This window comes from Nymphaea colorata, chromosome 13 (genome assembly GCF_008831285.2).
Source record: "Nymphaea colorata isolate Beijing-Zhang1983 chromosome 13, ASM883128v2, whole genome shotgun sequence".
NCBI lineage: Eukaryota > Viridiplantae > Streptophyta > Magnoliopsida > Nymphaeales > Nymphaeaceae > Nymphaea > Nymphaea colorata.
The window spans coordinates 9,194,680-9,310,538 of record NC_045150.1 but is presented as its reverse complement, the minus strand read 5'-3'; the positions used below and the strand labels follow the sequence as shown (position 1 = coordinate 9,310,538).

General features: G+C 39.3%; 11 protein-coding genes and 1 non-coding gene across 17 annotated transcripts in view; 8 read left to right on the top strand and 4 right to left on the bottom strand.

The window, feature by feature from the left end:
• The window catches only part of LOC116267190 (putative glucose-6-phosphate 1-epimerase), a 7,691-nt gene extending 5,624 nt beyond the window's left edge, over positions 1–2,067 (top strand). Inside the window, exons 7-8 of one of the 2 annotated variants that reach the window (XM_031648794.2) lie at positions 917–1,016; positions 1,683–2,067. In XM_031648794.2, the coding sequence (XP_031504654.1) occupies positions 917–1,016; positions 1,683–1,861 (279 nt within the window). In that variant the 3' untranslated portion in view covers positions 1,862–2,067. The remainder of the gene's footprint in view (positions 1–916; positions 1,017–1,682) is intronic. The other variant, XM_031648796.2, reaches the window with a different exon arrangement.
• Positions 2,068–2,278: 211 nt separating this feature from the next.
• On the bottom strand, positions 2,279–2,350 carry TRNAM-CAU (transfer RNA methionine (anticodon CAU)). Its single transcript has one exon. It is a non-coding gene; the product is annotated as a tRNA-Met (tRNA).
• A 7,863-nt stretch (positions 2,351–10,213) lies between these two features.
• LOC116267272 (probable inactive receptor kinase At4g23740) lies at positions 10,214–15,268 on the top strand. 3 transcript variants are annotated; one of them, XM_031648902.2, is made up of 4 exons: positions 10,214–10,375; positions 10,927–11,160; positions 11,565–13,193; positions 14,224–15,268. In XM_031648902.2, the coding sequence occupies exons 3-4, from the start codon at positions 11,954–11,956 to the stop codon at positions 14,844–14,846; spliced, it is 1,863 nt and encodes a 620-aa protein (XP_031504762.1). In that variant the 5' UTR covers positions 10,214–10,375; positions 10,927–11,160; positions 11,565–11,953; the 3' UTR covers positions 14,847–15,268. The 3 variants fall into 3 exon arrangements, with proteins under 3 accessions (XP_031504762.1, XP_031504765.1, XP_031504763.1); XM_031648905.2 differs by lacking the exon at positions 10,214–10,375 and adding an exon at positions 10,443–10,626; XM_031648903.2 differs by lacking the exon at positions 10,214–10,375 and adding an exon at positions 10,699–10,804.
• Positions 15,269–17,194: 1,926 nt separating this feature from the next.
• LOC116267194 (NDR1/HIN1-like protein 6) lies at positions 17,195–20,003 on the top strand. Its single transcript, XM_031648800.1, has 2 exons — positions 17,195–17,350; positions 19,134–20,003. The coding sequence occupies exon 2, from the start codon at positions 19,193–19,195 to the stop codon at positions 19,862–19,864; it is 672 nt and encodes a 223-aa protein (XP_031504660.1). The 5' UTR covers positions 17,195–17,350; positions 19,134–19,192; the 3' UTR covers positions 19,865–20,003.
• Positions 20,004–25,903: 5,900 nt separating this feature from the next.
• LOC116266865 (ubiquitin-conjugating enzyme E2 10) lies at positions 25,904–31,143 on the top strand. The gene is made up of 4 exons (XM_031648306.2): positions 25,904–26,126; positions 29,457–29,584; positions 29,724–29,828; positions 30,827–31,143. Exons 1-4 carry the CDS (start codon positions 26,057–26,059, stop codon positions 30,968–30,970), a joined length of 447 nt encoding a protein of 148 aa, XP_031504166.1. The 5' UTR covers positions 25,904–26,056; the 3' UTR covers positions 30,971–31,143.
• A 20,430-nt stretch (positions 31,144–51,573) lies between these two features.
• Positions 51,574–54,142, top strand: LOC116266738 (pathogenesis-related genes transcriptional activator PTI6-like). Its single transcript, XM_031648051.2, has 2 exons — positions 51,574–51,772; positions 52,689–54,142. Exon 2 carries the CDS (start codon positions 52,761–52,763, stop codon positions 53,859–53,861), a length of 1,101 nt encoding a protein of 366 aa, XP_031503911.1. The 5' UTR covers positions 51,574–51,772; positions 52,689–52,760; the 3' UTR covers positions 53,862–54,142.
• An 8,218-nt stretch (positions 54,143–62,360) lies between these two features.
• Positions 62,361–65,785, bottom strand: LOC116266562 (receptor-like protein kinase FERONIA). Its single transcript, XM_031647812.1, has 2 exons — positions 64,763–65,785; positions 62,361–64,504 (listed from the first exon to the last, which is right to left on the bottom strand). Exons 1-2 carry the CDS (start codon positions 65,491–65,493, stop codon positions 62,623–62,625), a joined length of 2,613 nt encoding a protein of 870 aa, XP_031503672.1. The 5' UTR covers positions 65,494–65,785; the 3' UTR covers positions 62,361–62,622.
• A 4,227-nt stretch (positions 65,786–70,012) lies between these two features.
• On the top strand, positions 70,013–72,385 carry LOC116267152 (plastid division protein PDV1-like). Its single transcript, XM_031648738.2, has 2 exons — positions 70,013–70,456; positions 71,438–72,385. The coding sequence occupies exons 1-2, from the start codon at positions 70,172–70,174 to the stop codon at positions 71,960–71,962; spliced, it is 810 nt and encodes a 269-aa protein (XP_031504598.1). The 5' UTR covers positions 70,013–70,171; the 3' UTR covers positions 71,963–72,385.
• Positions 72,386–73,259: 874 nt separating this feature from the next.
• LOC116266657 (plastid division protein PDV1-like) lies at positions 73,260–75,598 on the bottom strand. Its single transcript, XM_031647965.2, has 2 exons — positions 75,140–75,598; positions 73,260–73,789 (listed from the first exon to the last, which is right to left on the bottom strand). The coding sequence occupies exons 1-2, from the start codon at positions 75,443–75,445 to the stop codon at positions 73,286–73,288; spliced, it is 810 nt and encodes a 269-aa protein (XP_031503825.1). The 5' UTR covers positions 75,446–75,598; the 3' UTR covers positions 73,260–73,285.
• A 2,011-nt stretch (positions 75,599–77,609) lies between these two features.
• Positions 77,610–98,329, top strand: LOC116267185 (clathrin heavy chain 2-like). Of its 3 annotated transcripts, XM_031648788.1 has the most exons (30): positions 77,610–77,986; positions 78,708–78,912; positions 82,530–82,618; positions 82,881–82,959; positions 84,970–85,097; positions 86,879–86,977; positions 87,075–87,183; positions 87,361–87,440; positions 87,517–87,744; positions 87,817–87,882; positions 88,586–88,702; positions 89,007–89,204; positions 89,629–89,745; positions 89,912–89,971; positions 90,168–90,254; positions 90,653–90,736; positions 90,811–90,945; positions 91,224–91,286; positions 91,365–91,469; positions 91,542–91,654; positions 91,784–92,036; positions 93,321–93,457; positions 93,615–93,893; positions 94,000–95,002; positions 95,180–95,665; positions 96,350–96,520; positions 96,601–96,786; positions 97,128–97,250; positions 97,332–97,442; positions 97,750–98,329. In XM_031648788.1, the coding sequence occupies exons 1-30, from the start codon at positions 77,942–77,944 to the stop codon at positions 97,918–97,920; spliced, it is 5,127 nt and encodes a 1,708-aa protein (XP_031504648.1). In that variant the 5' UTR covers positions 77,610–77,941; the 3' UTR covers positions 97,921–98,329. The 3 variants fall into 3 exon arrangements, with proteins under 3 accessions (XP_031504648.1, XP_031504646.1, XP_031504649.1); XM_031648786.1 differs by having other exon boundaries at positions 91,224–91,469; XM_031648789.2 differs by lacking the exons at positions 77,610–77,986; positions 78,708–78,912 and adding an exon at positions 81,710–82,342 and having other exon boundaries at positions 91,224–91,469.
• A 1,294-nt stretch (positions 98,330–99,623) lies between these two features.
• Positions 99,624–106,837, top strand: LOC116266783 (ketol-acid reductoisomerase, chloroplastic). The gene is made up of 11 exons (XM_031648137.2): positions 99,624–99,995; positions 100,506–100,598; positions 102,099–102,164; positions 103,069–103,209; positions 103,712–103,939; positions 104,034–104,151; positions 104,225–104,364; positions 104,536–104,703; positions 105,230–105,385; positions 105,922–106,113; positions 106,485–106,837. The coding sequence occupies exons 1-11, from the start codon at positions 99,696–99,698 to the stop codon at positions 106,656–106,658; spliced, it is 1,776 nt and encodes a 591-aa protein (XP_031503997.1). The 5' UTR covers positions 99,624–99,695; the 3' UTR covers positions 106,659–106,837.
• A 368-nt stretch (positions 106,838–107,205) lies between these two features.
• LOC116266784 (probable beta-1,3-galactosyltransferase 14) lies at positions 107,206–111,290 on the bottom strand. Its single transcript, XM_031648138.2, has 7 exons — positions 110,241–111,290; positions 109,739–109,891; positions 109,572–109,654; positions 109,239–109,338; positions 108,950–109,063; positions 108,264–108,406; positions 107,206–107,695 (listed from the first exon to the last, which is right to left on the bottom strand). Exons 1-7 carry the CDS (start codon positions 110,594–110,596, stop codon positions 107,619–107,621), a joined length of 1,026 nt encoding a protein of 341 aa, XP_031503998.1. The 5' UTR covers positions 110,597–111,290; the 3' UTR covers positions 107,206–107,618.
• Positions 111,291–115,859: the final 4,569 nt, after the last annotated feature.

Below are 115,859 nucleotides of genomic sequence, written 5' to 3'. Positions count from 1 at the left end.
GTATGCCTAACCTTATGTGGCATAAACGTGAATTTGACCCATGATACTAAATGATAAAACGCACCTTATGTAGCATTTGACTTTCCATACATGTAACTTTTTTAAGCACAAGGTGTTTTTTAGTCGCATCAACTTTGTAGACAAGTGTTTGTCTACTTAATCATGTTGTGTTACCAAAGCTTCTAAAAAATTTGAAACTTAGATAGTTCTGTGATGTTCCATGGATTGTCAATTGCAAAATTATCAAGGAATTCATGTTGTTAGTTCCCAGTTCTAACCCAACATCTTATTTACCTTTTTTAATGCTTCCCATAATTGATAATCCTGACATTGGCTCCTACTTAATTCCTGTACTATTTGCTTTCATATAAATTTTTTATTTCTACCTTCCTGCTCTGTGACTGCTGTACTTGTAATCTCTACATAAAAACAAGATTCATCAGAGGCCATAGATCAGGTTCTCAGGATTGTCCTCATGCATATATATTGTCTATAACATTCTAATGGGGGACCTAGCATAACATCTTAAGATAAAACCACTTCTCCAAGTAGGAAATAAGAATGCTCTGGGTTTTATCTGGAGTTGAGGGTGACTGCATTACTTAATTGAAGTGCAAGTACTGTCATTCTTTTTAAGTACTTTTGGTTGTTAGACACTTATACTTCCTATGCCTTTCTTCCTCAGGAAGCTAAAACAGATCAAATCATGTGTTTCTTATCTGATGAATGATCATCTACCATAAGATATTCTTGTGTGGGTAAAGCCATATATTTGGGGCCCAAGTATCCTGGAGGGGAAGCTTATATTGCTTGTAGCTCAGATAAATCATGCATCATCGAATTTCACTATAAAAAATTCATATTATAACGTGTTGCCCAAAGCACCTTCATGATAAATGCTATTTGTTGCATTTAGATGGACAGGATTTACCTCAGCACTCCAAATGTGATTGCTGTTCTCGACCACGAGAAGAAGAGAACATTTGTTATAAGAAAGGAAGGACTGCCAGATGCAGGTAAACCTTCCTTAATAATGCATGTTCAATTGTTCATATTCTACTGTAACAAGAACCAGATGCTATTCCCAGAAGAAGAAATGGCTGAAATAAATATTGTTGCTTAGTGTGGCTCCTCTGTCGATTATGATTGGAAACCCCTTTGATTGTTATTTTTGTTGTGTTTGCTGGATCTTGGCGACTGCACTGTATTTGTTTGCCATGCCACCTCCAGTGGTTACGCAGAATCGAGCATATTCTTTTGAACGGTAAATGCTTCCTTTCTTTGTGTGAAATAAATCTCTGGGGCGAAAAATGTGCATAACCAACATCAAGATTTTGTAAAACAGTAAAAGCAATGCTGGATGTCTGATTTCAAGCATGCTAGCAACTTCTGACCAACGAGAGGCCTGAAGAATTACTGTTTCTATGTTGGAGCTGAGGCTTGATTGTTTGTACTTGGGATTTATCCAACACCTTTTAACAATTCATCATTGTCTGCAGAGCATTGAATACAGAAAAGTTGCTCCAAATGTCTTTTGGCATTAGTTCATCGATTCTCTGTTCTTTTGATGATTCTGCCGATTCACTCATTGACTCAGTCCAACTGCTCAATCTTCTCACTTTCACCAACTCTGTTACACCACTGCACACTGATATTTTTCTGTCTCTTTTCTCCCCTTACAGTTGTCTGGAATCCTTGGGAGAAGAAGTCGAAGTCTATGGTGGATTTTGGTGATAATGAGTACAAGCAAATGCTTTGCGTGGATGGTGCTGCCATCGAGAAGCCGATAACGCTCAAGCCCGGGGAAGAGTGGACAGGCAGATTGGAGTTGTCAGTTGCTCCCTTAAGCTACTGTTTTTGAAATAGCTTCGTTCTCCGAATGCACTGAAATTTTTAGTTTGCAGCAATTTCACAAGAACACGATCATATCACGTGTTCATGCTTTAGGAAGGCAGAAGGTCATTGGCTTAAAATTCTGGCCTTGAGCTGACCAAGTTATTGTACACAGACGCAAACACGATTAGCTAGATAAATTCTTGGTGAAGAGAAGCAAATATTTACTTTTTCTTTTGTGGTTAATAAGGAGGATATATTTCATGAGGACTGCCGAAATCGAACCAACTCACATAACTCTGACATTGCAACTAGTGGTGGCCGATCAGATATTTGTCCCAAAGCGCTGGGTCCGTTTGTCATTTGTGAGATGATATTAGCAAAAAAAAGGAGGAACGCGAAAAGTAACGTGTCCGCATAAGCCTTTCTCTCAGTGAGAATACACTATCAGAGCCAGGTTTCGATCCTGGGACCTGTGGGTTATGGGCCCACCACGCTTCCGCTGCGCCACTCTGATGGGTTGTGACATGTACCCAACCATACCGAAATAATAAAAATTTGTCTATGGTAAGAAATAATTTTCCCTTCTGCTGCATGTTGAGTCTACTTAAATATTTATGTTGGATCCGTGAGGTTCGAAAAAAATGAAGAGCCATGGTTTATAGAACTTCCTATCTCATCAAGTTCTTCCCTCCGAATGAATATAACATATTTCATTTTACTAGGTGTGAAATGTGGTGTGGTTTAATTTTTCTAATAGATCTGGAATGTGATTTCTTTTTTACAAAATATGGAGGTGGAATAATGAAAGGTCCAAGGTTCGAAACCTGTCCGAGCCAAAGAAGAAAAAACAAAAAATGGCAGATGCCCCGGATCGCGCTGCGTAACTAGACCATGCGATGTGTGAGCTCTTTCTAGTCTTTTGTGTATGGTTGGACCATCTTTCATCTAAAAGGCAGGGAGAAAGCATATGGAAGCAGACTTGATATTCCACGCCCCTACAAAAGGCTACTAAAAATAATATAAAATTTATTAATTAATAAATTAGAATTATTAGCTTTCTTCGTGCTTGAAAAAAAAAATCACCAAAAAACCTATAATTGCCACACCTAATGTTTTATCATTTCTATAACATTTAATGCAGATTTTTCGTTAAATGATGGAATGCCATACATTAGACATATTCTTTGTAATTTATGAGGCTGTGTAAAAGTGAAAAGGTTCAAGTTTCCAAATATTTAAAGGTATGGAACATTTGATGATGTAGAAAATTGGTATGACATTGTGTACCAAAAACAAGAAGGAAAACTTACCGACCTTGGTCAGTAGCTATTTATTGAACACAGCTGGTCCAACTCTGCTTCACAAGTTCTGGGCCCAACTGGGCTTGGTCAAGCTGGGCCAAGCCTTTATAATTACCGGTTGGGTTCCTGCAACCCTGACTGGGCTCGCAAACCAGATCTGTCTGCAGCTTTACCTACCAAATTAAGATTTACACCTAGCAGTCTATTAATGACAGGTTGTAATATATATATATATATATATATATATATATATATATATATATATATATATATATATATATATATATATATATATTAGCTTTAGTGGTAGTTAGTAAATGAAACATTGCAATAGTGTTTGATAAATTTGTTCCAAACATTAGGACATATTCATGAAATAATGTGTTCTCGTGTTTGCGACAGATTTGCCGAACACTAATGGGTAGTGTTCTGGTGTTTACTTAAACTATTACTGCTTCTTAACCAGAAATTTCTAGCGGGGCCACCAGATCTATCCAATGGAAGAGCTAGTGAACCCGTGGTCCTACAACCACCATGAAATTGGAAGTATGGTGTCCTTGTGGTATCATGTGAAGGTGCTATAATGAAAGGTACAAGGTTAGAGAACTGGTAGAACCAAGCAGAGGCGGAGGCAGGGGGCTGGCAGCAATTCCTCATACTTTTAAAAATTTAAAATTTTACATGTAAAATTTATTTTTTTTTATTTTAGTTTAACTTGTATAAAAAATTTTAAAAATTATATTTCGGCCAATGTTAAAATTTCTGGCTCGACCCCTGAAGACAAAGAAGAAAAAACAAAAGTGGGGGATGCCCCTGGTTGCTTAACCACAAGGGACATGGGAAACCATACACAAGCTTGTCTGTCTATATATGTGGATCTATTTTTCTCTCTCTAAAAGGTATTTTGTGTTTGGATGAACCTAAAAGGTAGGGAGAAAGCGACGAGGCTATACAGCTTTGATATTCCGGCGCCATACCTGAAGATGCCAAAACACCCTTACAAAAGGTAATGACAAAGTTAACCAACAAAAAATCTTAATTAATAGTTTAGTTAAAAATTATTAAGTGACAAATATTCAATCCATAACTTCATGTGGTTCTGCGTGTTTGAAAAGACGATTATCTAAAACCTATAATTGCCACACGTAATTTTCTACAACATTTAATGCAAATCTTTCGTTTAATTAAAGAAATACCATGCATTAGACATATTCTTTTTCATTTATGAAGCCATGTGAAAGTGAAAAGAGTCGGGTTTCTAATCTTTAATGGTACCATGTTGTAGAAAATTGGTATGACATTATGTACCAAAAATAAGAAGGAAAAATTTGCCAGCTCCTTTGCAACTCACGGAGTCGAGCTATTTATTGAAGACAGCTGGTCCAAGTCTTTCACAAGTTATGGGTCCAACCGGGCTTAGTCAACTGGGCCACACCTTTATAATTATCGGTCGGCTTCTGACCAGGCTCAAACCAGATCTGTGTGCAGCCTTACCGACCCGACCTATTGAGATTTACACCTAGCAATCTACTAGTGACAGGTTGTATATATACACACACATCCATACATATATATATATATATATTACATGGGTGGTTGAGAAGAAACAAGAGTAGAAATGTATGAACTATTATTAGACCAAAAAAAAAAGATATGAACTAACAATTCAATGTAAATATTGATGGAAAAAGGTGTGAATTAACCAACCAATGCATGTGTATGTGTTTGTATATATGTGTGTGGGTGTTTGAAATCAAAAATTTAGGAATTGGTTTTGAGCAACTATATTGTAACCGGAGACAAGATTCCTTAAAGCATAAAACCGTGGAATGTTCTTATTGAGAGTCTCATGGATTTCATGAATAATAAAGTTATTCTGGAACAAATTTTCCAATATTTTCTATCACAATGATGAATCGGAATTGCTCTATAAAGATATGAAAATCATTCTCAAACCGGCGGCACACAAGCTCTAGTCCTGGAGATGGTAGCCGGCAAATTAATTTTGGAACCTAAGCATGGCCCTTCACTTATCCAAATCTAAACACGAAACAGTTCAAATACGGATAACATATAGCTGGTGGGGCTGGTGGATGAAACTCTTGTTATCAATTCAATTAAAGCAGGTGCTATACCTATGTGATGAGTTTTAAACCTATGTTGAAGCAGCCCTGGACATGAAGAAAATGGAAAAAAGGGGTAGAGATCTCAACATGTCTTGGTGATTTAAATTTAAATTTGTTCGTTAGAGCAAACTACATAGTATAATTTGCTCGTCCATAAAGGGTCATGTTTGCCCATAAAAAGTCACTAACATAAAAGTTGAAGCATGATGCAGACAGCATCTCAAGACACCGTGATTCTTTTCTAATGCGCATTAAGATGGTGTACTCCGCCTGCTCACCTACAATTAATCAATACAAATATAAGTTACAATGACATGTGTCTCTTACCAATCCACACACACCAACTAAAACTCTTAAAGAAAAAATACATTAATGCATGAAACCCTTCAACTTACTCCTATCGATCAACTTGAGCATTAAATTGCTGGCACCAATTGCCTTCTCAGTCTATACTTGTTCAACAAGCGCAGTTTGCTTCTTATATTATTTAATAATATATGATATGGTGGTGGTGAGAATGTGGTCATAATATAATCTCCGATCCGTCCCGTCTTTGAGAAGCGCAATGATTAACAACAGGTGAGAGTTGCAGAGTTGAACGCCAAGGGAAGGGAAACATGCCTTCTGCTCGCTGACAGGTCACGTTAGGACAGGGGCGGTGTGGGGGCCTGGACGAAGGCGCGGGACCCACCTCTGCACGCCCCACAAGGCGACAACTGCAGAGACTCTTCCCGCGAATGCCCTCCAACAATTTCTAGAATGACGGGAACGGAGGAAGCCCATGTGCCTGGTTGTTGGTCACATTGAATTGCCCATGTGCTTCCCGATATGACGTCCTGTCATTTCTTTCTTTCTTTCGTGATTCCCCTCGCTTTCCTTCGTTTCGTCGTTTGTCGGGGGAAACAGAAATGACGACCGCTTTATCGAAATAGATGAAAATTATGGGATTTTGAATGAAAAATGTTTCCCCTCGAACAAGCTTGTTGCTACCACGTCCTTTTTTTTTTCTTTTTTTTTTTTTAAAATCGAAGCCAATTCGGGTTCTATTCGAATTACATAAATCTAACGATTAAATCTGAGTAAATGAGTCAAGTTAAACTCTATATAATTGGGTCACATTGTAACAACTCGACTCACTTCATACCGGGCTTAGGTTTTGAGTTTGGTCGATTCCAATATGCTTCACAGTAGTTTTTGTTTAAGTCCTAAAAATGATCACAACTAAAACAACCAATTACTTAACAACTCATTTTATAAGTTCTTTAAGATCCTCGTTAATTTTATACACTAGATTAAACTCTTAAAATGTTACAATCCACCCCCTCCATGTACAAGCACCCACACATGTGAGATCTGAGTTCTCGTATTGACCCATTTTCTTATCAAACTCGGGTCCTAATATGCTTTCTAATAATTTTTATATAAAAAGGGATTACAAACCAAGACAACTAACTATTTAACAACTTCTCTCACAAGAACTTAAAGTTATTTACAATCTTAAATACAAGATTAGACTTTTAAAGTGTTACATAAATATCTCCAGCTAAATTCTCAGTTGGGACCGACTTGTTGCCATGCATCCTAGCATTCTTTCTGTCCATAACAATGTTCTTAATTTTGTTGCTTAATTATCAAATTGAAGTTAAACTAAAGCATTATCAAGCTTGAGCTAAATTAGCTTTTGATTCATAAAACTTAAAAAAGTTGATCTCAAATTCCAACGCAGTCTTTATCCAATAGGGCTCGAGCTAACCTTATAAAACTTTAGGTGGAGCCAAAGCTCGACTCACTCACGTGCATGTGATCTGATTGCGGGGGTTGGAAGCCCCGCAATAATGCAACTAAATTTGGGTGTTTTGGTTAGCGTACAAGGCAATGGTGGTTTAAAAAAACATGATGCTGTTTTGGATTGATTGTGGAGTTCCATTTGTTGGTTAGCGGTGGAGTCGAGAGGCCCCAACTCCCTTTTCCGTCTCCCATGTCTTTCTCCCCATCTTCTGTTTGTTGCTTTACGTTCACCCATTCATAAAAGATTTGGCCAAACCCATGCATAAATTTCAAATTATTATTGGATGAGTCATTTGCTTTAATGAGTCGAGCTCGAGTTCATCAGTCAACTCGTTCAAATAATCGAATTGAGTTCAAATTCAACAGGTAATTGTCGAGGCGAGCTCCAACTTAGCACATAACAATGAATATTAATTCTATTCAAACGAGTTTATCGAGGAATCGTGCTCGAACTTAACATGTAACGATGAATATCAATTTTATTCAAACAAACAAGTTTGTTGAGCCTGAATGGAGTCATGCTAGAGCTCGAACTCAACACATAACGAATGAGTTGAGCTTGAGCCGCTTCGATCGAGCCATTCTCGAGCTTGAGCCGAGTCGAGCTGAAGGTTTTATTAGTCGATTCTAACTCGAGCTGACTGAACTCGGGCTGACTCAACTCAACTTGTGTTCGCGCTACTCATCGTAGTTGATAGTTCTATAAGGCCTATATAAATATATCGTTGTTTGAGAAGGCTTCTCTTAAATTAAATTACTAGCTCCTCACAGGTGAATCACAGAAGATCTTTCTCGTGGCTTGTTTGGGGACGCGACTTGCATGGTCCTGCGTCCCAAAAGCGTACGGGTTGAGATTTTAGAATCTGGAGATTGTTGTACCCACCATGGAAAATATATCCCTCTTCAGTATCAAGTCATTCTCTCCGCGTAGGATCGATGTATCGCCAAACAGTTTATTGCCCGTGACTTCTTTTTCATCCTCACCCGCAGTAACAAACATCGGGTTGCGCAAGAACAACATGATTTCTAGTTTTTGAGAAATTTTCAGAAACGCACTTAAAAATCGAGGATTTCAGGCAAGCTCGTTTTATGTTTTTATATTGTTAAAACGACACTTATGTTTTGCACTATTATTTTGAACAGCTGTTTGTTGATTATGTCTATGTTAGTACCGAGTTCAACTTCAGTTAATACGATTAAAAAAAACTAAGATATTCTTAATATTATGTGCAAATAGCTTTTTTCCCTTTATATTTATGATAATCATGCGATATGTCTTTTTTATACTGTCACCAACTTTTTATCCCGGAAAAATGTAATTCTACAAGTCAGGTCGGGTGTATTTTCCTTCTTTTTTAGGTGGCAAAATGATAGACTTACTGTTTAACAATTAAATTTTTTAGTCTTACCAATCTTTGTTTCATCAGCCACTAAGAGACATAGGCGTGTTTTTTTCATTATCGTTAGTTCTTTAAGCTTGTTTTTTATTACTTTCACGAAAAATATTTAATTGTATGTTGGTTTTTACTAAAATTACTCAAAGAGCAACCCATTAGAACAATGGCAGTAATATTGTAAACACATAAATTTTTTATGCTTGCAATTCAGAACCAGGTGCTTAATATACCTTTTCGTTCGAAAATATTCCTTTTTCGATTTAAATTTTAATTTTTTAATTCGATTATAATTTGATTTTATCTTTTAACTCGTATCCAAAAAATGGACAAAAATAATTTCTGGTGTTTAATTGCAAGCAGCAGGCGGTGGGACCCACGGATCAACCATCCAGAACAGCGGCGGGTCCCCTACCTGGAGTGGACCGCGACGTCCTTGTCAAGCCATTTCACGCTTCATGGAGATCGCCGGGGACCCGCTTTGACTCCGTCCGTCGGCCCCACGGATCGGCGGTGGGGTTCGGCCGGCGTGCCCGAGGGCATTATCGTCAACCCCCTTATTTTTCTCCGCCGGAGAGTGGAGAAGCCTTCCGTTCCCCTTCGCTTTCACTTTATGTGGTCAAAGGCCGAGACGATCAGACGACCGGGAAAAAAAAAAAAAACAGCCTTTGCATTTCCCTTCAAAACTGGCAAAAGTTCCAACTTTAACAAAGACAATGGGACATCATCATTGCCACAATTTGAATTTCAAAATTTTTAAGCACTTTATAAAAAAAATAGTCTTCATATAGATATAGATAAACAGAGATATAAATATTGATAATAATCCTCAAACTCAAGTTTTATTTTATTTTTTATAAAAATAATATTTACTTACTTTTTTGTTCAATCATGTTCATTAGTTGATGACCACAACTTCCAAACCTGAAGGTCTTGGGGTGGCTTGAATCCATTAAGGGCAGATCGGACACTTTGGTTCCGGTCCCAGCGAACTCGCGGCTCGTGGTTCCTTAACCCATTGGTGCAATTACGAAAATGGCCTCGAAGGACGCTACGACAGCGCCCAAACAAATATTTAAGCCTTGGGGAGCACGTGAAAGCGCCACCTCATGGGTCATCACCATACCCCATCGTCGGCGAGGAGTTCCGTCATTCGTGTACCTTTTCGGAATTTAATATTAATTAAGCGCATCTGCCGGTGGCGTCCCCGATGAATTATAAAAATTCCGTTCTTTGTCCTATACGCGATCGGACCAACACAGCCGCACCTTGGTTCGTGTATAGCCTTAAAAAGACGAGACTTAGTCCCCGGAGAGACCCGTACTAGCCATTAAAAAAAAAATAAATGAAGAAATAAATCAAAATTTTAAAATGTTAGTTTATTGATATAAAATCATATCGGAGCGAATGCAGGCCGGTATCGGATCGGAGGATATTAGAAACGATCCGTTCCAGTTCTACAAATACATTCCTAGCCACATAGTGGCCGCATTAGCCAACGCAGGTCGAAACCGCGACCTCCATCAACGTCAAGCTTTAAGTTTTAAAGACGACAGCTTCCAAACAGGGCAGCTCGTTTATTCTCAACATTTAATTTAATAGCTTAAAAATAAATGGGTTAAGGCAGTCATCCAATCTCCATGATGCGAGGGCGAGGTAGGACAAAATGGTCATTTCAGTAGAAAAGAAACCGGCGGGGCAATAGCGTCAATATGCTGAAGGATAAATAGTTGTTGGGGGAAGGGGGGAACTTTTGTATGATGCGGGAGAAGGAATCCGGGGAAGTTGAGATTTCCCGCCCTCGTTCAGTCGCTCTCCCGAGAAGAGGAAACCAGAGCTCTCTCTCTCTCTCTCTTTGTGCTTTAATGGCGGCCTCCCTGGCTAGGCGCGGCCGATCTGGATCGTCCAACGGAAGGAACGCTCGTTAACGGTAACATTTAGCGGCGAAAGCGCTCCCTCTCCCTCTCCCTCTCTCTGCTTTAATGGCGGCTTTCCTGGTTTTGAGCTGCCGATACGGCAGAAGAACCGGGTGGCGTCTCTGTAACGGTTACGGTGTCTGTGTGTGTGTGTCAGTATGTGTGAGTGTTTTGTGTGTCTGTGTGGCGTGGGCGTGTTGTTAGTCACGCCATTCGCTAGTTTTACGCCGCCGATACGATGCGAACCGGGCGGCGGATCTTAACGGTAAATTTCCAGAGCAGTAACTCCCTCACTCGCTCTCAAATAAGGCGGAGCGTCAAGAAGAGGCTGTGTTTCTCTTGTTTTGCGCTTCACTTCTTCCTTCGCCGCTTGAGGCCGGAATTCGGGTGCGGCCTTTTCTTTGATCTACGTTAGAGCCGTCGAGTCAGAAAAGAAAGGACCAGTCTGGAATCTTGCTTCTTCTCTTCCTCCTCCTCCCTTTTCCTGTTCTGCAATTTTCAGTGCTTTAGTTTTTTTTTCTTTTTTCGCTTTTGCTGCAACTTTGTCCGTATCTGTTGTTTGCAGATTCTGGCGTCGGCGTTGCGAAGTTTGCGCTTCGAAAGAGAACCAAGTTCCGTTAATCGTTGACTTTAGCTTCAGTAAACCATTTGAAGAAGTGACTAGGAGGGTGATAGGCGGAACGTCTTCTGATTGAGTTAGAATTTCCCCATTGCTGGTGTAGCCATTGGATCGGCGAGTTTATGCTCTGATCTTACGGAAGTCCGAAGCGAGTGGATTCTCAGTGTCCAGACCTCATAGGTGAGCATAGACGCATGAATTTCGCGTTTCCTTGATTGTAAAGGAAAACCACCGTTTAATACATCTTTTTCTAAAAAGAGATAAGGTGAATTTCTTGTTTTCTTGACCTTTTATAACTTCTGAGCATATGAAGTATGAGTTTGGATGGAGTGCTTTTCTTTGTGCGCGATTGATCAGAAAAGGTTGCCGGAGAAATGACTGAATTTCCTTAGACTGATTTTGCTTGTTTGCTGTCCAGAAATCTGGGTTTGGTTAGTGGAGTCAGAATCTTCATTGTATGAGCAAATTTTGCTTCATATGAGGAAACGCCGCTTTCCTCAAGTACACGAATTCCGTGTCTTGATTATTTTTGTTTCTGCATTCCCTTTGGGATCTTGAAAATTTTCAGATATTTACATTTGCAGGTGTGAGCCCATCGGCGTCGAGACTCAAACGTCATACCTCACGCAGATCTCCCGTGGTCATGCTTCTGTTAGTTGAACGAAGGTAGCTGTTAAAGTTAGAAGTGGTTTGGTGGAAGTATTGGTTGCTGTCTGACTATTTCGAGCCTGAAGAAGGCCGTACGTCGTCTCGTCGGTCTAAATATTGCTGTTTTTTCGGATTCCTGATTCAATTGCAAAAAACTCATCTGTCGCCAGTAATCTTGATAAGGAAGGACTCGTTCTACACTATTGACGTGTGGGCTATGATAACAAGTGAAAATCAGCAATAGGCATACGCAGTAGATATGCTTGTTCTGAATCCTGTATATTGAGGAAAAGAGGCCGTAATTTTACTCGGTGAATTGATTGCTATGGGCTGTTCAACATCCTTCTTATTTGTAGCTCTGTCGCTCGGATTTCTTATAGGCCAGGCAAGTTGTGATCCTATTGAAGACAAGAATGCATTGCTTAACTTCATCAGTAACATGCCTCATGTCAGAAATCTTAATTGGTCCCCAACCACCCAAGTATGCAACAACTGGGTTGGAGTAATTTGTACTGCAGATGAGAGCAACGTGATGGCGCTTCGGCTGCCAGGCATAGGATTGACTGGTCCGATCCCACCAAACACTCTCAGTCGCCTGTCCAAACTGCAGATCCTAAGTCTCAGGTCCAACAGCATAACTGGCCCCTTTCCTAGTGATTTTGTAAACCTGACGTCTCTGGTTTCTCTCTACCTTCAAGGTAACAATTTATATGGACCCCTGCCTTCTGATTTCTCACCATGGAAGAAACTTGTTCTTTTGAATCTCGCTGAGAACAACTTGAACGGTACAATACCTTCTTCTCTCTCAAATCTCACGGAACTTGCAGGTTTAAGCCTACAGAACAATTCACTTTCTGGAAACATTCCAGATCTTAACCTGCCTAATTTGCGACACTTGAATTTGGCCAACAACCGTCTAAATGGAACTATACCAAAATCTCTTCAAGGGTTCCCAAATTCATCGTTTGCAGGAAATGATCTTGTTTTCAACAGTACCCCTCTCAGCCCAGTTTCTCCCCCTAATTCCTCACCAGTTCTTCCCCCTTCCCAGAAGTCAAAAAAATTCGGGAATTCTGCTATCTTGGCTGTTGCCGTTGCTGCTTGTGCGTTGGTATTTGTCACATTTGCTACCCTTATGGTTGTTTGCTTAAGGAAAAGGAATGGAGATGTTCCTACAGAGAAAAATCCAAAGGGCGGGAAGAAGGTAGAGAAAGAGGGGAAAAAGGAAGAGGATTATCATGGAGAAAAAAGTAAGCTGGTTTTCTTTGAGGGCTCTTCCATGGAATTTGATTTGGAGGACCTATTAAGGGCTTCTGCTGAAGTTTTAGGTAAAGGTACCTTTGGTACGGCATACAAAGCTGTCCTAGAGGATTCAACTGCAGTGGTTGTGAAGAGGTTGAAAGAGGTGGTGGTAGGAAAGAGAGACTTCGAACAGCTGATGGAAGCAGTAGGAAGCATAAGGCATGAGAACGTGGTTCCTCTAAGGGCCTACTATTACTCTAAAGATGAGAAGCTGTTGGTTTATGATTATTTCAGCGAGGGAAGCTTGGCGGCACGGTTACATGGTATGCTTTATCCACACTCCTTACTCCTACCATTTTCAACCGCATCTGTTTGCAACAGCATTTTAGTTTTATTTTGTGTTTCACGTATGCATGCTAAATTTGTTTTTTTTTTTTTTTTTTCTCTCAATTCTAGTAAAACATGAAAGAAAGGAACGAGGAAATGGTCATCTTTGAAAATTCTTCATAAATATTTCTTGACATTGTATGCATATAAGAAATACTGGATACCTATTTTTTAACCTTAAGATATATGCTGTTTTCTCAGTTCATCTATTTTACGAAACTTTTGCAAATGAAACCACTTAAGGATTACCTTTTTGGGACGGTTGATCCATGTCAAACAGTGGACATGATTTTCTTTTAGAGCACAACGCTTACAGCTTCATTTGGAGATCTTTAACTTCCTAATGAAGAAATGGCTCGTTGGTGAGGTTGTTGCATCTGCATAAATAAATGCTGTTGTAGTATCAAAGTTAAATAAATTCTACAGCCACATGATATCTCACGTTACATTAATAAAAATCTCAACATGGCCAAATGTCTTCATTTGTCTAGTAGCCGCAGTGAAGTGGGCCTACTTCTATTTGGGTTATTGGATTCTTGCTAAGAAACCTGCGTCTTCCACTGGCATGCGGTCTTGTGGATGGTCTGGACCACATTTTTAGGTGCTGACTTCGCATTATTCTTCAAATGTCAGACTGCTATGGGAAATTTGGTAATGTAAGAATCATAGTAGAAGATTCAGAAATATGAGGCTTGTTCTTGGGCTTTCGTTAATAAGTTTGGATCTACATGACTTAATAATTCCTTACTCAGGAGCCGGGCACTACCCAAAGTTATCTGAGACTTTGGTTTGAGCCTAGTTTGTGTGCGTAGGAATGAAATTTATTGAGCATAGTGCATCTTTCTGCAGCAAATTAAGATAAGCTCCTTCTTGGCAATAACTAAACTCCATGCAGTATTGTTTGTTCATAACGTATTTAATGATTTGACTCCTTAATTTCCTTTTTATTTATACGAATGGATTCAGGGAAAAAAGATGGTGAGAAATCTCCATTTCAGTGGGATTTGCGTGTCCGAATTGCTCTGGGAGTGGCGAGGGGCATAGCTCACATCCATGCAGAGAGTGGTGGACGGTTTGTCCATGCCAACATAAAGTCGTCCAATATCTTAATCCATCCAAGATACTATGGATGCATATCAGATTTTGGCCTATCATCGCCTGTCATCCCAGTATCCCCTGTGCACACACGATCAGTTGGATATCGAGCTCCAGAGGTGATGGAGATGCGCAAGCCAACGCAAAAATCAGATGTCTACAGTTTTGGCGTTCTGCTTCTTGAGCTTCTCACTGGAAAATCTCCCATTCATATTCCAGGTTCGAGTAATGCTGGGGGATGTGAGATAATTGATTTGGCTAGATGGGCACAATCTGTTGTACGGGAAGAATGGACAGCTGAGGTTTTTGATATTGAGTTGATGAAATGCCCTGGGATTGAAGAAGAGCTAGTGCAGATGCTGCAGATAGCGATGGCCTGTGTTGCAAGAGTGCCAGACCAGAGACCCAAGATGGCAGATGTAGTGAAGATGATCGAGGATGTTCGGCAATTTGACTCTGAGAACCCACCATCTTCGGATTCCCGGACGCCATGAAGGCATCAGCCTCATTTTAATTGATGTTTACTTGAGTTCATTCTCCTGCCTTGGCTAAAACAAGTGCAGATCATGTTTTCCTAGGGATACTACTGATCTGAGAAAAGAGCTAGTGGGCTTTTCTAGTGGTTTGTGCGGCTGCTGTTTGTAGAGTGTCTAGAATGCCATTTGGCCTTCGTAGGTCTGAGGCCACTTGATTCTGATCTATTTGTTCTTCTGGAGATTTGGGGGGCTCAGATCTCTTTCGTGTTGCCAAGGGACAACGAAGCTACCCCTCGCTGCCTCTTCTCATTCTTCGTCCTATTTTATTTTCTCTCGTTGTAATTTAGTCCTTCCTGCAATTGTTTGTTGATCGTCTCCTGAGGATAAATTTCTGAAATAAACCGAAATGGGATCGTAAAATTTGTCTTCGAAGTTGAACATATGGCTGATTAGTTACTTACGATGCCTGCCTCTAGATGGATCTGTTTGCCTGACAAAGTACTGGATTATGAGATGGTCATCTTGCAGAAAAGCTCTACAAGCCTGTCCATTTGGAGTCGGATACCTCCACTGCAATTTGATCCCAAATCAAGGACCCATGATCTGTCTCCATGATTCGTCAGAGATGATGATTCTTGAAATTTGCACAGTAAGGACAATACTTATTTGGAACGATGCGTCGTTCAAATGCGAGAGACTGACAATGAAAGGGTCCCAAATTAGAACAAATTGGTAACCATTGCAGGGGATGGTTGATGCAGTTATATGTATTTTTTAATCCTTTTTGCCTTTTTTTCCTATGCAGCAAGGGTCATGTGCAGGTGTGCTACTTGATGATTTTCTGTATTCATATCCTGTCTGTCCTCTGTGGTCAGAAAAGGCAGGGGCATCATTGGGCCCTGTTTTGGCTGGAGTATCTGACCCGGTTATCCAATGAGAGCCTGAGATTGAACTGCATCTGACAGCCTGAGATTCGGATCGCATTTTCCGATGTTTGGTTGCAAACCGTGTTCACGACACTTGAAGACGTTTGATCATGATTTCAGATTCACGATTTGAGATATTTGGATTTGAGATAATCTGGCTATGGTGAATGAGTAAAGTGGGAATCTTAAACTTGGATTAAGATTTGTTTGATGAACTTTTGGACAGCAGCGATGGCAAGTCATATATGTCCATGAACTTAATATAATAAGGTAATGCTTGCAACACTCCTTATGTCCCCATTTCATGACTGCATCTCTATTTATTCATCAACAAAACAGAAACCTAGAACACCATAGGAAACTGTATTACAGATCCACACACCATGGTATAAGGAATATTTGGTTGCGTTAGATCCAAATTTAGTATTTAAGATCCACATAAAGTTCAAATATTATGGATCCTATTCGGACCCATTTCTTTCAACACTCGTTCTCTTTCAACCTGTCCTTTGATCCTGCTATGCTTCATTATCCTAGATTTCATGTGATCAGTAGAATCTGAGTCCCTCTTGTTGGATCAGTATAAGGTTCGGTCTTAAGATTCAGATTACAATTTAAATCAACCATTTCCAACCCCATATCTTATCTCTTTCCAGCACACCGGTTTCTATGTACTTAATACATTCTGGACTCTAACATACAAGACACAATCCAATCAGCAGCTTATTCAAGAATTTGGTTTCCCATTATGTTTTTCTTAAATTTCTTTACTTTTCAAAAGGAAAAATTAAACAGAAGATGAACCACGGATATTGCTCTGATATTTCTGATACCTAGTTATTACTGCATAAGTTTTACATTGTTTCTCCAACCAACCTTGCAGTCCTTTCCCAAAATCCTAACCAAAGAAATTACATGGTCTAAACCTAAAATTGAGATTTTTTTTGAGGAGTTTTTGATATATCTAGGAATATATCATAAACCATTAAAAATTTTCATTTACCCATCCAAGAAAAATGATCCAAACGTAAGCAGGATTTTAAATTACATGGTCTAAACCTAAAATTGAGATTTTTTAAAGATTTTTTGATATGTCTAGGAATATATAGTTTATGGATCACAAGCCATTAAAAATTTTCGTTTACCCATCTAAGAAAAATGATCCACACGTGAGCAGGCTTTTATCGTGCAAATCATAAATTTACATTGAGTTGTTAACAACATAACAAATTATGTTGCATCTGAACACGAAAATTTAATTTCTGAAATGTGGCTACTGTGAAGGCAGCATTAGATCACGCCCATTCATTCACAGAATCCAACCTGCTCTCCCAGATGTGGCCAATAAAGAGAGAGAGAAAGAGGGGAAGCTAACGTTCTCAAAGGCGGACCTCATATAAAGAACATTTGACGTAACGAACCTGTAGAAACTCTCTCTCTCCCTCCCTCTCTCTCTCTCTCTCTACTGTTCATCTATCACCATTCACCGGATACCTGGTTTTCACAACTCCAAAAGAAGCCAAGTATTCTCTCGCTCTCTCTCGTGCCATAAGGAACGACGCAGGACTGAATTTCTACACTGATCCACCTCCCAAGGTAGGGTTCTCTCTTGCACTCCTCTCCAAACCCCGCCCACACCCACCTGAAAGAACAAGAATTCTCACAAACACCAAATCTTAACATCAAATTTTCTGCCTCTCATTGAAGCTATAAGCTAATCATCTGCTTTCATTTTCAAAGTTAGCCAGAAAGACTGATTATTGTAATTTTTTATTGGTGCATGACATTCCTTTGGGCCTTATGTCATTGTTTTTTGCTTCTTTTTTGGTGTGAATCATAAGATGTTCATATTTATCTCGAATTTGCTATCTCACTGCTACCAAACGACAAGGTGGTGGTGTTTATAATTTACGTTCGTCCAGTGGAGTGCAAATCTTCCTGTTTGATTGCCAAGAATGAAAAGAATCAATCACGGAGTTTTCCATTTTCTTTTTAACATTATCAACCAACAAAACAGAGTACGTATTTCAGATAATTATCCTCCAAATCATGCAGGTGAATTCATGCTCCGTAAATTTCTGCTGTTCATTCATTCATATCATCTCACACCACTCCCCTTGCACAAAAATATCTGTAATTCTGCTGCACCAAATTGTTGCTCTCGCAAAAGCACTAATGCCATCTCATTGAGGAGAAATTATTCGACACATCTGCATGATTTCTGTGCAGGTCACATTCTAGACATTGAATTAAGTCTTTTATCGAAGTTTTAACTAGATGCACCTTTGAAACCAAAAAATGAGTGGTTAAATCGGTTCATTTTGATGTCTGGATTGGTTTAAAAGAAAATCATCATAAAAGACTTCCAGAATTTACAAAGCTATGAAATCTCACGAAGATGTATGTGAAAGTCCTGATGATCCAAGCAATGTTTTAGCTTCTTAATGGTAACTAACCTCCACCGTTAAGATTATGGAAAACAACCTACAAGAATTATTTCTGGAATGTAATTCTAGCTGAAATTAGTCTCCGCAACCAAATTTCCTTCTCTCGCAGGCTAGGATGCCAGATTATCTTCTCACCGCCATTTGACAAACATAGCAATGTGGGCAACTTCTGTAAATGCCCCTCCTAAGGCATCTTGTAATTTCCGGGAATACTTAGCGGACGTTATCGGAAATTAGAAATCAAGTTTCATAAGACATTTACTTGGAAACTTCATTACTTTATCATCACCATATTGATATCGTAGTAAATACGGTTTTTCTTGTCTCGAATGATATTCATACTCGGTAATCAAGTGGTAAGAGAGGGGAAATTAAAAGAGGTTGTGAAGTCGGGATCTAGGATCGAGTATCAATTCTGTCATTCATACTTTTGATGACATAGAAGTCACTTAAATACACTTTAAATACCATTTTGGAAGTGAAATGTAGTTTAAGATTGTCACACAAACGCACCCCCAAGTTTCAACTTCAAGGTAATCTACGCAAATAGAGAAGAGAAAACGATGTAATTTTTTAACTGATTCTAGAAATTGTTGGATTATCAAATTGTAGCTTAAAGAATGACTTAAAAGTAGTTGATTATTATTATTTTTTTTAACTGATTCTAGAAATTAAAATACTCAACAGATCGAGGTAATATAACATACATATATAATCTTGCACATATATCCGAGCATTACAGGCTTTCATTTTGGTATATTGTTCTGAATATTTTTCACTCAAAAGCGAAGAATAAAATCACCCGAATAGAAGATGAAGAAACACATAAAACACGCGCCTTAACAAGCACAGCGGTGATTTCCGATTATATGATCGTCGTCTCTATGTTATTCTTTGATATTCACCTTCACTCATCCTGTCCAACTGACCAGCATTGGTGGGAGTCCCCCATGCTCCTAGACAACAGCATCAACCACCACCGCCGCCACCAATGTCACGGAATCTACCAGAAGAAGACCCCGCCCTGAGCGCAGCGCCGCAGCTTCGCAATCACAGCAGCAGCTGCTGTTGCCGCTGCTGTTGTTGCTGCTGCTACTGCCTCTTCTTCATCCTCTTCGTCATCCTCGTCCTCGTTGTCTTGCTCGCTGCCGTGTTCGGCCTCTTCTACCTGTGGTACAGGCCAGTCCTCCCGGCCTTCCACCTCCAAGAACTCACCGTCAAGGACCTCGCCATCGACCCCAAGCCGGACAAGTCCTCACTGTCCGCGAACGTGACCGTCCGAGTGCAGGCTACCAACAGGAACAAGAAGTTGCATCTCTGCTACAGGGACTTCCGGTGCTGGGTCACGGCAGCCGGAGGGGTCAGGTTCGGGGAAGGGTCGGCGCCGGGTTTAACGCAGCAGGACGGCAACGTCACCGTTATAGACCTCCAGGCGGCCGTGCAGGCGACTACTGTTGACAGAAACGTCGGAGAGAGCATTGAGAAGGGGGTGGCCGCCAAGACATTGGCCGTGGCGGTGGAGCTCCGGACGGCCGTGGGGACGAGGGTCGGGGACGTGAACACCAAGCAGCTGCCCATCAGGTTGATATGCGGCCCGGCCACGATCAAGCAATTGGACGGTGGCGATGCACCCAAGTGCAAGATCCGGTTGTTCGGTTGGTGATTCGGGTCGACACTACATCTCATGGACCCGGATCCAGAACCTAACAATATCTCGCAGGTTAATATTGAGTTAGTTCACGAAGAAGCTACGCATATTTAGAATTTATAAAAGATTTTCATAAATGTAAAGAAATAGATTGCAGGACTGCCTTATCTATATCTATGCATATTAAATGTAGGCAGAAATTATGAATTAGTTCCCTTTATAATGGAAGTATTTAATACTGCATGTAGAGCTTGCTTACGTTCCATAGCAGCGTGGATCGTGTGATTCGTAGAACATGCTTTTAACTGTTTGAAAGCCTTTAATTTAACGTCGATGGCATTTTGTCTTGGAAATAATATGATGCTGTTGGTGATCACGACGATGAACGACTAAGATGCCGAATCGCATAACAATGTATTTGGAATATCACTGTTCTCTTCCCAAACTAGATGCCAATGAATATTAGAATTTAATACACATGGACAGCCTGCATGGAAATGCAGAAAACTTCCTATCATATCCGGATGCATAAAGTTGAATGTTTTCCGTGATAGCTATATATATATATATATATATTGATAATAGCTATTCAAGGAAACTCATCTGTTTTGATCTTTCTCTTTTACTTGAAAGGTATTTCAGACTCCTAAGAAAACAACTTGTCTCTTATATATTTGTAATTTAATCTTCGACCTCTTCTTAATTGATAGCACAAACAATTTTCATAAAGTTTAATGTATAAGGATCTAGTTGCTACCTTCTATATTTAGCTCCTAAGGCACTTAGAAAGACACAAATGTGTCTCTCTCAACTCAAGTTAATGTTTCAAAAAAAACAAAATATCTCCTTCTGTTTGTTAGGTATGAATACTAATAGCCATTCTCTTTCTTGAACAACACGATTAAAATAAAAATTACAATATAATGTGTGTGTGTATATATATATATATATATCCAAATCTATTGGGTGTCGGATATTGCTGAATACTTGAAAATAAATGTTCGTTATTAAAAGCACTATAAATAGTTGTTAACAGCTTCACGATACGATTGGGCACCATGAACCAGTCGATAATACTCTTTAAAGTTTCGTGGAGCTCATATTTATTTAGAAGCATACAAATTTATATGATTGCATAGATGTCTTTATTAATTCAGGGAGCAATAGGAATTTATAGACAAAAGAAAAGCAAAGCATCGTTAAGGCTAAATGGATCCCAGATTCAACACCGTATCCGGGCCAATAGCCCTGCGAGAAGGGTCACATCATCTGTTTGACCTCAACTTTATTGGAGGAAAGCTTGTCTGATCTGGACTTCCTCCCATCAGACTTTCAATCTGTGGTTTTAAAATTCATGCAAATGAGATCCTAATTTGTTTAAACTGAGAATCTCTCAAAACAATTAATGAAATTTGGGATCTAAGATGAGTGACTATCAAATGCAGGCTTAGCCTAACAATAGACACTTTATAAAAGGATGAGCCAAACACAAGCACGAATAAGTAGTGGTTGGGTTAGTGTTGGCAGTTGTCGCATTGACCATAAATTAAATTTATTTTCATAATCATGGTTTCAAATATTTGGTCATTTAATACATATTTAAGGTGTTTGGTAACATAATGTTCTTGTTGTCAAACACCCCTTTAATAAGTTGTTTAACTTGTTTCACAAATCTATCTTAAAAATTATGGTAGATTCATGCAACAATAGACTTATTGTTACATGAATTTACCTCAATCAATTTTTGGGTCAAATTCATGAAACACTCACGAAAGTTAAAATGCTGGTGATAAGAGGTCATTTGGGCAGTAGAGAGCCTCATGAATTTGTTTCGAAAATGGGATTAAATTCACGAGACATTAGTTCTAGTGTTTCGTAAATCTATTCTAATTTTTTACTAGACTTATTAAACACTACAAAATGTCGGTACTGCCAAACATGACATTTTTCCAATGGATAAACTCAACCCAAAATTTTAGCGGATCGGTTAGAATTTTGATCGAATGCAAAAGTTGATCTCCCATCCAAATGAGATGCTGCTAACCGATCCAACTTTCAAAGCTGGAGTAGAATCGTTCACCTGCCTTCCATCTTTCCACCTAACGTATAAAAATGATTGGGATTGAGAGGAACATGATACTTAGTCGTTGACAAGTTGGATACAAATTGTCACGTAATATCACGTGATCTTTAAGGGGCGGCCGTTTGATGGTCAGAAAAAAGTTTTTGGAAAAAAATTTTTAGAAAAAAATTTCTGAAATTGAAGAAACGGAAAAATTTTTCCGTTTTTTCAAAACCATTTTGTGTTTGTTATGGAGGAATTATTTTTCTAGAAATTTTTTTTTTTGTTTGATGGGAATGGTGAGGAAGAAGGAGGAAGAAGAGAAGGAGGGAGGAGGGAGAAAAAATTTCCTCCTCCAACGGTCACAAAAAAATTTCTGGAAAAATTTTTTCACTCCTCTGGCTGGAGAAATTTTTCCGAAAATATTTTTCCAGAATCATCTCCAATGGTCCAAATTTTTTTTCCATGTTTGATGAAATGGAAAAGTTTTAAAAATTTGAATTTTTTTTCCTGTTGAACAGTGCTTTTCCTGCCAACCAAACGCCCCCTAAGGGTGGGCGTCGGGATTTGGGGCCCCAAGCCTTGAGTCGGGTTGAGTCTGAGTCAAAGTTCAATCCGGTTTGATAAATTTTTTAATATATATATATATATATTAAAAAAAATATTAAAAATAATATGAGTTCTAATGGAGCAAAAGAGCGGAACCAGCCCTACCAGATGCCCACCCATAATGATAATAAAGTTGAATTCAGTAGAACAAAACATGTCTCTTCAGGATTTTACACATGTCCAAACTCCAATGGTCCCCTTCGGTCAAGGTGCAACTCAAACCGATTTAGACGTATGGATCAGGGGCGGAGGGAGGGGAGACTAAGCCATGGCACGTGTCATGTATTGTTTGGATTCGAGTTCAATTTGACTTTACTCAGATTTAAAAATAGGATTATTGGCTTGCCCCTCCTGGCTCCACCACTGGTTTGGATTCCTTTTTTTTATCGATCCGTTTGTTAAATGTTTAACGTAGAGAAAGACGACGTTAAATTCGCGAGTCCGAATGATGTCGCTTTAGATTTATGATTTGAGCAAATTAAAAGTTTAACAACTGTGGCCTTAAACGTTAAATGATCTTTGGATTCAATATCACAGAAGCTTCTCGAAATTGAGAACTCGGAAATAATCGAGTCCGCCTACGCCTTATCCGGATAAGGACCTTTTTCGGGTCCACGAGGTTCGGTCCCGATTCCCACAGGCATCGTGGGCCGTCGGAGATCATTATCGTCTAGGTTTGTTGGTCAATATAGGCAGGTTGACCAAAATGAAAAAGAGACGACGCGTAAGAGATACGCGGGTATCCAGAAAGACGAAAAAACCCTCACCTTTAGCTCAAAATAGCGTCCTGGTCAAAATATTGATCCCGAAAGCGTCCGTGATCATCGAGTTCAATAACGAAACTACCCTCATGTCTGACCGTGTACCGGATTGGGCGGACCCTCCCCTCCGACATTGCCTTTACCTACCCTAAGCTTAGTGGACCAAGATTAGGTTCTTTTATTAACAAAATTACCCTTCCTTCATTCGATTCACTCAATAATGGGATGGCCGAATTTATTGTGACTTGTTTTGACATGCATACATTAAAAATTTAAATTTAAAATCACCTCAAATTTAGAAACACTTGTTGATGTATTATTTATAAGCAACACACTAAGAATTTTTAAGGCAGTCATTTGTGATGCACTAAAAGTTTTAAATACATTTATCAAGTTAGGTCGAGTCGAGTCAAGTGGAGTCTTCAATACTTAACTCAAATCAGCTCACTGAGCTCAGCGCAGCAAATTTTTTTTATAAGGTCAATTCAAACGCCAAATATGAGTCCAAGGCCAAACCGTAATGAGCCATTTGTTTATAAAAAAAAAAGCGAACAATGTTCGCAGGGGCATTTTCGGGAGAAGCGTGAGGATGTGGGAGAAGATGAAGATTGTCTTGGACCATGAACTGGAGCCCGTTTTAGTCATTTTGGCACAAAAGAACGAAATCATGCCCCCAGATAGGCATCTTTCAATCAGATAATGACCAAAGGCATGGCATCTCGCGTCCCCGTGGCACTCTCCCAAATGACGTAACTGCCCTGAATTGAGACGAGTTCGCAACTCCTGACCCGGAAAAAAATACAGAAGAGCGACCGGAACCCCAACCCGACTTCCGGACTCGTTCGTATCGGACCAGGATTCAGGACTGGGCATCAGGTATTTGATCGCCTTGGATTTGAGAATTATTGTAGCATTAAGATCTGACTGCCTCCTCCGATCTTAAATCCGAAACTTTCCCAATGCAAGTAAGTAAAAATAAGAAAATCTTATGTGGGACTTAAGATCCTTAGTTAGATGAATTGTAGATTTTATTATATATTTTTACTTATGTTCACATATATATGTGTTTAAAGGGGTGAATTGCAACACCACGAACTTGTCAACAGTCGTAAATAAAAAAAAATTCAGGATACATGTGTCGTATTACTAATTGTATTAGTAAAATTAAATCTTCATGTTATTTGTGGAGGGCAAGATGTTTAAATTTTATTGATTGAACAATTAAATTTTTTACAAGTAATCCTATTAACCTTCTTGAGTAATCGTATGGAAGCTCAGTTGAGCTTTTAACACTATGAAAACGTCACGTATTTTTCAATAAAAAAAGGTAATTAAACATTTGCGCCAATAAAAAAAATTAAGAAAATGAAAAAGGTGATACTCTTTGTCGCATATGTTTTGTCAGGTGGAACTTACTTTCAGATAAAACAAAAAATCGTCACATAATACAAAACGACGATGCATGTTTTGTATTAAATGCGGAAAATAACAGTAGGTCTTTATGTTTGTGTACGCTTGTGAATGAGCTCCGCTTCCTTCATTGGGATGTTGTATCCTCCGACGAGTTCAAAGACAAAAGAAAATCAACTGATTAGATTCTTATCACATATACTATTAATTGTATCCGGACATACAAATATTGAATTCGAATATGAATAAAAAAAGTCATATCTGAATCTGAATTCAAATCCAAAATCTAATTTCACAATCCAAATCATATCTGAATTCGATTTTTATATTCATATATAAATCCTAGGCCCAATTTTGAAACCAATCTTGTGGGATATTTGTGTACAACCAAATCCAAATTCGAATCTGATCGACTGTCATTCCTTAGATCTGAACCCGATCCAATGTCTTATTCGGATATTATTTCAAAACGAATTAGTTGGATATCTTATTCGAATCAAATATATTAACATCCTTAAAAAAAAAAAAAAACCAAAAAGAGGTAGGTGAGGCGCCGATGGGTCAGCCCGTTGCGTTCAAAATCCTAGTGAAATAACCGGTGCTCGTTCCCGTGAATACAAAAATATAAAGACATACTCTCATTTTACACATTTAATATAAAGCATGCGTTGTTGTTCTGTATTATAAGAACACTATGCAGTCTAGGGTTGCAACCAAATGGAATCGGAGATAACAACATAAACTAAATGTAAGATCAGAATCTGATTCGGGTCCATTAAATAAACAAATCCCTCCAACGAAATCCAGACCAATTTAAACCCGAGCCAAACGTGTTTTTGTGATTCCTTTGAAAAACTTAAGCTTGTTTTTGGAAAAATTTTAAATTAAAATAATATTCTTTGCAATAAATGCTAATCTCAAAGCCAGAGCATGTTCGACGTGAAAGTGGAGCTCGGATCCATTTACTTCTTCGAATACAGGGTCCAGACCCGAAAGCTCACATTCCTCTTCCGGTTATTAACCGAGTCAGAAGAGTGAGACGATGGATTTCCGCTACACGAGAAACTGTTACGAAGACGATCCAGAGCAACAGCAGGGGTGTTCTGGTCATTTCTTACACAAGGGCGGGCGGCCCTCCGTTCACCGTTGCCCCCTCTCTCTTTCTCTAACCAATGAGGAGAGAGAAACACGGTTTCCTCATCAATAAATAAATACGGACGCCCTTTTTTCCGGTCAGATTTTAGCGTTATTTCATTTTCTCCGTCTCTCTCTCTCCCATTCTGTGTCTCCGATCTTCCTCTCCTCGCTTCTTCTGTTCCTCCTCCTTTTGCGAGATCTAGGGTTTGGTCTGGGGGCGGTTCCGTCATGGCGTCGAAGCGGATCCTGAAGGAGCTCAAGGATCTGCAGAAGGATCCTCCGACGTCCTGCAGCGCAGGTAACTCTTTCGCTGCATGATCTGTAGATCCCTCTTGGTATGTCGCTGAAGCGATGGCTCGGATCGTAATCTGGGGCTGATCTGTCTGTCTCCGCTGATTATGTACCCGATCTGTGATTTTCCGGGAAATCAGACTCGTTTTTTTAGTTCTTCGTTGATTAGGGTTCTGAACGCGTTATTTTCGTCCGTCTGTGGTTTTTTCTTGCATGGATCGTGTTTTTCGTTTGATTTGACTGGCCAATCGTTTGATAGCCCGATGCTTACCTTTTGTTTAATCATCTGTTGGTGTCTTTGTCATATTCCGGTGGTAAGAGCGTTTTATGTGTAAGAAGTTATGTCCATACATTGATTATGTGTAAGATTTGATGGATTCGAGGGCATTGTTCGGAAACGATATCCGTAGAATCGGCCTAGAAGGCGTAAATCGAATAAAAGCATGTGAACTTTAGGCTTTTGATGTGACTCAGTAATCTTGGAAAGAACATGCATTGAAGAAGCTCTCTGTGTTTGTCCACGATTCGGTTTGTTATTGTATTAGCGACAAGGAGAACTATAAGATGGATGCTGGCTCTTCTGCCGGTTTTCCCGATTCTTTCTTCTTACGTTATTCTTTTAGGTTTGGGAAACATTGACTTTAATATCTATTTGGTTTCTTATACGTTTGGCCTTGTCGACAATTTTTTAGGTTTTTATGATGATATATTGTTTTTAGCGCATCAATTTACTTGATGTTTTGGGAATCAGATTAAGTTTCCTCTGACAAAAGAGATGTCAAGCTTGCAGAAATTCAGACCTCTTGGTTGGACGTTTTTTGGGCGGTCTTGGATAAACCTCTTGGTCTTTGAGAATAAACTGCTTCGAACTAATTGCAGTTATTTCTTCAGGAACATTGTGTGTGTAGCCTCAGAAGTATCTATCATTTGACTTAATGGAATATAAGTGAAAGTGTTTTCTGTTCACTGCAGCATTATTGCTGAGGGAAGAATTGCCATTTGGTTGAAGCATTTTGTTCTCAAAGACCAAGAGGCTTATCAACAAGCCAGAGCATGTCCATCCGAGTAGCTGGAAGAAACGAGTTGGAAGAAGTGGTTGTAAATAAGTAGTTGGCTAGAATATCCTGATAGTTGTATGTGCGTTATCCTATCTTTCTCTTGTCATGCAGATAAGCGGTTGAAGTAAAAACGTTTTGTTAGGTTCCGTGTGGACTGTAGCGATTTTCTTCTAATTATGTCAGGGCTAAGGAAGGGTGGTGTCTGGTAGGTAGTGGTCAGCTGCGTTCTATGTCACATAGGTGCAGGGTGCAGGTATCAGAGTGGCACATTCCTCCAAAATTTAGGTGCAGCGATGTGGTGAGAATATTTATTATTATTATTAATTTATGATTATGATATATATATATATATATGTGTGTGTATATAATTAAGAAATTAAGAGTATACACTATAGTCTATACACTCTACACTGCACACTTTATGGGTAAATTATATATGAATATTATATATTACATACAAGTTATAACTTATAACTTATAATATATTGTGTATATGAATGTAAGATATTAAGCATTAATGCTTACAAAGTACAAACATTAAACAAGTAAACAATAATCAACAAAAACATGAAAAATGCTAAACAAGAAATAGAGTCGGTGCAACATAACACAAAACTGAGAAAGTGAAAAAACTAATAGTCAAATATGAACATTTACTGATTTAAGCATAAAACAAAAAAATAAAAGCACTTGGGTTGTGAGTCGTTAGTTGAATCGGTCACACAACAAAATGAGATACAAACTCAAGAGTGCAATGAAGAAGTGCAGATGGCAGAATCAAGCCAGAGACAAATACTATTGAAATAGGGCAGAGAAGTCTTCTGTTCCACTAGAAGGCCCAGCGCGTGTCGCCGCCGTCTGTCGTTTGACAGCCTCAGCTTCTGGAAATGACCTTCTATTCTGCTGGATGCTTCAATGAAACCAGTAAAACCCACGCAAGGGTGGAGCGCACGGCAGGAGATGAAGAGGGTGTACAATCGTGTCGGAAACCCACTTTTTAATGTTAACAATTTTTAAAATAAAAAATATTGAAAAAGGATGACAATAGGCTTGATGCTGTTTGACCGCACCGGACTCGAGCCAAACGCAAGTCAAGTGTGTGTCCAAAATAGACGAAATGATTGAGTGCGGTCAGTCGCACCCGACTCTTGTTCACGTGAATCCGGGCCGAACTTGTGTCCAACACCTGAGTCGTGTCGACACGGGTGCGGCCATCATTGTGCAGCGTCCATGTGACTTTGGCTGCGTTCCTCCTTTCATCTCTTTACTTTATGACTACCAGTTTTTGAACTACGAACCCCAATGTTATACTATCATGTGGTCCCACCACAAGGCCAGGGGACTATGGCACAAAAAAAAAATCCCTTCATCTCTCCCTCCAAAAGGTTAATGAGTTCACACCACTGTTTTAGGCCATCTGATGAAAACAGTGGGGCGATTTCCACTGGTTCAGTTGGGGAGGATTTAGGTACTCTTTTTATGTGTGACTCCATATATCCACAAGTTCCTCGGGTTGGAAGAATCATGCCTCGAATTTGTTATGCCTTGATAAAATGTGTATTTCGAGAAGTCCTTGTTTTAGTGAGGGAGGCAGCTGACATTGATTAGGATGAAGTATCATTACGAAACTGAATCCCTATGCTTCTATATAACTATATGTTAAGTAACTTTTGGCTGTTTGAGCTACTATTTTAGTGCATTGATCTGGGTGCCTCTTTCACAACCTTTGTGAAGAAGTATTTTCAAATGGATGGGAAAAATGGCGTGCAAGTTTCTATTCCTGTTTACCTTTTTGTTAAACAACGAAAGAAGATGGATTTTACCAGTGCTAGCCCTGGGAAATTGGGAATATCTAGTAGTGGTCTTTAAGCTCTAGGTGTACTTAGCCTGTTTCAACTTTCCCGTTTATTTATGGTGTGTTACTTCTGTTTCACATTTGCTATCACTTCAAGGATTAATATCAGTTGTATGTTGATGATTGTCTTGCTACTAATCTGGTTTACTCTCACTAGTCAGAATTTTCTGCATGTAATTTCATTATCTATGAACCTGTGTCTAAGCTTAATAACTTTTACTTATGTGTTGCCCCTTTCTACAAGAACCTTGTTGCTTTGACTGAAGTACTTGCAAGGTTGCATATTTTGTTTTGACAGAATAACTTTCGATTTATGTATTTCCCTTTTCTACACGAACTTTGTTGGCTTGACTGAATTATTTGGAAGGTTGCATCTTTGAGATCTCATATTTGATGTTTCCTTTTCCGTATTAACTATTTCTAGGTCCAGTAGCGGAGGACATGTTTCACTGGCAAGCAACAATAATGGGTCCTCCTGACAGTCCTTATGCAGGGGGTGTCTTTCTAGTAACGATTCATTTCCCTCCAGACTATCCCTTTAAGCCACCGAAGGTACATAAGATCAAAGTTTATTTTCCTTGATTAAGGAATGGGATTTTTTTGGACATTTTTTCCCCTGTACTTGCTTCACACACTCTTTGATAATGCTTTGCAAAATTTTGCTTAATAACTTTTTGTTGTTTTGCTTTAGGTTGCCTTCAGGACGAAGGTTTTCCATCCAAATATTAACAGTAACGGCAGCATTTGTCTTGACATTTTGAAGGAGCAATGGAGCCCTGCACTAACAATTTCAAAGGTTGGTCATGTTTGCAGCATCAGTTACCTGCCTCATATTAATGATGATTGTGTTATTTGTTTTTCCCCTGTTGTTTTGCGTCACAAGAATTGCATGGATGTGATTTCTGTGTAGGACGGGTATCTGCATTCTATTTTCCAAATCCTGCATATATTTTTTCAATAATTGTGTTCTTTATGTTCTTTCATGAAGCATTTGGCTGATTTCAAAAGTTATTTATCTGATTTATAAACTAAACATCTAGGCCCATCAGATATTTCAAGACTCTGAAATATTTGAGAAACAAGAAGGCAGGATCCTGTTAAAAGGTTGTTTTGTTTTTTATTCTTGAAGCATTATGGTCCTGTGCATGAAGATGCGTAGGAAATTTCTTACGGTTCCTTACTGTTTATTAAAACTTCAATTAGGATCGAATCAGACAGGCTACCGATTCACTGAGCGGATTCAGCTGTCAAGGGTGGACAAAGGCTGTTATCGTGTACATTTAAAAAACTTAAAGGAGAAAAACGAAACAACCTGAAAAGTATTAAAAAATAACATAAATGAGTGGCGTATGAAACGTGGTTGGATTTGTGACTGACTCGACCTTAAGGGGCTGTTTGGCTTTAGGAACACTTTGTGGAGTGTCCCTTTGATCTCCCCAAATTTGAAATAGATCTGTGAAGCAGTTGAACAAATGTTTTATGGATCTACCTCAAACTTGAGACAAATGCACGAAACACCTACAGATTGTTCTTGATGCCAAACGGCCCATAGGCGGCAGATAAAATTGGTTCCTTAGGTAAATGATTCAAGAAGGTTTAGTTGTCTCTTCTTCTTTGCGAGAGCCTAGGAATTTTTTAAAGTATATTAATTTTTCTGCAAATTAAGATTCTCAGCAAACCGTTTCATGTGAGAAAAAGTTTTAAAGATCGTAATTTTCTTATTCTTTTGTTGAGGCAACCTCTAGGATGGTAGGGTCCAATTTTTAATGATGGTTCCACTTTTCCTCTTTTCAGGTGTTGCTGTCAATTTGCTCATTGCTGACGGATCCAAATCCCGACGACCCTTTGGTGCCAGAGATCGCACACATGTACAAAACAGACCGAAACAAGTATGAAACGACTGCAAGGAGCTGGACCCAGAAATACGCAATGGGTTAGTTGGAAAATTTCTTCCTACGTGGTGAAACTATATATAATAGATATATGTATTTAAAGGATCACGTTTCCTTTCAAAGACTCATTGGATGATTTTCATTCTCCGGAAGAAAACAGATTGCTTTTGTTTGTATGAATCTCTGATAAAAAATCTTAGCTTTTGAGGCTTTCCTTCTCTTTTGTTTGGGTGTGGTGAGATTTTGCGGTTGGATATGATCGGTTTACAGGAGCAATTGTAATTGAGGGACTAACCTCAACCTCGACACCAGAGGTTTGCCGTCGTCCCTTGGTCAAACTTATTGTCCTGTATGTGTTCTCATACTTTTTATGTCGGGAAGTTCTAACTTTACGCACGACAAAATACCGTGGACAAGGTCTGGGGATTTTGCCATTTTAACTGTGATATGTTTATTTTAGTTTGTGTTCTAGTTGTTCAGTCCTACACCGAAAAGATGTATAAGGAATGTGAGGCTGGGAAGAGATTTGTATTTTAGTTTTCTAATTTTTATATTTAGTTCGCTAGTTTTTGTTTCTTAAATTTATATTATTTTCATGAGTCCACATCTTTTCATAATTAATCTAATCTTTACGTCAATGGTCTGATTTTATTGGAAACAGCTATATTGTACGCGGAAAATCGGTAGTTCTCCACGATCTATTCTGTTAACCCCATCAACCTATGGTTTTCTTTTCGCGAGAAAACTTGGTGACGCCTTGAACTCGCATCATAGGGGCCATTGATTTTCGTTTTTCCCGAGCAAGTGAATAAGTGGTGAAGTTGATTATTATCATCAATAACGCCGCGGCGCATCGGAGCACGTATCGCCTCTTCCGACTTGTCTTACAAGGCTGAATACATGTTTTATTTTTCATTTTTTAACTAATTTTAATATACTTTAAATTTATATATGCATTCACGAATATTGGTTGAAGCATTATATTTACCTGAAGATTCTAACATGATACACTAGAATGGTCAATTGTCAATATCGAAGATAGTTGGAAATCGGACATTGTGTAATCATGAGGAGTTGTCTACTGCGGGAAACTTAATTTGTTGCGTGTCAAGCACAAAAGAAAAAATATAAAGAAAGCTGCCGTCGTCTGTGCATTCAAGCTCAGAGCTGCCTTCTAAAGTCGGGATTAACAGGTATTTTGCGATGGCTCTGCACACATTAGCGTCAGCGAAACCGTTATCTGAACCATACTCGTCATACGTTACCTTGGTAGGCATTGCCGTTGAGGTTGGTGGTGTTTAATACGCGGCGTTCCTTTGCACAAACACTTGAGAAAGAAAGTTTGCATTTTGATTTAAATATGTAGGTGTTGATTATTTCAGATATAAAATATACGGACCTTTTGGGTATGCTTTGGCTGATATGGCAAAAGACATACGGTCAAATGCATGGTCTATCAAACTGAGTGGTCTATTAAACTAAGGATGTTAGGTCAGACTTAAGGTCTATATTTAAAATCCTTGTTTTCTCTTTTTGCATTGAGAAAAAGTTCGATCTGAGAAGGGGTATGGGTCCGATTTTAAATTTATGGTCCTCAAATCTTCAGAATTTTGGTTCGGGGACAATGAATTGCCCCGTAACTGGCCAAATCTGGGAGAACGGAACAAAGTAGATGTAATATCCTCAGTCACATTTCTTATTACCATTTCATTAGTGGTACAGGGGCGGTACTGGTCATAAGAATTTCTATTCCTTATTTCCTTTTAAGAGGTACGCCTCTCTTGTATCTATTGCATGGTCAATGCAATATCTCGACGAGTTCCTATCGTCTTCGCTTATACCGCATTCATCCTTTCTTTTTTACGAAATAGCGATGTTTGGGCGTCCCTTTTCTGGGGTTTTTTTGAGATTATAATTTCAAAGAGATGACGATGCATTGTGATCTTTCTACTCAGTGGTTTCATAAAAATTGTGGAACAATGATCTGAACAGATCTCCCGTCAACGTGGGGGACGTAAAATGTTGACTCCAATTTCTTTCTTATGAGGATCGACTGGGAGGTAGGCCTCGAACCATTTATTTGCAAAAAAATGAATATGTACATGTCCAAAGAACAGGATGCAATGCATTAGCACAGTAACTTCCATCCAGTATAACCCTACTGCCCCAAAATAATTACCTTTATAACAAAACAGTAGACACAAACAGCCCCAATAACCTGCCCACAAATCTTCCCAACATTCAGGTTGCCGTGCATCTGATCTCCCATCTGATATTGCAGATTAGAGAATACAAGAAACGACGGATGCAATGCATTTAGGAGCAGAATGAATCTATGAGGAAATTGGAAAACAGAAGCAGGTTTCTGATAGCAATGGACCAAAACCAAGTAACAATGTTTTCAAGAACCCAAGTGCGAAGATAAACGTGGAGACGCTCGACTGTTCAATTTTCTGCCAATTTGTAGGCGGTTGGACTTCCACAACCTTCGAGCTGAAGGAGGCAATGATAGCCAGATTTCAGATGCTGATTGCTGTCATAATGTAGAAGATAGTCTGCGTTGGTTTAATCAACTGACACGAGAACATACACCCTAAAACCTTTCATGGTATGCAATTTATGGCCTAAGTGTCCACATAACATCACTCACAGTATCTTTATCTTGTGCAGAGCTAAAATGTTGGTATATGGTTTTTGGTACTCTTTGCCATATAAAATTTTCTACAAGATCCAAACCTCTGAGCGAGCCAGAGGTATTAATCCCACCGCCCGAAAAAGGCCCAAAGGCCCCCCATTTCCCCTGTCTCCGGGGTCCTGAGCTGCGTCGGTGTACAAGATCCAAACCTCACTAAACTGTGGCGACTACTGATATTTTAGCCAATGAGAGCCACATTATCTTTTAAAGAATGCATAGTTTGGACCGATACGGGCCGATGCAATTTCGGCCTACATACGGGACGATTTGGCCGACACAGGCTCCATAAACGGATGCTGGAATGGGCCGTTTTGGGTCTCTCTTCTCTTCCCTTTTGTTGCACTCACGATGTGTGTGTTGGCAGTCTGTATGGCCATAGCTAATCTCATATTTTGCGTGGGAATTTCAGGCATTATTTTTAATGAAAAATAGGTTACAGTCGGGTTCTAGTTCAGCACTGCTGACAATACAAAGTGGTTCGATTTTGAGCCTGATTCGGTGCAGCCAGAAAATTATAAAGCCCATAAAATCCGATCCATTGGTACCCTTGTCAGGACCCATTTCATCATTCTCATTTGGTTCTGCTGACAGGTAGAGACCCATTATCTGGTAGAAAGTAGAAGTTTTCACTAAACACCAAATACTTTGTTCTTTAGGGGTTGTTTGGCGTTAGGAACAGTATGTGTTTCATAAAACTACCTCAATTTGTTGGCAGATTAATGGAACACTTGTTCAAGTATTTTAAGAATCTACTTCCATTTTGTAGCCAACTCATAAAACACTCAGCACTTTGTTCCTAATCCTAAACAGTCCCCAGGATATAGGGATTGTTTTGGTGTCTAGGGGTAGCACTTTTGTTGCTTTTTAACTTATGCATTTGTGACTCCTCTCTCTTTAGCAAAATAAGAGGTTGATGTTCCTGGTCTGCAAATGGGCACTGGCCATCTACCCACCCAATTTCAAGTTGCTGTTCCAACCTCTTTAGGGATTATTATTATTATATATATAGGAAGAGAGAGAGAGAGAGAGAGATTTCATTTGATGCTATTTGAGCTATGAAGTACTGAAAATTCGCAAGTTCGTACCGATCGATCAATGTGCTTGGAAACTCGTCTGCTTTCAATGTTCATAAGAGAGAGAGAGTCTCCTGCATCAAGACCAAGAACGTCTCTCTTGCGCAATCTGGTTCTGTTATCGAACAAACTTTTTATGACACGGTATCAGACTTGGGTCGTGTGTCGAAAAGAAAATGAAGATTTTTTTAAATCACTTCCCTTTCTCAACACCCGCTGAAGAATCAAATCCCAATTTCTGCATATCCTCTTTTAGCTCACAGCCATCTGGTCATCTAGTTGCTGCATCTAAAGAGGTCCACATATCATCTCATGATTAAACCTCTCTCTCTCTCTCTCTCTCTCTCTCTATCTCTGCGTGGAAAGGTCTGATAGATTTGGCCAGCAGATGGTGCTTACAAGCAAGACAAAGGGTGATCACGTGAGAGACGACGGGGTAATAAATGAAGCTGGAGATATGGACTACTCATTATTGTTTAATAAATGCCCTTTTGTAATGTTCCTGTGTGCTTCTGCAATTTGGTTCCTGTGCCTTTTCCCTTCCTCCCCTCTGTAAAACTTAAATGAACCTGTCCAGATGATGCACTGAGACAATCAATAGCATCAGTGTGCCCCTTGCAATTACTCCCCTTAATTTGTTCCCTGCCCTTCAACTCCCCAACTCACCATGGCAGTTCCTATTTGCCATGAGAAGCCACTGCAGAAGAGTAAAGCAGTGGGGAGATGTTTAGATCTCCTGATCTTAATGATTGGGTGGTCCTAATCCTGAGGCAGCGGCAACCACTCTTGATATACAAGAAGCAATGAGTGGCATTAATGGAGGTCATAATAGCTACGTGCATATGCAAGTAACAGGGTCTTATGATTGCAAATCACACACATATAAGCGTGCACAGGCACACAGTGGAACTGTTGAGGCATTTACACCTTAATCAACTTGGTCCACAACCGGCAGCAGTAAAACCAATTAATCTCGATTGAATTTTTACTGCACTGAATGTAATGAATCGATCCCCACATGCGGAGGAATTCATTAGCAAGGGCCTGGCAGTAGATTCATCTCTCTGATTTAGCACAGAAGAAAATCAATGGGGCCAAAGGGTTACATGACTGACTTCTGCAGAAGCCTAAAACTTAGAAGCCGGATCAGCCAAGCTATATACAATGAATGATTATAGACCTTTTGTGTTTCTCACAACGAGGCATTGTTGAACGTGACAGGTGCAGGCCTGTAAGTCCTGAAGCCTGAAAGGTTTTTGGAGAGGTTCAACTTTTTTCCTTTTTAAAATTTGTACGCCTTGGTAAAACTACAGCCTAAAGATCTATGTTTAAACCCCGTTCTTAATTGTATCCAATCTGAAAAATTAACTACCTTAGCTGTCTAAGTCTGAATTGCCACTCTTCTTAGGAAGAGATTATTTTCCTCAAATTTACGTCCATGGATCTGATTTGTCATACGTTTTCTAGAGATCCATGATAAAAATCTATAGTTGAGCAAATGAACGATCTTAAGAGATTCTCATTTTGATTTTTACATCAACAGGAAGTCTGATTTAAGAACTAGAAGGGAGAGGGTCCAATCTTAAATCCTTGGTTCTTAAATCTTGAAAACCTTAAGCAAAAGTAGATCAAAAGTAACCAAACATTCCCTCAGTGGATGGTGGAGTCGCGTTAGACATTGACCGTTGCCATTGGGTAAGGGTCAATCTTTTGTTCCATTTAAAAAGAGAGGAGAAAATGCCAGCAGTTTGCTTCTCATATCTCAGAACAAAACCACCCTATAAAGCATGCAGTACCAAGATTTCTGTTACCCACAAATCATGCAGCACTCAGTTTTCCTCTTCCTAATTGAGTCGCAATAATATTCATATGTATTCCAAGAGGTCGATCAACCAAGTAAATGTGTCTGCGCATCTGATCAAAACATAATTAAGAACATAAAAAATAAGATTTAAAGCTCAACTTGCTTTGGAAAATGAAAAGAAAGCCAAGGAAGTCAGCAGCACAAAATGGTGTTGGGAGGTCGCCATATCCTACTAATTTTCTGCTGACAATAAAGTGATTCCAACAAGCCACAATCTCCCACGTACCAATCCAATTTCACAAGCTTATTAAAATTACACTGGCACATATAATACAAATTTCTCACTCTAAAGACAGAATCCTAACACACCCCTGTAGCAGAAGCCACTCTCTCCACACATTGCCCTCACAATAAAGAAGCTGCCAATCATCAACTACTTCATTAAAGCCGTTGCAGTTGGCCTTGTTGACAATGCTGCCGTTTTCAGAGTTATTACAGGCAAGGGGTACAGAGACATACTAGGGGGAGAGGATGCTTTCTCTTCTCCTTGAAGACTCTTTAATAAATGGCCAAAACTTATGTCTGAAAACAGTATCATTATATATACGCATATATATATATATATATATATATATATAAGTGTAGAAAGGTGGGTTGACCAGTTTCTGCTCTCATTACATCAGAGTATATAATATAAATAAAAAGAAACAAGCGTGCATTCGAGTGGGCCTATTTGTCAATATGAAGATATTCCCTTCGATTTCCTTCTCCAGTATGCATTAAAGTCTTCTCTTTCTTTCTCTCTTTCTCTCTCCCCCACATGGCTTGCATATTTCTTAACTTAGATAGAAGACATTGGCAACTGTTTGGAAAAGACAAGAACTTTATCAGGAGATTCTCAAATGCCATGATACTGCGGAGGAAATACAGTATTTGGAAAAAGGGAAAACTAGTCTGAAACATGACCACAACCCACTGTTATATATATATATATATATATAGAAATATGTGTACCAACATCTATTTCAGAATATTTACAAAAAAAATCTCAGAAAAAAAATCCATAGATTTCCCTTGGTCTGCAACTCTCGTATGAACCTGAATTATCTAATGAAGTTGAAATCTGCATTAATTTTTTGCTCTTTTCTTTTCCTTTGTTGGACCTCTTACTTACTTCACCATGTAACATAAGACAAGAGGAAAATCTAGCCGCCTTCTTCATCGAAGGAGAATCAAGTCAATGCTTTGAAGCGTGCTACAGAGTGCACCTACCACACGTTCCATGCATTTTTATCAATCTTAGTAATAAAAAAGCAGATAATGCCCACACCCTCGCTTTAATTGCCTTCCACTCGACCACTGAAAATATTATATTGTTTTGAAAATAAAGAACACGGCCGTGTCGGTTCGATGTGCACCGTCGGTTTCCTCACTCTTAAAGAAGTGAAGCTTATCACTTTCTACTCGAAAGGTACCATCTCAGTTAGACCTGTTCGAACTCGAGCACAATAAAAAATAGAAGCAGGAAATAAAGAAGAGAGGAAAAAGAGGTGTTCGGTCTCCTGCAAAGATATAAAAGAAAGCCAAAGCCCTTACTTTTCACTGGAATCTTGTCTTCTCGTTGATAAAATATCAAGATAAGCCCATGAACAAGCAATTCTTTTCGCTGCCATGCCCATATAGAAATTCAGATGCCCATCTCCTCGGACAGAACCCACACGTGGATCACCAACTTCTTTACACGACTTCTTATATATATATATATAGTATTTACATACCCATTGTAGTCAGCATAATTAGATATCTACTTCCAGGAATTTCCTGTCCAATAAGGTGTATCTCATGTCTTCTTTCAGTTCTTTGCTAATGGACTAAGTTCACTCAGTAAAAGATTTCCCAGTTTTTATATCGTCATGCGCCGGGGAGATTTGTTGCATTGATTTTGTCACTCATCGAAAAAATGTATGCAGATCGCTAGTGAACTTTTTCTATCATGTGATTCCATAAATGAAACAATGATCAACATTTTCAATGTACATAGCAGTCTTTTGCAATAAAAGTGGGGAGCTATCTCTCAACATTTTGGATCGGAAGCTAGCTAGTCAAAGAAGAGATATGTTTCTTATTGGAATTTTTTCATAGCTTGAATAGATCCTAATCAAGAAGAGTGTGGCACCATTGCTTTTTCTCTCTCTCTCTCGCTCAATTTATATATATATATATACATAAAAACTAAATGGTGATTCTAGGTTTTTAGAGTCCCTGACCATCTAATACCTAACCACCTAATCTGCATTGTTCAACTAAATGACAGTTAAAGAGAAAAGTGAGGATAAAAAAATGATGGGTACTTTTGTCATCTAATATTAGTTTGTATTTTTTTTTTCTCTCAACTATCCATCTCCTTTATGTGGAGGGCCTTAGTTAGACCACTGAATGACTCTACATAACCAAAGTCATCTCCACACATACACACACACATATATATATATATATATATATATATATATATATATATATATATATATATATATATATATATATATATATATATATATACATATAGTGAATTGTGTTTCAATCAACGCCTTAATACGTACCACCATTATTTGTAGTAAGCAAGAACAGCCTAACCCTTAAAAGTAGTATTATTATGTACAGTACATGGTCTATTTGTTTAGTTGGGATATATATATACATATATATACACACACAAAAGCTCTGTGACTATATGTGGAGAGAGAGAAATGCATTCCATTCAAACAAATAATCAATAATTAACTGATTAAGAAGTAGGAAATGCACTTTTCTTGAGTATCACTTTCCTAAATCTAGTGAAATAATTTGCCAATGGTATTATTGTAGTGAGCAAATGGCATTGTTTACTTCGGTACATATTAATAACTAGACTATGGGGTCGAATATGAGAACTTATTTGGGACCCAAACACGTTATCAGCCTTGCCTACTTTAGTATAAGAAGTTGGATGGATTTCTGATCCTTGTGGGAAGAGGCAGCCCTTAACTGCCTTCCTATTGATCACATGATCCTTGCTGTACATGCACCGTCTGATTTGGAATTCGGACTCACAACTCAAAAGTAGACCACTAAAAGGCCGTTTGGCGCCAGTAACAAATCCAATGCAACTGCTTCAAAAATTAAGATAGATTCATGAAACCCTGTAAACATTATATGATAACAGTTTGTTATGGGTTGCCAATGTCTCCTAAAAGATCAGGTTTTCATTATAGTTAGAAGAACTTAATGTTCTTATTTCAAAACCAGATATGATTATATCTAATGTTTGATTGGTATATATAAAAGTTAGATTTACAATCACATTGTGCTTACATGGATGAAAGTTGGTAAAAAAACCAGACCACTTGTATAAGAAACAAAAACTAGACCCATTAAAATTAATTATTAAAGTTTTTTTTTTTCTGCAATCTTACCTTATAATATGACCTTAAGATTGATTTGTAAGAAACATACATCAAGTTAGCTCTTTTTTTTTTTTTTTTACTTTGGTAATGTTTTTAATAATCGAAAAATGAACAACAGAACTCTTATTGCGTCAAAATTTTTAGAGTAAAAGTAACATTGAACTAAAGCATGAATTACATAAAATTAGTGTCCATATGCATATTAAGAGGTTCACTTTATATTTAAATTATTTTTAGTATAAATTTAAGAGATTTGATTTTTATCTTAACAAGTAATATATATAAATGTGTGTGTGTGTGTATAAAGATTATAAAAATCTTAAAGGAAGCGAATTTAATAAATCAGTTCATGAATTCGACAAAATTGGTTGTGAAGCATTCTCATGTACATTCCAAAAGCAGTCAAAACCTGTAAAATAGTTAAAAAATAGAAGTTTGAGATATTTACAAACATGATATAATGAACATTGTATGGCACGTGACAGCCTTTGCCAATTATTTAATTCAAATCTACCGATTTAAATCCCAGTATGGGCACATTATGTTTGCTCCCACTGTGCCACCTACCAACGGAGCCAGAGTAAACAGGCAACTGGTCGGACCGAGCCCACCTGGTCGGATCGAGCCCATTTAAGTCAAGTCACATAGGACCCGGTTGGCAGGTGGGAAGGCAGCAGGTGAATAGCCTGAACTTGCCAGCTGTCTCCCACTAGACATCCTAATGGGTGATGACGTGGCTAGACCTTTTTGCCACGTGGCAAGCAAGAGTGGACCGTCGGGAACGAATCCACTAGGAGCCGCTTGGCCTGTGTTTTCAAATTTGACCCCCGTAGCTGAGGCTGAGTTTTATCTTTACTCTCATGCTAATTAAGCTTATCGAAAATTTATATCGAATATCTTATGAAAAAAAAAAAGAAATTTGTAGCAAAAAATTGACAACATTTTTACTATTCGAGGCTTCGCCCTTGATAACTTCAACTTAGATGAATTAGCTAGTAGTGGTGGAGTCAGAAATTTCTCACTGAGGGTACATGTAGCAAAACGCATAGGCTGGTTGCCCACACCAACGATAAAGTAGCTCCGCCATTTGGTTCGATAAAGAAAATGATTGTCGTTAAATGTTGTGTAGTATGTTTAAACAGGTAATACAAGCTAAATAGATATTAAATTTGTTTGGTGTTTTGGTCGGGTTTATCTCATTAATCAGCTTCACTTAATTGATAACCTAGTGTTTAAGCGGTTTTATTTTTTATTATGAACACAAAGTTTAAATATACTTTTAAGAACATTGGGAAATAAGGTCCACTTTTATTAGTTTGCTTTTTAAATTTTTTCGATATTTGATTAAGCATACATCTGAACTCAGTTTAAGAAATTATTTTGTTGAGTTAAGATCTCTTGATAATAATAAAAAAAGTGAAAAATTCTAAGACTTCAAACTCAACTCGTTTTCGTCTAAAACGGTTGACACCACCCAAATATTCCCCGTAGCTACAGTCAGAAGGGTATTTGGGTCTTTCTTGCAACTGACTCAGAAATATTCAGTCCACGTCACAGTTACGTGGCGGAAAGCTGACGGCGTAACGTCTCGTCCGACGTGTTCGGCCCGGGTTGGCCGGAGCGCCGGGGACGGCGCTGCCCAACTGGGAGGACGAGTAAACAAACCCCGCCGGACCCGTCTCCCATACCGAGTCGTATCGGATCTCCCGGTTATCGAGACGGGGCCGTACGGACTCCTCCTTTTTTAAATGAAGCTGCGCAGGGAGTTCTCATTTTATTATTTACGTGCTGCCTTTTTTTTTTCTCTTCCTTTTCTAAAGAAAGACAAAAAAGTTACTTAGAATAAACAAAATAAAAGGGAGTGCACAAAGTGGTCCACTAAAAAAGCATTTAAGAAAAAAGGGGGTCCGAACGCAATTGTTCTGCCTCGGGGACTGAGGCTTTTGTTTTAAAAAATTTGTCGTAATGGAAAGCAAGAGAGAGCATTTCGTGGGCTTCCAAAAAGGTGCTACGTGCATGCGACATGGCCAGGGGATTCAACGGCGCCTGACCCATCTCACTCTTTGTTTTCTCTCTCCTTCTCTCTCTCTCTCTTCCAATATATATATATATATATATATATAATCTCTCTCTTCTTCACATATATAGAGCAATTTCTTTGACCTATTCAAAGGATGAAACCCGCATAACTTAGAAGACAAGCTTTGAATGCCTATAAATGACGAAGCACGAAAGTTTTGCATTATTGTATGATGCAATGAGCTTAAAAAACATTTATGAGAAAATGATATGCGAGAAGTTCATGATTTAATTAAACATCATGCTTTTAACATCGGGAATTCGATCCAGCAAATTAACTAACCATACTGATTGAGCAATGAATGAAGTATGTATTTCCCATCCAAATTTCCTTGCACCCCATTTATATTCATGTGAGGATTTATATGTCCCACTGAGGTGTGTTTGAACACCTCAACTGAGGCAGTATGAGATCTTAGAATGTCAGAGAAATGCGATTATTACATTATGGAATTATAAACATTGTAGCTAGAAATCCGGGAACTCAATTCAGAAACCCTTCCCCTCTCAAGTCTCATCCATAGATTAGAGGGATAACGGTGATCTTAAATTCATGGTTCTCAAATCCATATTCATAGCCCCACAAGATATGGGTAATTGCATCGTAATCAATTGAAAGTATACTAACCATATATTTAGTGCCTTATGAAAAAAAAAAATCTAGCTCTGCCCTAATTGCGGAAGACAAAAAATCCCACAAAAATGAAAAAAGAATTGAGTAGCTGTTCTATTTGAACCAATGTTGTAAAAAACATATCGTAAGTAGTATCAATCTGCCTTTAAGATACACTATACCGTAAAATATCGTAACATATCGTAACTGTATCGTATTTAAAAAAATTAATCAGAAAAAATTTAAAAAGAATAAAAAATATTAAAAAATCAATGTATCGTAATTGTATCATAATGTATCGTAACTATTTTGTAACATATCGTATCATAACTGTGTCGTACGATACGTGCCATACAGGCATGATACACCACTGTTTATGATACAGGTGGTGTACCATATTGCATTTTTGAAATGCGACTATACGATATCGTCCCGTATGGTCACACTGACTTAAACTATCAACTGTTATTTTGCCTTAAAAAAAAAAGGAGAAAACCGTTGTAGTTGAAAAATAACAACAATTTTTGATGGCCTACATGCAAGTTCTTAAAGAATCTAACAGGTCCAGTTCCTTAAAGAGGTATTCAAAAGCATGTTACAGCAATTCACAGTGTAGTTTCTTGTACAGTTCCTGTCCTCTCTCTTTCTTTTTCAAGTACTTCGACATAGATATTCGTACTTTCACAGTTTCGATGCATAGTTTATTTCTTAATGCGATTCGACATTGATATTTTGTACCAACAACACTGTTACACATATTTTCTTTATGTTTTAGGAAGAAAAACGAAGCACGTAATGCTCTACTTGTAGGTGCTGGATTGTTCATTAAAGAAAAACTCCTACCCTTTTCCTAAGTTTTTTCCCAAAGAAACTGAATGAAAATCGGAGTTCTTTTTCATTTGTTTGACTCAGAAATTTGTTGCATGCAGGTGCTTGTGATTTTCTTTAACCAAATGTTTTATTTGACAGCCATTCAAAGTACAGGTTGGAGATTCGGGGCTTCGGCAATATCAATGCGTACTCGAGAGCATAAACTAAGTCTAACATTGTTCGTAATTATTTATCTTTAAAAGAAAAGTTATGAAACTTATGACTCTCCTCATGACCACCAACCTTTCAAAGTCAGTCAATGAGAAGCTTAAAACTTCCATCCTTTCTCTTTGCTCTTATGGTTTAGAGTTGCATCGGAACTTAGACCAGTTACTTAGTTGGACTCGACTCGACCCACTATGTCAAATACTTCAACCAAGTATTCGAGCACTTCTCTATAAAAATATTATCAAATTTCCGAAGTTATGTTGGAGCAACATGTGGATTTACGTGGGCAATTGACCATACAATACGGTACTTAGTATTGTTATTGGAGGAGAAGGTACTTCACTTGGGATTCAAGTCATGTGATCTCTTTATTTGTCAAGTATGTATTATACAAGGAAAAAGTAGGCCCAGTTTTATGATATCTAGAAATACTGGGACTCCCTCATGAAATGCGTCACTGACTCCCCACAAAGGGACCACCAAAGGGTAGCAATTAAGAAACCGGATCTTTTAAGTTCCCGAAATAGACAGCTTGTTTTCTTTGGAAGTCCCCACATATCAAAGGTTGTCGAGTTCCGAGATTTTGTGGAATCGAAGACTGAGGACTTTTGGGGATTGACCAAACGGGCTTTCTTCTCTATATGCAGTGAAGAACGGGGAAGAAGAGGGAAAAAAGAGAAAGGAGATCGATGGGACTTGCATTCCACTAAAGATTATTCTTGGGCTTTGTTGCGATGCGCTTTAAATTCTAATAATTGGCTTGTTGGCAACCTTCATAATTTGAAGGTCATTGCAGCTTTCTATGCGCTAAACAACCAAGTTTATGGCTCTCTTTCTTTGTTCTTACTTGCTAGGATTGTTATCTTGGGGCTAGAGAGAGAGAGGGAGAGAGACCCACCTTTTTATGAGAAACACCATACAAGGAAAGGAATTGGTATTTAGTCAATGTCCACAACACTTAGGACAAGCTATATATATATATATATGGAGAGAGAGAGAGAGAGAGAGAGAGAGAGAGAGAGAGAGAGAGAGGGGAGAACTTGGCTGATCCCGGCAATGGGGACTTGCTTTCCCCAGGTGCACGTTTGTGCGTGCATGAAATCGTGCATGATCATGTAGAGAGAGAGAGACAATGATATAAGGAAATATGGTATTAAAAAGATGGTGCAGAAGATCAACCATTGGGGAGTTTACTCTCTGAAAGAAGCCATGAACTTCTAAAATCGCTGCTTCTTCTCTTCGCCAATCAAAATCTACCGCCCAACGCCTTTCTTCTTCTTTATTCTAAAAATACGCAGAACTCGGGCACCAACCAACCGCCTACTCTATCTTCCTTCACTTGACCAAACGAGTTCCACTTAACAGACCCACCCACCAAGTTTTAAAATTCTAAAGAAATTGGCGGCCCCTACCATCTTTATCAACATACACACACAGATATATATATATATATATATATGTATGTGTGTGTGTTAAGAATGTCATATACGTGCATTTCTTGCAAATAATACAGTATAAACCAATAACTAAGTTATTTAAATGGCTTATAATCAGTCTACACTTTGAATCTTTAGCAAAAATACATATGACAAAAACACAATGCATATAGTGATAATGCACATATGGGCATCACCCAGCTTAGTCTTACATGATATTGTTATTTAGGCAAAGGTGAATATGTGTACTATATATATATATATATATATATAAGGAAGGATATGAAACAATGGTGTGTGTGTGTGTGTTGGGATGAGGCGAAGGGGCAGGGGAGGACGTGGAAGAGAGTGGCTGCCACGTGAGTTGGCTTGCTTGCACGTGAGATGATGACCGACCGTTGCAGCAGGAGGGCCAGAGGCTTTGCTGTTAACTAGTACGTCAAACAAATTAAGAAATTAACAATCCTCCCATCTTTATCTCAACACCACAAATTATCACTATTTACTGCCTTTTTATGCTCACAGAATTAGCAACTATTAATCAATATTTACAAACGCAGATATCACAAAACCCAGTCTGCCACATTTATATTATATTTTATATATATACATTGATTTATATTATAAAGTGTTTGATTAAGAATGTTTGGCTTTTGTTGGCCCACTTCCACCGCACCACACCCAACCAAAGCGCACTGAGCCGGCCGGCACGGCACTGCACGCTCACCCATGTCTGACTCTCTCTCTCTCTCTATTTCCACATATTTGGATCCATCTCCATGTCCTCTAATTACGACATGTAATTAGAAAACAGGTAGCGCTGCCCATGACGAAGGCGGAGGAGGGCTTTTCTAACAAATGATTACGGATCTGAATTTTGATCCAAATCCAGAACTGAACGATTATGAACTTACTTTCTAGTGATTTCCTTAGATTACAAAGGCTGAGTTTCCTTCCGTCTTTCTCCATTCAAGAAACTCAAACCAATCACGTTGCCCAAGAAAAACTGGCCGTCCTTTCCTCTGTAAAATGCAAGATCCGACTTACATTGAATTTTCCTATGCTGCATGTACTTGCATGCACTTGGTTCGACCATGCATCTTCTCATTATATATATGTATATATATTGAGAATTGATAAATGTTGTAGGCATGCACACTTTTGGTGGATTATGTACAGGAGTATCAGGTTTGACCTGATAAAAGCTCAACCATAGTTAGCACAACTCCCCTTTTCAATAAAACTTTTTACATAAAGAAATGAAGTTGGTCAGTCTCTTTCAAATTTTGGTTCAAAAGATTCATTGGTTTGAGGGAAACATTTGGAAAGTGAAGTTTCATGCTTCGCCAAAATAGCGTCGAGCTCTCTCGGGTTTCGTGTTTATATCGCATTTTAATCCATTTTTTTACAAGAATAAATCTCAAAGAATTGTTTTCGTTGAATGACTTAGAAGGAGACGGCATTTGTATAAGTTGCTGAACCAAATGCAAGTAGAGTTAATTGGTTATCATAAATTACCTCATGCCGTGCCCTTTTCTTAAATTTGCTGGTCAAGGGATGAATAAAAGTTATATATAATTTTCTAAAATAGGATGCGATGAAGATTGACGAGTTTTTATTTTATGTCTGCGCCACTTGGTTAATAATATGGAGCCCCACTACATGCACTTGTTGAAGCCATTGAATTGATCATTAAAGACAGAGATAAGCATAAACAAAAAAGGAAACATCCAAATTGAAGTACACAACCTGAATAAGTATGTTGAAGCTTTGTTGTTTATTTCTTTATAGTGAATTTCTTTATGTAAGAAACATTTTGGATGGTCCATGACCTTCAAGATTTTTTAATCCTTTATTGATTATCTCATCAATTCTGGCTGCAGATAAACCTGACAACGCTCAAACTCTTCAAGTTGTAGTATAAAAGAAAAACGAAAAGGCAATCATGCCTCTGCTCTCTACTTTTGTGATCCCCTTAATTTACTATCTTCTATTTTGTATATATATATATATATATATATAGAGAGAGAGAGAGAGAGAGAGAGAGAGAGAGGAGGAGTGAGAGCAAGTTGCAAGGTTTCATTGCATTAGTTGTGAAAGGAACTTGTCAAGAAGTTCCTTTTTGCCTTAAAAACTGATCCTTCAATTGGTGAAATGTGTACCGTTATGTCATACATGGGAATGGAGCGTTTGATCGTTTGGAAATTTGATACAAGAGAACCGTAATTCCTCCTCAAACTGGAATACAGTCAAAATTTCAGGTTTCAGTTTCCTAATTCCGGCAACAAAATATACGTTGGTAGTTTAATAATTTCAATTTCTTAAGAAATGAGCATTTCGATTCTGAAATTTCATGCTTTTGGATATATTGAACGCCTCATGATTGATTGTGGAGTCAGCAGCCGACAAAGGCCGAAAGTAAATAAATTTTACATGTAAAAAAGTTCTGCTTCAACTTATATATAAAAATTGAAAAATTATATTTTGGCTGCCTTGTAAAGATTTTGAAACTATAATTCTGACTCTACAACCAAAAATTTCTAACTCCACCCTGAGTCTGCATGATTCACTGACGCAAAGAAAAAAATGGTGCTACTAAATGTGTGACTTACACTTACTCTCTGGATAATTAATACTCCAGAGTGGAGTGGCTGTTGCTTGGCTCGTTACTTCACCCTTTGATTGGCAAAGGAAGGAAAGCAAGGGAAGATGCAAGTACCAACTCATTTAAATGGCAAAGATCTAAGTTAAGTTCTGAGAGCCAGATTTTGGAGTGCTCTGTTACTGTTGGTTAAGTGTTGGAGGAGAACTTTCTTCTTTCCAGTGTCCTTTCTTGGGGCTCCTTTCGACAGGGGGGCAGCTGCCCCTGCCGTCCAAGTAGGGTAGAGAGAGAAAGAGACTGCTGCTTGTCGGCAGTGATTTGGGGTGTTCTCTTTCTTGATTGGGGAGCCGAAGGAGAGAGAGAGTGGGGGGCAGAGTGGGGCAGTGGCACTTAAAAAGCAAAGAAGTTGGTTTCGTTGGCGAAAAAGTAGGCGTGTTTGCCGCCCCTTCCCCCTCGTGCCCCCTCACTGCCTTCCCCGCCATAATGACTAGGCTGCCCCTCCCTACTGCAACTTCTTTCTCTTTTGTCTTTCTCTCTCTTCTCCACCACTACTCACCAAGCCGTATCTCTTCCATTTATTTACTTCTTAAATGTATCTCCCCTTTCCCATGACATTACCGCTAGCCGTGGCAATTTGTACCAGTAGAGCCACGAGTGTGGGCAGCTGCCCACACCAGCCTCGTAAACGTTACTTATTTTTATGTCAATAATTTCATATATATGGTTGTTTATACATAGTGTTCTTAAATCTCAAAAAATTATAAAATAAAATTTTTGTCTTTGCTAGTGTTCTTAAATTTTGAAAATAAGCCAGATTCAATTCAAAATTGAGATTCGGATTTGAATATAAATGTAAAATTTGGATTTGAAACAGATTCGAATTGTGAAATTGGGTTTCGGCTTCAGATTTATTTGAATGTGAATGTCCGAAAAAGCAGATGTGGTTAAAGGTGCTTCCGATTCGAATCCGGTCCCTTGACAAACATCCCTACTTAGAACAACACCTTAAGAGATTATCAAACAATTTAACATTGTTTTTCATCCTAATATAAGCACACATACACAGAGCACAACTTGGTGGTTACGTTGCGAGTCGATGCCCAGCCATGAGCTAGGCCGGGTTGGTCATGGTCTGGTTTTAGTGATTGGGCATCTTGGAGGAAACCAAGCGCACCATGGTCAGTTTCGGGCTCGATCGGGTTGAGCTGTGCTGTACTTTTTGTGCCACCGAGCCTGGACTGATCTGTGCAGAGCTCTTTTAAGTTCGCCAGCTACGCCGGCACCAGATGCCACCCCAAGCCTTAAATATGCCAAAATCTTTTCAGATGTGGAAAGTACAAAGGAATTCTGCAGACATGAATGTTTGATTGCAACTGCAACGCCCTTCAAATTTCTCTCGAAAGAAATTGCATCTCCAAACAATGACAGGTTGATAGATATTAGATTTGATCATAATCACCGGAATTCAGGACAAATTCGATTGCCATATCAGAACCTTGACCATAATCACTTCGAATTAATTCGAATAATGTGAGATTAAATGAAGCTGGGTATCTCATTCTAGCACTAAATATGTCTCAGTTTATTCGGCACATGTGTATCATGTGTTCGACGCAGATTATTTATCCGTCGACAACACACGCGAACCACGTGTTTGCTTTCAATCGATCGAGACTTAATTACGCAACTAAATCGGTCGATAATCATTGTTTAAGGGTGGTTTTGGCCGTTCAAGAACAATTGTTTCAATTTTGTAAGAAATCTTCAATTTCTCTGAAACCAACTTAATTGTAATTTAACTCGAAATGAGCATATGGGTAAAGTGCATAGCGTGGGGGTAAGCTCATTTAAAAGCAAATATGTACAAATTTAGAGAACGCATCTCATGCGACCATTGGTATTAAATATTGTTTCTAAATTTGGTGCTCCCCAAAATGCATCAAATTTATAAACCCTTGTCGTCGAAAAGGCAAAACAGTCGTGTTTGTGTCCGGCTGTATTGCCTCATCAAATCACATATCATTGGAGTCGCGCTTTCCTTTTTAAATGGGACCGATATAATTGGTTGTTGGATATCAGATCTGGACCCCATGGGGCGTGGTTGGGGCAAAGAAAGATGAGCTGTTCTTGACTAGGAATCGGATCAGACCGGGACCCATTCCTGCCAAGTTCATAAAACGGGCCCAGACATAAGACTGTAACTCAGTCAATGGGTGGTCAGCTTGGCGCTTTTCACAACCGAGCAGATGGACTCGTTTTCCTGGGAAAGTTTTTCAAAGCGTGAAAATACATGAGAAAAACTTTTGCTTTGCCGCCTAAGCGCTTGAGATTCAATCAAAAGGAATGGTATCGGCCAATCAAAACACTCATTAGCTAAAGAAAATTACCTTTTTAAATATTGTACAAATTTTACTGTCAATTTCTTTTTAAGCAGTCGCTTATCAAACATTGGTTTTGTGCATAGTCCCGAATAACGTTTCGAAGTTTTAAACGGCAAGGTTTTTTTATGAAAAAAAACTTCAAAATACTTATCCTATTCATTCAAATAACATTTGTGTGCCTTCTTATGATCAATCAAATGCGTATTTGTAGTGTAGCAAGTACTGAAAAACTGCATTGTTTTTTGAGGGGAGAGAATATTTCCGATGGTTTTGGAAACAAAACGTTCGAAGCCGTTTGGAAGCACGATTTCAGCTTAGGATCGGGTTCGGATACGGATCTACCTTGGTCCGACTCGTGTGCGCCCTGTTTTACTTTTTACCCACGGTAAAAGTTGCGGGGGACAGTGTGGTCATTGAGGAAAAGGCAAAGAGGAGGGTCTGAGCGCATGTGGGGGAGAATGGACGTACAAAAACGAACTCGGTGGTCTCGAGTCGATCGAGGCGCTCACCGACTCACAGCCAAGCTGTTAAAATAATAAATAATAACACTAAACCCAGTAAAAAAAAGTCACCGGGGAAAGCAATTTACGCAACTACCCTTAATCAATTACTGCAATGACACGCGTGTTACCTACCAAAAAACGAACGCGCCCGTTCATTCTCGTCATCTACCAAACCGCACCTCGCCGGAGATTTTTTTAATCTTTACGAGTGAAAAGACCTGAACGCCCTTCCGTTGGAGTCCCACCGAGTGGAGCTCTTCTTCCATATCCTGTGGGAATTAAAGAAATGGTAGAAGACAGGGGTGTTTTGGGAAAAAGAGGTAAAATAGGGGAAAGGTAGAAAGAAGTTCGGTGGCTAATTTACGATTTACCGGTCAAAAGCCATCTGACGTGGTTTCCAAGCCGACGATTTGACCGTCAGTTTTAACGGCATTCCGGCCGATCCCCTTCCCGCACGTGAGCGGGGCCGTGCCTGGCTGGCACGACGCACGAGGCAGAGCCACCCTTCCGGCCGCCTGGCTCAGCTCGCCGGACGGCCGTCGATTGGCCGGTTTCCGGCGAGGATGTCTACGCAACCAGACACGTGGCTAAGAGGTGACAGGTCTTCCCTTAAGCGGCGGATCGTTTGACGCACCCCCTTCCCCCCCGGTCCGGGGACAAAAAGGTCATTTACCTGAATTGCCGATTCTGCCCCTACCTTTGGTCGGGAATGGCCACTGCGTCCCTGAAGGCCCGCTTCAACCCGGCGGTGCTGACTGCTGAGGACGTCGGAGTGATTTTAGGAAAGTGGCGGGGCGAGCAGAATTTGCATCTGAAGTGACAAATATAGCCCTAATGTTGGGTCTGGCCCCGCGTTGGGAATAGGTGTCGTTAGAGGTTAAGCGTAGGGGCAAATCCGTGAGGAGGAGAGTACGGGCTTCATCGGGCAGTTCTATAAAAGGGCGCTCTATCGTCCCTTCTCTCGCTCTCCCTCCGTCCTTTCGCAACTGAACCCTCTGGACAGAGAAAATTCCGCTTTTCATTGCGCTCGGCCGGAAAAGTGCGCCGGGATTTTTTCTTCCCACGGAAAGGACTTTCCTTCTTTCTCTCGCCGAGGTGCTCCGGCTTTTGGGAGAGTCGCCTTCTTTCACTTTTGAAGCTCTGTGTTTGGCAACTGTTGCGACGGTCCTTCGGAAGAGCAGGTAAGATTAAGAACGGGCCTCCTTCCTCCACCGAGAATGTCTGCTACGCTCTCAAGCTCTCTCTCTGTCTGTCTCTCCTTCATGGTCGCCGGAAAACTTGCCAGAAATATGCTGCTCTGTCCTCGAAAAGTTCCCGCTGTTCTTTCGTCTGTTGCTCCCAAAGTAGTAACTGTCTCTCTCTCTCTCTCTCTCACTGCTTCTTCTTCTGCACGCTTCCAGTACGAATCTCGAAGTAGTACTGGACTCTCTTACTGGCGTCGCTATAGTCCTTGTCCGTGCCAACTATTCCGACGGTTGCTTTGCTCCCCTCTCCCTTTCTCTCTCTGCTTCCTTTCTTTGCACGCTCCCTGTGTAGCGTCCTCTTCTTGCCATTTGGGATGGCCATCCCTTCCTGCAGTGGCGGACAATATCTCTCGTAAAAGGAGATGCTGCCGGTATATACGAGTACAGACACTCTCTTAAGGGATGGGCTCCCAAGGTATACCGAGTGTTCATCAGATTGAATACTAGACGTGACTGAACGCACTTTTACCGGCGAAAAACTCGCCGGTGGTCGTTCGAAAGAAACTGGCTGGAGTTATGAGCTTCTCGGTCCATTCTCCCTTCTTTTCCTTAGGTGCTCTTAATTTTTTTTGTTTCTTTCTTGTGTTTGGTCCCTCACAAGGAATGGTAACGTCCCTGTCATTCTTTATCCCCTTGTAAACCCCAAGGCGTCCCATCCAGTCGGGAACTTCTCCTTATCCTCCCCTTCAGGAATTAGCACAAACCTCCCGCCTTTTGTTTCTCCCCCAAAAACCCACTCTCAGAGGCCGGAGAGTGGGAGATGCTTTCTTTTATGAAGTTCACTTCTGGGGTTTCCTGTTTCCATATTAACTTGTTTGTTCATTTTTTCCCCTCTCTTGCTGGTGGAGTTCAGGAAGGAAGTAGGATTCCTTTCAAGCAATGCCAGTGCGGGAAGCCTCATCAATCTGAACCACTATCGACAAAGATGATGGACTGCTCGATTTTCCCCCCTGTTAAGTACACGGAGCACCGGTCGAGGTCCCATAAAGTAGTAGCGAGGGCGGCGGCCGGGAAGTCGAGAACCACCACCGGAGACCGTCGGAGTTCGGCCGACACCGTTGCTCCGAAGCTCGTGCGCCTCATCGTTACCGACGCGGACGCCACGGACTCATCCAGCGACGAGGAAGAGTTCTTCTCTTTTTGGCAACACCGAGTGAAGCGCTACGTCCACGAGATCGACCTGCAGACCTCGTGCTCGTCCTCCAGCCTATCTACCACAGCGGCTCTCTCCACATCTGGCGTCGCGGTCCCTTTTGGTGGCAAGAAGAAAAATGGCAAGCTATCCGACTCGAAGGCGAGGCGACGGCCAAAGGGTTCCGCTTCCGGCAACTCCTCGAGCGGCCGGAAGTTCCGAGGCGTCCGGCAGCGACCGTGGGGGAAATGGGCGGCCGAGATCCGGGACCCGTCTCGTCGCGTCCGCCTCTGGCTCGGCACCTATGACACCGCCGAGGAGGCCGCCAAGGTCTACGACAACGCCGCGATACAGCTCCGGGGCCCCGACGCTATGACCAACTTCACCCCCACCATCAAAACGACAACCACCACCATGGCCACCACCGTCACCGCCACTACGACGCCCGAGTCAACGCCTGCGAAAACCGATATTGAGACGAATCCCACCAGCGTATCGGGTTACGACTCGGGAGAGGAGCTCTTGGACCTCTCTTCCCCTACGTCCGTGCTCCGGTGTTGCAACTCTTCCGACGAGCAGAAACCCTCGAAGGGAGAGGAGGTCGACGGCATTGCTGGCGGCCAGGCGGAATGGCCGGATGCAGGCGATACCTTCCCGTTCGACTTGCCATTCTCGCCGGGAGGCTTCCTGGACTTGGGCGGCGACGAGGCCGGTCTCTTCGGCGAGTTCGACCCGGAGGAGTTCAGCGATGCCCTCCTCGCCGATGTGGGGTCGTGGTCGCCGATTCCCTCGCCATGGGCCGACTGCCTTGTGGACAAGTGCTCGTTCGAGATCGGCGATTTCTTTTCTTCCGACGCCTTCCTCGCCACCCCTCCTCCCCAGGCGTCCGTCTAACTGCGTCCCGGGTCTCTTCTCTCTGTACCGGCAGTTTTGTTTTGACTCGACCGATTCGCAACGAGTCGTCTCCCTCTTTCCCAGTACTCCCCCCCTTTCTTCTTTTATTTGTTTATTTATTTTCCCCCCTTTTTGTTTGGCCCGTCAAACATAAAATTTTCCCCACTTTTCTCTTTTCTTTCTCCTGCGAAAATATGTATCTAATCTCTAGAGTGAAAATGTCGTTGATGTTTGGCTATTTGGCTTTTGCTTGAGTGAAAGGATGAAGATTCTTGTTTGCATTTCGCCTCCTTTTTTGTAGTTATTTTGGTATTTTAAATTTATAATTCAGCAGCAGCAGCAGCTCCCGAACTTGCAATCCTATTATATTGTTTAATTAATAAAAAGGAAAGTGCCATCTTTGTGTTAGAAATTGAAAGTAAGCAAAAACCATTAAAAGAACTTGGGTTGGGTGGCATGCATTGTAGTGTGAAAAGTGTTTGGAAGGTTGTTTAAGATTGATTTGGAAGGCATTTATTTCCCCAACTGGATTTTGGAATTCTCAACTCTTTTTCCAGAAGATATTTAATGTTCTAGTTTTCTAAGCAAATGTAGGATGAGAAAAGATGGCATGCTGTGAAATATTTTCTTTTGAAAATAAATCTGAAGTTGTTTCCCCTAAAAAGATTGGGGGGTGGATTTTGTTTCCTTGAGAGGAATGAATTTCTATGGAAATTTTCTTACGCGGCTACAATTTTGGCGTCAAACTCGTTTTTCTCTTCCCATGGGAAAAATCTCGTTCGCGCGCTGAGAATAAGTTGGAGATTAAGACGCCCGCGAGAAAAATGGAGAAAAGCGTGGGAGAAAATTAAACCGGCCGACGGAGTCGTCGTTCCGCCTCCTTCCGATTCGCCTGCCCGAATCCCAGAGATTCCGGTTTTTCCTCCAACGGAATTAATTGTCGTTATTATTGCGAGAGATCCGCCTCTCCTCCACGCGGGGTTCGTTGGAAAGCCTCGATTCCGTTCGCCACGTGGCAAATCCGACGCACTGGAATCCCCCTAACCGTAGATTCGTACGGTCTCCGGACGCCCATCATCCGTCCATCTCAGTCCCGTGCGTACGCGCTGGGGGGCGGGTCGGGCCGGAGAGATCCAATCCGGACCGCTCCGTTGGCGAGGTGCTTTTTGGAATTTTATTTATTCCGAAAGGTTAAGAAGGGAAAGCGAAGAGGTCCCGGGTCCAGCGCTGCGTTTCCTCTCGGTTTTGGTTTGACTTGGGGATTGCGAAGGGGTCGCGGACGTCACCGGAAAACGCGCCGAGCCCAGTGGTCGGGGTTCGGTGGGCTCTAGGCTCGGTGGGCTCCACCCCTACTTGTTGTCCCTTCTCCAAATGACGTCCCTGCCCATATCATTATCTCGTTTTAAATTTTCTCGAGCCGGGATTATACCAAACGACACACCTCGAGTCTCGAATCGGCGACCTCCTTCTGCTTGGAAGCGGCCGAGTGTACGGAACTCTCGTTTTTCGTTTTTTTTTTTGTTATTTAATTAAGATTGATTATGTGTTTAAGCAAATAATCATTAGTTTTTCGAAAATTGAGTGGCACTCCTCCTTAGCCTTTGGATCGCAGCTCTCCCATTGCCTGAAACTTAGGGATCTCCGGCGAGCCCACTTCACGTCCTGTCTAGGTCTGACTTTCACATATGAGGTATAGGATGTGGGGATCACCATTGGGCTTAATTACGTTTTAGATCTGGATCTCGATTCCAAACCGGAAAAACCCGATCCACATTCAGAGGAGGGCCCTTCCCAAATGACGAGTTCGCCCTCGCTCTGCGGTATGAGTATCAGGCGCGAGTGGGGGCCCATGAACAGTGTTACACCTGAATCAATCACGAATCACGTGAGAATGAGGGCCTCGACCCTGTCAAATGACGAAAACACCCCCCGTTACCGCCTGATCGCGTCTGGCCATCTCCATCTGCGGCCTCGCCATTGGACCGTTACATCCAGAACGGCTTTTCCCGTCCTTAAACCACCGTCGGGAAAAACGGGGCGTCGGTTTTTTTCCCGTTTTAAAATTCGAAAAGCGCAGGGTGGCTTGCCGGCCCCCCCCTTTCGCTCGAGGCTGTTGTTGCGAAATGACGGAAACGCCCTCGGTGCTTTTCGGGGAACTCAACTAACTAGTCCCGCAACTTGCATGGCGACCAAGTGGTGGCCTGCCGCAGGCTGCTGCTTCTGTCCCCACCCCCAGAATTAAATGCCTGCTGTCTCCCCACTCCCCCTTTTCCTTCCTTCCCACTCTAGTGGGTGCGTGCCATGCCCACATACTCTCAGTGAGGTTATGGATGTATAGTGAGTTCATCCTAGTTGGACTCGGACTCGATTCGAACTCCCTCTAACTCGAACAATAAAACAGTTGAGTTCAATTTGAATATATCGTCAATTTTTTATAAGGTTTAATACTTTTATGTAAAGAAAAAAATATATGAATCAAGTGGCACGAGCTTAAACAAGTTGAGTTTGAACTCTGTCTTAGAAAGCTCAACTCGACCTGGCCGCTTGACCCGAGAAATATGTTACTCTAGCCAAGCCTGAGCTGGCCGAACTCGAGCACGGCTTTCTCATTATGCATCCCCATGTGGGTCATTCCTCTCTTTTGTGGAGAGGGCTGTGGCTAAGAGGACTGATTGCTTTCTGAGCTGAGTTGGGGTTTAGTCGCAGGAGAAGTGGCTTTTCTTTTCTTTATTGGAAGAGGTAAAAAGGGAAGGAAGATGTGAAGACTCTGTGCTTCTCTCTTCTGGCTCAACATGGCTCAGCTTTTGCTAAAAGGGCGATGTACATGGGAGGCCTGAATCATGACTGCCCCCTTTGAAAACTTCCACCGGTTCACGTGCACCAACTCTTCCAACTAATCAGTGTAGTGAAAAATCAGAGGTGTTGAATCTGATCGTCTGCTCTGCCCCGGATAGAAGTATTGTTAAATAAAAAGTTTATGAGTAAAAAATATTTTCAAAATACTAAAAAATATAGTGCAAAACCCTTATATCTTGATATAAGTTTAATCACACAAAAAATGTTTTCTGATGATGATACATAGCAGCTGGTTCGGCTGGCTAACCGGTTGATAAAAGTTCCGTCATAAGTTCGATTCCACCTAACATTATGATCATGGGTCAATGCATGAGGCACCTTTACGAAACTAAAGGTATTCCGGCCAAAAAATTCTTGCTCCGCCACTAGAGTGGTGATGTAAGATAGTAAGAAGGTGGATTCTAGAACTACCCATGTGCGACCAAGGTTTTAAATTCTGATGAGCTTGTAAACAATAGTACTTGAACCCTAAACTCCTATCGCCGCTATTGAGAAAAAGAACTTCATGTGTCTGGAGCTAGGAGGAGGCACTCTGAGATCAATCTTGGCCGTCCGTTTCTCATGATAGACGGTTCTTTGTGTTCCGCACCATTTGTGCTTGGGATATTGAAATAGGTACCAGATACGAACACTATAGCAAAAAGTCCTCCAGGAACAACAGCACCATTCTTTTTAGTTGATGTTGGCTGTCAAACGCGTGCCATAATAATAACGACTCTTTGTTTGTTGCAGGCTTGACTCCTAAACTGGTAAAAGCAATTGTACTTACACTGGAAACATTTTATTATTATTATTATTATTATTATTATATATATATATATTTATATATATATGTGTGTGTGGTGATTTTGGCTTATAAGAATCACCCACTTATATAATGTGAGTCATTTGATCTATCAAAATAAACGGTTAACAAAAATACAAACAGAAAAAGGTAAGGTAAGGACATTATCGATCTCTAATATTACTTCACACCTTTTATTCATTGTTTTTTCTCAAAAGTTCATTTACTTTAAATAAGTGATCTTGATTAGATGGTTGAGTAATTTTGATTAGCCAAAGTTATCATTCTTTTATATATATATATATATAATAAACTCTTTTGACATTAACAATCCTTGGCCAATAACATCTAGATATCTTCTTTTAAAATCATTTTTTTAAGCAAGTTGGTATCCAGAGTAAAGTGCCTCTATTGCATCACTTCATCGAGTCTATGAGCAACACGATTTTCGTTGGTTGCTTTCCTTTCGATGAAGTAAATGGGAACGTGAAATGTTCGAATTCAAGTGAGGCTCAGCTTTTACCCAATTTAGTTAAATCAGATATCTATAGAGGCGGATCCAGAAAATTCTAGCTGTGGTGCACTATGCAAAAAAATTTAAATTTATAAGGATAAGTGAGAAAAATTGTTATGAAACATTAATATATAAAAAAAAGTTTTTTTTGGGGGGGTCTCTTGGATTTAACTCTAATTTTTTAAGGCTGAATTTATATCCGACATTTATATACTTACGTCTCATTTTGGAAAACTAAATTCAGACACCATATTTAGTTGGAAGCTATAGACATATTTCATGTATTCGATTCTTCACCTTCTTCAACTTAATAGATGAACAGTGTAATCTTCTCAATGAATATTTTCATTCGTGGGTTTTTAAACCACCCCAACTATTTGAAAAAAAAAAATACATTGAAAAAATTAAAAAGTTTTAGTTGTTCATTGTATTTTTTAGATTTGAGTTTAATTTGGCCATACTCAGATTTGAGGTTGGATTGTTTGGCCCGCTCCTGAAAAAAATCCTGGCTCCGCCCCTAGGTTTATTTGACATGGGCTGCTTGTTAGATAGCTCAACAATTGTGCATATTTTTTCAATGAAAAAGACAAAAAAATAAATATTTATTTTATATCATCTTCAACTTTATAAAAACAATTGCAGCTTTTCACAGCTAAATTCTATGACTTGTCATTTTCTAAAACAACAACCCTCCAATAGCTTTGACCGTGGACTGGTAGACAATTAGTCTCGGCTTTAAGTAAAGTATTATGGACATGAATTCATTACGTAAGAGGGGGACACTAATAAGTAATAAGTAAAAATTAAATATATATATATATGTCATATGCTAAACTTGAGGGGAGTTTTTTAGGATGTTGATTTTAACAAAATCATATATTGAAAATTAAGTAAAAAATAATAATAATAATAATCTAGATGTATATTTGGGAGACTGAAGTACCTTTAAAAGGAGAAAACATATGAGTTCTCTTAATCAACATCTGTGCCTCCTTTGAGGCATGTTTCGGTCTTTTCAAAATACAAATACATTTCCATTTTTTTTTGTCATAATTTCTAGCACTTGATACTCTTAAAATCAATGGGTCTAACAATTCCCATCAAGTATAGCATAAGGTCTTGTAGCTACCAGTTTTCTTTATATATATATATATATATATAAAAGACAAAAAACATATGTAGGAATAAAATCAATGTAGGTCCTTGTCATCATTGGGACGCCACATCTTCCGGACCAGACAAAATTAATTTTAACAAGTAATAAAATACACAATGCCACCAGATTTCTTTTCACGGATGTTTTGAAAATGCCACGGTTAATAAATATGAAATGCTTCCCGGTTTGGATCCGATAGATTCGTGGCCCCACGTCCGAACTAAAGCTCCATGAACAGATACATTAAAAACTGACGTTCTAGTTTCTTCTTCTAATATTGCGTGTGAAAAATAAAATAAAATTTGTTATACTTTCAAATTTTCTGGTGAGTTTATCCAAAACGATATATTTCTCGATTGATCATGATGTTCAACACTCTAAAGTTTTTATGTTTTTATTTTTTTTTTCTAAAATGAATTTAAAATACTTTTAAATTATTTTTCAATTTCGTAAGATGGAGAATTTGAGCTGCACAGCGGCCATCCGTAACTTAATTCTACAACATCTGGTAGCTTCAGCTGCACCAAAAAAAATTTTAAACGATCCGTACACTGCTTGGGACATACTGGTTCTGGGAACTTGGGACCATCGGTATGTGGCGTGCTTATCCAAACCTGACTCCTCCTCGCTGGGTGGGTGGGTGCGGGGCAGGCCTACTGGGCTTGACCCCCTTTGACCACACTTTGGCATTTATTTTTTCTCAGACCAGACCCACATGGACCCAGTTCTTGGAAGTGGACTGCATCCTCATGATGACGTTCCAACATGGTGACTGCATTGCATGTGTGTGTGTGTAAGCTGTGTTTTGCTCAATGCATTGCATGTGGTGGTAGTTGGTAGTAGAGGAGATCCCCATAATACTTGATTGGAGAATTGAAATTTCAGGTCAGATTGTTCCCTTTTTTTTAAAAAAAAAAAAAATTATCTCTTAAAAACCATAGGAAAAAGTGCTTTTGTGATTGCTAATCAACGTTTTTAGCGACGAAATGCAACTTTTTGTGATGAATTTTATTAATATAAAAGAAAAAAAAAGAACAACCATCCGACTGTATGCATTAGCATCTAAAAATCTATATGAAACCTTTTTTTTTAATTGATTTCTATATATATATATATATATCTGAAATCCTCCAGCCATCCAAAGTTTTATCCATTTATGATTGCCTAATGTAATACATCGGGTCGTGTGCTATGAGAGACATGAGGATTTCTCATCCAAACCTGGACAAAGAAACCTTTCTGCCTCTCCTCTCACATTATATCATTAGATGCCATCGAATAGTATGTTCAATCATCTACACCTAATTCATTACATCGAGCAGCTATGATTAGACTAACGGTTGGATTATATATATATATATATATATATATATATATATATATATATATATATATATATATATATATATATATATATATATATATATATATAGAGAGAGAGAGAGAGAGAGAGAGAGAGAGAGGTGACAAAACTTTAAGGAATTATCTTGGCCATTGATCTTTAAAATGAATGGTTGAAATAAAGAGAAAAATTGTTAATACTCGATGACTAAAATATTTTATCTCCTTTTTTTTTTCATTGTTTTATTTTCAGCCATCTATGTTAGAATGACTAATGATCAAGATGATCCTTAGGAGCTTAACACCCAAGTGCCTAGTATATGTAGAAATTAGTAGACACCAAACCCTTTGGTGCTAGATTTGGAAAGAAATCATTTTGGTTGTTGATTTTTTCAATGTGAACGGTTAAGAAAAAAACAAAGAAAAAAATCAACATGGTATTTTAATTAATTGCTACTAGTTAATAATTTTTTCTCTTTGTTTTTCTCTCAACCATGTAATAAATGGCTAAAATGATTCCATTGGTAATTGGAAGGAGAAAAATTTGGTAAAAGCCCGACCTTTATCTCAACAATAAAAACTAGACCTTAATTTTTTGCTAAACAATTATTTTAAATAAAACATATACATCCCAATATATTTGTAAAAGTTTTTTTCTATATAAAACATGTTTTGAATGAAGTTGTTTTCACGAAAAAATGTTGTTTTTTCTATTATCAAAATGTTGATGCTATGACAGCCATTCATTTTTGCTTATTAAAAAAACACTATTAAATCCCAAAAAATGATCAGCTTTATGGTCATATTGGTAAGGTTAGATTTCAAAAAAAACTTAAGGCTCTGACTTTTGTCCATGACCTATTCGTTTGGCTTCTACCAATATATATATATATATATATATATATATATATATATATATATATATATATATATATATATATATATATATATATATATATATATATATATATAAATTGTGCTTCAGCTTCACTATATATATATTTGTGTGTGTGTAGCCATAAATTGTGCTTCTAGAGTGGAAGAGTACTGAAACTCATCACATATATGATGTATAAATGTATACGATGAAACAAAATCTCAAAACACAATCGGATTGTGTTTGATTGCCTAGCGTGTTAGATACGACGTGATTTGAGATCTTAAGATATAATACTCTAAGAGATGTTATAATCATAATCTACAGAAGTAGACTAGCAAGATGATAATACAAGACTCGGAGTTTATGGGAGAGAACCAAAAGGATCTTTAACCATGAATTTCCAACCCACCACAAGCAACCCACGAAAAGGAAAATCATGGAGCAAGTTATAGAGCTAAACAAAATGCTTTATAATGGTGCCAGTAAAACAAAATGATTACTGGATCCTGGTACTAGTACTTTGATCTTGGATCTGCAATTAACACTACTCTGAAATTGCACCGGGAAATCTAATTTTGAATTTGATGGCGAAGGCAAACTGTTTACTAATAACCATATCTAATTTGTCATGGATCGAAATTCAGTGATATCTAAATCCAATCTGCAGGTTGTGATCAGGTCCGATTGAGTGACGCCTCTTCTTTGTTAGCATTACTGCAAAAACCTTCTTTGGTTTCACCAAAGAGCAAAAAATTCCAATTTTTGCGCTTCTTTGATTAGTCTAGACTTGTTGAACTTAGAGGTTCATGTTTGGCATAACTGGCTCGATTCCTGTGAGTGTCAGGTTCATGTTACATGCGCATTGTATTGGTCACATCTCTAGCAGTATCTGATAGCTTGATATTCATGGAGGACATTTAATCTCTGTTCTCCAAAATTGTCATTCAGTTTTCATTTTATCACTAACTTACGCTGCTACCACCAATATTATTAAAGAACGTTACAAGGATAATATGACAAGAAGGTGACCAGTTACAAATGAAGAATCTTCTTTCCACGTTAAAGCAAGATGCATAACAGTAAACAGAGCACAATGGCAAATCCTTGATCAAATAACCAGACAAAAAAATGAACTTATTTTCTAGGACTTGGAGCTATGCTCTTGACGAGGATTGCTTGTGAACAATGTGCCTTCGACCAAGCCAAAGATTTGTAGCAAGTAACAAGGCATTACCTCCCTTTTGGACTAATAAGCTGCGAGAAAACTTCAGTCGAGGTTAGAGTGCTGGCATCCTCATTCATCATGGCCTCAACTCCAACTACACCGTCTGAACTATGGTTATTGAGCTCATTAAAGAGACCTGGAGCTCCGCTTTTATCTGTTGTCGATGCCTTGCCATCTTCTGAGCTCTCCTGCAACTGCAGAGCAAATTCAAGGTTCCATAGAACGTCTCCCATTGCCGGCCGGTCCATACCATGATCGGAAAGGCATTTCTGTGCAGTCTCAGCGAATTTCTTCAAACACTCAGGATTGATCTTCCCCTTCAATTGTGGATCAATAATGTCCTCTAGGACCCCTTTCTTCATACAATGTAAAGCCCAATCTGCAAGACTTACTTGCTCTTTAGGAAGGCTTGGATTCAAAGCTGGTCTAGCGCACAAAACTTCAAACAGAACAACCCCAAAAGAGTAAACGTCAGATTTATCAGTCAGTTGTTGTCTCCTGAAGTATTCAGGGTCAAGGTAGCCAAAACTGCCTTTCACCACTGTGCTGACATGAGTATGGTCAAGTCCAGGCCCAGTTTTTGACAAGCCAAAATCAGAAACCTTTGCTACAAATTTGTCATCCAAAAGAATGTTGGTAGTCTTCACGTCTCTATGGATGATTGTGTATTTTGCACCAGTGTGAAGATAATGCAATCCTCTAGCTGCCCCTATGCATATTTCCAGCCTCTGTTTCCATGAAAGCGGGGGCTTATTACTTTTGTAGAGATGTTCCCTGAGTGTTCCTTGTGCCATGTAATCATAAACCAAGATCATCTCATTGTCATCCTCGCAATACCCAATTAGTGAAACAAGATGCCTGTGCCTCAACTTTGAAAGCATTTCTATCTCAGTTTGAAATTCATGCACACCCTGCTCCGATGAAGGATTGGCCCGCTTGATTGCCACCTTCTGGGTACCACCATCAATCTCACCTACATAAACTTTTCCAAATCCACCAACTCCCAATACCAATGATTCGTTAAAGTTCTTGGTTCCCTGCTTGATCTCTTGAAATGTAAAGTGCCTGCAGAGATTGGCTGCCATCGACGAGACATGGCTGCTGGTGCAGCTTCTTCCGGATATAGTGGACACTTTGCTTCCCATTGTGTGAGAATTTCCACCATAGAGTGGAAGCCATGCAGATGCTCCACTTGTCATGCCGTCAGGTCCCAGGCCTTCTCTCTTCTTTCTGTAATAGACAGCAACACAGAAGGCCAGAGCGCCCAAAACTGCAGCACTTCCAGCTGCGCCACCAATCACGTGAAGCTTCTTTCCCGAATTCCCGGAAGGAGATGAATCTGAGTCGTCAGCAACAGGATCAGGGAGCAAAGGGGAAGGAATTGGATTGGGTCCGGCCAGATTCCCAGTAGCATCATTTATTTTGAAAATCTCTATCCCATTAAGAACAGCATCAAGATATTCCGGCTTCATCCCAACGGAAGGATGAAGGGCTACCCACAAAGTGTCCGCATCAGAAGCCATAACAGCATAGTCTTTGTGTACAGGAACAGCTTTCGAAGATGCCCATCCTATGATATCAGCGCTTTCTTGAGCAGTTTGATTGTTTAGGTAAATATCAAACACCCTCTGATTCACCTCATTATACTGAAGCTCGCAAAAATGTAGCCTGACTATGTATGTGAAGTTCTTGTCCACCTGAAAATTCCAGGTTAAGTTGTAGTTCTGATTGATCTTTGGATCAGGGCCCATCGACCGCGCCGTGGAGTAGACATCAACCGGAGCTGTGTATATCGTTGTGTCCGTTGAATACTGTATACTCAACTTCTTACTAGCAGCAGTTGTGATACCAATCCCAGCACCATATAGATAAGGTGTGTCATCATACCTGCTCTCATGGGGAATACCCACAGTTCAAGAATGAATTAGATTATGCAAGTTGTTGCAGCTACACCCACCACTCAATTACTTAAATGTTAATGATAATGGTGTTGCACAAAGCAGGACACATATAATGTATGTAATGTACATGGACATGTACGTTCACATATATATGACAAATTTTCCTAGAGTCAAATTTTTTTATCATATGTCAAGAAGCTTAATGTAACAGGTGATGAGTAAATGTTATTCTAATTCCACGTACCAGGTTCTGCTAAGACCGGAGTCTTCAGCTGCTGATATGAACTGACCTCCAACATTCAGCCGGTACATCATTTGAAAAGAGTTGCCAGAAATGTCGATTAACTGATCTTCGAAACCGACGAGCCGAACATCATCGCTGTAATATATATCCGGCATCGAGATGATCTCGATCCCATTAACAAACGCATATGCAGATGGATGATCAGCAGAGGGACTGAAGGTAATGTTCAGGGAGTTGGTGGTGCAATTCACGGAGTACTCTTTGATGATGTAGGACTGGGTGAGAGCTTGGGCAGTGATTGCAGCGCTGAAGTTGTGAAGGAGAGTGAATCCGCCGGTAGTTACAGAGAAGAAAGAATCAGATGCAGCAAGGCTGCTGTAAGAAGCAGGGTAGAAATGGAGGCGGATCCAATGCGGCCCCGGCGTCACCTGAAAGGTGTAAGTCGATTCAGAACTGAAGATTCGGGCAGACATGTATGGCACTGTGGATGGAAGCGAAGGGTCCTGGTATTGGGCTTTCACTGGAACATCGCTCTGTGATGTCAGATCGATTTTGCCTCCAACGTCGCCCTTCCACTTTCGGCCGTCGGAATCTGTTTCATCACCGGAAGAGCCACAATTCAGCAGAATGGAATCAACGGGAACGTATGCGTCCTTCTGAGCAACCAATCCTTTAAATCGCAAGGCAACTGAATAAAGAATTAGCACCAAGAAGATTCGAGGCATTGCCATGACTTCTGTGCCAAAAATTCCGGCAACTTTTTGAGAAATTGGTTAGAACTCAGGTCTCGGTTTGCATGGTAAGGATCTGACAAGAAAATCTTGGAAATGGAAATGATTTCTTCTGCGCCAACTGAAGAAAGACTCTGGACTGCATCGTTCAGGCCATCATGGGGTGAGGGAAGAAAAAGTGAAAACCAGGAAGACCGAAGAAATCTTCATCTTTTTCTTCCCTCCCACCTCTCGCTTCTCCTCCTTTCTGCAAGGATAGTTTCTCTTGTTGATTTTTCCGGCCTAGATGGAAGATGAGAGGACGAAACGCGGCAAGAAACGATGGAGAACCTAATAATAGGGAGTGTGTTTCCATACTTTGGATGGTGAGGAAGGGAGGACAACGACGACGGTTTGAAACTTTTTAACCGTTATGAAATCCTTGAAATGACCAAAAGGTCCTTGTTCTTGGAAGAACCATCTTATCTTTCTCTCTTTGCTGGTCGGGCAAGAGGGTTTCCATGAATTTATGATTAACAAGAAATGTTCAAACCATTCATATATTATACCACCTAGCCTCATAAGAATTCTTCACTATTAAAAACTAAACTAATATAAAAAGTCCAAATATGATTTTTTCTGGGCTGTGGGCTATGATCCTCCCGGAAAAAGTTTAAATAAATTGTAGATCCAAGCATGGGGAAGTCCAAATGTATTGTAGATCCAAACATGGAATGACCCATCTCAGGAAGTCATGAACCTGGCTGCCATAAGATTGTTTCTATCATTTCAACATCAGAATGAAAAACTGGTAGTTGTAGATCAATCCTAAATAGGATTGTACAACAAGCAAGCCAAAGTCGAACTTGTTGCTCGACTCGAGTTCGAGTTGAGCTTTTTGGGGCGGGATCAACTCGGTAAAACCGATTCCGAACTCGAGTGCGGCTTGTTTAAGCGTGTGTCAATTGATTCATATATTAAATGAAAATGCAAACCATAAAAAGGGTGTTAATATTCATTAAAAAATTATCAACATATCTTTGAAGACTAATAAACTCGAAAGGCACAATCTGAGTCCAGTTTAAAGGAGTCGAGGCTGCGTAACTCTAACTCGAACTCGACTTGTTTATAACTCGAGCTTGAAGCTCACAGCTCGAGTTGCCTCAACTCATTGAACATTTCTCATCCTAAACTTGAATGATGTAGGAGTTTAAATTCACAAATTTTAATCACTTGTTTTTCATTAATAGATTGTGAAGATCTTCGTCAGCTTAAGCCAAGATATAAGCCTGGGATCTTAAGCTTGAGAAAATATGAAGAGTTTTGCTCAATATATATCAGCTAGTATGCAGTCATTCATGGTGAATGGTCTGCATCTTCTTAGCAGTCTTGGGCCTGGAGAGCTTAGATAATGCAGTTCTCGCAGAGACTAAAAGAATGGCTCATTTCCGTGAACAACCCTAATTGATCATAGGTCAACAACAGCGATCCCGAGCAACTTTTTGGCATCGAAGTATAAACGAAGGGGTCGTTTGGCAGTGAGAACACTTTATGAGTGTCGTATATGAATCTTAGGGCATATTCATTGAATATTTGTTCCAGTGTTTTATGAATCTGCCCAAGCACTACGGATTCGATAACCACGATCTGGAAACAATTTTTTAACACTCAAATACATGTGAAATAATAAAAACAAGATCTGGATCCAATAGATTAGTACAAAATTACAAGTTCCACTCTGAGCCAAGGGATTGAATATCTTTGAGGGCCATGCTAGCATGCAAGGCCAATGGGGGAGACATATGATGCAGGGAGGGCTCGGTAGACCGATTCCGGATCGAAACCTGAGGGGATCAGCCGCGCACCACTTAGAGGGTTTCAAGATTCAACCAATGCATAGTTAAGCAGGTGAATGGTCCCATCTTCACCATACTGGTAATTCTATTGCACATGCAGGGAATCGAAGAGGACCACAAGAAGCAAAAGGTGCTGCGGAATTTCCTCTTTGGCTCCTTTCATGGGAAAGCATTGTCTCAATTAATGTTAAGTTGTCTGGTTTTGTCATTGCCTGGAATCACAGGACCATGCTTTGGATGTATGGTGCCATAAATGACAAGGAGCAAATAGCTGGTTTCCTCTCTCTCTCTCTCTCTCTCTCTCTCTCTCTCTCTCTCTCTATACATACATACATATATATATATATATATATATATATATATATATATAAGTTGACACTTGACAGTGAGCTGGTATGACAAGGAAAAAGTATGTCCTTATTGTGAAGCCACATTGCTGCCATGATTTGTATTCCTTTTGTTGTATCCAATCAGCTTCCCATTTCACATAGGTTTCTCAAATCTTATGTTCATCTCATGTGCACGTCTTATGATGCTGGTTTGGACATAATAATGCATAGATCCAACCAAGGGGAGTCAAGAACTTTTCATGAGAGGGGGACCTGAAATAAGGAGGGCCGAATTATAGTTTCAAAAATTAATTAAGGACCAAAATATTATTTTCAAAAAATTTTATATAAGATAAGTAATTTTTTTTTTTAAATTTACTCATAAATCTAACAAAAATTGAGTAGAGGCTAAGGCCCCTGCCGACGCCCTTACCAAACCTCTGTCGACCCTTCATTGCTCAGGTGCATAGGAATCATTGAGAATGACAAAGGTGAAGAAAAGTTAAGCTTATCGGGGAAGCTCCGGGAAACGTGATCAGGAGACAAAAGAAAGGATTCCAAAAGTGATAACTACTGTTCAAAAGATTCCAAGTCCACGTTTGATAAAATTTCTAGAAAAAAAAAATACAAAAAAAGCTTTTAATTTTTTGGAAAAAATGGCCAAAGGGGTAGCTTTGTCTTTTTATAAGAAGTCATTTTCTGAATTTCACTTTACTCATGTAGGGTAAAGGGGTCTTCTGGTTTACCATCAAAGGAAATTTTTAATCATTTTCAGCTTTTAAAAAATAGTTTCATGTTAGGAGCCGAGGGCGACTTATATGTCAAGGCATTAAAAATGTATGTAACATTCAAAAAATTTAGTTTAACGTATATAAAAATTTAAAAAAATATATATTTTTTGGCTCCTGTTAAAACTTTGAAACTGTGCATAGAAAATTATTGTTAAAATTTTGAAACTATGCATATTGGCTCTGCCCCAAAGATAACCTAATGATGGCATGTTATTGGACTCATTGAGTTTGGAAGTAGGAGCATATATAATTATTGGTGGGCTCAAACTCTTATGAGTTTTGACTATTTATTTAACTATTTTGTTCATGAACTGTCAGAGATCTTGGCCAGCTCAACCTTGTCTTCCGAGAGAGATCCCTCTGTAATTTTCTGAGTTTTCCATTTAGGACGCCGCTCTTTGGCTATAATTCTAAATATATATGGACTTCCTTTTATATGGGCCTTAGTTTTGCTCACAACCATCATGTAATGACCTGATTTTCTCATTGCCTTGTTGCTTTACCCCAAACATGGGGTATAAGAATAGAAATGATGGTAGTGTATATATATATATATATATATATATATATATATATATATATATATATATATATATATATATATATATATAAACTTTCACATGTTTCGACATATCATATTTGATTTTAGATATTTTGGCGATTACTAGTAAAATCTGGGAAGATATCAAAAAAATAAAAGTATGAAGCTATTATTCGTGATTATGGAGAAAATGCACAAATGTGAATGAAAATGAAACTTTCTTTCGCCCCCTTTAAGCAAAGGACTTTATTTTCCTAGATGGCCTGTCTCGCTGTACATTTCTTTCTTGAAATGATCAATCAACTTTTGAATGATCACTTTGTTGGCATTGGTAAGTTGACTATTGCTTTAGAAGATCTACGACGAACCAAAGGCAAAGATGATGTTGCAAATCCAGGAATTTGAAAAGAGAATGAAAGATGCATTGATTAAGAATCTGCAGTTTATGCACCTTTAACCTATAGATTTGAGAACCCTTTCCCCTTTTCAGACTAGAGATCCATGAATTTGGTAAGAATTCGGGGATCTTAAATTTCAAAAAGTTCTGCATACCCCCAAGTTTAATAAAACCATGAATTTAAGTGGGCTGTCAGATTTAGTCCTCAAACTAAAATTTTTTGTCAATCGGAAGTCCTTGAATAAGGACTTTGCCCAGTTCAGCTTAAAATGACAAGAAAGTGCAATGCTGAAATGAAGGCTGGAACTTTTCCTAAATCAAACGCATCAAAATAAGATGGTAGAGAAAGTCTGAGCTCGAGGTGTGAGACTCACACTTTTTCATCTCCACTCTATTTTGAAGCTGAATTAAAAATCTCAATCAAAGGTCGTGTGGTTCCACTTTCTCTTCTCATTTGACAAGGGATAAGCTGTACCCCATCATGAAATCTGGCCTTGAAATTAACTGATTAAAATAGTCGAAGGTGTGTGTGTGTATATATATATATATATATATGTATATATGACAAAAGTTCAGCGCATCATGGTCCATCGACTTTTGCTTCTTTTTCACTGACAATCATGATATTCCAGTTTACTTTTGAATAAACTGCTTGCATCGGTACATTCTTTTTTACCATTAGATCGTTTGACAAGAATGGTTTCTTTAACAGATCTGTGTTTTCCCGGTTAGCAGTTGGCGGTTACTTTCTCTCTCTACTCCCTTGTGAGCCTGAAGATTTTCTCATGGGCTTACATAACCTGAATTCTACAATTCAGAAATCTCGGATATTGCGCGAAAAAGTCGAGGATGCCGTCAGAGACGTCTTCCAGCAATGCCAATCTTCTTACTGTTCTTCTTGTTGCCTGCACAGCGACCCAGAAGCGATGGTTTTCACTGCCCAAGATCAAAAAGGGCACCTACATGCGGAGTCTACTGGATATTCAGCATGCCTACATCTTGAAATAAGGAATCTAATGGCAATCGGAGACGCGCTGCAGGTGTTCGAAGAGTGGCTTCGTTTCTTGGAGGTCAGTTTTGAATGAAAAATCTTTGTGGCTATGTTATTGGCTGAACGAGTCAAGAATGTCCTCTGCATTTCCAGGCTAAATCTGACCGGGAACTCTTTCGATGCCCTGATTTGAATTCCAAAATCAGCTGAATTGGTTCTGCCTGTTTTTCTCTTGTTGAAATTTCTTCTGTGATGTTCCTTTTTTGTTGGTTTTGGCCCTTTGGGCTGTCTCTGAATCATCCACTGAAAATTTTGGGATCCATTGATTGATCTTGTGAACCTTCTTGTCCTGGTTGTGAAATGGTTTTCAAATTTTAGCCTTTGGATCCGTTTGATTCGTGTATTGATGTTGGATAACTTGATTCAATCAATTTGGTGGATAACAGGAGGAAAACAAGAAAGAAAGAAAAATTGCTTCTTCCTTGGGTTGTGAAGAAGGCTACAATCTTCAGATGCACACAGTGTAACAGAAGAAAATTAACAGAACCTTGAGCATGATTTCCTGTCCCAAAAAATCTTGGCCAAAATGTCGAGTAAGAAGACAAACAATCTTTTTCACATTTATTTACATGGACAGCCTCGCTCGTATTTTTTCATTGTTTTGTACCTCAAAATATGTGGTCTGAAATAAGAAATATTACACGTCGAATCTTGTTGAGTTTCCTGAATATTCTTCTGTACTGAGATTGAGGGAACATGTTCCAGGCAGACAATGACCAAAAAACTTCTGCAACATAAAGTAAAGACCATTGTTGCTTCACTATAAATAACAAGATGCATTGAGGAGGTCATGATCATGCATTTTAATCAATACAATTTTAGGACCATTGTTAGATTATCTTCGCCCTAATCCAGCCAGCCCTGCCCCTCTCCTTTTTTCTGTCCATAAAGCATTAATATTCTCATGTTTTCCTCAAAAGAACTCCACATTTTTTTCTTCAAATATTTGCTGTACATGAATCTTCTCACTTTCTGAATATGAGTTTTCTCTGGTCTACAGAGACTGCAATCTCAGCAGGAGGTGGAGAAATATTCTGCTCTTGTACGACTGGAGCAGAGCAGACAATTCCTTGTCAAAAGGCTGGTTGAACATAATGGAAGAGATCGGCCTGTGATTCAAGAGGCGCTTGAATTTGCAAGAGCAGCAGATAAATCTGCCAACCTACATCCGAAAGAATCAATTCCCAACGGTAACAATGCACATTTGCAAAAGAAGCATACTAATACGACCATGATGCCTTTAAGAGGATTTATATCCTTCATCATCTCTCCTATCCTTATCATGAAGAAGCCATTTAGGTTGCTAAAGGCTGCTGGATCGTTAGTGGGGTTTGGAGTTGCTGCAGTTGGCACGCTTCTAGCACTGCAATTGCAGCAGAGAAACCTTGAATCCTCTAAGATGCATAAGATGATGCTGAAACGGAACGTTGGTTCAGGAAGAGAATCTATTATAAATTCTGCAGCCAGAGGACGAACACGGCAAATAAGGAGAACGCATATGGATGTTTTACATGGAAGGGGTTGACAGTTACTAGTCGTTTAACAGAACTTTTTATTGGTCTTGCAAAGTTCTGCATCCAATACAAAATTGAATTCGAAGTAAGAAGGAGTGAGCCCAGGAGAATGGGGCAAGAACATCAACCATTTTAACTACTAAAGTTGGTGAACTGGAAGTAAGAGTGGATTGTGAGGAATGTCAAAGTTGAAGACGTAAATCAGGCGTCAAGTCTCTCATTCTGTTGCCGGAGTCTTCTCATGGTTTTGACCTTCTTTAAGGCTTGGTGGTGTTAAAAAGGAAGACCAATTAGGTTATGTCATTCTTCATTTTTTTTGTATACATATATGGTAACTGATAAGGTGGGTGTCATCTGCTTCTGAATTGTTGGGTGTAATTTAAAATATTGTTTTTTTTCTTTCCTTTTCTCTTGGGTGCATGAAATTGTCAATGAGTCTGATTCCATTTTTGTGTACAGTTTTAATCAACAAATTTGCCTTAAATACAGTACTAACTCCTTGCGTATTTTGTTTTTCCACGCGGAAACAATGACAATAAATTAGTTGCAACAGAAGTAATTTCTCTTTCATTAGTTGCACGTCTGTTTTGCATGCTTTTGAGGAAGCAGCTTCAAGTTTTAAAACATGACCTGAGGGCTGTACATTCTGTGATAGAAACCTAGTCCAATGCCTGTGTGACTTGAAAGAGTGAGCGTTTTCCCCAGCTAGCTTTAACTAAGGAACTTAAAGCTTGTGGCTTCTAGTTTGGAAGTTATATGCATCCCTTGTATCCGAGTTGGGGCCCCAAAAATTATAAGAATCATCACCAGCTTGACCGTCAAAAAATGAGAAAACTAGGAGAAGGTAGAAAATCAAGAGATGCCAATTCCAGCATGTTCTTTTTGGCCCTAGGAAGGGCAGGAAGCGGCGGAGATGGTGCAGCGGTCGATTTCTAATGAAGCCAAGCAAAATAACTAAATTCTTGTTATTTGATCAGTGGAAGAACATGAAATGGCGATAAACCAATGAAAGGCAGAAAGACAAATTGATTCCCATGGTGAATGAATAAAGAAAGCTCAAGAAGGGTGGAGCAGCAGAATGTAATAGCCAAAAGTTGGGTCAAGTTGGGATTTTCTTTCACATTTTTTAACCAAGAACCGCTGAAGGCCAACAGAAAGTCAAAGCACAGGTTGCCGAATTTCAGAATCCTAAGACCCACGCAACTAGATTACAGGTTGACGTCACAAGCAAGTTTAACGGCTATTTGTCAAAACACAAAAGACAAAACAATTAAATCCAGAAGATTGCAACAAAACGACTCATTCATGTACAGAAATTCTTCAGTAAAAATTCATCATCCTCTGGCTAACAATACATCTAATTTTGTGACCCGATATTCACGAGGAAGCACCTTCCTCTGTGTAACCGTGCTACCCAGATGAGCATCTTCTTCAATCCGTGAAGCATCAAGCAGATACCCACCCTTGACCGTCAGTTGCTGCAACTGTAACACAGCAATCATGCTAGCAGCAATTAAAGCTGCATTGCCAATTAACCCAGCAACTGTCTCAAGCTTTAGTGACCTTCTAACCAAATTAAAACTCGAAGCAAAAATTTGCATGAGAAAATTAGACCCCTTTGACCCAAGGACTTCTATGTTCTTGCTCATCTGACTTCTTGTTAAGTCTTCTGGGGCAACGAAATTTTCATCGACACTGCCAACAAATGCTAAGGCTTCTTCAATGACTGAGTACTTCTTGCCATGGTAATCTGCAAGCTTCATTGCCAAAATAAGACGACTTTGCTCAAGTTGTGCTATTGCAGCGTCTCTCTCAGCACGTTGTTGAGATTGCACGGTCTAGAGAAGAAGACAAAGAATAAAAATTGACGTTTAAACCAGTCACATCATAATGAAACGGTAATTCTTTTAGTTAAAAGAATATACTCGATGTAGTAGAGCTGACGGCAAAGCGGTTGCAAAGAGTACTATTATTTACATGTAGAAAAACATGTTAACCTATAGACTCAAGTTCTTGCATGAAGGTAAGACTTGGGCACACTTAAAGGCACTGATATCTCACAGCCTGCGTGATCATTACAACATGACTACAAACTCAGTAACTGTGGGACATGTCAAGCTCTTCACGCAAACAACAGCTAGAACCCACCAAATCATCATTTGCATCCAGAATAAGGCACATTGGATACAGATCTAGCAACTAAGAAATTATCAACGACAAAATAAATTTCTCTAGCTACAAGTCTTATCTTCTAGCAAAGGTTTACAAATTTCTTAGCACTTGTTAGTTTTGCATTAGATAAATGGGAGTACGCCAATGTCCAGAAATATAACCACAAATATTTATACAAAATCTGTGACTGCATAGGGAATCTGCAACCAGTGATTAAAGTTTTCCTGCCCCAAGACACTGGAAATGTTTGTTCTTTTGCAGGGGCAAACAATAAGTTTATCCATGTTAATGGCAGGTCACAACAAGAAAATATGTTCTATACTTCTATTCTTCCCCAACATAAAAGGAATATTCAGTAGCATGAACGAAGTAAAGGAACAGGAAGCAACACACGAACATGGATTTAAATAATCTACAACTGGACGGAAAAAAAATTGACATAAAAATTTTGACATTAGGTTGTGCGACCATCTGATATACCTAATTTGTTCATGTTAACTAGATACACCAAGTTAGTAACAAGAGTAATATCTGTGTACTTTTCTGCTGATAGTATGGTTTCATTGTTTCATTCAACAGCTATAACCCTGTTTTCTCTCATATAACATCCTTGAGTAAACATAATGAAGTGATGGAGTAATTTATCCATGAATTAATCAGATGGGATCTAATATCTCGTCGTGGCTTTCAGGAAGGTTTAGCCACTTTTATTTCTTTCCATCCGTAGCCCTAAACATAAAAAAAAAATCGACAGGATTCGATGCTCCCTTTCTTTCTCCATCAGAAGATCGCCTGAAACTTCATCACTAAAAAGCATGAAACCCAACAACAATCTCGATCCATTGTCCCACGGTGCAAAAGAATTATGAGTTCTTCAAATATCGAGTTGCCTAACAACCAGAGCTAAAATTCCTGAAGCCGAATACCATTGCGTTGCCCAAAAAAACCCAAGTGAAACCGATAAGCAAAAAAGAAATCCGAGAACCGCGGCAGATAGAAGAACCGAAGAGGCTTACATGGTAAAACTCGAGGTGGTCTTCAAGATTCTCCAGCGCGGTTCTTATGGCGTTGAGGCTTCTTGCCTCGGATAACTCGTCCTTATCGGAGCGGCATTCCTTCATGAACACGAATCCTCCCTGATCCTTGGAGGGCTTCTCTTGAGGCTTCGTGGAGCTGAGAAAGTGAGCTTTCGAGACTGAGTGAATGGCGTCGCTGATCTTATCGTGGAGATCCCAAATCTTCTCAAGGATGGCCTCGATCTCCTCTGCCTCCATTTCCCACCTCAATGATGCCTGACACGCCGATGGTGGGAAATGGGTCATCTCTCTCTTTCTCTCACTCGCTCTCTCCCTCTCTCGCGCGCGCGCGAGCGCCAGTAAGAGTATCAGCGTCCCGTTACGCCGATGGAATCGGCCGCTTAGGTTTAGGGAAAATGGCGGAGGCGATGAAGAACGAGGCCACGACCGCGGAAGGTGTCCAATCCCCGCCTTTTCTGTTTCCTCAGTTTTAGGAGATTTACGCTTTCGGACTGATATTTTTATTTTTTTTCACATTAAGGGCTGTCTTTTTTATCAAAAAATCTGAATTGTTAATCCAACTTCCGACATAAAATTCGCTTGGATATGCTAAACTTCCAAAAACTACAAGATATTTAACAACGGTTTGATCTTCTCATCTTAGCATCTCACACGAATTAACTAATCAATCAAAAGAGTTGTCCTAAGTATTTAACTTTTTTTTAATTTAAAGCCAGAAAATTTAAACAATAACCACATGAAGAATTCTCTTTCAATTGTTTATGTCAGCTCGCGCCATATGGGAGCATGTGCAGCCAGTCACATTAGGCTGGTGTGGGCATGTAGCACTTTTGAAAGGTTCTATAAGACGACAACAACGTTGGATTCGGGTCCAACGACAGGTTATTTTGCACATTTTACTTGCGATGATGGAATGACATAACACTGACTACACCCCTATGCTCGATCGACTGATGTGTTTTTTCCTTTTCTGTATTAACATTTTCTTGATTTTTTAATGAACAATTAGGCTGTGATCAATTTTATGTTTGTTGGTATACGTATAAATGATAAAGAAACCTAAATTAAATGAAAGTTCGAGTATAAGCAACTCATGTCAATTGTGTTTCTACATTATTTCGGTAGGATAACGCAGTGGGTAATTCCCGTGACATATAAGCAGTCACGTTAGCTTAAATAAACAAGTATATTATTATATTTGAAAGTATTCAATGTAAATAATTACATGTATATTAGAGTATATAGAGAAATAGATGACCCTGGCTGGTTGGCTTTTTATGAACTACAGTTCTATATCATGAACAAAGATTTGATTGATGATAAACAGAGATTGTTGACAAACTAACAACTACAACTCTTAGTTCAATCTTCTAGCTTAATGACCAAAAAAATATTAAGCAATTCTTAACAAGCCTGTCTCGTAATAATCGTGTATAAGACATTACTAAAAATTATCAGATAATTGAACGATATTGACCAATTTACTTGTGTCACTTATCTGACATATAAACGGGTATCCACTATGCAAATTGCCTGTCCTTTTTCTTATTTCCAGAACTTTTGAGATGCTTTGATTTTTAATACCTTTACACCAACAACTACCAATTCCAGGAAAACTTCTGTACACTCTCCAATGCGATGTTACACCCACTTTCATTAGGTAAGTAATCTTGTGGTTAATAAATCCACGACCAACCAGCTCTTGTATTTTAAAAATGTCTTCAAGTTTATTTTATGAATACCCAACAAATGGAAGCTTCTGCTCATGAGTACTCCATCATTTACCATTCTATAAAACCATGTTAAAAAAGTCTGTCTTATCAGCATGCTATTAGATTAAACAATAGTATGTTTACTAAAATAAAAAAGAACTGTAAGTATAAAGGAACAAACATTTAAAGATTATATACAGTGAGACCATGTGATTTTTATCCTTTCTTAATAAAGGTAAGCAGCCTCATCTCTCGATAGATTTGCATAGAAAATATATATTTCAAGAGAATATCAAATGTCTTATTTACTCTCACAACAGCCGGTAGATTAAATTGGTTTGCTTGCTCTCTTTGATTGTAATTGTAATTGTAATTTTATTGATAGTAACTTCCCAATGCGATTCAATGTTTCTTCGTTAAACACACAACATTCATTCTTCGTTAGCCATGTTTGATCCAGGAATGAACTGGGTGAATCGGTCGACAACGGGACGAATCGGTTCCTTTTCGGCCCAGCTGATTTTTTTTTTTTTTCACAACATCCACTTTTTGCGGCGAATCGTTATGTCCAAAACCTGTGGAACATATTCACGAATACAATTAGTTGGGAAACGGAACGAAATGGTACGTCCGATGATGTGGCGAGTGGTGAATCCGATCCCATGCAACCGATTCGAACCGGGAAGGACTGCAATAATTATAACGGAAGCACGTGAAAGACTCACAGTCACCGGCCAGCCGACTGTAGAGCTTGACTCTGGTTAAAAAGTGGAGGAAAAAGGGAGAGAAAAAAAAAAGGGGGGGAGACTCTGTTTTTCCACTTCATCTGTCTCCCATTTTGTCTCTTTTCCTTCTCTCCTCTGGGATCTGGCGCGAATTCCATTGAAGGGAGGGGTCTGGTTTGGATCATTTTCTCGTGGATCTCTTCAAGCCCCATCTCCTCCTGCTGGGTGCCGTCAGTTTCAAGCCCTAGATTGCCGATCTAGGGTTTCGAATATCGGTTCTTTGGGAAACCTTACAGAGGTTTCCGTCGCGGAATTCCGGGCGTTTGATCTTGAATTGCGCAGCCATGGCGGCCGCCAGTGCTCCGATCGCAATGAAGGAGGCTCTAACGGTAAGCCGCCTCTACTCGGTCATTCTCTCTATGATCTATATTTTTGTCCGGTGATCCGGTGGATATCATATACGATGGGGTCGAATTTGTGATTTCGTTTTATGTACGTGGCTTGTTTGTTCCTTTTTTGGACCTGAATTTGGTTGATTTAATGATTTTACTGTTTGATCTGTTTGAGTGAGACCGTTTGTAGGCCTAATGCTTCATTTCCATCTTAGACCCCGTTTCGAATTTTTTTATTAGTGCCGTTTTTTTTTCATGGGAAAACTGTGTCCACTCTTTTTATTCTGTATCTGGAAGTTTAGTAGATTTGCGAGAACTTGTTACTTAGTGGTTGAAAGGTTTTCTGATATACTAAGCATAAGGGTTTACCGTTTGTCTGTTACTTTGGAGCAAGCTATTTCATTAACTTATACGATATTTTAAACGGGATAATAGTTTTCCCAATTCCATGTTGCATAGAGATTGGCTATTTATGCGCGTAATTTTCTAATTCTTTTTGTTGTGATCATTGGTTTTGGTCCACAATCGAGCTCATGTCAATATGGGTAATAATTGGAGTTTAGGTGCATCATCGCGTTGTTAGTTCTCGTGCATTTGTGGTATTTTTTATGTCATTGTATACTTCAAACTTATATGGGGAAGATACTTCCTTGTTTAGAGCTATGATAACAATTAAGGTGATTCTGTCATATTAATGTTTCATCATATATATTTTCAGTTAACAAGCCTGGGAATCAACCCCCAATTTATCACATTTACACATGTGACGATGGAATCAGACAAGTATATCTGTGTACGAGAAACATCCCCACAGAACAGTGTCATCATCATCGATATGAATATGCCTGCACAGCCACTTAGGAGACCTATTACTGCAGACTCTGCATTGATGAATCCAAACAGCAGAGTATTGGCTCTAAAAGGTGATTTTATCATTTATGGCAGTTATTTTATCTAAATGTAGACCATCAAATGAGCTTGCAGTCTTACTTGCATATTTGGCTTTTTATGCATTACCTACTACCATGTTTCTCCCGACAGCAGCATCACATGTTTATAGTGTTGTTATGCATGCATCTTTATTACATATTTGGCGTTTTTGTCAGTGGTTTGTCAAATTTGACAACTAGTTGAGAATAAACCATGTCTAGTACTCTAACTTCAAAAACACATTTAGCTTACGTAAGTACTTTGTGGGTTGAACATGAAGGAAATTAGCTGATTTATTGAACTCTTAATGATTCTTATTGAAGATCCAACAATATCTTTGTTCTAAAGGGCATCAAGATGCTATTGGAAAGTTGTTGAAACTTTTATAGTTGAGACTTCATATTCTATTGTAAGTTTGTCAGTCACGATCACTAATCTCAAAATTTCAACTGGATACGAAAGCATATATGGAGGTAGCTTAGTAGTAGAAAGTTAGAGACTGCAAGATGGGGCTAGGCAGTTGCCAACAATGGTGGAGAGGAAGTTGGCACCAGAGGCGGTGAAGAGAAAAATGAGAGAGAACACAAGGAAAAATGCTATGTCACATGAGTGCGGGTACTGCGATATAGGTTCAGGTATGGCGATTTTGAAAATTGTGGGTATACAGGTACGACAAATTTTTAAATTCGAAAAAATGATAAAATGGAAAAAAACATTAATAGTTTATAAGTGTATTCCCATAAAAAAGTCTACAAACAAAATAATAAAAAATGCAAAACAAAAATATATAATGAACAAAAAATTCAAAAAATAAAACAATAGGCAATCAACTGTTACAGAAAAGTGAGAAAACCGATCACGATTAGGTGATCACTCTTCATTTAGGCTTGTGCATAAGCTTGGTTGATCGGCATCATCACTTTTTTTTTTTTGTTGATGAAGAGAATTGAAAGAAATAACTGATAGATTCATCAAACTTTTAATCAAAAGTGGCAGCAACCAAACAAAACTGATAGCCGAAATAGCCGATAGAAATAAAATGCAACCAAACAAAAGTGGCAGTAACTGATAAGCACATAAAATCAAACAAAACATGAAAACGTATCCAAATCTATAGATTTACATTTAATCTTTACACAAAACATCGTCAAATAAAAAAAAACGAAAAACCCCAAATCAAGAAAATGGAACCCTAAGTTGTAATAGTGAAGAGAGAGAAAAAAAAAAAACACTTGGCTGCCGCCAGATTTTGCCGTGCACCACAGACATGACCATCGGTCACCAGACGTCATCGCTCTAATGTGGAACACTGCCGGTCGGGGTTGAGCTGAAGAGCTCGACCTTTCGTAACATAAAAACGATGGTTTTTTTTTGTTTTATAGTTTGGATCAATTTGACCCAAACCCTATCCAACCCGTACCCAACACTCTCACTGTACCCTGTTCTGCGTACCAGCGTACTGGAGCGGGTACGTGGGGCAATCCTACATTCCCATGTCACAGAAAAAACGAGGGAGAACGATAGCAAAAAGGACGGCAAGATATTTTTTCTTTCATTTACAATTTTACCCTAAACTAAAATAAGCTTTGCCTAGTAGGCTAGTTGACCTAGTGTGGTGCTTGTTATGGGGAGTAGGCACCTGAGTAAGTGTCCCACTTAGTTGGGCCCACTAGATGGTCGCATAGTTGATCCTGATGGTGTCCAGAACCTAGTGCGACTAGGCACATTCGCAGTTCCACCTTTAACTACTAAGGGAGGTGAAACTGGATATCTTCTGTTGATGTGTTTGCAAGCCAATTGCAGTGTCCTGACTGAACTATGCAGTCTGTTGGCATTTTGTGGATGACCAAAGGGATGATTATGCTGGTTATGATGACAGATTACATGAGCATTGAAGGCAGAAAGTGGTTTACTTTAGTCAGAGAATGTTGCATCACAATTTAGAAATATATCATCATTATTGGTGCCATGCAAGAGAAGGTGAACTGTCTGCCTGATTAAACATGTACCATGAACAGGTCAAAAGTTGTTGATTGCTCTTAGCAAAATAATGGTTTTGCAATGGGTTATGGTTGTGGCTAGATTATTTAGTATCAATTCCTAGAATTGTAGGTAGGTTTTGTCTCTTTCCTAGGGTTTCAAAGAATGATGTTCATCTCAGGGATTCTGCAATTTCATGTGCAGAAGTGTGATTTAAAAATTCACCAACTTGACATTGAAAAAAATTGTTGAAACAATCAAGTAACTGTTGATGTGATAGTCAATTTTATATCCTTAACTAGCCTTAAGGATATAAAATCAAGGACCTTTTCCTTTTTCTTTGAGGTGATAGTGTGTATACCTTGATATAAGGCTGTTATTGTTTGCTTGAGCATATTGGATGAAGTCAGTGTGGGAAAATGGTGAAGGCTGAAGCGACTTATTGAACATGTGGCGTTTTCGTTTCTTGCGAATCTACATTTAGTGAAACTCTTTCCTTGCAAGAATGATTCTAGTGCCTATGTACAAAACTACAAATATCAGTCCTTTCAAGATTCGTTGAGATGTTTACTTGTTTGAAGTAATGGATGATCGTGCTCTTGACTTCAGTATGTTCTACTGTTATTGGCAAATAAAATGTAAACAGAAATCAGCAACATCTGTTATACAACTTTATAGGAATTATTCTTTCTGCTCTTATTGTGTTTATTGGAGGGAATTTTTGATATCCATGCTTGAGTCAGAGTCTGAATTCCATAAAAGTTGCTGCCTGCTCTCTCTCTTTTTTTTTTTTTAGATTGATGGGTACAACTGGGTGATTGACTGCTTTCTGACTATTATTGAATTTACTTGTTAGCTTGGATGACTATATAGATGTCAACCAGTATTGACTTAGTCACTCAAGTACGGGTTCAGCTTGCCAGTCAGTTTTTGACGATTCTAAGTCTTCTCCAGTTTCTATAATGGACTCTTGTATGGCATAAAATCTCTTGTTGCTGATTATTGTATGAAAATTTTGCTCAGCATTTTTAACTACAATGATGCTTGATAGAGAACATCTTTTGCTTGGTCTTCTGTTCCTTGGAAATGTTTTTTTATTTTTCTTATGCCATTTTAATTCACAACTTTCTGCAGCGGTTAGCCTTATATTTACATCAAGGGCCCTTTGTAGGACTTTTATGCAGTATCAATGATCAATATAGAAGAAGGCTTGCCTTTCTGTAATTCAACTGAGTCTACCTAACATAATGGGTTTCAAGAAGTTCATGGTATCTGAGTGGTAGATTAGATTCTAGAATGGTTTATATCATTTTGCTGGGTCTAAACTGGTGATCTTTTTCTCTTTATGGTCATTTTGCTTTGAGGACGGTGATCTTCTTCTCTTTATGGTCATTTTGCTTTGAGGGCTGTGCTGTCTGGCTCACCCATTTGGTAATCACACAAGTTAAGTAAATGAACTGCAATTCATACTTTTGTTACATGCTTATTGTCTGAAGCAATAATGTGCTCCAAAAAGTGAAAAATCTCTGTGCTTGCTCATGAGATGCTGGCATAGATTCAGTTATGTGATTATTCTGGTTTTCATTGCAAAACTACTGATTGGCCTGATTAAATCTTACTTATTTTGAAGCTCAAATACCTGGAAGTACACAGGATCACCTTCAGATATTCAATATTGAGTTGAAGGCTAAAATAAAATCACATCAGATGCCCGAACAGGTATTGGTTTTGTCCACTTCCAAATTCTGATGAGATGTAACATTGTTGTCAATAACTAAGGTTGCTAATGAATTGGACCTGGGACAATGGAACACATTCAAATCGGGTTGGAAACTTAAAATTGGGTCTGGGACAAATTCTCAAACCAGATCTAGACAATTTGCAATGCAAACCTACCTGTAACCATGATTCTATAGATTGCTGGTTGTAACCATGAGTATTTCTCAATTTTTATCACTTATAAATTTCATGATTTCTGTAGGTTGTCTTCTGGAAGTGGATCACTCCCAAGGTGTTGGGATTAGTTACTCAAACATCAGTTTATCACTGGTCGATAGAAGGTTTATGCTCTTTCATGATAGTTAGACTACTGTAGCTTTTGTAATTCATGTTCTTCCATGATAGACAACTGCTAGAATGTTTGAGTCCAAAATTACAATTGGCTGTTTATGCTGTGGCTAGTGTACTTTTGCCATACTCATGTCATACTTTACTGTTTCTACTTTCTAGGCACTTCTGTATAAATAATAGGGTTTTGGATACAGATGCAGACAAATGAGATACAGGCCTGGTTGAACCTAAGACACTGAGATCCAGTCTGTATCAGCTCAAAGTCCAGCTTTGCAATGTGGACTCTAAATCAGAAAAATACTTTATCCAAAAAAAATAATGAAATTATGTTTCTACATGGAAAAGTGTGGGTTGTGTTATGGATTTGGTCTCAATATCTAAATCTGGTATGGATCTTAGTAAAATGTAAAATAAAAAACTCAAAACTGGTCCAAATTTGTATTTTTTTCTGAAAAGATCTGCTATGCTTATTGAAGATGACCTATATTAACTGCTTGATGAATCACACTGTGTTCAAAACCCGGTGACTCGGAACTTGACTCATCCATTCTTGACTTATGACTCAGTGGGTTAACTTGGTGAGTGAGACCAGGCTTTATTAACTATTGTTTTTGAAAAAAAAAATTATATAACTTGTCATTTAAACGTAAAAAGGTTTTGTACAATGACTTGGTTACATGTATAACTCAGAAATAAATCAATATAACATCAAGTAAAGTAATAATTAAGTTATATTTACTCATGTGGTAGCAAGAAATCAGACAATTGAACTGCTACTGCTATTGTACTTGCATACTTCAAAATTGAGTAACATGAATCAATTTATCAATGAAAAATAAGTCAAAAAAAAAAAAGAGAACATCAGAATTGATATATTCAACTATCAAATAGTTAACACTTTACAAACTCTACATGTATGTATATGCTATATACTATGTAAAAGTAAAACTAAAGGGTCAAAAGCAAAGAGTTCAATGCTCTAAAAATTGAAATAAATAAATAAATAAATAAACCTGAAGTTATGCTTAATCAACTTTAACTTTTCATTTGCAACATGCAAATTTAATAAATGAACAATAATTATAAATTCTTATGTTCCAATAAGTTAGAAGATTTATGTAAAAAATAAAGCAATTAAGCAGTTAGTGAAATACAGAGCTTATTATCGGATTGCACTGAGTCAAATCAAGTTTCTGCTGAGCAAACTAAGTTTCGGCGGAGTCAAGCCGAGTCATGGCTGAGTTTTGATAAAAATGAGTTCCTCTACTAGGTTGACCCGGTAAGGAGCAGAGTAGATCTGAGTCAACTCTTGACTCGGCAAGTTTTACAACTATCGAGTATCTAGTCATGCCTGTCTTGTTTACCTACGAGACTAAGTAAGCCAACTGCTTGTCTAGTTGACCTAGTGGATTAGCAGCAGATATAGTTCATGAGCATGTAGTTGGCAGGGCCATTGTTCTTGGACTTGTTTCGAATGACTAATAGGTTTCAGGGTCATATACACTCTCTTTAATTTATGTTTCCTTTTGTTAAAAATGTAGACTCTCTCTCTGTCTCTCTCTCTTTTTTAAATCTTGTGTTTTTGTATTTCTGTATTGGTTTTATTTTAGTTGACCATCTTGAACTGTCTTGGACTGACTAGTTCATGCAAGTTGTTTAGGGCTTCCATTGACCTATATCTGATTTCAGATTTTGACAACTTAGAAAATACCCATCATATACATGTCGATCAGTTTTGGTTCGTTGACTATTTGTTTTGACATGCCTTAGACTTTTAGATGCGATTGACAGCCTAAAACATATCTTAGACTTCATGAAGTTGCTATTTTTTTTCCCAATAGATGTACATATTTATCTAACATTTTTCTATAAAATTTCCATGTTAGGCACTTAGCTCATGTAATGAACCATATTGACATATGTATCTATATGAAATAGACTTTTCAAGTAGTTTTTTTCTAGACCCTCATTTTGTATTTGTCTTGCTTTAATTTTCGTAGGTGAGTCTGAGCCTGTAAAGATGTTCGAAAGGACTGCAAATTTATCTAACAATCAAATAATCAACTACCGGTGTGATCCCTCTGAAAAGTGGCTTGTCCTAATTGGAATTGCGCCTGGTGCACCAGAGGTATGCCTATGTCGTTGGAAGTGGAACTTCTTGTTTCCTGGTTGTCCTTTTTTGCTGTTTTATATTTGAAGCCAATTTGCAAAGATATCAGATGCCTGATAAATTTTTAATTCTCACATTTATGAGGCGTAGCTAGTGGCTGAAGCTTTTTGCTAAGCCTAATCCAATGTGCAGTAGTTGCTAATCCTCCCCCTTTGTCCTTTTCTTTTTGATATACCAATCTTGTATTCTTGGTTTGTTGAATGTGCTGAACCTTGTCACACCGTTCTTCCCTTTTAATATGCTCATTGTCATTGGTGTTTGTTACACAATTGAATGGTTGGCAATTGACAACTGGGGCTGTGGATGATCTCAAACTTGGTTGTCTGCTAGTCAATAGTCTGAGTTGAGTTAGGTTTCTCTGGTTCTCCATTGACAAGTTGCAAGGCTAAGAATTGTAGCAGACAGCTCAATCCAATTTTTGAACAAGCAATAGAGATGTTTAGACAGAGCTATGCTGGATTACCTGAGATTTCACAAAGTGATACCCTTTCAATAATTAATTTGAAAAGGTTCAACTAGATTTGGATTGGTTGTTTTTTTTCTTCTTGTTCTTGTCCATAAGGGTGCAGTCAATTGTGATAAATATGGCAGAATCAGGTATATCCTAGTGACACACTCACAACATAGCAATTATTAAGTTTTCCTTGTTCGTTATAACGTCCTACTTCTGATGAACGACTCCAACTTGGTTTCTATTCTCTCGACTGTTGCAGTTAGTTAGCTCTGCAACTTTGTCAAATGAATGAAGGTGCATGCATGCGGCTTTTGTCAAAATAATTTGGTGAATATATATGTATACTCATGTACCAGTGTGTCTAATAAGCTTAAGCTTATATTACATACATATATGGATAATACAAGAAAATTTACAGCTGCACCCATTCCATACCTGACTTACTGGGTGCGGCAGCCAGGGCGAAGATTTTTTTCAGGGGAGGGCCAAATGGTGTAACGAACTTATGTGGGTAGGGCCAAACTAAACCTGGATCTAAAAAATACATTACGCAACTAAAAATTTTCAATTTTTTTAATGTAATTTTTTTTTTCAATTAACTAGGGTGGGGCCATGGCCTAGGCGGCCCCCCTCCCCTCGCCCCTGGCGGCAGCCCATTTGGTGAGTCCATGGGCTATATTCTGCAAGTATTCATAGACAGTGGTTAGAGTTGCAAATGGATTGGATCTGGTTTGAGGGTCTTATCATTTTTGGTGATACAGAATCAGATCCTGATCTGACTGCTACTGTATTTTGTTGCCTGGATTTGGAACATTTGCATCCTTAGATGATGACCACTTTCCTTATGATTGAAAATGTGTATAACTGGAGATCTAAGGGATAAATACACTTCATTTACCTAAGATACAAGCTGTGCTCTAATATAGGCATAATGATTTGATAAGGGTTCCTACAGACACTCTTTTAGAATTAAGTCCAGTCTCCACTGTGAATGTCGCTAGTGTGAGGGTGAAAGGGACCAGTAAGGACCAGCACATATATGAAAGGGATACCAAATGACTGGCAAGCCAATAGCAGAATAGTAAGATCACATGGTCATTAGAGCAAAAAGGAAAAAGGAAAAGAACATGTATCACATGGTCATTAGAGCAAAAAGGAAAAAGGAAAAGAACATGTGATTGCGTTGCTGTTAATCTCTGTAATGATGATGTACAGTGTGTGGCATTTTCAGTTATGGGTAATAAGTTTTAAGTAATTCTTTTGGCAACTTCCCCATGTTTTACAGAGGCCTCAACTTGTTAAGGGGAACATGCAACTCTTTTCTGTAGATCAACAGCGTAGTCAAGCTCTAGAAGCACATGCTGCAGCCTTTGCATCATTTAAGGTGAGTTCCTGTGTAGCTGAATTTGCACTTGTTTGTTCCCTTCTGTGTAAAGGTTCTTGACTTGCCCATATCTTGAGGTCATCCACTTGTTTCACAGGTTGCTGGGAATGATAATCCTTCCATTCTTATTTGCTTTGCTGCAAAGACAATGAATGCGGGCCAAATTACTTCAAAGATGCATGTTATTGAACTAGGTGCTCAGCCAGGTCTGCTTCTGTTCTCTGATAGATTACATGTGTACACTAGAAACTAAGTTGTAGCATTTTCTTTTCCTCTCTTATTGTTATTTATTAGTAATTTAGTGCTACTATGAACACACCATCATCATCATTATGAAAGTCTTTTCGTTTGTTTTCTCTAGCTTATTTGTATCTTTTGATCAGGAAAACCTAGCTTCACAAAGAAGCAGGCAGACCTTTTCTTTCCCCCTGATTTTGCTGATGATTTCCCAGTCTCAATGCAGGTGAAACAATTATTCTACTTTTCTTGTTTTGTGATCTCAGATACAGTTGGTGTTAACTCTGACTGCTGTGCTGCAGATATCACATAAATATGGTTTGATCTATGTGGTCACAAAGCTTGGACTTCTTTTTGTGTATGATCTCGAGACTGCTGCTGCAGTTTACAGAAATCGAATTAGTCCAGACCCAATTTTTTTGACTTCAGAAGCATCGTCAGTTGGAGGATTTTATGCTGTGAACCGTAGAGGACAAGTATTACTTGCAACTGTTAATGAGGCAACAATCATTCCTTTTATCAGTGGCCAGGTGAGTTTTATAATTGTCTTCTTCCATAAATAAGATCAGCATTGCAACAGTTACTTATCTGAATACTTGCAGTTGAACAATCTGGAGCTAGCTGTAAGCCTTGCTAAAAGGGGGAACCTGCCAGGGGCAGAAAATTTGGTGAGTCCTTGCATCTCTATGCATGATAACAGTTTTTCTTTTGGCTGTTTATTTCACATTAAGCTGAGCATTATCAGTTGCTTTCGGACTTAGAAATAGTTGTTGATGGTGTAGCTTGTACATAATTCTAACGATAATATGCCTAGTCCAACACAGTCAAGAATAACAAAGGATCAAATTAACTTCACATCACCACCTATCTGTGTGTGTGCCTAGCAAGTTGGACCACACTGGTCTGGCAGAGATGGCAGGGTACTGATGAGTCATGAGAGTACATTTCCCGAACCTGATGTGAGGCTCTTGTGGCTGGTTTGCACACGGAGGTTAAACATGGGGCAATCTGATCTTTGTTCCCGGGGTCTGATGCTTCATCGTGTCTTTTAATCATGCTTTGGTATGCTATATTATGCATTCTTCTCTTCTGCTACTATTATGATGACTAATTGAGGAAGCACCTTAAGTAGAGGAAATGAGCCTCCATATGAATAATCCAACATGGGTCAGATATGGGACTATGCACTTCATAATCCAAAAATAATCATATAAGTTTGTCCAAGCTGTATTTTATTTGGATCTTGATCCAGATGAATATCTTGAAGCAATTAAAAAAAATGGTGTAATAAATTTCATAGCTTATGGTGATCTTTTCCTTGATAGGATGTGTCTTTTACTTGAAATTTATGGTATTGTGTTTCTGGTGCAGGTTGTTCAACGATTTCAGGAGCTATTTTCCCAAACGAAATATAAGGAGGCTGCTGAGCTTGCTGCTGAATCTCCACAAGGAATTCTCCGCACACCTGATACTGTAGCCAAGTTCCAGGTGTTGTGCTAATCTCTCATATCTTTCAGGAACTTTATGAGTTTCTTCTTTCTGATCTGTTTATGTTAAAGTTTGATGAAGATTGTTGTACAAGACTTCATTCTGGTTATACTGAAGCTCGGAACAGCTCTTTGATTGTTGGATATTGTTTGTTTTTCAGTGTGCACCCTTTTTTGTTCATAACTTCTTATTAAAACGAAATCTCTCTCTCTCTCCTGGTCCACAACTTTGCCTCAAAATATTCTTGTGCTGTATCTTTTATTCCTCAACTTAAACTGCATTATGTTTTTCGTTTTCAATCCAGAGTGTTCCTGTGCAAGCTGGGCAAACACCACCTCTGTTGCAGTACTTTGGGACATTATTAACCAAAGGAAAGCTTAATGCATTCGAGTCATTGGAGTTATCACGTTTGGTTGTAAATCAGAATAAGAAAAATCTTCTAGAAAATTGGCTGGCTGAAGACAAGCTTGAATGCAGTGAAGAGCTTGGGGATCTTGTCAAGGTAGAACCATTTTATTCTCTTTGATTTTGGAATTTGAATGGTCTTATTTTGTTGATTGAATTTCTTCTATACTCTTGACATTCAAATTGGATGTTATGACTAGGTACGAGGTGCATGTTATAGAACTGTAACCATTTTTCTTCTTTGATTGCAAGACAAACTACTGCATACTGTTTTTTTTTGTCATTGGCCTTGCAGCTATATTCCTTTTAAACGTGAACTTGCACTTTATTATATTCCTTCCTATGACTTGTATATATTTTGAAGAATTAAAGCATGCTTGTCTTTTTTTTTCTGGTGACTGATAAGAAAAGGTTCATTAAGTTTAAATCTGTTTGTTAGTATTAATCTTGCTTAGGATGTAACCTTCTGTTGCATGCATGATATTTTGATGATATTTTCTTTTGTGTTTCTCCCTAATTAGACTGTGGACAATGACCTTGCATTAAAAATATACATAAAAGCAAGGGCCACCCCGAAAGTTGTTGCAGCTTTTGCTGAGCGAAGAGAATTTGACAAGATTCTTGTTTACTCAAAACAAGTAAGTAGTATCTCACATTTTCCTTTTATTGTCCTTCATTACTTGGTTCAGATTTATCTTGTCCTTCTTGTTGATTTGGTGTCCTTTTCTAGTAGCCTCTGCAGGATGTTTCTCTCTTCTCTTTTAAAATGGTCTGACTGCTTTCTCTGCATATTTCTTGGTCCAGGTTGGTTATACCCCAGACTATCTCTTCCTTTTGCAAACTATTTTGAGAACAGACTCTCAGGTATCCTTCTGTTTCTTTTTCCTGCGTGAAATATTATTTTGTTAAGGTCCACTTTGAGTTTGAGTGATTGTAAACAGATAATTTTGTATGCTTATATGGAATTGATGTTGGAACCACCTATTTATCATACTATCACTGTAATATTTTATCAAGTTTATTACTACCTATGCAAATTCATGGTATTCTTGCGCTGCAGGGTGCTGTCAATTTTGCACTCATGATGTCTCAGATGGAAGGGGGTTGCCCAGTTGATTACAATGTTATCACAGATCTCTTCCTGCAGGTAATCTCTCTCTCCCTCTCTCTCTCCGTTGTATGGGTCCTATTATGGTCCTACTTATGTATTAGGAGGCATTATGATCCCATGAAATATTTGTAAACCTGAATATAAGTGGATAGAATTAGGTCATGCTCTTCACTTTCAGGCTATGACTTTTGTGTGCCTCTTCTCTTCCTTCTGAAGATGTTTCTGAAAACATGGACCATGACGGTTAATTCTCCTCCTCTAACATGTTCGTCAGCAGTCATCACTGACCATAGTGTGTTCTTTATCATTCTCGCCTTCATCTACCTTTTTTCTGCTATATGTGAGCATGATGTTACCTACTGTGGGTTTGCTTATTCAGATGGTACTTTCTCCTCGGTCCTTAACTGCTTTTTAATGGTTATCTTTTGTTACAGAGAAATATGATACGAGAAGCAACTGCATTTTTGCTGGATGTTCTGAAGCCAAACTTGCCAGAACATGCCTTTCTTCAAACAAAGGTAGTGTTTTTGGTTATGCTGGTATTTTTGCCTTCACTTTGTTGCTTTGGATACTTAGATTTGCTTGTTTGTAGGTTTTGGAGATCAATCTGGTCACTTTTCCAAATGTTGCTGATGCGATATTGGCAAATGGTATGTTCACCCACTATGACCGTCCTCGGATTGCACAACTATGTGAAAAAGCTGGCCTGTATTTGCGAGCTGTTCAGGTAAAATTATCGCCTCTATTTAAAAGTATTTTGTTGGGTGCATAAGATTGCAAAAATGCACCGTTAGGGGCTCAATCAACAATCTGGTTAAGAAATAATATGGATTTCTTGCAAATATTCTTTGGTCTAAAGACTCTAAACTCATTTAATGGCATCAGAAAGTATGATAGAGGAGGGTAGGGACAAGTGTTGGTTGTTGTACTGTGCTGTGAATGTTTTGCACAAATACTCTTGACTATACATAGTATTTCTCTAATTTTACCTTTTTCCCTTTGCAGCACTATACTGATCTGTCTGACATTAAACGTGTGATAGTGAATACACATGCTATTGAGCCTCAGGTTTGTAACTTTGTGCTTTCTTCATTATGGAGAAAGTGGAGCATTGTTATATTTGATAATGTTCTTTTATCTTTGCAGGCATTGGTGGAGTTTTTTGGTACTCTCTCAAAAGAGTGGGCTTTAGAATGCATGAAAGACCTTCTACTCGTCAATCTTAGAGGCAATCTTCAGATAATTGTCCAGGTGAATACAGTCAGGATGTTGAGGTGAACAATATCTACCACTTGGTGCTTAATATTCTCAGTGTTTTTGCAGACAGCAAAGGAATACTCAGAGCAGCTAGGGGTTGATGCGTGCATTAAACTCTTTGAGCAGTTCAAATCCTATGAAGGCCTTTACTTTTTCCTGGGTTCATATTTGAGCTCCAGGTATCTTGGTTTCCGTGTGCTTTTTTATTTCCTTCTTATGGGAAGCTTGCGTATATAGTTCGGCATTTGGTATCATTTTATTTTGGATGTCGATATGTTCATTTGAAATTTCTTATTTGTATCATGTAGTGAGGATCCTGCCATACATTTCAAGTACATAGAAGCAGCTGCTAAAACGGGTCAGATTAAGGAGGTTGAGCGTGTCACAAGAGAATCTAATTTTTATGACCCAGAGAAGACAAAGAACTTTTTGATGGAAGCAAAGCTTCCAGATGCACGCCCTCTAATAAATGTCTGCGATCGATTTGGTTTTGTGCCTGATCTGACTCACTACCTGTACACTAACAACATGCTGCGGTATATTGAAGGTTATGTGCAGAAAGTAAGTGTGCTTAGCTTGTGCTTGATGCTTTCTACCTGCTTTTTAACATGTTTATTCATGTCTATAAATAACTTGTTTGTGGGATACAATCTTTTAACAGTTGCTGCTAATAGATTTACCGTATTTCTTTGGTATATTGATGTGTTTGTGTATCTCCTTTAAATTAATTCATTATGGTTTATGGGAATGGCCCTTTTTGTTTTCTACATTATGCTGCTGCTGGTGTAAATTATCAATGCAAGATGAAGTGTTAGCGTGCTTTGTTCTGGTGGATGCATTAGTGGGATAGATTAGGTATCAGAAAATAAACTAATGCTGCTGAAAAATTGAACTATTACTATTTATTTCAATTTTTTGAAGTGATAAACTGGCGGCAATAAAGGGAAGAACTAATATGAACATATGCTGTGTAGTTCATGTCACCTCGTGAGGCCATGAGTGAACTTGTTTAAGGTGAAACACCACCAGGACCACATAAGTCCTGGCTGATGTTCTATCGGCAAGATAATAAAGCAAACCTGAGATATCGTGGTCCCTGGTGGTGCTTCATATCAACCACCGGGCAACACAATCTCCTCTCCAAGTGGTACTTCATTTCGACCACTGGGTGACATGAGATCCTCTTGATACACATACATGCATTCACAGGTATTAACGTGGTCAAATGGGGACAGTCCCATGTGTATTCTAGACTACTTTTTCCAATAAATATGCCCCCTGGAGAACATATGATGAGGTTATCTTTCAAGAGTTTACTAGTTATCCTTCAAGAGTTTACTAGATTTGGTTGTTGCCGGGATTGAAAGCAGGCTTTGAAGGAGTTTCCTTATTGTAGGCTCTGATGATCAAACCTGTACTATTATTTTCCAATAAATCTGTCCCCTGGGAAACATATGATGATGTTATCCTTCAAGAGTTTACTAGATTTGGTTGTTGACAGGATTGAAAACATGCTCTGGAGGAGTCCCGCATTGTAGGTTTTGATGATCAGATGTCTTGCTTTGCCTACATAAATGATTGGCATTATAGAATTCTGTGGATTTCATATAACTCTCTGTCGGCATTTGGGGCTGAATTCAAGCTTTATAGATAAGGCCATTGTCCAGCTTGAATGTTCCAGTGAATGAACCAACATGTGGCTACTTACCAAATGCTTGCCTTCCAGCCCTGCTATTAGAGTCTCTCTGGACTCTGGAGTATTATACATAGCCTTGTTTTTGGTTGGCACGTACTGTTGCATATAAGTTTCAGTTATGGCGTACTAACTATGCATGTGCTTCACAGGTCAATCCTGGGAATGCTCCTTTAGTTGTTGGCCAGCTTTTAGATGATGAGTGTCCTGAAGATTTCATCAAAGGCCTTATTCTCTCTGTTCGTTCTCTTCTTCCTGTTGAGCCACTTGTAGATGAGTGTGAGAAGAGGTAATCCTTCTCCCTTTCTCCCCTGCCCCTCTCTCTATGTTTGAATGTCTGCATTTGAATGATGCCATATGCCTCTGTTTGTGTGGCTTAAAAATCCCTACATCCATCTTCATTATAACGGTGCTAATAATTTCTCTGTTTTTTTCTCTTATCATAGAAACCGCCTCCGTTTACTTTCACAGTTCTTAGAGCATCTAGTAAATGAAGGCAGCCAGGATGTTCATGTGCATAATGCTCTTGGGAAGATCATTATCGACAGCAACAACAATCCAGAGCACTTCCTGACTACTAATCCCTACTATGATTCACGTGTTGTTGGTAAATACTGTGAAAAGAGGGATCCAACTCTTGCTGTTGTTGCATATAGACGTGGTCAATGTGATGGTGAGCTTATCAATGTTACCAACAAGAATTCCCTTTTCAAGCTGCAGGCAAGGTATGTAAATACACCTCCATCAAATTCTACTCTTGCTTTGGTCTTTATACATAAAATCCCCACTTTTTTCTGATTTGTTCTGTCGATACTTGTATCTCTAACCTAGATATGTTGTGGAGAGAATGGAACCGGAGCTATGGGATAAAGTTCTTAACCCTGAGAATGAGTACAGGCGCCAGCTTATTGATCAAGTAGTGTCAACTGCTTTACCAGAGAGCAAGAGTCCAGAGCAAGTATCTGCAGCAGTAAAAGCATTTATGACTGCGGACCTTCCACATGAGCTTATTGAGCTTCTTGAGAAGATAGTTCTCCAGAATTCTGCATTTAGTGGAAACTCCAATCTGCAGAACTTGTTGATCCTTACAGCTATTAGGGCTGATAAATCCCGTGTTATGGACTATGTTAACCGCTTGGAGAATTTTGATGGGCCTGCTGTTGGTGAGCTTGCTGTTGAAGCAGAGCTATATGAAGAAGCCTTTGCTATCTTTAAGAAATTTAGCCTGAATATACAGGCAGTGAATGTACTGCTGGATAATATTCGAAACATAGAACGTGCAGTTGAGTTTGCTCTTCGTGTTGATGAGGAAGCTGTTTGGAGCCAAGTAGCTAAAGCTCAACTCAGGGAGGGACTTGTCAGTGATGCCATTGAGTCATTTATACGTGCTGAAGATGCTACTGAGTTCCTGGATGTGATTAGGGCAGCGGAGGAAGTGAATGCTTACCATGATCTTGTCAAGTACCTTCTCATGGTGAGGCAAAAGGCCAAAGAGCCGAAGGTGGATGGTGAACTCATATATGCTTATGCAAAGATTGACAGGCTGGGAGAGATTGAAGAATTCATTCTTGCACCAAACGTTGCTAATCTCCAAACTGTGGGTGATCGCCTATATGATGAAGCTTTATATGAAGCTGCTAAGATCATATTCTCGTTTATTTCGAACTGGGGAAAACTTGCCAGTACTCTTGTAAAGTTGAGGCAGTTCCAAGGTGCTGTTGATGCAGCTCGCAAGGCTAACAGTTCAAAGACTTGGAAGGAGGTTTGTTTTGCTTGTGTTGATGCTGAGGAGTTCCGCTTGGCTCAAATATGTGGTCTGAACATTATTATACAGGTAATCAGTTTTTTTTTTTCCTCTTTTATGGGTTGGGGATGGGGAAGGAGGGAGGGGAGGGGTTTAAAAGAAAAAAAAAAACAATGGTCAGTTTCATTAGTTTTACTGTCCTTGCATATGTTTATAGATAATTGCACTAATCACTCTGGTTTTTATCTGTCACATGAACATACTCAGGTCGATGATTTGGAAGAAGTGAGTGAATACTATCAAGACAGAGGGTGCTTTGATGAGCTTATCAGCCTTATGGAGAGTGGTCTTGGTTTGGAGCGGGCACATATGGGAATCTTCACAGAATTAGGCATTTTATATGCCAGATACCGTCCAGATAAACTTATGGAGCACATTAAACTATTCTCCACGCGTCTTAATATTCCAAAGCTTATCCGTGTGTGTGATGAGCAACAACACTGGAAAGAACTCACTTACTTGTATATCCAATATGATGAATTTGACAATGCTGCTGCAACTATTATGAATCATTCAGCTGAAGCTTGGGACCATATGCAATTTAAGGATGTGGCTGTCAAGGTGGCTAATGTGGAGCTGTACTACAAGGCAGTGCACTTTTACTTACAACAGCATCCTGACCTAATAAATGATCTTCTCCATGTCCTTGCTCTTAAGGTGGATCATACCCGTGTTGTTGACATAATGCGAAAGGTACCATTTAGCTCTGTTCTGTTACTTTGGGTGCTAACTTTGGTTGTGGGAGGTCTAGATTGTGAGGCGGGGATAAACGAGACTTGGTCAAGTGAGCTTATGGAAATACAATAAGTAGATAGCATTTCATGGCCAGCCATTCTCAGGCTTTCAGATTTTCACTTGGTCTCAGATTAGATGGTCATATTTTCAGGCTTGCATTTGAATCTTGGTTAAGTTGCCTAAGAGCCGAGTGCCTGTCTTTCTTGTGAATACCACCTAGTGGGGTTGGTTCTTGGTGTGTTCTTGGCTAGTTGGGTCACTGGGCAACAAAAGTCATGCCTTACATGCTTATGCTTTATCCTCGATTCCTTGAAAGAAAATCAATGGTGTGTCATTTGGAAATGTCTCTCCCTTAGTTCTTTACTTGTTTTAAACTTGGTTAAATGTGATAACAAAGATCCTTTTAAGGTACACACAAGATTTGCCTAAAAAGCCTTTAATTGAATTGTCTTAAGGTGGTCCAAGTAAGCTTGACCAATTGGTTTTGTATGAAAGGTTTTCATTTTTGTGTGTCTCAAGATATATTTATATTCTTTCAAGCACTTGCATTTCTTATATGTCATTAGATGCATCCTTTTGTGCAATCCCGATTTACTCTGGAATTGAACTTTGATGCATGTCAAACTGTGGTGGTGCTGACAGGCAGGACACTTGCATCTTGTTAAACCATACATGGTTGCTGTACAAAGCAACAATGTTGCTGCAGTAAATGAAGCTCTTAACGAAATCTATGTCGAAGAGGAGGACTATGAAAGATTACGTGAATCCATTGATATGCATGATAACTTTGACCAAATTGGCCTTGCTCTGAAGGTTAATGTTCTTTTTTATCGTCATCATTGGGTCTATTTTCTTGCTTTCTCCTGTTGTTCATTCATCATGTCTATGAACAGATTGAGAAGCATGAGCTTCTCGAGATGCGGAGGGTTGCAGCATACATATATAAAAAGGCTGGCAGATGGCAGCAGTCAGTTGCCTTATCGAAGAAGGACAATCTCTACAAAGATGCCATGGAGACATGTTCTCAGTCTGGGAGCCGTGAACTGGCTGAAGAATTGCTTAGTTACTTCATTGAAAAGGTACTTAGGAAAGGAACATTATATGCTGACCTTAGTGTGATCTGTGTTAATTGGGAGGAACTTGCATTAGGACCTGGAAACCTACTGCCTGTCTAAACTCCAGCCTGGCTCAAACTTCCTTTTGGCCTCCTACCTCTGGCGATGATTTTTAAATTTCTCTGACTCCGTGCTACTTTATTAAATTTAGCAATTGTTGTGTTCCTTCGCCGTGTCATGGGATTGGTGTTAACTTGTCTTGGTAAAGTATGCATGCCACCTAGTTGAAGTAGATCCACATTGTTCTATATTTCATTTGCCATTTGTTTTCACAAAAAAATGTGATATGAGCATTTAATCTACAGGGAAAGAAAGAGTGTTTCGCTTCATGCTTATTTATATGTTATGACTTGATTCGGCCTGATGTTGCTCTTGAGCTTGCCTGGATGAACAACATGATTGATTTCACATTCCCATATCTTCTACAGGTAAGCATTTGTTGTTCCTTTTGAGTTAACCTTTGCATCGTTTCTTTGGGCCCCCTTCATGCTATGCTTTGTGAACTGCAGTTCATTCGTGAGTACACTACCAAGGTAGATGAGCTTGTGAAGGACAAGCTGGAAGCACTGGAAGAAGTGAAAAGCAAAGAAAAAGAAGAGAAGGATACGGTTGCCCAGCAGGTAAGTGATGCATGACTTACATTCGAGCTACTGTTCCTTGTGTGCTATTGCAGACATAGATGTGGACTCCCTTTTCCCATGCTGCTGAACCTTTGAAATATTAACCTGTTTACATACTGGAAATGCTGGAATCCTATTATTTACAATTGGCTCAGTTTGTTCCAGGCTGATCAAGGAGTGGTCAATGGACTGTCTTTGACTCTGCCTTTGGAAACTCGACTTTGATTTGGAGATCTTATTTTTTCAGAGGAAACTTGTTGGTTTCCACCATCAAATTGAGATTATCTTACGGCTGTCTTTTTTGCAGAACATGTATGCACAGCTTCTCCCACTTGCGTTGCCTGCTCCACCTATGGCTGGTATGGGTGGAGGATTCCAGCCTCCGCCGCCTGCCATGCCATCAATGGGTAGCATTCCTGGTGGCATGGGTATGCCGCCCATGCCAGCATTTGGAATGCCACCTATGGGTGGATACTGATTTGAACGGTCTTTATTGTACAAGTTCATGGAGAAAGCCGTTTAGCTTCTATACAGAGATTTAGACGGCAGACAAGCCACTCCAAGGGGAGGAATTTGTGTTCGGCAGGTCAAGCCAGTGTCGCTACTTTTCCTGACTAATTTTCTATTTCCCCTTGGTTGACGTTAGGCGTACGTCTGCCTAATTTTCCATAGACGCTGTAATTTTTTTTTTTCAATTTTTCTTTTGCAGAGAAGGTGGACATGCGTGTCCTCTTGCACACTCCTGCAATTTTGTTTTCTCTTTACAGATTTTGCTGAGCCTAGGCTTTTTGTCTTCCTTTTTCCAATTTTTATATTTATCTTGGAGATGATGTCGAATTCTTTCCCCCATTGTATCAATGGAAATGGCCTGTATAATTCATGCTCAACACAGACTCTTCATCCGATAAGCAACAGTTCTTGTTTCCATGCTTCTCATTGCGAAGTACAGTTTCTGGTTCAAAATTTGATAGTGTTATCCAAGAAAGTGTCTATGGCTCTCATAGCCCAAGGTTTGAAGGTTATTTTTTCAATGCCAAAAGTAACCAAGGGCTTATCTGCATGCTACCTTATATACTCTTTTAAAGCACCTTTGCAGAAAGTAACAGCAATTATGACCAATTTTTTTATTGTGACAAGTGACGGTATCAGGACAAACATGGAACACACAGTATGAGAAGTGGCAACATACTCACATCTATGAAATAGAGTTAAAACTGCAAAAGGGGTAGAAAATGGAAAATTGAAGATATTTACTGATTACACTGGCTTTTGACATCTGGCACCTTGGACCCAAGGGGGAGAGAGGTGCATCAAATCTGCAATCTACCAATTCAATTCTCATTGGCTGGTTCACCCCCAAATTGAGAGGACTGTTGGTCTTGTTCGACTGTTCTCAATGCAAGTGATGGCCGTCTCGATGCTTACTGTTTTAGTGGTGATCGTGTCACATTTTAAAGTTTATCTGGAAACGCCAGCATGATTAGGTCATATTGTAAGGGGAAACAACACTGTAGGCTTCTGTTTCCTTCTCCTTTTAAAGGATGAAAGTCAACAATAAAAATTCCAGTCCTACACCCAAATGTAGACGGAAGGTCAGTCTTCATCATCTCGGTAGTCAAGAGTTGTGTTTAATTTTACTGCCGTAAGCAGTGACGACGCTTGCGGGAATTGAACTGCGAATGCTCTTCTGACCGTTAAGACGTGTCATGTGCCCTACTAAGCCCAACACCATTTGCATTCATTCCCATAAAATGATGGAGCTTCGTTTTTTTCAGAAGCCGCTCAAAAAAGGATTAAAGCTCTCATTCTTCCCTTCTTCCCCCTTCTGGTAGGGCAAGGTTGGGCATCTGGCCAAGCGGGCTAGCCTAAGACTCGACAGTTGGGCATCTGGCCAAGCGGGCTGGCCTAAGACTCGACAGCCTGAAGCCCAGAACGGAAGCCAAAATGTTTTAATTCATTGTTCATGAGGACCAACTAAGCTTTTTCCTTTTTCTAATAATTCGTTTTTCCATATACCCCACCTATTTCTAACATATTCATACTCGCGGAACTTAAACAAGAAAAAAAATTTGCATTTCCGATAGCATGAGTGAACAATTCTTCTTTTGTCTGGTGAGGGACCAGAGACAAGAGAGTGGGAGTGTGGGACAATCAAAACCAGGTTAAAAAACGGGAGTGGGGTTTTTCCTTCGTATATAAGCACCTAAAACCTATCCTCCTCCGCCTCTCTTCCTCCGTCTGTAGTCAGCAGCCATGGCGGCCGCCTCCCTGTCCGCTTCTACTCTCATTTCCTCTTCTGCTGCTGCTTCTTCTGCTTCTGCCTCTTCTCGTCTTCGTGAGGGAAGATGTCCCCTCAAGTCCGTTTCCCTCTCGTCCTCTGCCTGTCTATCCTCCCAGACGCAGCTTCTCCGGGCGACGTGGAAGAGCAGAGAGGGAAGGGGAGCTCTCGGGGCTCAGATGGTAACAGTGCCGGCGGTGAAGCAGGAGACGGTTCTCGATTTCGAGACCTCCGTCTTCAAAAAGGAGAAGGTTACTCTTGCCGGCCACGATGAGGTTGGTCTATCGGACACCCATTCGTTCCTTTGGTGATTTTAGGTTTTGTGGCCTTCGTCTTTGATGAATTTCAGGATGTTGGTATTTATTTATTTTTTGTTACTTCTTGTCAAATTTTTGGCGTTTCGCTGCTTAATCTTGTTTGCTTCGTCTTGGCCTTTAGATGTTTCATTCTCTTTCAACCTTTAACTCAATGGATCTGTAAGTTCACATTGGATTTTTTATTTCTTTTGAATTTTGCTTGCTTCTGATGTTTTGAAGAGTTCTACTTACACTAGATATTCGTCATTTATTTACTTGTTGTCTTTGGGTTGTTACCGACAAATGATTCCAAATCTTTGGTTACTCCTGCTCTGCTATACATCTCCATCATCTATGGTTTGCTAGATGTATCCATTTTGTTATTGGTTTTGGTTTCTTTTATGTAGACAAATAATGCTTGTACTATGGTTTTCCTTTTTCTTCCTCGTGTTCGTTACAATTGTTTACATATTTCCCACGTTTTCTCAGTACATTGTGAGAGGAGGGAGGGATCTTTTCAAGCTGCTGCCTGATGCATTCAAGGGAATTAAGCAGATCGGAGTTATTGGATGGGGTTCGCAGGTAAGCCAATCAACTTGGTCAAGGGTCATTATATCACTATGGCGCTGTGATCTCTTACTTTATTTTTGTTCCTCGTACTTTACACCTCTCAGCATGCAAAAATCTATAGATCCAAAACACGCCAAGATGGGTCAGCAACACGTGAATTATTATAGCATGCCACTCTTCGTTCCAATGAGCTTACGTTGCAGGGACTCAAACGGCGAAGCTTTTTTCTGGGGAATAGGGTGTGAACTTGCTGCTATGTTGTTGGAAGGCGGTCTTGTTGCTCGATGCAACAATGTGCAACGCTTTGTCCTGGATGTCTGATATCTGGATTCGATTTGTTATGTTCATAGCCAGAATCTTATCCAGGAATGTTTGCTTTTACCTTGGATAATGGACTGAGATGTCTGATTACAGTAATTTGTTTGAAATACATTAGCAACTGACCAGCTCCTTAGTTTTACTAAGGAAATATTTGTTTTGCTCTGTATTTGACCTTGCACTCTGAACGCGATGGTAACCACTTGCCTTCTTCTGCTTCTGGTGTTTCCAAATTTTTATGTCTTATTTCTTTTTTGTTTTTATCAGTTTTCCCTCAACGAAATTATCTTTTTGATGGGCTTGTATCAAAGGGGAGAGTTGTGGAAGAATGACTCTGAAATACCTGTGGGTTCTCTGCAGGTTGCCCAGCTATTGCATGCCCTAGATTAGCATTTATTGGACAGCATCATAGTACGGGCATGTGCTCCTGTTGGTTGGTTTGTGAAATCCTTTTTTCTTTAATCAATCAATAGGCTATTTACATGCCTGCCTCCAAATACTGTTACATCCAAGTCCCTCCTGAACTTTTAACCTTTTATTGTGAAATTTTCTATTGGGAGGTATCTCATTGACATTTAATGCTGTTTTGTTATAAATATATTAGCGACTGATCAGCTCCTTAGTTTTGCTAAGGAAATATTTGTTTTGCTCTGTATTTGACTTCATACTCTCAACGCGACGGCAACTACTTGCATTCTTCTGCTTCTGGTGTTTCCAAATTTTTATATCTTAGTTTTTTGTCGTTTGTATCAGTTTTCCCTTGATGAAAATGTCTTTTTGATGGGCTTGTATCCAAGGGGAGAGTTGTGGAAGGATGGCTCTGAAATACCTGTGGGTTCTCTGCAGGTTACCCAGCTACTGCATGCCCTATATTAGCATTTATTGGACAGCATCATAGTACGGGCATGTGCTCCTGTTGTTTGGTTCTTGACATCCTTTTTTCTTTAACCAATCAATAGTCTATTACATGTCTGCCTCCAAATACTGTTACATCCATGTCCCTCCTGAATTTTTTAATATTTTATCGTGAAACTTTCTATTGGGAGGTATCTCATTGACATTTAATGCTGTTTGTTTGTGAATATATTCTTTTTTATTTTCCATAACATGTCTTTCTGTTGCTTTATGACTGTCATTTATGCTCTTGAAGATGTTGGTTGATAATTTCCCGATTTATTATTTTTTATCCCACAGGGCCCTGCTCAAGCTCAAAATTTAAGAGATTCACTTGCTACGGTAAATTCAGACATTGTGGTGAAGGTAAAAAATCTATTTTTTCCTGGAAGCTGCTATTTCCAGATTTTATTGTTTTCAGATTGCATTTTGTCTGGTAGGGTAGGTGCAATTCTTTTCTATTTTGTGTTATGTTGAATATGGCATTTCTCTGTAGTTATATATTTGTGAAAAAATGACATCAATCTGCTAGCACCATATTTTTACGTCTTTGTTGTGACCAACGAGTTGCTACCAGAACATAACTGAGAAGAATTTGTCCGAAATTAGATGAGGAACGACTCCATAATTCAAGAATTTGAGTGTCTGTTGTTCAATGATGGCAGGATGTCAATGACCTGAAGAGACAACCTGTATCCTCGTATAAGACAGTACGTTTGGTACTAAAGCTACCCTACATGCAAGTCTACGAGAGCCTTATTGTTAGCTGTCAAGTTCTTTCTAGTTTCAGTAAGTCTGAGGCACTAAATGCTACCTTGTTGTAGAATTTCTGTTCAACTAACTGATGGTCCTTAATGATCTTTTGGTCCTTAAGCTGAAACTCCTATCATGTCATTTTGGTGCTTGAATTGTTTAGGAGAGAAACTTGGTTTTTGCCAAAAGGGCTCTTCATATTTCGTCTGATTGGTCTGCTTGAAAGGTCATATTGGTGGATGTTGGTAGTTTGATATCAGGGGTGAATCCCTTCCTTAATGTAGGAAGCCAACCAGAAAATTTTCCTGGTAGGCGGGAGGTTACTTGAGGGACAATTTTGAACATGCTTATGTTTTAATTAAATCATGATGTCACAAGCTTATGGTTCATGATAGAATTAACTAATGAATGTTTGCAGTTTACAGTTGAATTTTGCTGTTTGTTTAGATTTGTAGAAGTCTTACTGTTGCCGAATGAACATTTGAGATGTTCTACTCATTGTTTGCCAACAATGCAGATCGGTTTGCGGAAAGGATCCCGTTCGTTTGCTGAGGCACGCGCTGCTGGTTTTACAGAAGAAAATGGAACCCTTGGTGATATCTGGGAAACTGTTTCAGGCAGTGACCTCTTGTTGCTATTGATCTCAGATGCAGCTCAGGTTAGTAGATTTCTTTTTTTCTTCCAAAAACAAGAAATTATACTCTTTTCACTATGTCTGCATGTACTAATGAAAGTGCATAACCACCATCCCCCATCCTCAGGCACACGTGTGCATGCTCACACAGATATAGGACTCTAAGACTGTTCTATTACATATCACACTAACTGAATAACGGAGCCTAGGTGCCCTTTTTTTTGTCTATCCACTCTAAGTCTTGGTTTTAAGCCCTTCAGGCATGGCAAGATTTGGTACCTTTGTTTTCTTTGTAAAATGGGTCTATCCCCTCTCTTTTAGTTCTCAAGTACTAGTCAGCTATCTCATACAAATTCTTTGGCTCTTCACAGTTACTTGGATAATTTGGGCTCTAAGCCCATAAAATATTTTCTGAAGAAACAATCCCAATTTTGTTTCCAATTTGAAATGTATTTACTTCCTTCTGATATGCACATATCTCCATCTGGTTCTAGAAGCATAGATTAAGTGTCTGTTTATGTTGCAGGCAGATAACTATGAGAAAATCTTCTCGCATATGAAGCCAAACAGCATTCTTGGGCTTTCACACGGATTCCTGCTTGGACATTTGCAGTCCCTGGGGCAAGATTTCCCAAAGAACATCAGCGTAATTGCTGTTTGCCCAAAGGGAATGGGGCCATCTGTAAGAAGGTTGTATGTCCAGGGCAAGGAGATAAATGGGGCTGGGATCAATTCTAGTTTTGCAGTTCATCAGGTCTGTCTCTCTCTCCCCCTCTCTCACACACAGAGAGAAATATATGGTATAAAATTGATTGCCTGAGTAGAAGCTTACCTGTTCACTTTTCCAGGACGTTGATGGAAGAGCAACAGACGTTGCATTAGGATGGTCAGTAGCACTTGGATCTCCTTTTACCTTTGCCACTACCTTGGAGCAGGAATACAAAAGCGACATTTTTGGGGAGCGAGGTTTTGTCTTAACCAGCTAAACTGTATTTTTGCCAATCTTGGTTTCTTATTTTCTAACTGTTACGTATTATAGGAATATTACTTGGTGCGGTTCATGGAATTGTCGAGGCACTCTTTAGAAGATACACTGAACAAGGGATGGAGGAAGAACTGGCTTATAAGAACACAGTTGAAGGCATAACTGGTATAATATCAAAGACCATCTCAACAAAGGTGTGCCTTGTTCTTTCTTGTCTAATATTTTGCTCTTGGTCATGGTCTGAACTAGATAATGGATGGCGATTCTAGCATAAGTCATACATGACAGGGTCTGAGGTCGACAGAATGGTTCTTAAATGCACTATAGTTGATCTGCTTGTCACTAATTTTCTGTTTGTGGTTCAGGGTATGTTGGCAGTATACAATTCTCTTAGCGAAGAAGACAAAAAGCAATTTGAAATCGCATACAGTGCATCTTACTACCCCTGCATGGAGATATTGTATGAATGCTATGAAGATGTTGCTTGTGGCAATGAGATCCGTAGTGTTGTCTTGGCTGGTCGCCGCTTTTATGTATGTCCTTTTTCCTGCTTTCGGAATTCATTTTGTGTTAGACTGTAAAACTTCACAATCTCTCTCGCCCCCTCTCTCTGCAATGTCTGTGTTTGTAACTGCATGGGTCCACATATACACATCCATGTGCTCCTACTAAGGTGGTGGCCATTTGGGGACATTCTATATGCAAATTAGTTCCTCTGTCATGTTATGGGTAGGATAAAGCTGCTTGTATGGGGGCATTATGGACCTTGCTGGTTAAGTTGAGAATGAGATCTTGTTAATTAGGGAATGTGTGGTTTGAGTTTATAATTATCATTTTTAGAATGAATTTAGTTGGTGGTGACGTGTCAGTTCAGAAAATTAGTTCTCTTCAGGTTCGGGAATTTGTTTTATAGTCTTGTTTTTTCTGTTGGATATACCATGAAGCCTAACTCTATGATCTGGGTCTTGCCCTTGAAGTTTGTACATTCTGTTTAAGTCTAAATTTGTTTGCAATCTTGTAGAAGTGTAACTATGGTCAATATATATTATTTCTCTACAGGAAAAGGATGGGCTACCAGCTTTCCCTATGGGCAACATTGATCAGACAAGGATGTGGAAAGTTGGAGAGCGAGTTCGATCAGTCAGGCCACCGGGTGATCTGGGTCTGTTGCATCCATTTACTGCAGGTGTCTATGTTGCTCTCATGATGGCCCAGGTAGAAGATTCTTTCTTTTGCTTCAAGCATGACTAGATGAAAAAAAGTTGCCAATTAGCAATCGATGCTGCTCTACCGAACATTCCTATAAAGCTAATTGAGTTGAAAGCTGAATACCTATTGGTACTTAATTGAGTGTAAACTTTGTGTCTGATCAGTGCCGACCTTTATTTGTAAGTAGTGAAAGGGGGATCTATGGAGCCTATGAGAGAACATTATCTTACTCACGGAAATGGGCTTTCTTTATGGGATCAAAGAAAATGGCAGATAGATTTCCAAAAAGTTCGAGCGACACATAAATGCATCTCAGCCTTTCAGGGAGATGTCGCTGATATGATAATTCAGCGGGAGTCGTTCCTTTGCTCTTGGTTTTGTTTTCTGTTTTCTCTCTCTCTCTCACACACACACACACGAGCCGGGGACTGGGGTTTCATGGTACTACTGTTAGTTAGTTAGTTGTGTGGGTCTGTGCGAGAGAGAGGGAGGGAAGGAGGGAGATTTGAAATGGGTGTTAATTTTATTTGAGGTTGCTGCAGATTGAAGTGCTGAGGAAGAAGGGACACTCATACTCCGAGATTATCAACGAGAGTTTGATTGAAGCTGTGGATTCTCTGAACCCATTCATGCATGCCCGGGGAGTCTCATTTATGGTTGATAACTGTTCAACAACCGCACGGCTGGGATCAAGAAAATGGGCTCCTCGTTTTGATTACATTCTTACCCAGCAGGTAGCCTTCTACTTAACATTTCTTCTCCCGTCCTTTTGTTATTGGTGTCTTGTACTGTTCAAGCCTGATCCTGGCCCAAAGCCAAATATTGACCTGAATCACCTGATCAGAGTAGTCAGAAGAGGTTGAGCAACAGAAAACCAGTCCATCAATTAGTATTAAATTAAACTTGGCAAACAGCGATCAGTGATCATCCTAGTTTATTTCTATTCCTAGGACAACCAGACAAATAAATGCAACTTTTCTCTTTCAAATGGTTGTTTTCCTTCCTACCCCCCTCCATCACTGCATCACCACACCCTGACTCCCCAAATCCGACCCCTCCGTCCATTCTCCATGGTCTTACTTTCTTATTGCTTTGTTATTCTCAGGCACTCGTAGCCGTGGACAAGGAAACACCCGTCAACCGGGACCTTGTGAGCAACTTCTTGTCTGACCCAGTTCATGGTGCGATAGAGGTTTGTGCTCAGTTGAGGCCAACAGTTGACATTTCTGTGACTGCTGATGCAGACTTCGTAAGGCCAGAGCTGCGGCAATCAAGCTAGAAAATTGTCCTTATTGGATTGTTAGTTTGTCTGTCTGTGCTTCTTACCTGTATGAGGAAAGTCACACCCGGTCTAGATTTTAACATTTTGAGCTTTGGGAAAGAACACGCGGCGAGTGTTAAACTGGTTAGTGTTAGTGTGCTCTAATAATATTATTTCATAAGATCATTCAGTATTCAGTGGGCGATCAGTTCACTGATCATACTTAGCTTTTTTTCAAACACGTCAAAGCTTGTTAACCAGCCCTAGTGGGAGAGGGTACGCATTGGTTTCTTGAGCTCCTCAGAACTTCATTAAGACCCTCCTTTAAATGAAAAGGCAGATGATCAACTCCAGAAGTATTTTTCATGTCAAAAGATTTTAACAATCGAAATAAGTCGTGCACATTAGATTTCATACATTAAAAAAAATGTAAACTAATATTGATCCTTGGTCCTTTGGGTAAGGTGAACCCCATCCATTGTATCTAAAAAATGACTAATATGGATTACAGATGCTTAATTTGCAAACCTACAAAGAATAGCTAGAGTATAGGTAGCAAAACCCGGGCAAGTAAGTACATCTATACCGTATTGTGGTAAAACAATTCTATTACAGAAAATTAAACAAATAATAAAAATTTTTTGCATTCGGCATCCTGGTTACAATCAGTAGCCCCATCTAGAGGACCAAGCAGTCCAGTTAATTGTATAACAGTGGGAACAAAATAGAATGGTACCAAAACTGTCAATGCTGTTGCGTCTCTTGGCAAGGACTTTTATCGCTAGCGGCAAATTGCTAACAAGGATTTTGCCCCTGGGCAGCAAAATATCATAAATGCAGGCTCTGGAAATCTATGAATAAATTCCATACCGTTTGTTATATGGATGAATGGCATATCGGATGGCGTTGAACTCATCTCGCGGGCCAAGAGATTCCTGTGGTGTAAGCTCAATTACTACTCCCGTCAAGATGTTGGAGCTAGCGAGCAGTTTGAGCTCCTGAACAAATGTCCATCTGATGTAGCGCTAGTAGCTGTTCTTCTGGACTGCAGAGCCCTGTATGAAAAAAAAATTATATCCAAAATCTATTGTCAAAGGCTTGGGGGAAAATATGGAATCAAAGTAATCATAAGACAGTTCCAACTGGAACTTCGATTAAGGCCCCAGCAAGAAGACCCCTTCAATAGAAGGCCCGTATTAACATCATGACGCTTCTAAGTACCTCAAAAATGAGAGGATCAAATTTGCCAACTTGTGAAGTATCCAACTATGAAAACAATAATCTTTTAACCTGACCAACAGATGAAGGATTCAATCTGCTTATCATCTTCAAGGACAGCACAAAGCACGCAAAATAATTGGAGATGCACTCGTCCTCTTCTGAATTATCGCCGAGTTTTTGACATTCACAGAAGGTCTCTGGTGTTCATAAAAAAGTAACCTTTTGTATACCGGATTAAAGTTGAAAGATTTTTTGGATGATTCTAGTAGGTACAGAATAATCATCAACGCACAGGGATCTGATTAAAAACAATTACTTTTCAGTTCATTTCTTTCTTTCCTTTTCTCTACGAGAGGTGCTTTAATAGTTGCATTGAAAAAGAAATCAAGTAACAATGCTAACCTGAACACTTTGGAAGATCCCAAACAGCAATTGAGGAAGATGAGCAAGTTGTCTGACATAATGCCATATTGTGCTCATGGTTGACGTTCATTGCAAGCATCCATGCACCAACGGTGACATCTTCATTGCTGAACATCCGCAAACTGAGGGCAGAGGAAGAAAATTTTAGATTCGTAATAGGTACGGGGCAATAAGGAGACACGTAACAATGCTCTAGAGGAGCAACAGAAGAATTTGAACTAAAGAGAATGAGGTGTCGAGGTCCCCCTCAAGTTTCTTCCACGAAGACAAAATCTAAGAAAAGAATCTAATTTTCTGCTTCAATTTTCAAGTTCCATTTATTAACTGATCTATAGATGTCCTCGGTTTCCATATCTGCCATTATCTAAAACTTATACTCCCACCAACCACACCTTAGCCCCCCACACACCCACAACCAACACCCCCCAAACAAAACAACCCAAACCACCCCCTGCCGACTTCATATTTCAAAATGGACAACACAACCACCAATCTCACATAAAATTTAATGACAGACTTCTCAGAAGTAAAACACAAAGCAAAAACAGGCGCATTGGACGAGGAACAATCAAACTGAAAAATAACTAGTACAGGCATACTAGGTTTCATCTATCTGCAGATACAACCTTGCAAGGAGCACGTAAATGAGTCTGGAACGTACATACCTATTGTTTGGCAGAGCTACCAAGTTGGCGACGACCTTAGCAGAGAGAGCATATATAGGACCGTAAGCATGAAGAAAATACTCTGAACCAAGCAAATGCGATAAAGGTTCATACCTGCTCGCATTCCACGTAAACTTCATTTAGTCAAGGACTCGAGAAAGACTTCAAGTTGGAATACGGATGATACAGTTTAATGCTCTAACAGAAATATGTGTCCAAAAATACACTAGTGACAACCATAATAAGGAATAACTGCACAGATGTTGGACAAAACAGGAAGAAATTCTACCATTTGAGTTTTGGATCAGTGAAAACTGAACCTCGCTTCATGCATCCCAGGTAAGTTAAAGGATGAGACCGTTCCTTTGCCAAAAGGGCTGACAGGCGATCTGAAATTATCAAAGTTTTAGAATGAGATTATAACAAAATGGATATGCTCCGATTAACTACTTGATAAGACGCATTCTGCTCCAAAAAAGTGTGTGTGAAGAAAAGTCGATGAAAAATATAGGTCCAGTGAGAGTAAACACCTCAATGGTCCAAAAAGATAACCTACAGTTTGAACTTTGAAGTGAGATTTTAGAAGTGACAAGGCGAAATTTGGATGCCAAGGACCAATTACCTGGCCTTAAGTAGATATCATCATCAGCTTTTACATAGAAGTCGGCGTCATACAGTCCATAAGCAGACGTGAAGAAGGCCAACCTGGAACAAGAAACACACACACAAGAGACGCATGATGAGCATAGAGTAGGAGAACCACAAAGGCCAAAATCAATGGTTTCTTACGTTTTATGTGGAAGATTGTTGTACCCTTCCTCAATATCTAAAAGCATGAAGTCGTCATATTCTTCTATCTCCTTTCGAAGATCTGACATTTTCCTTGGATCACTAGTTTTTCCAATCACAAATCTGAAGGTCAATCCTGTTGCTTCTTCCAAACTGCAAGGAAAATTCGTGCAATTAGAAAAGAAGAATCAGGAAAAGGGCTAAACATATAAATGGAAAGTGACGCAAATCATGCGCGCTGGATAAAACTTAAGTACCAAAACTAAAGTAATTCCAATAGCGATGGACGAACCATCTGATTGGTTCCATTTTCCAACAAATGGATGCGAATCATAGACAACAAGCAGGATAAAAAAGAAACTGCAACGCAATTTATTTATTTGATACGTCTATTTCTAGATTGTTCTCCATCAGGCCAAAAAAGGAAAATGAAGAATAACTCGAACCGACTCATAAAATAGAGAGGAAAAGATTGACAACACGATCAATGATATCAGTTTACCGTTTTAGGCCCTCGCGATCGGCCGGCATCCACGTCTTCCTTAAGGATCTCCGCCTCCCAGCCGACGCGAACCCCGTCTGGATCCCGACGAACCCCATAACTTTCCGCCTTTCCGTCCCTCCAACCACCTGCCCACCGGAATCACGATCAGCAACGACGTTGCCGGAGGTCGTCAGAGACACCGAGACAGTCCTGACATCGAACTCCCTGCACCTGTAGCCGGAAATCGGCCGGAAAACGCCTATCGCACCGAAAGCGATGCCGAAGACGCCGAGCGCGAGGCAGAAGAGCGAGACTGCAGGCCTCCGAAAGCAGAAGAACCATGAGTGCCGATGTTGGAAGACCTTCCGGTTCATGGCGACGGCGCTTTTCCGAAAACCCTACAGAAACGGGTCTCCGGTAAGCATCCCCCGCGGGCAAGGGACAGAAAGGGATTATAGATTATAGTCCAATGTCTAAGGTTTTTTGTTCTCTGAAACTGTACGGAGCAATTTTCTCGATTTAGGGTTTCTGAAGGGTTGAAATCGAAGAAGAAGAGTTCGCCCTTGGATGTTCATAACCGGATCGAAGAGGGGAGGGAAAAAAAAATCAGGAAAAAAGAAAAAAAAAAAAACGAAAATGGAGATCTCCGGATTAGAAATTGAATCCGCGGCAGCAAGCTGATTCTTCTTCAAAACAGTTGACAACAAGAATCTGCGAACAACGGAAAATCGGAAATATGTGGGCCGATAAGCCGCAGTTTCAGAAAGAAACCATCAATTTTCTTTTACGAACATTTCCCCCCCTTCTTTCTCGGCGGGAACTTTTTATCCGAAGAGCAGCATTCGGTCGGTGACAATTTGAAGCTGAGAAATCCTAACTCGTGTTTGGATGATGACTTCGAAAAATAGCGAAGCTAGAATACTGCAACCAAGTGCTGCACCCGATTTCCCGTTGTCTGAAGTGGGCGAGGAAAAAACTGGGGAAAATGGTCAAGAAAAATGGTTCCTGTTACACCATAGTCTCAACGGAGGAAAACCCGTACAGAAAATTTTTCCAAGGACGACAAACAGCTGCTAAAACTGGTTTCCCAGTGTCGAGAGATGCGATTGTGTTTCCTTCATGGAACATCGATTTTCTCACAAACTGAATGGCGAGGCAAAGCAATTTTTTCTGACGCAGGCGTTTCAATTAAATTTTAAGCTAAGATTGGCACTAATTAAAAAGTGACGTTACTATACACAAATGAGCAAATACTTTAAAATACTATTAAGAAAACAAAGAGTTTTTATAGGGTTAATGTCGATAACTGTTCACACCTATCTCGATCTGTCACACCACCTAGTTATATGTAGCTCTGTCATGAAGTGTTTGTTTCAATTAAGGCAGCGAAAGGTCGTTTTTCCATGGAGATTGGTAAGTAGGGCTGAACAACGACTCGAGCTCGACTCGTTAAAGTTCGGCTCATGAATTAGTTCGAGCCAACTCATTTGCTTAACGAGTCGAGCTCGAGTTTATGAGTCTACTCGTTCAAATAATCAAGTTGAATTCGAGTTCAACACGTAACTGCTGAGTTGCGCTCGAGCCTTAATCGAGTGTGCCGAGCCTTAATCAAGTCGATATATTCAAACGAGTTTATGAGCTCGAGCACAACACGTAACGATGAATATCAATTCTATTCAAACGAGTTTTTTTTAGCCTTAATCGAGTCGAGCTCGAGCTCAACACGTAACGATAACGATGAATATCAATTCTATTCAAATGAGTTTGTCGAGCTCAAGCTCAACGCGTAACAATGAATATCGATTCTATTCAAACGAGTTTATTGAGTTCGAACTCAACACGTAACAATGAATGTCAATTCTACTAGTTTGTCGAGTTCGAGCTCAACACGTAACAATGAATATCAATTCTATTCAAACGAGTTTGTCAAGTTCGACATCAACAAATATCAATTCTATTCAAACAAGTTTGTCGAGTCTTAATCAAGTCGAGCTTGAGCTCAACACATAATTGTTGAGTCGAGCTCGAGCCGTCGAGCTATTTTCGAGCTTGAGCCGAGTCGAGATTGAGGTTTCATTTGTCGAGCCGAGCTCGAGTTGACTCAACTCGAGCTCGACTCGGCTCGTGTTCACCCCTATATGGTAAGCCCCTTAAATAATAATGATTACAGGTCTGTGCATGCTTTGAAAATTTTGATTTGAGTGGTTGATCGACCTCATTAAACGGATTATAAGGGATTTAACCATGTGTGGAGCTGGGAGTGTGTGGGCAGTTTGCCCATACGGCCTCACAAAATGTATTAATTTATACGTTGGTTGCCTCCAACCATTTTGTCTATTTATATACTAGTGTCTCCAATCGTTCACTTGTTTATATATGGTGCCCGTCAATCATTTTTACATTTTTTTACATGTATTTGAAGAGTTTAACATTGATTACGGTGCACCTCAGTCAAAAATTTCTAGCTATTTCTTTCAAAGCAACTTTGCTTATAGTTTGTGCTACTCGGGACAATATATTACAAGTTCATCATTTCCACTAATATCAGATAATATTTTTTGTCGACCACTAATGTTCTCTTTTCATTTTGAATTATCTACCATCAAAACATAACACACATATCATGAATGCTACCGCAACAAGTAAAAATAGTTTGGCTTAGAAAATTTCGTTAAAACTTTTTTGTTGTTTATTTAGGGAATCTGTCTTTTGCATAAAATTAAAGCTATACCCTTGTGTATTCAAGGTTTACTATATGGTATACATCTTTGAACTCGAGTATCATGTTTACCATAAAGCTTAACTCAGGTGTTGGGGGCATCAAATGTCATTTGCCCATTTTCCCTTTCAATATGTTTTTTGTATTTTTTTAGTGCAAGAACTGTAGATCTCATTTCTTCTTAACTTTATTGGTTTAACAGGTTATATATGTTATGATCCTTAAGAAGGGACCATATGTTATACGTTTGAAATGACTAAAATGTCCCTGCCAGTTAAATGAAAGAGTTCTCCCTACCATCAGTCGGCTTCCAAAGGCTTTTTGAGGTAGGTTAGCTTAAATCTCCCTCTCTTACGGGTAAGAAACCGGTATGAATGTTGAGATTGAGACTAGGGGTGTCATTATGGAGGTTAAGTAGATCGGCTTTTTTCCCCTCTTCTTCTTTCTCTCTCTCTCTCTCTGGGTAAGCAGTAACCTTCATTAGGGACCCGGATCTTAAACCATCTAATTAGATATTGGATCCCATTACTAATAGGATTAAGTACGCGGTTTAACAACCAAATCCAATTGGACTCTGAGATCATACTGGGATTCGAGAAAGGTCCGATATTCATTGCATATGCATGTCAAATCTTTTTCTACTATAATCTAGATTTAGTTTAAGAATTTAGGTCTTAATCCAAATCTGAATGCTTAAGATCTTGTTAGCTCAGCTTGTCATATTGCCATTTATCTCCGCAACACATGAAAACCATACTCTTACATGATGACCCATTATATGCCTTGTAACCTTCTTAGGATGTCCTTTGGCTCTTTTGCATGCCAAGAGATGCGCTTTACATAATATTCTAAGAATAAGATTGAAAACAATTTTGAGTTGAGGAATATTTTCAAGAAATCTTTACGGGCATTTATAGTTGAGTTCCATCCAACGAAGCTTATTTCTTTATATCATTTTGCGTGCATATTAGGCCCACAATGAGGGCCTAAGAGAGTGTTTGACATTAGAGACATTATGTGAGTGTCTCATGAATCTGCCCAAAAAATGAGATAGATTTATGAAACACTAGAACTAATGTATTGTATATATGGCACATTTTTTTGGGTAATTTCATAAGACACTTGCAGAGTAGAGTGTCCTCCTGTTAACAACCTTTAGTGGTCATTTAGTAACAGTAACAATAGATTTATGGAACAAAGAGACTTTACGAAGGTCCTATGAATTTGGCCTAAAGCTTGAGGTCGGTTCATTGTACGTTGGAACTATTGTTCCATTAACTTTTAAAGCAGATTATTGAGATACTCACAAAGTAAAGTGTCCCTGTTGCCAAACTACCTCTAAGGAATTTGACATAACTGGTTGGGTCAGTAGTTGGTAAAAAACCAATTGTTCGGTTTCGACCCTCTGCATAAGTCTAAACAGGCATAAGCCATGAGAGTAGAAGAAGCACTAGCTTTGATGTTTTATGTTGTTGGGCAAGTGATAAAGTCTCTCAACTCCAGTGCAGTTTTTCATAATATAAACCCAAAAAAAAAAAAGAAACACCGGTTGTGAGGCAAATTCAGATCTATCATACTAAGCACCCAAATTAGCTTTTTAAGCTTGTTCTTCACTGTTACAGGACAGAGGAAGAAGGAGAGAAAGGAATGGAAAGAAAGTTCTTTCCTGTGTTTGAATGACTAATTATAAAGGAAATGGGAACTAATAAATGTGTTTGGATGCAAATGAAAGGAAAAGAAGGAGAGGAGAATGAAATGGGTTTTTAATGTAATTTCAATCCCTCTGAAAATTGAGAGATTGGAAGGAAAAGGAATGGATGTTCCTTCCCTTCCCTTCCCTTCCCTCCCTTTCCTTTCCCTTCCAGCCATTCCTTTCCCTCTCTTTCCCTCCATCCAAACATAGTTAGTAATAGAGTCAAGTTCAATATGTAGATCCAGCGTCCTAATGCTTTAATGTACCCTCTTAGTGCAAAGCTAACACTGGATGTTGAGATTATCTTTGAACTGAATGTCCAAATCCCGTTTCCTCTCTTCCAACTTAAAATTCTCCAAAACCAGGTGCCTAGGGAAGCAGAGCTTCTATTGGCTGGTGGGGCCTGTAACTTACTTGAACATGCTATGTAGATGCTGACAAACATTGCATTATGTCATTTAGAACATGGTTGAAGACGATGATGAATGCTAAAGTATTGTAGTGGAATTCACATGGATCATGTCGGATCATGATGTTGGTGTGGCATCATCATAAAACTTGGATTTCATTTAAGATGACAGCCATGCATGTGTTTGTCTTTGTTTCCACTGACCCCAAGTTGAACAAAACTATGTTTCATCCTTGTCTCTCTTTTTCCGTGCATCGTATATGAGAATTAGCCATAGATCTGAATTGATCCCGATCTTGGCAATCCAAGGAAATGTCTTTTGGTGAAATGTGAGATGTATGGACAAATACTATTTGGCAATGATCTTGAAATATAACATGTGATGTCATGGCCAGGAAGCAGCAGTGCAAAAATCGGCTCGAATTGAGCTGATTTGAATAGAGTTGGTGGTAAATGGATTTGATTCATGCCATGCTCTATTTCCCAATTATTTGTAATTGTTTTTTAGGGTTTTTATTATATATTTAATTTATTTTTTAAGTACATAAAGTTACAAGTTTCGCTGATTCACTGTATGGTCTATTCCATTTAATCTGGTGCTGCCAATGGAAAAACAAAATTGAGAAAAATGAAGAAGAACATGGAGATTTCTCCTATCAAGTGTTGTTCCAAATAACTGGTTAAATCCAGATCTACAACAGTTGGGATCGATTAATCCACAAAGCGTGCTGATCTGTTACCAGCTAAGATGGCATGTGCCCACAAGTCTTATGGAATGGTTCTCTCAGAAGAACCAAAAGAAAAGGCAAGGGAGAA

What these genes read in the sequence shown, in the direction of transcription:
- LOC116267152 (XM_031648738.2), top strand. Translation starts at nt 70,172, where the DNA reads ATGGGCTTACATAACCTGAATTCTACAATTCAGAAATCTCGGATATTG. An exon ending in AGTGGCTTCGTTTCTTGGAG is followed by an intron (nt 70,457 to 71,437) that starts GTCAGTTTTGAA and finishes TCTGGTCTACAG; the next exon opens with AGACTGCAATCTCAGCAGGA.
- LOC116267272 (XM_031648902.2), top strand. Translation starts at nt 11,954, where the DNA reads ATGGGCTGTTCAACATCCTTCTTATTTGTAGCTCTGTCGCTCGGATTT. An exon ending in CTTGGCGGCACGGTTACATG is followed by an intron (nt 13,194 to 14,223) that starts GTATGCTTTATC and finishes GAATGGATTCAG; the next exon opens with GGAAAAAAGATGGTGAGAAA.
- LOC116267185 (XM_031648786.1), top strand. Translation starts at nt 77,942, where the DNA reads ATGGCGGCCGCCAGTGCTCCGATCGCAATGAAGGAGGCTCTAACG. An exon ending in AGCTTGGGGATCTTGTCAAG is followed by an intron (nt 89,205 to 89,628) that starts GTAGAACCATTT and finishes CTCCCTAATTAG; the next exon opens with ACTGTGGACAATGACCTTGC. An exon ending in GGTTCATATTTGAGCTCCAG is followed by an intron (nt 91,655 to 91,783) that starts GTATCTTGGTTT and finishes TGTATCATGTAG; the next exon opens with TGAGGATCCTGCCATACATT.
- LOC116267194 (XM_031648800.1), top strand. Translation starts at nt 19,193, where the DNA reads ATGTCACGGAATCTACCAGAAGAAGACCCCGCCCTGAGCGCAGCGCCG.
- LOC116266865 (XM_031648306.2), top strand. Translation starts at nt 26,057, where the DNA reads ATGGCGTCGAAGCGGATCCTGAAGGAGCTCAAGGATCTGCAGAAGGAT. An exon ending in ATCCCTTTAAGCCACCGAAG is followed by an intron (nt 29,585 to 29,723) that starts GTACATAAGATC and finishes GTTTTGCTTTAG; the next exon opens with GTTGCCTTCAGGACGAAGGT. An exon ending in CTGCACTAACAATTTCAAAG is followed by an intron (nt 29,829 to 30,826) that starts GTTGGTCATGTT and finishes TCCTCTTTTCAG; the next exon opens with GTGTTGCTGTCAATTTGCTC.
- LOC116266738 (XM_031648051.2), top strand. Translation starts at nt 52,761, where the DNA reads ATGATGGACTGCTCGATTTTCCCCCCTGTTAAGTACACGGAGCACCGG.
- LOC116266562 (XM_031647812.1), bottom strand. Translation starts at nt 65,493, where the DNA reads ATGGCAATGCCTCGAATCTTCTTGGTGCTAATTCTTTATTCAGTTGCC. An exon ending in TCCGGTCTTAGCAGAACCTG is followed by an intron (nt 64,505 to 64,762) that starts GTACGTGGAATT and finishes CCATGAGAGCAG; the next exon opens with GTATGATGACACACCTTATC.
- LOC116266783 (XM_031648137.2), top strand. Translation starts at nt 99,696, where the DNA reads ATGGCGGCCGCCTCCCTGTCCGCTTCTACTCTCATTTCCTCTTCTGCT. An exon ending in TTATTGGATGGGGTTCGCAG is followed by an intron (nt 100,599 to 102,098) that starts GTAAGCCAATCA and finishes TTTATCCCACAG; the next exon opens with GGCCCTGCTCAAGCTCAAAA. An exon ending in CGACATTTTTGGGGAGCGAG is followed by an intron (nt 104,152 to 104,224) that starts GTTTTGTCTTAA and finishes TACGTATTATAG; the next exon opens with GAATATTACTTGGTGCGGTT.
- LOC116266657 (XM_031647965.2), bottom strand. Translation starts at nt 75,445, where the DNA reads ATGACCCATTTCCCACCATCGGCGTGTCAGGCATCATTGAGGTGGGAA. An exon ending in ACCACCTCGAGTTTTACCAT is followed by an intron (nt 73,790 to 75,139) that starts GTAAGCCTCTTC and finishes CTTCTTCTCTAG; the next exon opens with ACCGTGCAATCTCAACAACG.
- LOC116266784 (XM_031648138.2), bottom strand. Translation starts at nt 110,596, where the DNA reads ATGAACCGGAAGGTCTTCCAACATCGGCACTCATGGTTCTTCTGCTTT. An exon ending in GATCGCGAGGGCCTAAAACG is followed by an intron (nt 109,892 to 110,240) that starts GTAAACTGATAT and finishes TTTTCCTTGCAG; the next exon opens with TTTGGAAGAAGCAACAGGAT. An exon ending in GTAGCTCTGCCAAACAATAG is followed by an intron (nt 108,407 to 108,949) that starts GTATGTACGTTC and finishes CTCTGCCCTCAG; the next exon opens with TTTGCGGATGTTCAGCAATG.